Below are 118,048 nucleotides of genomic sequence, written 5' to 3'. Positions count from 1 at the left end.
GAACGAAGGTCCTCTTCAGGTAATAGGCCTTAAAAATTGCTATATCTCCTTGATTCATTGGTTGAATCAAAGAAATGGTATTTGAAGGGAGAAACACCACTCTGATATTGGGATGAAGACTACCAATAAAAGGAGGATTTAAGGAATATCATCAACAATAAGCTGAATCTTAAAAGTTATGTTTTTCTCCAAACAGTACTTCATTTCACTGGCATAGCAATTTAAGAGGATATCTTAGAATAGGAGCTGGATCATCCATGACTTACTGCTCCTATAGTGCACTGGCAGTGTGTGCTTATTAATATGCTCCAAGGCCCTGGGGTTATCACTGTGCCAGATCACAAAGGGTTTTAATTTGTAGCTTGCAACATTATCTCCAAGCAAGACTGGTATTCTGACCTTAAGAGCCTTAAAACCTAGCATTGATTTGGTCTCTTTATGGATGAAACTCCTTTTAGGTGTCTGTTTCCAGAATAGGGACATTTTATCCATATTGAATATTTAATCTGGCTAGTTCTTTTCTTCCACCATCAGTTGATCTAGAGTTTCTAAAATTTCTTCAGCTGCCTTCACATCAGAACTGGAGATTCACCACTTACTTTCACATTATCCTATCTAATAAAAGAGTAATATGCAAATTGACCATACCTCTGCTACACCCTCAAGCCACACCCACAAGCTACGTCCACCAGTCAATCAGGAGCAAATATGCAAATAAACCCAACCAAGATGGCTGCAGCCACGGAGAGCAGGAGGGAGGCTTGGGTTTCCCCAGTAATGGAGGAAGCCAAGCTTTCCACCTGCCCTTGCCGGCCCAGGCCTCTACTCAAGGCTACCAAGTTTCAATTATAGAAGATAAATAAATCCCAGATACCAGGGCCTCCACTTGGGTCGCTGGGGGGCATGGCCAGCCTGCAAACGACCACAGACTCCTAACCCAGGCCACCCCATGCCCCAAGGGAACCCCCACCCTGATCCGGGACACCCTTCAGGGCAAACCAGCCAGCCCCCACCCGTGCACCAGGCCTCTATCCTATCTAATCCTATCTAATAAAACAATAATATGCAAATTGATCATCACTCCAACACACAAGATGGCTACCCCCATGTGGTCAAAGATGACTGCCCCCATGTGGACACAAGTTAGCCACCACAAGATGGCCAGCAGGGGAGGGCAGTTGGGAGGGACCAGGCCTGCAAAGGAGGGCAGTTGGGGGTGATCAAACCTGCAGGGGAGGGCAGTTAAGGGTGACCAGGCTGGGAGAGGAGGGAAGTTGGGAGTGTCCAGGCCTGCAGGGAAGGGCAGTTGGGGGGAGACCCAGGCCTGTAGAGGAGAGCAGTTGTGGGGGACCAGGCCTGCAGGGGAGGGCAGTTAGGAGTGACCAGGCCTGCAGGGGAGGGCAGTTAGGGGTGACCAGGCTGGCAGGGGAGCAGTTAGGCATCAATCAGGCTGGCAGGAGAGTAGTTAGGGGGTGATCAGGCTGGCAGGTAGAAGCAGTTAGGGGCAATCAGGAAGGCAGGCAGGCGAGCAGTTGGGAGCCAGCAGTCCCAGATTGGAGAGGGTACAGGCTGGGCTGAAGGACACCCCAGTCCCCCGTGCACGAATTTCGTGCACCAGGCCTCTAGTCCTATATAATAAAAGCTTAATATGGTAAGTATCTGGTTGTCTGGTCAGCTGTTCAACCAATCAAAGCATAATATGCTAATGATATGCTAAGGCCACTCAACCGCTACTATTATGTGCACTGACCACCAGGAAGCAGACAGTCAACCGGTTGACCAGTCACTATGATGTGCACTGACCACCACAAGGCAGACACTTCGATTGGTAGGTTATCTTGCTGCTGGGGTCCAGCTGATTGGGACTGAGCGAGAGGGGCCAGACACACCCTTGAGCCCTCTGCGCTCCCTCCCTGGCTGGCCAACCTTCCACGTCCTTCCCCTACCCTGATCATGCACCAGTGGAGTCCCTCAGCCTGGCCTGCGCCTTCTCACAATCCGGGAACCCTCAGGGGATGTCAGAGAGCTGGTTTCAGCCTGATCCTGCAGGCCAGGCCGAGGGACCCCACTGGTGCATGAATTCGTGCACCAGGCCTCTAGAGTAATAAATAATGATTCTTGAATTGTTTAAATCACACAGAGATAGCAGGAAATTCAACATTGTAGGTGGGTCAAGCCTTGCTTTCAACATCACAAACTCTTTGCTTTGGCTGTGATTGTCATAGTACTAAGAGAGATATACTTCTGTGCCTGATCTTCAATCAGATCATTAGAAGTTCTCCATAGCTTATATAGGCCTTTCTCAAATTTTTTTATTAGCTGATTACTTTCAATGAAGCTGATGTTCTAACAGTGTCTGTCACTTTGTTCTAGTTCTTTAATATCATAGCTTGACTGGTGAGCAAAAACCATCACAGATTTTCCACTTTTGTAGTCCTAGTTTTATTTTTGGAACAATCACTTGATGTGGCTTCTTACTGGAAAGATCAGCAGTGGATTTTGTATGCTTAGGAGCCACAATAAACAAAACAACATGAGATTAAATCAAGCACAAGATGAAACTATGCAATCAGGAGACACAGTAAACACAAGATGTATGCTCTTGCTAGCAGTATAACATGGCCTACTGTTTTACAATAAGTAGAAAACATTTACTCTAAAATTTACTCTACAATAAAAAGTATTGTATAGTAAATTCATAAACTGTAACCTAGTTGTCATTATCAAATATTACATATTATACACAATTGTATGTGATTTTATAAAACTGGCAGCCTAGTAGGTTTATTTATACCAGCACCACCACAAACATGTGAGTAATGCATTGCACAACATTATGATGGCCATGATGTTACTAAGTGATAGGAATTTTTTAGTTTATTATAATCTTATGAACTCACCATGGTTCATGGTTGACTGAAACATTGTTATGCCACTCATTACTATAATCAGGTATTTAAAAATTTTATATTAAGAATCCTACATCATTTTCAAAATACAACACACATGCTTAATATTTAGAAAAAGTTTCTTATTTAGTGTTTTTAAAATATTTGGGATTTGCTGTAAATAAATAAAAAATGTAATGCTATCATCTGGCCAGTGTGGCTCAGTGGTTGAGCATCAACCTATGAACCAGGAGGTCAGGGCTCAATTCCCTGGAAGGGCACAAGCCCAGTTGTGGGCTCGATCTCCAGTGTGGAGCATGCAGGCAGCAGCTGATCAATGATTCTCTCTCATCATTGATGTTTCTATCTCTCTTTCCCTCTCCCTTCCTCTCTGAAACCAATAAAAATCTATTTTTTAAAAATGTAGTGCTATCTAAACATATCTCAGAAAAGAGCTTAGCAAAGGCAGATGATTTGATGTTTATGAATCCAATGAGGTAGATGCCTGCTGTTAGTTTTACAGGATGCTTTATTGAATTTAAATTATATTATTATTGTTTTTTCACTCTCTAAGGGTAGAATTGTAAATTATCTGTCAGTTGTTCTCTTAACATAATAAAAGAACTAGGAAATAGGTGAAACATGTGACCATTCACTGGAATATAACATGAACCAATTTGGTTAAATGTGTCCTAAAAAAAACCACTTTAATAATTTCAAAGCCACTTCGATTTTCTTATGGTCCAGGTACAAGTCAGATGGCTAGTACTCCTACTTAGATTTCTGAGTTTCCCAGCTGTACAAATGCTTATAAAATCTTACTCCTCTCTCAATTAAAAGAATTGTTCCCAGGAAAGTAGTAGTCCATCAATTTTTGGTTCATAGCATTCTTCACATGTTAAGACCTGTACACCATAGAATGAGGATAAATGATCATGGAGGGGTGAAGGTTGAGAGGATTTTGGAAGTAAATGTAGGTGCAAAGAAGATATATTTGGGAATATTATGATTAAAGATCAGATATTTTAATGGAATTTCCCAGCTGGTGTGGCTCAGTGGTTGAGCATTGACCTATGAAATAGGAGGTCACAGTTAAATTCCCAGTCAGGGCATGTGCCTGAGTTTTGCCTGGGTTGTGGGCTCAATCCTCATCATTGTGTTTCTATCTCTCTCTCTCCCTCTCATTTTCTCTCTGAAATCAATACACACACACACACACACACACATATATATATATAATAAAATATCTAATCTAATAATAGACAAATATGCAAATTGACCGCACCTTCGCTACACCTAAGCCATGCCCACCAGCCAAGCCACGCCCACCAACCAATCAGGATGAGTATGCAAATTGCCCCAACAAAGATGGCGGCTAATTTGCATATCAAGACAGCGTCCAAAGAAGCCAACAGCTGCAGAAGGGAGTAAAGCTTCGAAGAAGCAAGCAAGGGGGGTGGGAGGGCGGGGCGGAGGCGGGGCCGGGGGGAAGGAGAAGGGCGGGGCGGAGGCGGGGCTGGGGGAGAAGGGCGGGGCGAAGGCGGGGCCAGGGGTGAAGGAAAACAAGGGAGGGCTGGAAGAGAAGGCGTGGCGGGCGGGGTGGAGGCGGGGCCGGGGGTGAAGAGAAACGCGGGCGGGCTGGAGGAGAAGGCGGGGCGGGTGATAAAGGTCAAGTGGAGGCGGGGCCAGGGGCGAAGGGAAACGCGGGCGGGCTGGAGGAGAAGGTGAGGCGGGGGACAAGGGCGGGGCAGAGGCGGGGCGGGGGAGAAGGGAAACGCGGGTGGGCTGGAGGAGAAGGTGAGGCGGGCGAACAAGGGAGGAACGGAGGCAGGGTAGAGTGCAGCGGGAAATCGTATTGCAGGATTTTTTCCTGCAACAGGAAAGCTAGTAAAGACTTAAAATTTTTAACATGGAAATGCAAAGACATAGATAACTCAGAACAAATTTGAAAAAAAAAATTGAAGGACTACCACTATGTTATTTCAAGATATACTATAAAACTACAGTCTTCAAGATAGCATGGTAGTGTAAAAATATACAAGGAGATCAATGGAACAGAACAGAGTCCAGAATTGTGTGTGTGTGTGTGTGTGTATATATATATAGATAAATAGATAGATAGATAGATAGATAATAGATAGATAGATAGATAACTGTTGACAAAGTGCAAATGCAATATAGTGAAGAACAATTAATCTTTTCAGCAAATGTTGCTAAAATAATTGAATATATTTAAGCAAAAAACAAACATTGATACATAATTCTCAAATTAACCCAAAATAAGTCATAGATTTCTGTGTATAATCTGAAACTATAAACTTTCTAGAAGAAAGCATAGGAGAATATTTCTTTTTAATAATATATTTTTATTGATATCAGAGAGGAAGGGAGAGGGAGAGAGATAGAAACATCAATAATGAGAGAGAATCACTGAACATCTGAGAGAGAATCCTGCACATCCTACACTGGGGATGGAGCCTGCAACTCAGGCATGTGCTCTCACTGGGAATTGAACTGTGAACTACTGGTTCATAGGTCAATGCTCAACCACTGAGCCATGCTGGCAGGCAGGAAAATATTTCTATGAGTTTAAGTTACATAACAAACTTTTAGAAACAACAATAGAAACATGAACATGGGCTTTATTAAAATCAAAAACTTCTGATTTTCTGAGTATACTACTCAGAGAACAAAAAAAAAACAAGTCATAAACTGAAAAAAATTATCAAGACAATTTCTGATAAAGGACTTTTATTCAGAGTACAAAGAGCTTTCAAAACTCAATTATAAGAAAACAAATAACAAATAAAAATTATCAAAAAATGTATAGTTGACTTTATCCAAGAAAATATAATAAATAAGCATATAAGATGCTCAAAATCATTCTTCTTTTAGAAAATGCAAATGAAAACTACAATAATATACTACTACTTACCTATAAGAATGGTTAAAATGACAAGACTAACATTCCAAGTGTACCCAATGATGAGGTGGAATTGGAACATCTGTACACAGCTGGTAGGAATGTAAAATGGTACAACTTTGGAAAACAGTGTGGCAGTTTCTTAAGTAGCTAAACATAGATCGAACAAGTGATCCAGACATTACTCAAGAGAAGAGAAATCTTATGTTCATACAAAGACTTGTACACACATGTTCATAGCAGCTTTATTTGTAATACTTCGTTTCAAGAACTCAGTGGTGTCAACATGTAAAAGGATAAACAGTTTGTGGTCTAGCCACACAAGAGAATAATACTCAGTACTTAAAAAGGAATGAAAAATTGATATAAACCACCAGTTAGATGAATCTCAAAATAAGTAAGCTAAGTGAAAGAAGCTAGGCAAAATAAGATAAAAGAAATAAAAGCATACTGTATTATTTCGTTCATATAAAATACTACCAAATGCAAACTGAAATAGATTGGTAGTTGTCTGGGAGGAAATATTGGGGAGGAGCATGGTGAACTTTAGGGAAGATGGATATGTTCACTATCCTGATTGTGGTGATGATTTCAAGGGAACATGTTTACATGTGTAAAAGCTTATAGATTGGGTCTGGCCGAGGGGGCTCAATCCGCCGCTGCCAAGCATTCCAGACAGTGAGGAAAAAGAGGGTCAAAGAGGTCAAGCACCTGTTCCAAGATTATATAATGTGTTAATGTTGGAGTTCCAGTTGGAAGTTGTAGTTCCTCCATAGTAGGCACGTTGGAACTTGACAACCATATCCAGTCCTTGCCAAATACATCCCCTTGTCCACACACCCCGTGTGAGGTCCCTCCAGGTACAAGGTGGGCACCAGGGCTGAGAAGTGTGACTGCCACTGCCGCAGGGACGCCCTGCAGGGGAAGAAGGGCGTGGAGAAGGATGGCCACCACCGCGGCCTGAAGTGCTTTGACAAGTTGTGCGCCAACACCTGTGTGGAATGCCGCGAGCCCATGGGTGCGGACTCCAAGGAGGTGCACTATAGAACCGCTGCTGGCGCGACACCTGCTTCCACTGTGCCCAGTGCCTGCGCCCCTGGGCCAACGAAACTTCTAGGTGCAAGGACAACAAGATCCTGTGTAACCAGTGCACCCCTCGGGAGGCCTCCCCCAAGTGCAAGGGCTGCTTCAAGCCAATTGGGGCATGAGATCAGAATGTGGAGCACAAGGGGACAAAGACTGCTTCACCTGCAGCCACTGCAAGCAAGTCATCGGCTCTGGAAGCTTCTTCCGGAAAGGGAAGGACTTCTACTGTGTGGCTTGCCATGAGTCCAGACTTGCCAAGCATTGCGTAAAGTGCAACAAGGCCATCACATCTGGAGGACTCACTTACCAGGATCAGCCCTGGCATGCCGAGTGCTCTGTGTGCTACCTGCTCTAAGAAGCTGGCCGGGCAGCGTTTCCCCGCTGTGGAGGACCAGCATGACTGCGTGGATTGCTATAAGAACTTTGTGGCCAAGAAGTGTGCTGGATGCAAGAACCCCATCACTGGGTTGGGTAAAGGCTCCAGTGTGGTGGCCTATGAAGGACAATCCTGGCACGACTACTGCTTCCACTGCAGAAAAAAAAAAAATGCTCCGTGCATCTGGCCCACAAGCGCTTTGTTTTCCACCAGGAGCATGTGTATTGTCCCGACTGTGCCACAAAGCTGTACAGTGACAGGAGCTCCTGTCCTGTAAAATGGAGTTGAGTCTTGTTATTTGTGTCCTCACCCTCTGCCCTACACCATCCATCGGGAAAGAGCGGCCTTTCACCTCTTCAAAGTTGTTCCTGTCTTTTCTTCCATTTTACAGTATTACTCCACAGCGAAGTTAATTTTGCAATAGCTGCATTAAAAAAAAATGAACACGTAGATGGACTCTTCTGCATGTTTATCATAGAGCAGAAAAGTGCTAACCATTTAGCTGCTTAGGGATGTAAGCAACAAGCCTAAGGAATAAAGCCTCCACTGAGATGCCCTTCGTGACTCAGCTGGGACCCACTGTGCCATCACACGACACATAAGAGTATAGTGGTTGCTTCAACTCGCTGCTCACCCTGTGTTCTGTGAGCAGAAAGGGAATTTACCGAAATGCATGGTTTAACTTCCTCATCAAAACCTTCCTTCTGTTCTTTTGTGCTTTTGATGGAGTAATATTTCTAGAACATTAACATTTGAACTTAGCTGTGATTCTGAACTGACCTTTCCCCGGTACTAACATTTGAGTTCCCAGTGTGCCGTGTTTTCTGAACGTTCCTACTTTCAGGCAAGGAACATGCAGGTGATGTGGAACGTGTAGGCAGATCTGAGAGAACGAGCCTGTTTCAGAGGAACATCGTCACAGTGAATACTTCTGGAAGCTTAACAAAACTAACCCAGCTGTCGGGTGTGTTTTAATTAATAACATTTTATTTTAATTAATAGCAACAAGATTATGGGTTTGGAGACTTGCATGAAAATATTTTAGCCCCCTCAAACGTTCCTGCAGTTTGAAATCATCCTATAGAAGTAGCCATACATCTCTAGAGGGGTAGCTGAGTAGGCATCAGGACTGTCATTGACATGAATGTGACATTTCCAAAGAGTGGCAAGTTGAATCCCTTGTAACATAGTAGTTGCTGCTCTTTTGTTGATTTGTTAAAGAGGCTCACCAATGTCTCTTGTGATTCTTCAGACTGTTCCTCAAGAGCTTAGCTCGATTTCTGGGCGAGTGGGGAGGTCACCGTCCTCAAAGGCAGATTTCCATGTAGTGCTTACCTGAGATGCGATTCACCTACTTACTGTTTTCTATCTAATTGTTATATTATATAATAGAATGAGATAATACGAAAGTGAACATGTAATGACAATACATATTAATATTCTTGTAGCTATGGTTAGAGAAGCTGATGCCTCATTTCTACATTTTGTCATTAGCTAATATTATCTAACGTTTCAGTATATCCTTATAGAAATATTAGTAGCATAAAAATAAAGAAAACTTATTGTGTGCTGGAGGCTAATTCCAGCAGGTCATAAATGCAAGAAGGTCATCAAAAGGTTGTTGGAACTTGGGGCTTCAGCAGGGCTGAAGATCTGCATATATTATTACCTGCTGCCAGACAGCTGAGGGCAGTTCCCCAACCTGATAATCTTTTACTGTTTCAGACCTTACCTTTGATATGTGTATCTGCTTTGCTTTAGGGCAAAATGTGTTAATAAAAAGCTAGGGGTCTGGACATTCAGGGAGCTTAGTCACTAGAACTAAGTTTCTGTCTGGCTTTCCCCCATGCCTTCCAAATTCATATTTCTTCTCTAGTCTCTTCATTCATTTATGCACAGTCCCTTTTCCAGATTCCTGAACCCTAGTAGATGCTGAGAAAGACTCCGGCAATTGTGCACTTTATATATGTTCACTTTATTATAAATCTGTTAATAAAAGAAACTGTCTCTTGTTTTCCTAGGAATGATAGAGATTTTAAAAAAAAATAAGATTGGTGCTAGATTATGTGTCAGAGGATGAAAAGGCTAAACTGTGGGAGAAAGTAGTAAAAATATTGAAAATAGAAGAAATATTTCTAATTCTATTTGTTTCTGTTCAGTGATATTTCCATACCTGGCTCAGTTTGTTTTATAATTGATTGTCATTCGTTTTTGGTGATTCTGTATGTTTCTGCATTATAACACAATATAACCAAATTAAGAAGCGTTTATCAATAAAAGGTATGTACTTTGGTGAAAAAAAAAAATCAACTATTTTTCCCTCTGGGCCATCCTACTAGTGAATCTAACAAATACATATTAAAGGTATTAAGCTATCCTTTGGTAGAGAAAAGATGAAGAAATAACTAATTCAGGAACTGATACTTAATTGTAGACGAGATCACAGAAAAGACCACCCAATTTCTAATTACTTTCTAACGTGAAGATATGGTGTGCGTGTGTGTGTGTGTGTGTGTGTGTGTGTGTGTGTGTGTTTGTGTGTAAGCAGGAGAGTCTGGAGAGAGACCACGATTTCAAAGACCAACAAATGGTCGCTTTTAAATTGAGAACATGCATTTCTGGATTCCAATATGACCTTTCCCATTTTCTGTTTCTTCATGCGCTGTTTCCCATGCATGCTTCCCCTTTATTGCCCTCTATCTGCAGTTGGGCAACTCTTCTCTGTTCTATCTTCTATGCAGTTTCAGGAGGGCGAGGGGATGATGGCACTGAGGTAGAGAGGGTTCCCAAGGTTTGGAGAGGAACAAAACATTAAAATAAAAAAGAGGGACCAAAGGCTGGTTGGGAGGCTTCCAACAAGCTAGGTCAAAAAATATAGACAGAGATAGAGTCAAAACTTTTGTTATAAAGGTATCAGGCAGCTGGAGCCCACTTTCTGTAAAGAGCTCTACAGTCAGCTAATACCTGTTCTTGGGCCTCACAGTTTGCAACCAAGTGAGGAAGAATAGTTTAAATTCCAGAAGAGAATTCAAAGATGGGCTCCTTCCTTTCTTCCGGAGCCTTCAAATTCACTGTGCTCTCAACAAAGTCGCCTTCTTCTGACATATACTGTATGCAGTTAAAATGCAGTCCTCAGCAAAAACGGTTCCACTTTGTATATATACACAGGTGTCTGAAGGATTCTTCTGGGAAAGAGCTCCCCTCAATCTAAACCTGTAGGTAGGGACACAAAAGAAAAGTAGATTACTGCCACCTTGTGGCAGGAATGTAGTCTGGTCTCAAACTCAAATCTATAATGAAGGTGGGAAGGAAAACTCCAGAGAAGGGTAGGTCCCCCTGTGAGAGGAGACTCTCAGAAATCCCTGCGCACTCAATACCCAGTAGAGAGCGTGCAGGAGGCAGCCGATCAATGATTCTCTCTCATCATTGATGTTTCTATTTCTCTCTCCCTCTTCCTTCCTCTCTGAAGTCAATAAAAATATATTAAAAAAATAAAATAAAATTACACTTTAAATAAAAATAAAAAATAAAGATGTTCTAGGCAGGGAGAACAATAAGCTTCTCTCTGGCAAGAAGAGCACATTGTGTGGAATGCTGCAGTAACTTCACTAGTGGGTTCAGCAAAGAAGGGAAAACTTACACGTTGGGCATCAAAGGAGAGCCATCCTCCCAGAGCCATGAGGAGCTTGGTTTCCTCTTAGTTAACCCCGTCCAGAATGGGGCATTGGAATGAGCAGTTAGTTGTTTGATGAATTCCTGTGGGGAGCAACATTTCTGAGTTGATGTTGGAGTTCAGGGGGGTTGTTTTACAGATTCACAAAACGAAAGAACCAAAGGAGATCTTTGACATCTTCTCGATGGTTTTACAGAAAGGTTTACTGAAACCATAGATACTCCATAACCTGTCCATCAAAGGCCATGTATGGAATTCATGGCTAGGCTAGTACATAGGTATTCTCATTCTCAAACAAGGGCTCCTCCACCCAGGGCCTAAAGCTGATTTATTTCCCTCTGAACCAATACACCACCTTAATACACATCCATAGAAACTCACCAGATCATATGTGCTATTAATTATCAGCATCTGGGCATCCAAAGACAAGCAGTTCCCCCGGCTTGTTTCCCAATTAAATGAACTAGAGGAAAATTGGTAACAGTTTTTTTCATGCCAGAGCCAGTCTTGGGGACAAGGACCTAGGAAGTGTAGAATATCTAATCAGTAGAGTTATGCCTGAGAAAAATATTTCCATAATTCTTTAAAAACATTTTTTCCTATAACTCTTAAATCAAGTCTCCCCACAGAATTCAAACCATCTCTTCATAGATTATACCCAGACTCTGCAAATACCTCCCTTTTTTGAAGTAAAAGAAAAAGCATTCTGATTTTAGTAAACCAAATTAGAAGTAAGGCAGCTAAAAAGCAAAGCTTGGGCTGTGATGTAATTTTAGAATCTGCTCTACTTTTTTAAAGTTAAGTTTGGAGTAATGGAAGTGAACATTAGGGAAATGAATACTTAATAGCCATTCTGCTATTAAAAGTTATGCTTATGTATTTTAAAACTTCATGTCTTTGAATAGTGGGTTTAGGCTTAAATACCATGCCTCCTTATTTAAGACACATGCTGTATATGTAGTAGCCCATAGGTGGCTCTTGAGTACTTGAATTGTGGCTAGTCTGCTTTAAGATGTGCTGTTAGTGTAAAACACAGGCATGATTTTGAAAACTTAGTATGAAAAAATCATATGAAATATCCCATTAATAATTTTTATACTGACTAGTGTTCAAAAACTATTTCAGCCCTAGCTGGTTTGGTTCAGTGGATGGAGTGTCAGCCTGTGGACTAAAGGGTCCCCAGTTCCATTCAGGTCAAGGGCACATGCCCGTTTGCGCACTCAATACCCAGTAGAGAGCTTGCAGGAGGCAGCCGATCAATGATTCTCTCTCATCATTGATGTTTCTATTTCTCTCTCCCTCTCCCTTCCTCTCTGAAATCAATAAAAATATATTTAAAAATAAAATAAAATTACACTTTAAATAAAAGTAAAAAATAAAGATGTTCTAGGCAGGGAGAACAATATATTCGCATAAAGTGAGCATCTTAATTTCAGTAAGATTTCAGAAAACACAGGTTTCCGTTGCAAAACCCTCAGAGTGCAAAAACCTCAACTGAGGACTTAGGCAATAGGCAGTTTTTGCCAATGTCTATATGTTTATGGATATATTTTTTATTTTTTTAATATATTTTATTGACTTTTTTACAGAGAGGAAGAGAGAGGGATAGAGAGTTAGAAACATTGATGAGAGAAAAATATCGATCGATCAGCTGCCTCCTGCACACACCCTACTGGGATGTGCCCGCAACCAAGGTACATGCCCTTGACCAGAATCAAACCTGGGACCCTTGATTCCGCAGGCCTACACTCTATCCACTGAGCCAAACCAGTTAGGGCTGGATATATTTTTTAAATAAGGTTTTTTAAAATTGATTTCAGAGAGAGGGAATGAGAGAGAAAGAGGGATAGAAAATTAGTTATCCATGACTGGCATCTCTGGGAGATGGCTCTCCATGGCCCTGATGTAAATTTAATCCCATGCAACTGATGAAAATAAACTGTTTTTTACAGATCCACCTGTGAAATAAATCTTTGGCTGGAATGTAGCTATGTCTGCTTATATAAACATTCATATCCTTAATATACTAGCCTTCTTCCTTTAAGCCTTCTTTGACATGGGGTATTGTTTTATTTCCTCGATAAGTCCCTTATTAAAGAGATTAAATATGTTTGACAAAAGCTAATTTTGTCTAAAAATTTCTGCTGATTTTGGAAGTTTAAATAACCTTATAGTCTGGCCAGTGTTGCTCAGTGGTTGAGCATCAGTCTACCAACCAGGAAGTCACGGTTTCTTTCCCAGTCAGGGCACATGCCTGGGTTGTGGACCTGATCCCCAGTAGGTGGGAAGGGGGTTGCAGGAGGCAACCACTCAATGTTCTCTCTCATCATTGATGTTCTATCTCTCTCTCTCCCTCTCCCTTCCTCTCTGAAATCAATAAAAATATATTTTAAAAAAATAAATAGCCTTATAAATGTTAAAGGGATTAATAAACTGCAAAACTTTATACAAAACAAGTTATTATTATTTAACTTATCTGGATTTCAAGTTTTCATCTATAACATAAAGAAATCTGTGGTTATCTGTGGACTCTTATTACTTAATATCCAAAGAAATCACATGGTTAAGATTAACTGAGCTATACAAGCAAGAACTGGAGATATCTCTTTTTACTAGTGGTAGTTAATTAATGCTTAGAGTAGGACTCATTCAATGCCTCCAAGGAAGCAACATACTTCATTTCACACCCTCTAACTCTCCTTATGACTAAAAGCATATGCCTGACTTAATTACATATTGTAGGAAGGCAAAATAAATCAGATAATTTCTGTAACAACCTGAGTTCACATTGTTGTCTCCTTCTTATAGATGCTACTATTTCTACCTGCCTCCTAGAGTCTGAGTCCATTATATAGCTGAGATCAATTCAATTCTTCTCATATAAACTAACTTCCTGGGCCCATTATATTTTTGTCTAATTTGAAGTATCTACCCAACACTTCCAAGCCAGTCTATCTTCATTGATTCAATTTAGATTGATGTAGTATACTTTAAGAAACTTTTCCATAGAACAAAGCTAATGCAGAGGTAGGAATTCCAGGGACAAAGGACATTGTTTAGGGAGAGAAAAAAAAATGACTGACATACTTTGGAATGAAAGCAGATAAGAATCTGTTGCAAGGGGAAAGGGAAGAAGGATTCTTCCAGAAAAATCTCAAAACTAGAATTTTAAAATGGGAGAAGACTCTTATGAGGAAAACAAACTTAAATTCACCAAAAGTGTGCTTAATGGAATCAGATATCTCAAGAATTTGAGGGAGGATAGGGTGGGGATGACAGAATTAGAGAACTTTTGGTGTAGAACATTATGAAATGAAGTTATAACATTATGTAAATAACTAGAGGCCTGGTGCACCTTGGCCTGGCATGTGGGGATTGGGCCAAAACTGGCTCTCCTGAGGGGTCCTGGATTTCGAGAAGTTGCAGGCCAGGCACCAGGCATCTAGTATGCATATAAGATCTTTGGTTAATCTCTTCCTGCCCTCCCTCCTCCCCCCATCCCTCTGAGATTCATCAGTCTGTTCCATGTTTCCATGCATGTGGTTTCCGCTCCTATGTTGATCGTTTGCCCTGTTGGTGAGAGTGCATCCTAGTTACCAGGCAGATGGTCAAATGGTTGGCCAGTCACTTAGGCTTTTATATATATGATGATATACATATCAATATGCCAATTTTGTGCCTAGAGGCTTTTCCAAAAGAGATTTAAGATTAATTAGAGGAGCTTCCAACCTCATACCTGAAAAATTTGCTGCTTTTGTCAGAGCTTCTTGGAGATTCAGGTTCTGGTGAAGAAGTTCCATTTGTTTTTTGGATTTCTCATCCAACTCCTGGGTAAGGTTTGCAATCATTTCCTTGAGTTTCCTCTGTAATTCAAGGGAAGCTTTTTCCTCCTGTTTCTGGGCTAAACTCTGTCCTTCCAGTATATTTTCTTGGTGAGTAAGGTTTTCTTGCTGTTGCTTTAGAAGATCAGTCACCTGGGATACTAAATTAAAGCTGGGTTAAGAAAGACTTCAATAAAAGTCCCTCCACTGGATATTTAAGAAATCAAAGAACTAAATCAAATAATTTATTTTGAAAACAGATAAATTGCTGGAGAATGACCAAAATTTACTCAAACATTATGGATTTGAAAGTTCTTTGGTATTCCTAGAATATTTTTTTATATCAGGAACTGTCACAGACACTTGTGATTTAAAAAATTATCAAGGTTTTACTTGTTACTGAGAGTTACACACAAGTTAAAAGCAATCCCAAAATAAGTATCAATGGCACTAATAAAATGTAGACAATCTACAAATAATCACCAACCAGAATTAATGACTATTAGCAGTAAAGTCATTAATCATTTACTATGTTTGTGTCTTCATTCCTCTGTCATCTTTCTACATTTTCAGACTTCCTGATTTTATTCAAGAACTATGATACCCTTTTTTGAGAAACCTTCCTGCAGGACTATTTTAAGTGGCTGTGTCACAAGAGTCTCAAACATTTTTTTTTTTTTTTTTTTTTTGCCATAGCATATTTTAGGAAGGGTGGAGATGCAATAAAAGTTGTGAAATCAAGCAGGCAAAAATATGTTAAGGGCCAAATAGCTCAGTTCTAGAAGCTTGATGATTCAGTACAAAGCAGTTTCCTTGCCTTGCAGGCCAACTTTGAGCTTGTTGTAAAGTAGTCAGAGCCTCAGAGTAAGACTCTTCCAATCACCACCACTGGTCAAAGACACTTCTCCCATCATCAGGAAAGGCCTTCATGTTACATCAATTGAAAAATAAATGGTTGTGACCATACACAACAATTGAAAAACAAATAGCACTTGTAAAAGCCTTAATACCTGGGTCTAGACAGACAAAATAACTCAGATCTACAATCTCAATACACAGGCAGAAGAGGTGGGAACTTGACATGATTTTCTTTCCTTCTTGGCCACTTTCATTCTTCTTTCATTTCTTTTCCACCGAAATAACCTCTTTCCAAAATATCCATACAATAAATTTGAAGTATTTTATTAAAATGTTGTACTTATTAAAATTTTGTTTCCAGTTCTTAACTTTAAATTGGTATTTAATCATCTCTATTAAAACTCAACATGAGCTAAATGAGGTTTCGTTTACTTTTGGGTCTCTCAGATGATCTTGTGGATAATTGACTTCAAATTATGTTCATTCTCATTGCATTAGGATTTATGTAGGCTCTATCCATGAAGTTATGAAAATTAATCAAAACAAAAACCTACAATTCATAATCTTCATTCCATACCACAATTTGAGAGACTAGCACAATATACCCATTCATCTTCCCACTCATTCAAAAACAGTTTGCTTAAAATATATCTAAGTCAAGGTTGTTTATAGGTATTCTGAAACCAATTTACAAACCATGTTTATTAACTCTCATCTTTTCCCTCCATCACTTCCTGTGTCGGCACTTACATTGCACTGTCAGCATTATGATGGACACCAGTAAACCCAGACAAAGGATCCCGAGCGTCACAGCCACAGGGCACCACCATTGGGAAGAAAGACAACGAAGACCTAGAATGACAGAGAATAGAATCAGAAAAGCAAAAAAAGATGGAGACAAGTAATCAAACCATTCTTTGGATCTTGTCTACTGGTATACCTGGTACTTTGCATTACTTTCTTTTAGTCCTCCCAAAGACTCTGCAAATAATGCATTATCCATATTTACAGATGGAAAATCTGGACAATTAAAGAGCTTAAATAATGTATTCATTGCCACACAACTGACACAATTGAAGACCCAGGATTCAATACCAGATACTTGGTTCTAAGTATCTGATTCTAAAGCTTATACTTTGTCTACTCCCCCTGACAATGAAATCCTCAGTCCAGCTTGGTTGGATCAACTTGTTTTCAATGTAGACCAAATCAGTGTGTGCATGCACATGCACACACACACACACACACACACACAGTGTGTGTTTTATAATAACATAATATATATATGAATATCTGATGTTAAGCAAATAAGCTTTAATCAATTAACTGGTATCATCTCAAAGAATTACAACATAATTTTGTGCTATTCAACTCTTCATTAAAAGTACATCTTGGAACTGAGATTACGGAGCAAAGAAAACTAGAAATGAAACCTCAATATTCATTTGACTCATATTAGTGCCATGTTCTATATTTACACCAGCTGTGGCCCTGTTGTTATAAGAAAAATATTCACTATTAACATAGAAGCAAAATTATGTAACTCACATAGTTGTGTACGACTAATTATGCGTTCTACCACTAAAAAAGCACAGGTATTTTGGTTTAGCAGGAAAACATCTCATATAATGTATTTGGATTTCTCATCATGTGAGATAAGTAAATAAGGCACTGACGTCACCTTGTATATGCAAGTAAGGAAACTGAAAAATTTAGTGACTTGCTAAGATCACACAGACATTAAGATCCCAACTTAGGTCTTTATCCAGTATAAACATGTAATGATATAAATCAATCAATCAATGATCAAATATATTCACAGAGTTCTCTCATGTGTCAAAAGCATTTCTGAATAATGTGAGAGAGGAGAGAAAATGGCAGCCAAAAAGGCAGACCTTTTTTTTTTTTTTTTAGTATGTTCTTTTAAATTGATTTCAGAGAGAGGAAGGGAGAGGGAGAGAGATAGAAACATCAATGAGAGAGAAGAGAAACATGGATAGGCAGACCTTTCTTGTACCTCCTCCAAGGGCCAGGCTGGAAATAAAGCTAAAGTGAGGAACATACACCTGGAATTACAAACTGAGGCCCAGCTGAGGAAGAGACTTGTATGAGGAAGGACAGAAAACATCTGGAGACCAGTAGGAAGGGCGAAGTCTTGAGAGGGGCTGACCCAGCTGCCCTGCGGTAGGCCAAGAGTGGGGAAGGATCACTACTGGAGGGTCTTTTCCCTCAGATGACAGAGGCCCAGAACCCAGTCTGGGCTCCACAGCTCGGAGCACCACACCCAAGACCAGCGGCCCATGTAACATCCAGCCGTGAAAGGCGGCAGGGCTGTCGGCTGCAGTGGAGACCAGAGCCCATAGGCCGGAGCCAGTCCGAGAGAAAACCTCAGTTTCTGTCTCCCCCCACCACCCCCACTCCCAATCTCCCCCCAGAGCATATGAGTTTTCATTTGTAGCTACTCACCCAAGGCTTTGGTGCAGGGACCGCGGCGTGGACTGGAGGCGACTAAGGAGAGGGTGGAGTGGGAAGCACTGGGGGGAGACATGGAAAAGCAACAGTCGGGAGCGCTGCCTTCCGTTACAGGCTCCCAACCCGAGAGGGCCATTTTTTCCTGGGAGAAGCTAGCTGCTCCCAATAGCTGGAGCTCAGGAAAAGGAAAAACTCTTCCCTAGGTGACACAGCCTGTCCCACCCTCAGGAGCCCTGACTGCCACACCCTGCAGCTTGACGTTTGCAAAGAACGCAGCAGAGGCCAAGCCTACGGGTGTGAACAGTCTCAGGGAGTGTCTGTGACTGGGTTGGGGGTGGGGCCATCTGCCCCATTATCCCCAGAACCTTGCCGGTGCCTTCCCCAAGCGGGAGAGCTGATAGAAACTCCAGATTTCCAGCTGATCTCACTGGATTGCATACAAGGGTCTCTGCCCAGCCAAGGGGCAGAGTAATATTCTGAGCCACTCCCACAGGAATAGCCCTGGGACAGTGACACATATTTACCACTTGCCCTGAAATACGAACAGCACCTCCCCCTTGTGGGAGACCCAGAGGTCTAGATTCCTGATTCTGCCTAAAGCCCTTTCAGAAACAGATTTTTCAGTGATTAAGAATGACTGGCTGTCAAGCAAAGGCAGGCAGAGGCAGAGCCTGGAGAACCTGGGGAAGCTTACTGGCCCAGACCTGCACCCCATGCTGCTAACAACCCTACTTTATAGGACAGCTTGACCCCTTCTGCATGCAGCCAAGTCCTATGGAGACAGATGTAAACTGTGGGTCACTTGGAACTTCAAGCAGGTTGGTGAAAGCCAAAGGAGGACAGTTTCTGACAGTGCTGAGTACCTAAGTATCTTCCAGGAAGCCCAGAATTGGCAGACAGAACAGTCAGTCAGTCATCAGAAGAGTAGGATCCAAAGGGAGATCCCAGAAGGCACTAAACTCTGCTGAGATGAATAGCATTTCACCTTTTTTTCTTTCTCCCCTCTCCCCCGCATTCAAACACATGGAGGCTAAATAGCATGTTATTAAACAATGAATGTGTTACCAAAGAGATCAAGGAAGAAATAAAAAACTTCTGGGAAACAAATGAAAATGAACACACAACAACCCAAAATCTATGGGACACAGTGAAAGCAGTCATGACAGGGACGTTCATAGCATTACAGGTCTACCTAAAAAAAAAACAAGAAAAACTTCTGATAAATGACTTAACCCTACAACTTAAATAATTAGAAAGATAACAACAAGAAAAGCCCAGAGTAATGAGAAGGAAGGAAATAAAGATCAGAGTGGAAATAAATGACATGGAGACTAAAATAAAAACAATGCAAAAGATCAGTGAAACCAAAAGCTGGTTCTTTGAAAAGATAAACAAGATTAATTATAGTCAGACTCTTCAAGAAATAAAGAGAAAGGACCCAAATAAAAATACCAGAAATGAAGAGGTGAAGTAACAACTGACATTACAGAAATCAAATGATCATAAAAAAATACTATGAACATGCCTGACCAGCATAGCTCAGTGGTTGAGCATCAACCAGGAGGTCATGGTTCGATTTCAGGTTGCTGGCTTGATTCCCAGTGTGGGGTGTGCAGGATGCAGCCAATCAATGATTCCCTCTCATCATTGATGTTTCTTATCTCCCTTTCTGAAATCAATAAAAATATTTTTAAATGCTATGAACAATTATATTCCAACAAGGTGGACAACCTGGACAAAATGGACATATTCCTAGAAAAATACAATCTTCTAAAACTCAAACAGAAAAAATGAATGAGAAAACCTAAATAGGCTGATAACTATTGATGAATTTGAAGCAATAATTTAAAAACTTCAAGCAAACAAAAGCCCTGGACCAGATGGATGGCTTCACAAGGGAGTTTTACCAAACATTCAAAGAAGAACTAACATCTATACTCCTTAAACTATTCCAAAAAATCCAAGAGGAAGTAACACTTCCAACCTCTTTTTATGAGACCAGCATTAGCCTAATTTCAAACCCAGATAAAGACACTACAAAGAAAGAGAATTCTAGGCCAATATCCCTGATGAACATAGATGTTAAAATTCTCAACAAAATATTAGCTAATCATATCCAGAAATACATGGAAAAGAGCATACTCCGTGACCAAGTGGGATTTATTTAGAAGATGCAAGTCTGATACAATATTTGCAAATCAATACATGTGATACATCACATAAACAAATTGGAAGGCAAAAATAACATGATTATATCAATTGATACAGAAAAAGCATTTAATAAAATCCAACATTCTTTTTTGATAAAAACTCTCAACAAAGTGGGAATAGAGGGATCATACTTCAACATAATAAAGGCCTTATATGATAAACCTACAGCCAGCATAATACTCAATGTGCAAGAAGTAAAACCATTTCCCCTAAGAACAGAAACAAGACAGGATGTCTGCTTTTACCACTCTTATTCAATATTGTACTGGAAGTCCTAGCCACTGTGATCAGATAAGAAGAAAAAATAAAAGGCATCCGAATTGGAAAGGAGGAAGTAAAACTGTCATTATTTGCAGATGACATGATATTGTACACAGAAAACCCTAAAGGCTTCACCAAAAAACTATGAGATTTAATAAATGAATTCAGCAACATAACAGTATACACAATTAACACCCAGAAATTGATGGCATTTTTATATACCAATAATGAACTCTCAGAAAGAGAAACTAAAAAAAAAATCCCATTTACCATTGTAACAAAAAAAATTAAGATACTTAGAAATAAACTTAACCAAGGAGGTAAAAGACCTGTATTCAGAAAAATATAGAATATTGAAAAACATAGGTAGAGGAAGATATAAACAAGTGGAAGAATATACCATGTTCATGAATTGGTGAACCGAGACATAGAAGCATGGAACAGACTGATGAACTCCAGAGGGAAGGTGGGGGTGGGGAGATATTAATCAGGGAATTTATATGCATACTAGGGGCCTGGTGCAAGAAATTCATGCACTGGGGGTGGGGTGTCCCTCAGCCCAACCTGCCTCCTCTCACATACTGGGAGCCCTCAGAGGATGTCCTACTGACAGCTTAGGCCCCCTCCCCGCAGTCTGGCCTCCCTTTTTGGGAGGCAACCAGGCTGATCAGGGGAAGGCACCAGCCCCACCACCCCACTGCTGCAGCCACTGCCAGTCACCACAGCCACAGATTCCAGTCCCTTCACCAAGAAAAAATGACAACTTTCTTTAGGCATTTTCAAGATGTGTCTTTCATAGGATATGCATTTCTTTCTTTCTTTCTTTCTTTCTTTCTTCCTTCCTCCCTTCCTTTCTTTCTTCCTTTCTTTCTTTCTTTCTTTCTTTCTTTCTTTCTTTCTTTCTTTCTTTCTTTCTTTCTTTCTTTCTTTCTTTATCCTCACCTGAGGATATGTTTCCATTGACTTTTAGAGAATGTGGAAGAGAAAGGGAAAGACAGAGAGAAACATCAAAGTGAGAGGAACACTTTGATTGGTTGCCTTCTCCATGAGCCCTGATCTGGGCCCTGGCCAGGGAGGAGCCTACAACCTAGGTACATGCCCTTGATCACAATCGAACCCAGACCCTGCTGTCGGCAGGCTGAGGCTCTATCCACTGAGTCAAACCAGCTAGGGCAGGATATGACATTTCTTAGCCCTCCAGCAGCGGACCTTCATTTTTTTCTCCATAAGTGTGGTGGAAAAACCCTAGATCACCTTTTTGGATTCTTATTACCCAAGTTACTAAGAATATTACCAGTGACATACAGGAAGCTTAGCCAATGTGCAGTCAGAAAAGGTGTTTCCTCTATAGTTCACACCAATCATGGGCTGGGCAGGGGCCCTCCAGCTCCCTCTGATCACCGGCTCTGCCCCTCCCAGGCCTGCCCAGCTCCTTCCCAGGGCAGGGGACCCCCAGCTCCCTGTGATCGCAGGCTCTGCCCCTGTCCAGGCCTGCCCAGACCGAAAGCCTCTGGCCGAGGCTTTCTGCCTTGGGCAGGGGACCCCCAACTCCCTGCAATCGCAGACTCCACTCCAGCCTAGCCAGAAAGCCTCTGGTGGAGGATTTCAGCTTGGGCAGGGGACCCCAGGCTCCCTGTGATTACAGACTCTGCCCCTTGAGCAGGGGACCACCAGCTCCCTGCAATCCATCGCAGGCTCCGCTCCTGCCTCCTCATTCTGATTGCAGGCTTGGCCTTGTCCAGGAGCCCCCTGGCTCAGGCCCTTCCCAGGCTGCTCTGGGCCCACGTGGCCTTACCTCACAGTGACCTGAGTGCCAGGATGTTCCTGGGACACAGGTGCTGGGTGCCTATGTATGCAAATTAACTGCCATCTTTTTTGGGTTAATTTGCATACCCACTCTGATTGGCTATGGGCGTAGCGAAGGTATGGTCAATTTACATGTTTGTCTATTATTAGTTAAGATATGCATAGCCCATGGACACAGACAATAGTGTGGTGAAGGCCTCAGAGGGGCAGGTGCAGGATAGATGGGGTCAATGAGAAAAAAACACAAAGGGTACATCTGTAATATTTTCAACAATAAAGATAAATTTAAAATAAATGTCCATACTATCCAAAGCAATCTATAGATTCAAAGCAATACCTATTAAAATAATAACATCATATTTCACAGATCTAGAACAAACACTCCAAAAATTTACATGGAACATCCCGAATAACAGCAGCAATCTTGAGAAAGAAGAACAAAGTTGCAGGGATCACAATATCAGTTATACTACAAAGCCACTATAATCAAAATAGCCTGGTACTGGCACAAGAATAGGCATATATCAGTGGAACAGAACTAATAAAACCCCAGAAATCGACCCAAGCCATTATGCTTAATTAATATATGACAAAGGAGACAAGAGCATACAATGGAGTCAAGAGAGTTTCTTCAATAAATGGTGTTGGGAAAATTGGACAGATACATGCAAAATAATTAAACTAGACCACCAACTTACACCACACACAAGAGTAAACTCAAGATGGATAAAAGACTTAAATATAAGTTGCGAAACCATAAAAATCTTAGAAGAAACCATAGGCAGCAAAATCTCAGACATCTCTCACAACAGTAAGTTTGCCCATACATCTCTTAGGGCAGTGGTCAGCAAACTGCGGCTCGCAAGCCACATGCGGCTCTTTGGCCCCTTGAGTTTTTAGCAAAGGCCAGCTTAGAAGTACCTTAATTAAGTTAATAACAATATACCTACCTATATCGTTTAAGTTAAAAAAATTAAGAAAAATTTCAATCGTTGTACTGTTGATATTTGGCTCTGTTGACTAATGAGTTTGCTGACCACTGTCCTAGGGCAAGGGAAACTAAGGAGAAAATAAACAAATGGGCTACATCAAAATGAAAAGCTTCTTCACAATGAAATAAACCATCAACAAAATGAAAAGGGAGCCCACTGTATGGGAGAACATATTTGGCAATCATATATTTGATAAGCGGTTAATTTTAAAAATATATAAGGAACTCATACAACTTAACAAAAGATAAACAATCCAATTAAAAAATGGGCAAAGCACCTAAATAGACACTTCTCCAAAGTGGACATACAGAAGGCAAAAGACATATGAAAAAATGCTTGGTCATTAATCATTTGAGAGATGCAAATTAAAAAAACAACAAGGTATCACCTCACACCTGTCAGAATGGCTATCATCAACAAATCAACAAATGACAAGTACTGGTGAGGATGTGACAAAAAGAGAACCCTATTACACTGGTGGTAGGAATGCAGACTGGTGCAGCCATTATGGAAAACAGAATGGAGTTTCCTCAAAAAATTAAAAATGGAACTGCCATTTGGCCCAGTGATCCCACTTCTAAGAATATATCTTAAGAAACCTGAAACACCAATCAGAAAGAATATATGCACCCCTCTGTTTATAGCAGCACAATTTACAATAGCTAAGATCCGGAAACAGCCCAAGTGCCCATCAGTAGACAGTGGATAAAAAAGCTGTGGTACATTTACACCATGGAATACTATACAGCTGCAAAAAAGAAGAATCTCTGACCCTTTTAGGCAGCATGGAGGGACCTGGATAATATTATGCTAAGCAAAATAAGCCAGTCAGAGAAAGTATCACATGACTTTACTCAAACTAGTATGTGGAATCTAATGAAAAAAATAAAAATAAACTGATGAATAACATAGATCCAGAGACATAGAAGCCTGGAACAGACTGTCAAATCTCAGAGGGAAGGCAAGGGTCAAGGGTTGGGGGAGATGAACTTAACCAGGGAATTTATATGCATACTAGAGGCCTGGTGCATGAAATTCGTGCATGTGGGAGTATCCTTCAGACCAGCCTGCAACCTCTCCAATCTGGTACTCCTCAGGAGATGTCCCACTGCCAGGTTTAGGCCCGATCCTGGGATTGGGCCTAAACTGGCAGTCGGACATCCCTCTAGTAATCCAGGACCACTGGCTCCTAACCACTCACCTACCTGCCTACCTAATGCCCCCAACTGCCCTCCCCTGCAGGCCTGATCACCCCCAACTGCCCTCCTGTGCCAGCCTTGCTGCCCCTAATTGCTCTCCCCTGCTGGCCTGATCACCCCTAACTGCCTCTGCCTCGGCCCCCACCACTATGGCTTTGTCCGGAAGGAAGTTGGAGATCTGGAAGATCGCTGGTTGACCCAGTATAATTAGCATATTACCCTTTTATTAGTATAGATAGATTATATAGAATAGGATTGCTTAAATGCGGGGGAGGGGAGGAGCCTTTTTCAGCAGGAGGAATTATCTGAATAAATGGAATATTGTGATACAATCCTAACTTGAACATTTACCAGCTGCATAAAGATGGGTAATTCAGTGGAACTCAATCCCTAGCTAGTCCTCTGTAAAAAAAAAAAAAAAAAAAAAAAAGATAAAATAATAATAGTCTTAATCTCAGGGAGTGAAGATTTGGAGAAATAATGCATCTAAAGTGAATATCATAGGACATAGTAAATGATCAATAAAAGTTAGTTATCATCATCATCATCTACTACATCGTCATGCAAACCAAGTTAGTTCATTCTTCATCTTTATCATCATCATCTCCATTATATCGAAGTTGCTTTTCTTTCTTTTTAAAAAAATATATTTTATTGTTTTGTTTTTTTTTTTTTTTTTTTTTTTTTAGAGAGCAGAAGGGAGAGGGATAGAGAGTTAGAAACATCGATGAGAGAGAAACATCATCTGCCTCCTGCACCCCCTCTCCTGGGGATGTGCCCACAACCAAGGTACATGCCCTTGACAGGAATTGACCCTGGGACCCTTCAGTCAGCAGGCCAATGCTCTATCCACTGAGCCAAACCGGTTAGGGCTGCTTTTCTTTTAAGTAAATGTTTTTAATTCTATAGTTAAGTGTTTTAGCTCTTTAATCTTATATTCACTTAATTTACATTTTAAAGCTAATCCTGGGATTCATTCACGCCCTCCTTACCTTTAGCTTTCCCTCCATTTGTCCTCTGATCAGGTTGATCCTTCATAGTCTTGCTCTTGAAGTTATCAAAAGTCATATCCAAATTCATTCCAAGAATGAGAAAGTCAAGCAGCCAAGGACTTCTACCAAGTGAAAATGTCTGAGCTTTTGCTGGAGTGTTTAAATAGCTACTGCTATCTAATAGAATGACTCAATCATTGGTAGGAGGAAGGAGAGGCTTTGCTTCATATTTACTGACGCAAATTCTTGGGTTATTTCTATTGCAGGAGGGGAAAGTGGTGATTCTGAGAGTATTTCAGGATATTTCACTAAGTAATTTATGAAAGGAAAAACTGTATTTTCCAAGAGCATTAGAGGAGAGGAATTTGTACCCACTCTTCAGACAAGGAAACTGAAACTCAAATTAGTAAGACACATTAAATTTGTGGGAAAGTGTGCATTTAGACCAGCAGTGTGATTCCAATGTCTATATTTGCTTGCTTATTTCATTGTAGCAGATTATCTCTACACTGTGTCTTTTGTAAGTCTCACATTACATTTTCCTTTTTAATTTTGACATTTAATTGGCAATAAGACAGGAATTCTTGGATTTATCACATATGGCTCTTACCATCAGCCATAATGATGTGGTGACCTGGGTGATTTTAGAATTTAATTAAGGGTACTATTCAGATAGTGACAGTATAGCATAGCAGCAGAGAAAACTTTGAAGTCAGATGGAGCTAGCTTCAAATATTTCCTTGGCTAATCCTTAGATCTATAATCTTGGGGAATTACTTAACAGTTTGAACCTTTGTCTTTGTCTATAAATTGAGACATGTTATTGGGATTCAAATGGAATCTTGGGTGAAAATGCTAAGCTTTGTCCTTCAAGTACGATGAGAATCCAATTATTAATAATTATTAATATCAATAATAGTAATATTCAACACAGATTAATTGCCTGTCAAAGAATTTTGTTTTAAACGTTATTGACTTGACTCCCTATATGTCAAGGGATGCCTATATGTGTTTACTGATAGAACTCTTACCTATTATCCCTCTATCACTTCTTAACCATAAAAGAAAAATATTATGCTAAGAAAACTGTATTCTTGAAAAGAGGCCTAAGATTGAGCTAAATCTCTCAGACATTCTTATCCATAATTCACCAAGTTCCAGGAGAACATAATCATTAATTTTCTTTTGGGTCAATAGTCATGAGAAGCTCATGTAAGCAGTCCCGTATCTGGTGATGAGTCCTACAAATCTTTCAAACACAGTTATTTTTTATTATTTAAAAAATCCCCTCCAAAAAAAAATCCCCTCTACTAAACATCTACAGGTAAAATTACCATCATTAATTTCTTTTCTCCCCTCATTTTATATGTCTCACAGTGTATGCATTGATTTCAATTCCGTTAATGTTATTCCACCTCACCAACAAAATGACAAGTCCTTGGAAAGTAAGGAGAGATCCCTTTCTATTAATAAAATTCATTCTTTCTTACTACACTGGCATACCATATAAACTGTGTAATAGTCTGCAAAAAGTAGACAATCAATAGGTGAGATTCTTAGCTATAAACACATACACAGCATAAGCTGGGTTTTAATTTAGCAAAAGTCTGTCTCAGTTATTTTATTTTGAGGAAGTGGAACTGAAGCCCTAACAGTTTAGGGTTGCTGATTGTCTCTTCTCTATCAGATGCCAGACAAGAACTCGTCTCAGAAGTTTTTCAATTATGCCAGTTAATAAAACACAAAGGTGACAGATGAGAGATAGATTCAGTATGAACATCTCCTGAAATAATTCAGTAAGAGACTTTTCAGATCACCAAGGCAGAGACTACCCACTCCATAGAAGACTTTAAAAGTACAGTGTGAGGTAGAGAGCACCCACATGAAGGTTACCCTAAAATTTTTTCTTGACTTCCCTCACACCAGAAGCTCACATTGAGGAGCCACAACATGGAGGGTTTAAACATTAGATCGGTCACAGTCTTCTGGGTTAGCTGGCTCTTTAGCACAGCTTTGTTTTGGCTTTCCCCTATTCAAGCCTGATAGAAACAAGCAGTTCCTCTCTTTGTTTCTTTGTGGTAAAACGTACATAAAACTTTAACCATTTTAACCACTTTTAGTGTACAGTTCAGTGGCATTAAGTACATTGTTTTGCAACCATCACCACACTTCATCTCCAGAACTTTTTCATCTTCTCCAACTGAAGCTCAGTATTCATTAACCCTTTGCACTCGCTTGCTTTTTTCTTGATTCCTTTATTCTAATGCTAACCATGTCGAGTCACACTAGACATCCAAGTGCAAAAGGTTAAACAATAACTCCTATGATGGTGATTTTTATCTGTCAACTTGTCTGGGCCATGGGGTGCCCAGATATTTGGTCAAACATTCTTCTGAGTGTTTCTTTGAGGTGTTTTGGGTGAGAATAATATTTTAATCATTAGAGTAAAGCATATCTCCCTCCATAATGGGCCTCATCCGATCAGTCAAAAGCCTAAATAGAACAAAACGCTGATCTTACTCCAAATAAGAAAAATTTTTCCTCCGACAGCCTTTGGATTGGAACTACATCATTTTCCCAGGTCTCTAGTCTGCTGGCCTGCACTACACATTTAGATTTGCCAGCCTCTATAGTTGCATGAGCCAATTTCTTATAACCAATCTCTTTCTCAATATACTCATCCTATTGGTTCTGTTTCTTTGGAAGACCCTAACTAATGCCTTCCTTCTCCCAGTTCCTGGAAACTACCATCCTATTCTCTGTCTCTATAAATTTGCTACTGTAGGTATCTCATATAAGTGGAAGCATATGTTTGTTGTCTTGAATCTGACTTATTTCACTTACCATAATGTCTTCACGGTTCATCCAAGTTGTAGCCTGTGTCAGAATTTCCTTCCTTTTTAAGGTTGAATAATATTTCATTGTATGTATATACCACATTTTTTCATCCATTCACCCATTGATGGACATTTGTGTCTCTCCTGTTTGTAAAAATCCAAGGGGATAATTTCTATAATCCTTGTGGGGCAGATAGCTGGACAGACTTAACAGACTTTAAGTGGGTCTCCTTATCCCTGCCTCCCAATGTTCTTGCGCTTGAATGTGGGTGGGATTTGTGGCTTGCAGTATGTATGTGACCATGTGTATGGGATCACCAAAGGTATAGAGCCTAAAGTTTCTCTCCTTCTTCTCTTTCTCTGCCTGAATTTAAAGGAAAAAAACAAACTTACATGAATCCCACTACCACAAAGAAATGAATTTGCCAGAGGGAGCTTGGAAGTGTATTCCTCCCCAGTTGAGCTTTCATATGAGTACCCAGTTCGGCAGACACTTTGATGGCAGCCTGTGAGACCCTAAGCAGAGGACCCACCTAAGCTATGCCCATACTTCCACAGACAATGTGAGATAAACGCTGTTTTATATTGCTGTTCATGTAATTTGTGGTAATGTGTTACATGGCATACAAAACTAATGATCTTGTGATAAAATTTATCCTCCTTAAATTTAATCTTATCACTGACTTTCAATGCCTTAGAGATTGCCACTGAATACTCAAGCTATAATCTTGGTTCATTCCATAGAGACACTTCCTAGTGGAGTGGTTGCAAGATGAAACTGGGTTCTTCTTCCATGTTATGCATTTTTGAAGCCATAGCTATTGTTCATTGCTTAGCTCTTTGTAATTCATGTTTGATGCTTTGGAGTAATGATAGACCTGGCCTCTATTTCACTGAGGCAAAGCGAGGAAGAGAATCTGGTCACCTGACTTAGACAAGGTCAAAAGGAGAATAATCAAAAGAACCAGAAATAAGTAGTTCTTTAACCCCACTTGTTACAGCTATTGTATAACAATTCCCTGAAGCATAGATTAAAAGCTTGTGTACATGTGCCCTCTATTTGTTCCACTCCACATCCTTAACAACTTATGTCTAAGCTAATGATTCACAAGCTTATTGGAACTACAAGATTGTGTAGCATTGTAATGAGATCAGTCCCCTTTATCTCAGCTACCTGCCATGCCATTGGGTACCTTCTTCAATCTTTCCTCCTGAATCCTCTTTCCTCTCAGATGGGGCTGACCTCACAAGGAATAATCACTTTGATAAGGATAAACACAAATCTCTATTTCTCCAGGGAATAACCAAGTAAGGGGGGAAAAAAGTGGCAATAGTAATTCCAAAAAAGGACAAGTAGCTAGGAGGTCATTAACAGAATCCCATTTGGTTGAAACCTGTTAAGTAGCTGTAGGGCAAAAAGGTGATGGTAATCACAGGACAGAAAAGTGCTCTGGGAGGGAAAAAAGGTCATGTTAATTGGCAAACCTGTTCATGCGGGTGAAGGCTGGAATGACTGAGAGAAGAGATGGCCAGGATAGCAAGGGAAACTATTCATGAACTGAAATGTCAGAATACGTAAAACTTGGTCATGGTAACAATGAGAAGCATGGTGGACATCAGTTATCCATGAAGGTGAAGGTCATTGGTAAAACTAAGTGGAAATCAAGGTCATTATAGTTAACATTTATAATGCTTCTTATATTGAGACAATTATATACATTTCACACACATTAACTTACTTAATCTCTATAAATCATCATTATTATTGTCACTTCATTTTATATGGAATGAAACTTAACCAACAGAGAGATGTAATAACTTGCCCAATATAACACAGCTAGTAAGTGACAAAGCAAGTATTTAATCCCAGAAAATCTACCTGGATTCTTAGCCATTATGCAATACTGTCTTTCTGACAAGAAAAAGAGAAAGAGCCCTGGCTGTTGTGGCTCAGTTGATTGGGTGCCATCCTGTACCCAGAGAGGTTTCCAGTCAAGGCACATGCACAGTTTGCAGGCTTGATCCCTAGTAGGGGGTGTGTAGGAGGCAGCCGATCAATGTTTCTCTCTCCCTTTCTCTTCCCCTCTCTCTAAAATCAATAAAAACATTTTTTTTTAAAAAAAGAGAGAGTGTGTTCTCTCTTAAAAAAAAAAACAACAAAGAGAAATAAAGGGTTAATGTTGTTACCCATGTTCACAGAAAGAAATATTATAATCAAAATGCCTTCGTCTCTCTGATTGTATTTTCTCCATGAAACAAGATCTGGGTCAGGTCAAGTGGACATTCCACTCTTATTATATAGGTTGCCCCCCCGCCTAAAATGTATACTGTATACACTTTATCAGCTGATAATTCAATTTTGAAAATGAAATGTATTTTAATAAACACTGCCTTTATAATTATTCAAAGTGTGTGTATACATTTTTGAGGGATACCCTATATGAATGAGAAAATTAAAGACTGGGGAAACAATAACTCAGTAGAGGGCCTGGATTAGAGTCCTGCTCTTCTTTTCCTGTTAAACACCTCCTACCTTGCCAAGCTTTTTGCTGAAATTTGGAAAATACTGTTCATCCTAACATCAATTTCCTTACATTTATAAAAAAAAAAAAAAAAAAAAAAAGTACTGCTCATTTAGTTTTGGAACTGACTGGTTTTGAATCATCAGTGTCATATGAGACTTTTATCTCACTGATTTCCTTAGCTAAAAAAAGAATAAGTTTATATTCTCCGTTCTTATATTACATTGTCACGTGGTATGAGGGCTCTTGGACACTCAATCCCTCTCAACAGTTCCCCTGAACAATCACTCAGTAAAAGTAGACTTTCAGAGTTAGAAAGGGCCTGAAAGTTGGTTTTACTCAGTTCTTATGAAATAGATACATTTCCATAAACTAATGTCTAATTTTCTTATGAAATACTTTGTATTAAGTGATTACCAACTTAAGTATAGCTCATGTAAACAGCATTCATTTGTTCCTATAGATACGTTTCTTTACAAATATTCTATGTTTTTTCCATATGTGTTTATTTTTACTCTTACCTAAGATTTTATGAGAGAGAGAGAGAGAGAGAGAGAGAGAAAGAAAGAGAGAGAGAGAGAGAGAGAGAGAGATTTTGGAACCCAGTTTGTTTTTTAAGTCTGTCTGTCTATTTATTCCAATGGGAATTGAAGTCAGAGTGGACAGGAATTTAATGGACATGACCCAGAAATTCTAATCTCCAAATCTGCTTTCTCCAAAGATGGGATGGCTTTCCAGTTCATTTGGCAACCTCTCAGTCCTCCTCCAATAGTTAGGAATAAATGATCCAGAACCAGGAGAGTTGATTATCAACATAGTGAAGGGGAGGGTTTCAAAGAGCAAGAGAGGAGGCCTAATCACGTGGAGGGTGTGTGAATGGAGCTTGGCAGGGTGACTTTCAACCTTCAGCAGTCACCTGGTGTGCTGTGGTGAAGAACCAAGAGTATCACTTCTTTTCTGATGGAGAAGAATAATCTCTCTTTGATCCTCTTCCAAGTCAAGTTTCTCATCACTGCCTAGAAAAATTCCTAATTCCGAGGACTGATGTGTCCTCGTCAAACGTCTTTCTCTTGGGGGCATTGAGAGAAAGCTAAAGACATATAGAAAAGGATTAATAGTAGAAGGGAAGAAAAGACAAAGGGAAGCAAATGTGGAAACCCTAAAACCAGGAATAGAAAAGAGAAAGAAGCCAGGATGAACGGGAAAGGAAAGACCACAGAAAATAAAAAGCCCAGGGGAACAAGAAGAGAGAGAGAGAAAAAAGAAAACAGTGATTTATTGCTAAGAAAAGTTTCTCTCCTAAGTCCTCTAGGTCAAGAAGTCAGACAAGGTGCAGAGCATGGAAAGGAAGTAGCAGAACCTGGAAAGGAGGTAACGGACACCCAGTGCGTGATCCTGGAGACTCAGGAGTTCAGCCCCATGAGACTGAGAGTCCACACCGTGTTGGCCTCTACCCTGGTGTATTTCATCCAGGTAAGTTGTGAAAATGCAGGAAAAAGGCTTTTGTTTTTGTTTCTTGGATAAACCAACTCTCAGAAGAATCTGGGGGGAAATGAATGAGGGGGGAAGACCAAAGGGGCAGTGGCAAATGAATAACTAGAATGTTTCCTTTGTGTTATAGGGTGACATAGTGCAGGTGTGACGAATGACAACATCAGTGAAATGGGACAGAAATTAGGGCGACCGTAGATACAAGGCAGATATGTATGGCAATTTAGAAATGCCACTTCTGTGTGCATATTTCTCTCTTTTAACATCTTATCACTCATCCCTCAAATTCCCAAGCAAATGATCAAAACTAGGTATGTAATTCTCCTAAATGGACTTTCCCACATCAGCCCTAATGCTCTTCTTGGAATTTAAAGGTGCCTCCATATCAGAAATAAGTTAAAAGAGGGGAAACTCTTTAAAAATACTTTGGATCTTTCTTTTTTCTCCCCACTAAAATTCAGTAGCCTCTGAGTAACTCATTTAGCTGGGAGAGGGGTCACTGGACTAAGGGATTCTGAACAGTTATCAAGGGGAAGTGTACACAGCTATGAAATCCGTTAAGGAGAGCAAATGAAGAAATTGCCTACTATCAGGTTCCTGTACCACTTCTAGCAGGGCGTGGGCTGTCTGTTTTGCTTCCTGTATAACAGTTAAATTAATGTCTGAAAACCCATTTCTTTTTCTTTTTCTTGTATATTCTTTTTTGCTTCTTCTCTCCCTTGACCTTCCCTTCCCTTCTTTTCTCTTTTTCTTCTCTTTTTTGCAACAGGCCTGAAAGAGGCATTTTATCTGCTGAGAAATTCAGGTGTTTCTAGCCTTTAGTCAAGAAAATGAAACAAAGTACCAAAACTGGGTTGAAGAAACTCACACTTTGTCATCCTTAGTGGTCAACTATTTTAAATTAAAACAAAACCAGTAGTTTCGCAAATATTATCAGCAGAAGGCAGCTGTTAGATCTTTTACAAAGCCCTTTCCTGATACATTAGGAGTATGTGTGCGCTCCCTCCCCCAACCCTCCCCTCCCCTCCGCCCCATAAAACCCCAAGTAAATGTAAATCTCTGTCCCTTTTAAGAGGACCTTTTTGTGTTTGTTGTTGATTTCCTGAAATACCAAGTCTTTCAAGTTATTGGGAAAAAGTTTCTAGAACAAAAGTTTACCTAGAAAGGTTTTTGAAGGAGAAAGTCAGCCGAAATGTAAGGTAGGAGAAGTGGAAGTTTCTTTCTTTACAAGGAGTTGAAGGGACTGGCTAACACTGCCAAGGAGCTGTTAGAGCAGATTTGTCCCTGGTTCATTTGGGTTTCATTTGAGTTATGGCCACATCAAGAGGTGTGTGCAGTTGGTCATGTTACTTAAACCCCTATGCCTTAGTTCCTTAACCACTTAAAATAAGGTTAAATATATCCACCTACATGGTTATCATGATGAAATGTTAAGAAATATTAAAAATTACTAGCCGTCTGACTGTCATATAGTAGCTACTCAATAAGTTTTCTTCCCTTCGTCTTCTCTTGCATGGTAAGTTATGAATGTACCGAGGGAATGAAAAAGAGCAGTGAGGCAGAATTCATTTTGTACTGGGAATGAGTTAGGAAGACAGTCACAGTATCCTGAGGGACAGATCAGGACATTTCTAGGACAAAGGAATTTATATAAAGGCTGCCTCTCATTCACAAGGCAGTGATGCTCAACTACCACCAAAAGAAAAAAACAAACAGATTAGGTATTTGTTCTTCCTGGTTCTCCCACCTCAAATGTAGTAATTGAATGGGTATAGGAGAGATGAAAACAAACAGCCCTAAACATGGTTGACCCTATGACCTTGTCCTCGAGTTTACCCTGCTCTCACCAACTGATCTAACATAGCAGTCATAGGTTGGTGGGCAGAGAAGACCAGACAATTTCCCTGTCTGAGACTATTTCCCTTCCTGCAGCTTCCTTGGGCAAGATGTGAGGAGAACTGTGTCAGTCCTGAACAGTAAGTATCTGAGAGTCCAACTGGGGAGGAAGGAGCGACAGACAAAAACATCAATACACAAAGGGTCAAAATGTCATCAGATATCTGTGACTTCCCTTATTTCTCCTTAAATGGGCACTTAGCCCACGGATGGGTTATCCCAAAATAAAGACATGCATTTTTGTCATCCTGAATACTCAGAATAACACTGCTGACAGCATTTTTTCCAAAGCCAGTCTTAAAAGCAGCCGACTTAATCATCTCAATTTATGCAGTCATAGAGATTTGCAGTAGAGTTTCTTATTCATGATTTTTAGTGACTCACGGAGACAGACTGGATTCAATATCTTAGTCATAGGCAGATATATGTGGGTAATTTCCAAAGGTACATCACCGCCTCAAATCTGGAGTATTTTATTTTTTTAGAGAGGCGGTTCTCAACCTGTGGGTCGTGACCCCTTTGGGGGTCGAATGACCTTTTCACAGGGGTCGCCTAAGACCATCAGAAAACACAGATATTTATATTATAATTCTTAACAGTAGCAAAATTACAAGTTATGAAGTAGCAACAAAAATAATTTTATGGTTGGGGGTCACCACAACATGAGGAACTGTATTAAAGGGTCACAGCATTAGGAAGGTTGAGAACCACTGTTTTAGGGCATGTTAATATTTATTGCAGTCTTTATTTAGCTATTACTTTGAGATAATTACCCCTTAATCTAAACCTATCACAATTAGGTCTTATGTAGACACAAAGGATATAAAGATAAAAAAGGAAAAGATTCATTCCACTTAGAGGTAAACTAGTAAAAAAAATCAATGACAGTTTCAACCAAAGATTTGCTCAGGCTGAAGGAAAACACATATTTAGCCATGGGAAGAGTTTCTCAATAGCAAAGACGTTACACCCAAGGGAAATGGTGATGGCCTTGGTTACTTTCACACTCTCTCTGAGGTTTTAGACATCACCATAGGAAGAGTCATTTTAATAGAATCAGAATTGCAACGTAGAACTATAAAGGGCTTTGAACAAAAGGGGAATGTTCAAATGGAGATTATTATGCTAAGTGAAATAAGCCAGTCAGAGAAAGACAAATATCACATGATCGCACTTATATGTGGAATCTAAAGAGCAAAATAAACTGATGAACAAAATAGGGGAAAAGGGGGTGGGGGTGGGGGGATGTGAGAAAACCTGGAGGGGACATTGTTCAGTGAAAATGCCAATGGTATGTTCCACAACTGCGAAACCACGGAGAGGATAGAGTGTGCATTTCAATAGATAAATATATCAGAAAGTAATATTAAATTTACTTGTCTTTAAACAAACATTTTCCTTTACTTCCCCTTCCCACTCCTTAGCTTATCCCATACTCCTTCTCTCATGCAATCTATATTTTTATCCCAATAGAGAAAATGTATAGCTGTCCTAGTTAATTCAGAATATTTAATTAGCTTTCATCATGATGAATTTGGTTTCTACATTTCCCCCCTTTTGTTTGGCCTCAGCCATCATGTATATCAGTTTTGATTCTAGGTGTGAAAATTCAGGGTCCTTTTTATGGTGGGAGTTTTTATGGTGGCCCTTCCTGCAACAACTTGCAATACATAAATTACAAATTTCGTTGTATTGCTTTCGTGCTTATAACCGAAATTTTCTTTATGTTCAAATTTTATTAATCTCAAATATATGCAAATGTTAACTTTCACACCCATTTTCAAACTCTTTAAAAATATATTTATTGATTGAGGTGAAGAGAGGAGGGGGACAGAAAGAAACATCAATGATGAGAGAGAATCACTTATCGGCTGCCTCCTTCATGCCCCATACTGGGGATCCAGCCTGCAACTCAGGCATGTGCCCTGACTGGGAATCAAACTGTGACCTCCTGGTTCATAGGTTGACGCTCAACCCTTGAGCCACGTCGGCCAGGCTCAGACTCTTTTAAACTCGAATTGGAAGTCCTTTCTTGGTAACTGTCATCATAACTATTTACAATAGTCATGGCTACCTTTTCTATGAATACTAATTCATGAGCACTGCTTTCGTCTGTCTTATAATGGCTTACAAAATGATTTACATACTGCCATCCGTCGTATAAAACCATTTCAAGCATCCCATTACACAATAGATTTAGCTGGTTACATTGAAATTAATATAGCCTGGGATGCTTTTGTCATAACAAGGGATCATATTATTGTGACTCATTGTTTTGATTCTGGAATCGTAACAGGAATTGACTATATTTTTATTGCAAAAACTTTATTCTTTCTTCATAGTTGCCTGACCACAGATTGGGTACATCTCTGGTATATATGGTAAGTTTCAGCTGTAATAACCACTGTTTTTGTTTGCTCCTTAGTTTAAATATATTTGACAGTAGGCAAACAATGTACATGAGACCGCCAGCCTACTTACTTGCATAGCATCGCATGGAGTCATTTCCTTACTTCATCACCACCCTGTGTGACAATACGCCAGGATTTCCTATTTCAATACCACCTCCCCGGCCAACATCAACCGATCATTGTCCACGTTCTCAGATCAGCTCTAAAATAGCCCACAGAGGTTACTTCAGTAAGGTAAAAAGCAGCCCCTCCAAATCACATTAAACCTCTGGCTAATTTTCTAACAAATTGACTCTGTCCTGCTGGCAAAGCAAGGAAGGATCATATGTGAAGTGAGAGCCCTGGAATTAACATCTTGTAATTACTCTGCACAAGATTCACACCAGAACCCAAGTGCAGACAGGGAAGGCTGATGAGGCCAAGGTTAGGGAAGGAGGCAGAACCCAGAGCTCTCGGTGCTGGTGGGCCCCCCGGCAGGTTGCTGGTGGTCATCGGCGCCCTGCTCCTCCTGTGCGGCCTGACTTCTGTGTGCTTCCGCTGCTGCCTGAGTCGCCAGCAGAATGGGGAAGATGAGGGCCGGCCGCCTTACGAAGTGACCGTCATCGCTTTCGATCATGATAGCACTCTGCAGAGCACCATCACCTGTGAGTACCCGGACTGTTGACACGGGAAGGGAGCCGGGTTTAAACACGCGATCATGATGGTGCAAGGGTAGAAGAACACCTGGCTGTAGAGTAAAAGAAGCTATAACTCAGAGGAGGCTTAATGGCCAGAAGCCTGGTGATGCAGTGACCTGTGCTGGCAGCAGCACTGTATTCGCACACATGGTTCTTGTCTGATGAGAGAGTGGAGGAAGAGAGGAAATGCTGGAGATGATGTTGGAAACGTTATGTGAGAAGAATGACCCGATTCATAAATAGTTGAGATTAATAAAATGGGTTTAAGCCCTAAGCATACCCCTTTTTCAAAAAGGTCTTGGGCCCTAGCTAGTTTGGCTATGTTTCTCTGTCTCTCTGTCCTTCCCTCTCCATTCCACTCTCTCTAAGAAGCAATGGAAACATAGCTTCAGGTGAGGATTAACAACAACAAAAAGTCTTGGATTTTGTAAAAACCCACATGTTCTATCTAGAATTTTTATATATTTAGAGAAATTTGTCATGTGTACTTTCAGTTATTTATATTCTCCAAGTCTTTTTGTGTTTTTATTTTATAAGAGAAAGTTTATTTAGAAAGTCGGAGAAAGAAACAAACAAACAAAAAAGGGTGGGGGGATTAAAAAAAAAAGTCATAGAGGTAGAGGAAGTGAGCTGTAGAAGAAATGGGCTGGGGGGCGGGGAGGAGAGGTGGTGGTGGAGGGGAGGAGGGGAGAGGGGTCATAAGTCAATGCACTTGGTCCTGATGATGTCAGCCCTGGCGCCTCGCGTCTGGTTTTGCTGCATTTCTGGGCTTGGGGCTGAAACACAACCGAGGCCTAGGTGTGTTTTGTGCTGATCGAAACTCTGTCATGGAGCTTAATGCTTCAGGGCTATTCTCCAGCTCCCTTCTTTGTTCCCCTCTAAGGAGGGTCTAACCCTCATAACTAGCAACATGCCAAGAGAGGGAAGGTCAGTCTGAACTGCAGGGGTCTAAAGGGCAGGATCAGAGATATGCTAGGGGAGGAAATGCTACCCTGGGGGTGAGGTTCTTGTTTTCCCAGTTTTGCTGGGCACCTGGGGCTTTTCACCCTGGTGACCTTCCCGACCTGGCCCGTCATCCTTGCTCATATCTATCTAACTATCTACCACAGATGGGATCTATTCTCCAAATCTTGATACACAAAGTATGAGCCTCAACATTCTTTTGGTGATCAGAAGGCACTTCATTTTCTCCTGTTCTCTTCTTTATAGTATGGTATTTACTAAAATTGGAGGGCAAATACCAGGCGGAACGACAGGTGGCAAAACACTGTGATTTTTATTTTGCAAAGAGAACAACGTGGTGTGTTGTTGCTCACCTTTCCTGCCCCCCAATCACTTTGAGAAAAGATAAGTAAGGCAGAAATAAGTATTTCTAAGGAGATTGCAAGATCAGTGGGTCAGTCTAAAGCAGTGGTCGGCAAACTGCGGCTCGGAAGCCACATGCGGCTCTTTGGCCCCTTGAGTGTGGCTCTTCCACAAAATACCACGGCCTGGGAGAGTCTATTTTGAAGAAGTGGCGTTAGAAGCAGTTTAAGTTTAAAAAATCTGGCTCTCAAAAGAAATTTCAATCCTTGTGCTGTTGATCTTTGGCTCTGTTGACTAATGAGTTTGCCGACCACTGGTCTAAAGGGTTCAAAATCTGCCAACGATGGTGGGATATGGGAACCCAATTTAGATTATTCGAGGATACCAGAGAAGACAGGGTCTTTTAGCAGAAAGTGAAGTCGGTTTCTAAACAAGCTTCACAGGGTTTTCATAACATTTCCTAACAACAGAGTTGACAAGGAGTTTGGTCAGTTGTGAGGTAGAGGGAAATTTTAGAGTGTTGTAAGTCTGATTTCTGAGGATGTCACATTTACTTTAGCTCTATTCCTCCCCCCCTCACCAGCGATGCAGTCAGTGTTTGGCCCCGCGGCTCGGAGAATCCTGGCGGTGGCCCACTCCCACAGCCCCCTGGGCCAGCTGCCCTCCTCCGTGGACACCCTCCCCGGGTATGAGGAAGCTCTCCACATGAATCGCTTCACGGTTGCCAGGTGTGGGCCGAAAGCACCTGACCTACCCTCAGTGCCAGAAGAAAAGCAGCTGCCTCCAATGGAGAAGGTGTCTCCTCAAGGAGACCACGCTTCGAATTGATGGGAACTTCGGTTTTAGAAACGGGGTGGGGGTATCCGCAGAGTCGGTAAAGATGGACACACGGAACATTTTGGCTACCTTTCAGAAGATTTAGGATGAATCTAAACATCATCTAGTGGAAAACATGGACTCCAACTCTTCATTTCCAGCCACATGTATTTTCTGATATGAAATGCTCTAATTGAGAACTCTCATTATTTATCCAATACCAAAATTTGCAACTAACCTCTAGCAACATTTCAAAGATTTCTTGAACTCCTTCAACTATTGAGTTCCTTTACCCATACGGTACTGCAAGTTGCTCTTCTCTGCCAGTTCCTGGGTAGAATGCACTTGAGGAGCCATAAGCATTAATGTACCAAATTCACTTTTCCTCTTGAGGGAACACGCACTTGTACACTGAATGACAATGATAATCTTGGACATCATGCAATACCTAACTGGACATCCATAATCCATGGGTGGGATTGCAGTATGGGCTAGGACAGTGGTCAGCAAACTGCGGCTCGCAAGCCACATGCGGCTCTCTGGCCCCTTGAGTTTTTAGCAAAGGCCAGCTTAGGAGTACCCTAATTAAGTTAATAACAATGTACCTACCTATATAGTTTAAGTTTAAAAAATTTGGCTCCCAAAAGATATTTCAATCGTTGTACTGTTGATATTTGGCTCTGTTGACTAATGAGTTTGCCGACCACTGGGCTAGGAGAACACAGTCTATATTGAAATGCCAGATATAAAGGTCTTTCTTTCACTCTGGTCCTACCTACCAGTGGTATTGAACAGTGCACAGAGTGCAGTAACAGTTCTATTCAATTTTCAGTTCCTCTGCCCTGTGAACACAGGCATGCACGCACGTGCTTGAGCACACACACGCACCCTTTTCTAACTTGGAAAGAATAGCATTGCTTTGCTTCTTTTCTCCTCCCTGCGTTGACCACCTGAAACCAAGTGTCTAGTGACAAGCACTAGTCTCTAGTGGTGGCCTTTACTGCCACCTTGTGGCGCCATGATAGAAATGCATTCTCCTACCTGCACACCTCTCCATTTCCTGGAGCACAAACTGAACCCAGCCTAAAGAAAGCCTCCCCAAGGCATCATCCCATTGTGTCATGTTAAACTGCCCATGTAGTATACTACCTCCAAAGTATAATACTATTGGAAAATGGAGGAGGTGAATTATATTCAGCAGTGACCTTAGATAACCCAATGGAATCTTTAAAGCACAGTTTTCTCATCTGTACAATAGACAGTTGACAACACCTGACAAGTTTGATGTTAGGGTCAAATAAACTAAGTATATATGACAGATTTGTAAAGTATTATGCACGTGTGTGGTTTATTTTATTTTATTATTCTTGATACAGATGTCTGATTTTCACCTGCCTGCCATGATCCTCTGGTTTCTCCTTTTGCTATGTTATTGCTAAGTCACACCTGAAGTCGCTTTACTTCATCAATAATATTTGTTAATTGAGGTAAACAACTGAAGATATGCAACTCCTGTTAATATGTTCTGTGTAGAGGTAGGGAACATGTGAACAAACTCATTTATTAGGAAATTAGCTCCAGTACTCAGGGAGACATTTCAGAGCCAGGAATGGCTGATTAGTGCAGTCGATGCCTCGTTAAGTACATTCTTGGAGGAATGCTCACTCAGCCCTGCCAGAGGGAAACTATTCTGAGTATAACCTGCTGGTGATCTGCGTTTTTCCTGGGTCATTTATCAAATTGCCTCTGGAAATTGTTGAAATGCATGAATTGTTAATAGCACCTGAGGTGGCCTTGTTTTGCCGCTGCCAAATGAATCACTTTATTATCACACATTCTGTGAAATATTCTTGCCTCATCTGTCCTTCAAGATACCATAGTCTTAAGTTAAAATGTTGTCAGGTATAACAAGATCTTGGAAGAAATCCTATCTTAGTCTAAAGAGATCTCACTGCCCCATCTCTCCCTGCCCCTTTGCCCCTCTGGCAGCCACATGGAGTTCACTCCTGTCACCATTCCATTTTGTCACAAGCTAGTAGCACCCAAGTGGCTTCACTTCTTTATCTACTCTATCTAAGATATCTGTTAATCAGCTCAATCATTTTCACCACGTTCTCAAAAAAGTTTAACCCCTTTAAACTTTCCTCACACCTATTCTTCAAACTTTAAACATTGGTTCATTGAAGCTAACTGATCTCTCCCCAAAGCCTACACTGCTGAACAGAAGAGCTGCAGAAAACCTCCCAACTCTGCTGATTGAGGTCATTTACAAGGTCATGATCTCCAACACACCAGAACCATTTACCATTTCTTCTAGATTTTCTTTAGTAAATTTCCCATTCCTTTCAGTAGTTATTCAAATTTCAATATCTCTCTTCAAACCTCACACCCCATAACCTACTCGTTAATTCTAGGCAGGGGATTTGTCCTCTTAGTTTAGAGAGGAAATCAAAGCTTTCAGGTAACTTCCTAGCCCAAAGCTACAACCCTTGTGGCTATGAACCTCTCCTTTCCTCTTTCCTTCTGTCTAAATGAAATAGACGTCCTTCCTGCTTCCCAATAATAATATTTCTAGTTGTGTGTTGTATTACATTTGATTCAATGGAAATTATGTGCCAAGAATAGTGCTGAGGCAACTGGAGGTATAAAAGTGTGCAAGAAACACAGGGTCTCTGACTCTTAGTCCTCACAGAGCTTAAGAAAAAGCAAATCTATATATATAAAAGCCTAATATGCAAATTGTCCCCATGGGAGTTCGACCAGAGACCGATCACTTGCTATGATGTGCACTGACCACCAGGGGGCAGCACAGAATGAAGGAAGGCCCTGGCTGGCAGCCAGCAGCCAGGGAAAGGAGGCCCCACCAGCAGCCAGGGAACAGAGACCCTGGCTGGCAGCCGGAAGGCCCTGATTGACCCTGATCACCCACCAGGCCTAGGGATCCTACCTATGCATAAATTTCATGCACCGGGCCTCTAATAGAGTGCAAAGAACCATTGGGAAAGGCAGAGTGATGAAAGAGCATTTTCAAAGATGTGATACTGTTTGGTAAATTTGAGAAACTGAAAAAAGACTAGAGTAGCTGATTTAGTGAGCTTAGGAGGGAGCTGCAAAAATGGAGTCTGAGAGAAGCAAGGGGCCTTGGGGGCAAGGAGTACAGACTATATTTTACATGCATCCAGAAGTCCTTGAAGGATTTTAAACAATAAGTCACGTATGCAATTTGAATTTTAACAGTGAGTGAATGCTACAGGAGAAGGGACTGGAGCAGTGAATGGAAGCATGAAGACCAGATGAGAGGCGACTGAAGAAGAGTGGTTAAGAGATGCTTATGGATGGGACTACCATGGTGATATTAGAGATGAAAGTAGTGATAACTGTAAGGATTTGAAAAATATATTGGGAGACCATCATCAGGATTTGCTGATAGGTTGGAAAGGGAAATGTTGTAAGGGGAATGAGTAAAAAAATGACTCCTTGATCACTGAGCTGAGCCAATACATGGAAGGTATTAGTGTTTATTATGATGGGAAAGACTGGAGAAGACCAGATTTAGGGGTGAATTCAAGACAGTGATTTCTAAAATGGGGAAAAGGCATTTCATAAACTTGGTAAAATATAAGCCAACTTAATTTAAGCTAAAGCTTGTATGTGGTTACGAACAAGATAATCAACTTCCCATCTTCCTTCTTCTTCCTCTTGCTTATTCTTTAATTGTTCATTTTCTACTAGCTTCTTCCCTTTACTAGTACAATACAAAAGTTTTATATGAATTTTGTATTATAAAATGGAAGGAGAGTACAGAGCTGGAAAAAAAAAAAGTGCCCTTTGTTAAGCCTGTACTAAATAATTCAGGCACTGAACTAGAAGACGATGAGCTACTTAATGTATTTTTAGCAGGAGAGTTTCATAATGTGATCAGTGTTTTAGAAAGATATTCTGGTGAAAGTCTGAGATCTTAGCTGAAGTGTGAAAAAGTCCGGTCTTAATTCCACCTGGGAGCCTATTGTAAAAGTCCTAGTTAAAAGTGATGAGACCCTTGCCCTGCTGGCATGGCTCAGTGGTTGAGCATCAACCTATGAACCAGGAGGTCAGGGTTCGATTTTCAGTCAGGGCACATGCCTGGGGTTGTGGGCTCAATCCCCAGTAGGGGGCGTGCAAGAGGCAGCTGATCAATGATTCTCTCTCATCATTGGTACTTTTATCTCTCCCTCTGCCTTCCTCTCTCTGAAATAAATAAAAAACATTTTTTTAAAAAAAATAGTTTACTTATATATGGATATATGGGAATAAAGCAAAAATGGGGTTTATGTAACCAATTTAAGAGACGGGGAGAAAAATTACAAAGTCTGGGAACAGCAAGCTGTGTTTTCTTTTCCTTGGATAAGCAGATTGTCTGGAAGGCAATCAAGAGGCCATAATGGGAAATCTGCCCTTGAGCAGGCTGTCTGACTGGGAAAACAATTTGAGTGATTTATGGATTGGCCAAGATATACTGAGAGTTCCACTGTGGGAAATATTGTGCATGCTTGTCTCTGAGTAATGTTGGCCAAGGTCCTGCTGGTGGCACCTTCACCTTGGTGAAGCCAGAATTATACTTCCCCACCTTGGAAAATCACCTCATGATTTTAAGAGTTTGAAATGAAAGTGGTCGTGTTTGAGCTGAAACCTGACAAATTAGAATTCTAAACACTAGACATGTAGTATATGAGCATGTTCTGCCGATGAGCAAAGATAGAAATAATGAGAATGTGAATCATGGAGAGTGTTCAAAATGCTAAGAGATATAATAAGAATGAATCTGGAAAGATAGGGTGGCATTTTTATGGAAGGCATTGCATAGGAGCTTAAGCAGTTTGATCTTTATCCTGCATGCTTTGAAAAACATTGTTAAGTTTTTGAAGGGGGAGAGAGATCATGTGGCTTGTAAGATGCTTTGGGTGTCAGGAGAGAAGAGATGTGAGATGTAGAAGACAGGGAGACTATTATGGCTCTTGAACTATCTACCTCACAGACACTACTTTTTCAACTTTTTTCATAAAAGCTTACTAGGCAAAGTTATGAAATAAGGAGGGCTACATTTAACACCTCTTTATTTCAGCTTTACGGTACTCATGCTTTAATTGTTCACGTTGCCCTTTGGTGATTACAGTCCTTGTTGGACAAGTGATATTAATGATCTCCAACACACCTGAACCATTTACCATTTCTGCTAGGTTTTCTTTAGTAATTTTTCCATTCCTTTCAGTAGTTATTCCAAGTATCTAGACCTCTCTTGAGAACCAGTTTGCATATCTAACTTGCCTGTGCAGGATTTCTCTTACTCCCCTCTTGCACGAGATTTAGAATTTGCTCTCCCCTGCGGTGTTAATACTAATTATCATAGGTGGTAAAGTTGAGTACTAACTACCCTTTCCCTCTCTCAAAAGTGTTTATAAATTCAAACTCAGTAAATACCAAAGCAGATAAATGCAAATTCAATTCAAAGGGGACAACAGTTATTAAAAGTCGAATAACTGGCAAGTACTCATTACCATGTGAATGCCCACAGGGCACCATTTGGCTCTCCAAACTCCATGCGTTGGAGGCTAAATTGCAGAGCAGTGATGTAATTTGCAGGGAGCAGAGTGTCTGAGCTGGTTTTACACTCAACTTCCTAAGACTTTAAAAAACAACCTGAGAAACCTTTTGCTCTTATTTTTAAATTTGGGTGTCCTTTTTTCCTTTCATCAAATGTATACCTTAATAGAGATTTAAACGTCCAAGAGCTCGACAAGGCTTGCGAAGGAAAGTAGCACCTTCCCATCACACACATACATATACAAAAACATCCTACTTTTTAGCTGATTCTGCAAATTCTATATTTCTCCAAATACTATGCATAGGTTGCATTGTAGAAGATGAAAATTTAGCCATTTTTTTTTATTACCATGATCCCTATCTTTGCTACTATGGGGAAGGGGAAAAATTCCTCTCCCCCCCTCTGGTTCTTTTTGGCTGGCTGGAATAATCAAAATAACAGGAGGCAGATTGACAAGAGAAAATCAAAGTTAATCTGTGCTCAGGAACCCCACCCACATGAGAGAGTCCGAGACCCTGCATACATGAGAGGTTCAGAGATAGAAAGGGGGATTGAGGTCTACAAGACATCCTGAGCTAGTGGTGAGGTAAAGTGCCTTGGGGGCTTCCAAAGGTCATTGCAGAATGATAAGAAGAGCAGACATTCAATATTGGTAATTTGCCTTGACCTATACATTGATAGGTCAAAAATAGTTATCTCTGATAATCTCTTATGGGCAAGGTCTCTAATTCAAACTCCTCCAGATAGTCAAGGGGAAGGGGGATAGAAGTTTCTCTTGAGACTAATCTAAAATCTCAAAGTAATCTGCCTTCCACTGAAGCACATCTTGGGGTGGCTTGTTCTGGACCTCCATACTACCATAACACATCTGAACATTTCTTGCGCCCTCCTATCTTCTAAATATAGTTATATCACAACTAGAGGCCCACCAAGCGAAATCGCACGAGACCCAGACCACGAGTGCTGCGGGACCCAGCATCAAGTCCCCGCCCACCCACACGTGCCCACCTTGAGGACAGTTGTGGACAGAGATAAGAATAGTTTCCTGCCCTAACCTTTCCTTCTCAGGAGCACTTAAATTGACCTTTGTTGGAAGATGAGAATTGAACAGAGCAACACTTACTTGTTTGCATGAAGAAATCATATGATATTCAGCAGGTGCCTTTTGGCGTTGGGTCGTTACAGCGTGAAGGCGTCATGGCCACAGATTTTTATAATAGAGATTTTGATTATATGAGTTTAATGGGAAGCAGGCTTTATGGGTTAAAATTTTGGTTCTTTCCCTTACTCCTTGTCCAATCCATCATGGTGTAGTTACTTAATAGTTCTATATTTCAATTACTTGCTGTAAAATTAGAATAAAATGAGTATATTACATTATTATGTGAGGACTATGTGTTAATATACACATACTATACATAAAGCTTGTACTTTAAAACATTAGTAACTATTAACCACTTTTACTACCTTGAGGATTATCGTCATCGCTCTCGCGTGTCAAATCCTGTTTCCCGTATCCCATATCTTTTCCTTTCTTGGTTTACTTACTCATTTTGCAGGTGCTTCCTGAAAACAGATACACAAGCAATGCAATTCTGGTTTCCATGTTTAAGGAATGTCATGTATTATTCTTATACTTTAAATGATAATTTACCTTGTCACAAAATTCCCTGAGGATTTTTAAGGCATATCTAGCTGTTATAAATAAAATCTAACTCCCCTTCCCCATTTTTCTGAATTCTCTCTGAGACTCCTAGTATTTGAATGTGGAAACTCGAATTTGCATCCCTTTGCCCTCTTTCCATCTTTGTCTTACTGTTTTACCTTCTAGGAAATTTCCTCAACTTGATTCTAATGTTTCTATTGAATTTTTCCCCAAGGACTAAAGAGACTCCATAACCATGGAACGATATTAAGAAAAAAGAAATGACACATTGAAATAGTGTTAGAGATGAGATGATGAGACCTCGATTCTTGTCTTCTTGAAGGAAAGATTTCAATCAAGAGACAAGGTGTAGAAAAGCAAGTGAGAATTTATGGAGGACAGCAAAAACACTTAGGACAGTGGAACTAGGCAGGGCATAGAAGTAACAGGAGAGCCTCGGCCCACTGGGAAGTCAGAGAAAAGGCTCACCTGGAGACAGGTTCAAGGGCTTAGCCTTGGACCACCAACCTGCCACTGCCTATTGCTCCCCTGGTTGCAAGTCTCCTGAGGTCTCTTGAAGTTTAGGAGATATGTGTCTGTGGGGGAAGGAGAGCGGGGAGAGAATGGCACAGGCATGCTCTCTAGAGGGAGAGAGAACTGAGACCTTCATTTTCAGGGTTTTTAAATGGCTGGTGCTTAGGGGAGGTCTTAGGGGAGAATCAATAGAATATTCATCATCTTTATGCTGGTGTACCAAAATGAGATTTATCCTCTTAATTTGTCTGTCCTTGGGTGTGGTTGGCAAATGGCAATAATTGGGTTTCTGCTATCTGTCTCCCTGAGTAGAGTGATGTATGCTATTTACCCTGTGGTTGGGGAGGTGAAGTACAAACCATTTACTCTTAAGTATCCTTGGTTTATGGAAGATAATATTTACTAGGTGGCTGCAAACTGCTGTTTAACTATCTTAGTTTCCCTATTCCGCTTGTCCTGAAATTTTTTCTAGCTTCTTACTACTCTGTAACAATATGGTTTTATTATACTTATTCTGGCTTTAGTGAGCTCTCTCTCTCTCTCTCTCTCTCTCTCTCTCCTAGAAATGATAAAGACAAAACTTAAAGACTAATTAGGAATGGATATGAGTAATAGTGGTGGTTTTAAAACATGTTCACAAATTCTTTAACATGCCTCCCATCTCTGGGATGGATTTTCACCCATAAAAATGATTGAAAGATGCCATGGTGAAAAATAATTAACATCAAGAAGCAGGGCTATACAACTCACTTTCCTGTTTCAACAGTACAGCTTAGTTTCTTTTATTTTGTGGCTTTATTTTTTTTAAATCAGAGACCCTGAGAACTTGATACAATGTAGGTGAAAGACAATGCCCTTTGTCTCATTCAGTTTTTAAAAATATATATTTCTATTGATTTCAGAGAGGAAGGGAGAGGGAGAGCGAAACATCCACTATGAGAGAGAATCATTGATCGGCTGCCTCCTGCACGCCCCACACTGGGGATTGAGCCCACAACCCAGGCATGGGCCCTGACCAGAAATGGAACCCTGACCTCCTGGTTCATAGGTCCACGCTCAGCAACCGAGCCACGCTGGCTGGGCTGTCTCAAACAGTTTCCAGAACTTCCGGAGCTTGTTCTGGGTACAGCAGCCCTTCCTCACACTTCTTATAATTCCTGCTGCTCTTCCCCAATAGGTCCCTGCCATGGATAGAGGGTGGAAAAGCCCCAGTCCCTTTGATTCTTGGTGAGGTAAGGGGAGGGCCCAGCACCCTCTCTGGTGGCACTTTCTATTCACATTGGGGACACTTCAGCAGCAGTGCTATCTATCCTCCAGGTGAATGTTTGAATAAGGAAAAAGACTGAGAAGAACTACTGATTTAATCACTCCAATCTTGCTATTTTCTTTTCCCATCTCCCGAGTTAACAGGAGAAAGTGAATCATTGCTATATTTGAGCATGCATGCAGCCCTTGGAGTCATGACTGACAGCCCTCTCGGGACCTTGCTTACACTTCACGCCCTTCACCTAATATGTCCCTCCGAATTCCTGAGTCACGATTTGTTTATGTTCCTGCTCCAGGAGCAAACTGCGGCAGGAACACAAACAAAATGACGCCAACGAGGCGGAGGAGGGGTCACCGGCTAAGGAAGCCAGCCTGGCTCCCAAGGTGCCCGGCGGGTGCAGCTGAAGGAGCAAAGGGCAACCTGCAAGCGCAGCGCATTCCTGCACCGGCCCAAGGAACCCGTGACCCCTGGTCCCCGGTTTCCCCAGATGCCAGCTCCAGCCAGCTGGAAAAGGCTGGTTTTTCTCCCAGTGTGTGTGTGTGTTTGGACCCAACCAAAAAAACAGCGAGGAAGAGGGAAGAAGACATCTGTAGAACATTTTTTTGTTGTTGTTTTAAAACCGTTTTTCATGTCACACTCTCCATGGAATAAGTAGTTCAAAACCCGTTTCCGTTTGCAGTGAATTATATTCAGGAAAAGGTCAGGTAGGAAGAGAGCACCCTGAAGCCAACCAACCACGTGTCTGTCCACCCCCATCCCGCTGGGGTCCGGGACGCCGGGGGGCGGGCCGAGGGGGCGGGGCGTCGCGACGTCACAATGCCAACGCGCCGCCGTGTTGTTTTTGTGTTCCCAGCTTTCGGGGAAAGCCAGCGCCGGTTCTTTTCACCTGGCCTTCCTCCACCTGCGGACCAGAGGAGCCGAGATCCCTCCCGAAAGCCCGGCCTTCGCTGCGTGGCGACCCGGAGCTGCCTTTTTTCCGAAGCGGATTCCGCTGCGTCTTGAGATTTGGCCGAAGGAAGCCAGACGAGGGCCACGCAGTCACCAGCCCTGGAGGCAGGCCCCCGTCCGGGGATCTTAGAAACCCTGCGGTTCATCATGAAGTTCCAGTATAAGGAGGACCATCCCTTTGAGTATCGGAAAAAGGAAGGAGAAAAGATCCGGAAGAAATACCCGGACAGGGTCCCCGTGAGTTGCGGGGGAGTGGAAAGGGGGAAGGGAAGGGGGACATAGGAAGGCGGGGGGGGGGGGGGGGCGGGGAGGTTCGTGATGGCTGCCCTCAGGCACAGCAGAGCGCTGGCCCCTAACAGGACTGAACCCTGAACGCCCTTCCCTGCCAGGAGGGCTGGCGGGATGGGTGCGCTGACTGCGGGTCCTTTAAAAACCCGTGTTCCCGGGGCCCGTGCCCATCTCCGGAGCCGACCGCATCCTTCCAGCCGAGTCTGCGTTTGAATGACTCAGCAGAATTGGGAGGCTGTGTATGCAGGTTGGGAGGCGCTCAAAATAATGTGGCCCTTGTGTGCGAGATCGGCTAGGTCGGGCCCGCATATTTGCTTCCTTTAAGGTCGCAGGGACAGTGATGTGGGGGAAAATCTCTGGGTTTTGCTCCCATCGATGTCTGCCTTAGCTGGTGCTCCCTTAATCAAGTTGGCTTTGGTCCTCATAGCATTGGGTTTGGGAGGCAACGGTTCGGAAGCCAGTGGGTCTTTTTTTTTTTTTTTTCTTTCCATTCTGTTAGGGTTGGAGGGGGGGGGGGGGCAGGTGGCGGGGGAAGTGCCACAAGACCGGCCTGGCCGGGAAAACAAGGTCACGTTCCCTGCGCAACAGCGGGGCTGCCTCATTCTTGGCTCCCCGGGCCCTGGGAGGGGGGGGGGGGTGCGGGCAGGCCGCCTTCCTCCGCTACTTACTCTGATCAGATTGTAATTAGACACAGTCAGGAAGGCCCGGGCGTTGTTCTCTCGGTTTGTGGACCCTGGTTCATGTAACTGAGGAGGAAGGGAGAGAGTATCTTTCTGCATCCGGGCGCTTTTCCCATCACCAACCCCCACCCCACCCCCCAACCCCGTCCCTTGCCTGGTTTTTCTCTCCTGTGGGCTACACAGCCGGATTGGAAAGCAGAAGACTTTTAAGTGTGCTAGAGAGAGCAACAACCTTTCTGTTTTGGAGATGAAGGAGCAGAAACTTTAGATTGTAGCCTTTATTATCTTCAGGCAGGGACATTAAGATACATGTTACACATCATTTACAGCTAAAGGAATTTCGATGATCTGATGTGCTTTCCTGACCCAGCAGGTACACTTAGGCCTCCTCTCCAATCCTTGTCTAAGTGTCGTGATCGCACAGCGACCAGAGCAATCCTTTTCCTATCAGGACAGTCCTTTTCCTGTAAGGAAGAGGAGACGCGAGGGCTGTACCATTCTCTGGACATTGCACACAAAAAGGATCCTTCACTTATTGCTTTTGGATGACTGCTTCAGAAGTTTCTCCCAAATCTGGTGATATTCCATTGTCCTCTAATAACATTTAGAAGTGACAGTTAACTTTATTGATAGTTGTACCTGAGCATATTCTTCCCATAGTCATTCACTCTGTCTTAATCGTCCGCCCACCGTTATCATCCCCATTCTACAGAGGAAGACTCTGAAGCACAGATAAATGAAGTAACTGCCTAAAGGTTTCACACAGCTGGTCTGTTGCAGACCTGGGGTTGCAGCCCTGCTTTGGGTCCTCCATACAATTCTATCAGAATTAAGTGTGCACTGTGCACCTCACACTGTTTGGTGTTGGAAATAGAGAAATAAACTGTTGCTTCCATCAAGTGTCCAGTGTAGTATGAAGCTCTGTTCTCAGTAGCTCTATGTAAGTTACAAACTCTGAACTATACCTGTTCCTAAGTCTAGTTAAGTTTCCTATGTTTCCTTAAAATTGAGATCCATCCCATTTCCATTTACATGCATTCACCCAGAATATTTCAGCTGATGCTCCCTATTCCCTCCCTGCTGAGTTTGGTATTAAATTTTTACAAAATTGTATAATTTGTAAGCTATTTGGACCAGCACTCAGACCTCATAGTCCCTCTAGTTAAAGTTTTAACCAGTTAGAAGCCTCCCAACTGCTCCTTAGGAGCTCAGCCTGTGACCTTCCTTCTTTCTGGCTGTGGCGCAGAAAGAAAAGCTTTGCTGAGCTCTGAGGTTTGATTCCCGTTTTGGGTCGAACCCTGAATCTTGTTACAGTGTTCTGTTTACCAAATAGAGGGTTAGAGTAAATTATGTCCAAACCCCCTTTCAGCTGCACCATTGATGGGTGGTGGTAAAGCAGCCACGTACCCTGACTGCTCACATAACGCAAGCTTAGCCCCAGCACAATCTCTCGAGCTGCCACACCTGAACAGGTGTGACTGTGCCTTGGGAGAGAAGGGTTTCATGGGTTCTTAAAATGATCTTGTTAGCTACAGTGTGTTGAAAACCTGTGACATTGCAGGAAACTGTTAGGCACAGGTTGTCTATTTTTTTTTTTTATTGTCTATTTTTTAAATTCATGAACAGCCCAAGGAGTATTAGCCACATTCCATTTCACAGATAAGAAAAACAGATGAGCAAAGCCTCTGGCCCAGAGCTCACTGTAAGAGAGTAGCAGAGTTGGGATTCTTGGAAACCTAAACATTTCTGGTAAAGCAGTGCTTTCCTGCTCCCCTTCCTTTTCCTCTCCAAGTCCTTCCCCCTTACACCCCCACCCCCCCCCCCCCCCCCCCCCCCCCCCGCGGATGTCTCCTTTGCAGTTGGCTTTTTTTCTACTCCCTTGTAGTTTCCTTCTTTTATTTTTTTTTTTATAATTTATTTCAGAGAGGAATAAAGAGATAGAAACATCAATGATGAGAGAGAACCATCAATCGGCTGCCTCCTGCACGCCCCCTCACTGGGGATTGAGCCCAAAACCTGTCACCTTCTGGTTCACAGATTGACACTCAACCACCAAGCCACATCGGCTGGGCTACTCCAGTTTTTATTTTTAAGTGTTATGCTCCTTTGGTCTTAGTGGTATAGGATTATTTTTCTCTGTATACATAAAATAAGTTTTTCACTACTGTTTTTTTATTTTTATTTTATTTTAGAGAGAGAGGAAGGGGGAAAGAGAGAAACATTAGAGAGAACCATCAATCAGCTGCCTTCCTGCAGGCCCTGTCTGGAGATGGAACCCCCAACCTGGGCATGTGGGGGACTTGAACCGGCAACCTTTTGATGCATGAGATGATGCCCAACCAATTGAGCCACACTGGTCAGGGCAGTTTTTCACTATTTTAATTGGTCTCCTTAAATTTAAAAGGTTTAGATACCTTCCTCTAAGCCAATCCTTGTGTTTAGATAATTTACAAAGCATTTTCACATAAAATTTTGTGGGTTACTCAAGTCCACCGTATCAGTACCATAATTTTGTAAAGGAAATGTTGGAAAGTTATCATCTTCCCTTTACACATTGGAATGCTGAAGCTCAGAGAGGTTAAGTGACCTGTTGAAGATCGAACAGCTACTAGGGATACTTGACCAGTGTTTATTTCTGTTTCTATAATTTTCCTATACTTTCCAAATCCTCTATCTAGAGTAATGATATTTTCTAAACTAAAAGTCTAAATCTCATGGCTTTATAATACATTTCAAATATTTAAAATTTAAACATATAATATAATATGCATGAAGTATAAATCTATAAATACTAAATATACTTTTGTAGTATGTAATTAAATTTAAATATATTATTTAAATATTTAAAATGTTAAATATTTATGTCTTCTATTTTATAAATTTACATGAATAAAAAGTCTTTATTTTTCTTAAATTTTTTTTTAATTGATTGTTTTAGAGAGAGAGGAAGGGAGAGAGAGAGAAACATCATGTCAGAGTGAATGAAACATCGACCAATCGAGTGGCTGCCTTCTGCACGAGCCCGCAACCTGGGCATATGCTCTGACCAGGAATGGAACTAGCAACCTTTTGGTGCACAGGATGATGCCCAACCAACTGAGCCACACTGGCCAGGGCAAGTCTTTAATTTTTACATAGCTTAACTTTTTTCTTCCCATTACAGAAATCTATGGTTTTTCCAAACTTTCAAATATTATAGAAATACTTATAGACATTGAAAAATCCCTTGAAATTCTAACATAATATTGATAAATGGGTTATTGTACTGAGATAGCACAGAATACCACACTGTAAGAACTATTTTACTACTTACTCTTTTGCGTAATAAAATAGTGTCTTGAACTTTTTTTTGTGGTCATTCTTAAAAAATTTGACAAAATATAAAATTTAAACCACGTCATCTCTAGCTTTAATAAGTGGCATTTATAAGAAAGAAAACTAACAGGTACTCTGGACCATTTGAGAAGACCCAGACAGCCTTAATGCTCTAATTAAATACCAGAAGGCATCTATCTTATAGTATACCTGACGGGTAACTTGTAATTACTTAAAATCAAGATTCGTTTTACTTTTCATCACATGGCCTGGCCATCCTCTTGTTATTGCAGTAATAAAACTACAACCTTTTTCAGAAAGCCCGTTTCCCCGAATATTTGTAAGGGAGACTAAGTAACGGAAAAATGTTACTGGGACTAGTCACACTCACTTCAAACGGGGAAACTGTAGGATGTGGAAGGAAAAATACTAGGTTGGTTTCCATAGTTTTCATTCCCCACTCTTTGCCTCTCCTGCCAGGTGATCGTGGAGAAGGCTCCTAAGGCCAGGGTGCCTGATCTGGACAAGAGGAAGTACCTTGTGCCCTCTGACCTCACTGGTAATGCTCTTCCTTCCCTGACCCTTCCTCCCGTAGCAACGTGTTCCCAGTCCTTCCTGCATGGATGAGATTGTGAGACTGAGGAAGTAGGTTGAAGAAAGTAGGGTTCTTCAGAAAGTTAGGTTATTCAAAAATGGTGACATGATTCTTCCCCATCACCAGTCCCTTAAGCATTTCGCATCATAGTGCCTCGATTTTGGGCACAGCAAAATATAAGACATTGAAAGAGATCAGATGTCTGTTAGTTAAAGCACTTAACATCATCTTTGTTACTGTGATGTCACTTTATTCCAGGAGGAAAACCAGACTAGTTTCTTGCAAGAATCACATTTTAGAGATTCTCAAATGATTTCCTTGTCTCCCCAAACTCCATTTTTTTTGGTTAACGTTTTACAGATGCTTTGGTTAACGTTTGGAATTGCAGAGGATGTAATATTCATTCTTCACCTTGGTCCTCAGTGGAATTATCACTGCATCCAGGAGACACTGGAAAGATTTTTAGATATGTTTGCTCTAGAGTTCATAGATTTAAATATCAGCCTTCTAGAAGGTCTTCAGCGTGCTCAGTAAAAGGGAAAGCGTTGAACTCCATTCATTATCCCAGCATTGGGATGAGTGGTGGTGCTGAGATTACTGGAGTCGAGAAGACCTCTTCCCATGACTAGTTTGTCTTAGGATGGACGTGTGTTTCAGATCAGATTTAGACAATGAGGAGGTTATTATAGTCTGGATATAGAGTGTTCCCTCCAAGCTGTTCTCAGGCTTAGCGTGGATATGCTAGCATCGGGTCTACGTCTGAATAAATGAAAGTAAGTTCCTATTTTCTGAGGAATAAACTGCTCAGTGGCATATCACAAGTACAAGATATAGTACAAGTCTTTGAGTTTCACTTTATTTCTATCGCCATGGGACCGTAATGGGCTCTGTTCAGATGGTATGAAAGGTGGGACTTGAAAGGGAGCAGGTATAGCAGAATTCTCCTAGTCCCTTGTGTTCTCTCCTCTTGCCTTTCTTTTATAAAACCTTCTTCCTTCATCCAGTTGGCCAGTTCTACTTCTTAATCCGGAAGAGGATCCACCTGAGACCTGAGGACGCCTTATTCTTCTTTGTCAACAACACTATCCCTCCCACTAGCGCTACCATGGGCCAGCTGTATGAGGTAATGGTCCGGGTCACAGCAGTGCGGACAGGTCTGGTGTTCTCCAGCCTTTGTTCTCGTGCATTTTGATAACACACCTGGGAAGTGGAACAGGAGGTGTTGTCTGTCACGATCCTCTTACTCAGGGCAGGCACTGTGAGGCTCTGCGAGATTAGATAGCACTCTGTCCTTTAGGAATAGAGCAGCTACCGAATTCAATCCCTTTTAATTCTTCTTTCAGTCTTGCCTTGCCTGGCATATTATTTTTTTAAAATATATTTTTATTGATTGTAGAGAGGGAGAGAGAGACAGAAACATTAATGATGAGAGAGAAGCATTGAGTGTGTGCCCTGACCGTGAATTGAACTGGGACCTCCCAGTTCATAGGTCGACACCCAACTACAGAGCCAGCTAGCCTTGCCTAGAGTATTTTAACATAGGATTATCATTATTGAAACAGTAGGAAATGGCTTTTGATTGTGAAAATTTCAAATAAACTGAAATTTATAATTAAGACAAAAATCTTTAAATTGTTTTAGCAGGTAAACTTAGCTGGAGAGAATAATGTATGTGATTTTTTAAGAATACATATTTTTATTGATTTCAGAGAGGAAGGGAGAGGGAGAGAGAGATAGAAACATCAGTGATGAGAGAGACTCATTGATCGGCTGCCTCCTGCAAACCCCACAGTGGGGATCGAAACCCCAACCTGGGCATGTGCCCCGACTGGGAATCGAACCATGACCTCATGGTTCATAGGTCGATGCTCAGCCACTGAGCCATGCTGGCCAGACCAATGTATGTGATTTTATTTGGTTTCCTTGGTAAACGGTCAGAACCCAATAGTAGGACTTTGTCTTGCTGTATCACCTAAGAGTGTAACTGTTACTCCTGAAAGGATTTCACACACGATGTTGCCTCCTTCTGTGCCCCTTTAGTGAGTTAAATAAACTTCGAATACTTCTAATTGTTACCCCATAGCATATATTCCCTATCAGTATATATCTCAATGTGCATGTTTTGTTGTATCTGTGTTTTCCTTGCTAGAAAGAATGAGCTTTTAAAGATAAGGATTATGCCCTCGTCCGTGGAGATAATGAATGGGATGATGTTTTCTAACCTGTCCTCCTCTCTTCCCCTAGGACAACCATGAGGAAGACTACTTTCTGTATGTGGCCTACAGTGATGAGAGTGTGTATGGGAAGTGAGTGGTGGCAGCCCAGCAGATGGGAGCACCTGGACTCGGGGGTAGGGGGAGGGATATGTGTGGGATGTGGGGAAGAGATCGTTAGCTCCCACCATGGAGGAGACAGAAGGTGAAGACATCTGGAAACACTACACCGTACACACCGTCGTCATATTTTCACCTGCTCAGTTGATATTTTTTTGCTGCTTCCTCGGCCCAGAGAGAAAGCATGTCAGGACAGAGCTGTTGGATTAGCCTTGCTCGAGGAATGGAGAGGATATAATTTCATAGCATTACTGCGAATTAATTTTTGTGTGATTTCTTTTCTTTTCTTTTTTTTTTTTTTTAGAAGAGTCAGGAGGTGGGCAAGTTGGGGCCAGAGTTGATTGTGGACCAGCATCACCTTTCAGCTCTCCCTTCTCTTGGGGCAGAGATTCTCTTTGACATTTGCACAAGACAGCTGGGGAGGGGAGAGGGGAGGGGATGGGAATGTTTTAGGACTACTGGTAGTGGACCATTCCTGGGGACCAAGAGAGACACATTGTAATTCAAACATTGTACCCCATCTCTCCTATCTCCCCTCCTCCTCCTCCTCCTCCTCCTCCTCCTCCTCCTCCTGCTGCTCCCCCTCCTCTTCCTCCTCCTCCTCACCACATCTCCCCCATCCCAGTCATAATCTCACAGACATCAAGCACCACCCCAGTGATGGGGATAGATGTCAAGACAGAAATTTAGATGGAGCTCACTTTAGGAAAATAAGAGCCAGGCGTGAAGGACGTGACAATGAAGGTAGTTTTGATAGCATTAACTGGAATTGATGAAGTATTGAACATCTCTGCCTAACCTGCTCTCTCTCTGGTGCCCCTCATCCCACCCCTACCTTGGACTTTAATGAGCCTCAGCCATTTCCAATGACAGACTCAGCGGATGTCCTCCCCTCCCTGCTGTCCCTTCTGTCTCACAGGCACAGAAATGCTAAGTGATGGCCAGCTGCTTCCCTCCCGGGGTTTTCATTTACTGCAGCTGCTAGTTAGGAAAGTTGGAGAGGATGACTTTTAGTAATTCGTGGGGCTTCTGTTGATTCTGATTATTTTCACTTTAGGGGTTCTTCTGGGTGGGGGTGGGGAGCACTCAGACATGACATTTCAGCTCATCTCTGCTCATGAAAAGGGTTCTTCCTGTGTGGGGGAATCTGGGTGTTGATTCTGTCAGCTGCAGGTTCTTGTGTAATGTTTATGCTGTCAGGCCAAGGAAATAAAGTCGTTGTATACCTTCAACTCACCGTGAGTTCACAACTGTTGCCTTTGCTTAGTATGCATTACAATGGATGGCAGGTGGGAGTCTCTGAGCAGAACATCTGAGTGGGTGACTGTTGGCAGTATTTGCTCACATGTAGTCAGACGTGTACAAGTTTGCTGACCAGGAGTTACCGTCCAAATGTGAGTGGAGTTGGGGCAGTGTGGTGTAATGGTGGTGTGTGCGTGCTAAATGCTTTGTCACTGTTTTATGTGATTTTCTAAACTGAAGGGGGAAGACAGCCTACATCAGAATATGGGGGTTGGAATTGGGGATGTGCAATGCCTAAGCCTTGTTCCAGATTTTACCCACTCAGGATCTCTGCATAGGCGCCTGAATTTTTAATCCCATGATTCTGCTGTGCACGGAAGTTGGAGAGGCATTGTTCCATATACCTGGTTTTGCTCTTAAGTCCCAACTAAACATATTCCCTCCACATCTTGGTCGGAGTGAGGCTAAAGCAGAAAAGGCACATAGGTAAGGCTCCTGGTCTTCTGACCATTTGAGTCCACTCTGTCAGGGACTGATACATGAGTGAGCAGTTGGAGTGCGAGTTAGGAGACAATGAAAAAAAGATTAGTAGACCATGCTTCCTTAAAGAACTTCAGAACCTGTCTCTGATATTCTAATCTTGCATCTGTATCCCCAAGTAATGTCTACCTCTGCAGTTTTGGTGGTTATGAAAGATCCATGGCAGGACTCCACCCACCACCAAACCACGCCCAGTGTACTGACTGAGAAAGTTCAGCCCGGGTTGCGGGAAGAGGGGAGCCCAAGACCAGCAAGCACCACATGAAGAAAATTAAGAAAAGCTATAAGGAATTTTGATGTTGACATCAAAGCACTGGGAATAGACAACTGTCACTACTGGCAGAAAAATATTTAGGTGTTTCTGATAAAGTCAAATGGAAGCTAATATTTGAATTAAGATATGAGTTATATTTTTAAGGTAATGGACTTAGTCACTGCCTAAGAATGAGATGGGATAAATGTTTAAAACAAATAACCCAGGCTGGTTTTGCTCAGTGGTTAGAGTGTTGGCTTGTGCACTAAGGATCATAGGTTCGATTCCTGGTCAAGGGCACATAGCTGAGTTGCAGGTTTGAATCCTCTGGCCCTGGTCAGGGTGCTAAGTTCAGGGTGCATGAAGGAGGCAACCAATGGATGTTTCTACCCCACTCCTGCCCCTCCCTCCCACTCTAAAAAATCAATAGAAAAAAGTATCCTTGGGTGAGGATTAGCCAAAAAAGGTAAAAATAAAAACAAATACATGGCAGATCCCAGTTCCCTACACATGGGGAGCAGTCCCTGGAGTGTATGGGATGGCAGCCCATCACTAAATCCAAGAGGTACTTTGATCTGAGAACCTCTGTCTCCCTGGGAGGCCTTTGCTTAGTTCAATCTGACCTATCTCTGGGTCTTTCTGTTGGAGAGAATTGGTCCTTTGATGGGACATTGCATACTGCCTTAGACCAGCCCTCTACTGTCTTAAATCTCTAACGTTAAATAACTTAGCCCAGTTCAGGGGCAAAGGCAGGCTGGGTGTTTGAGGGCTCCAATTCAGAGGTTCCTTCTCAGAGCCACTCCCACGCTTCCTGCTGGTCCAGCTCTAAAGCCTCTCAGTGCCCTCTGGCCATTGTGTAATTAAGTCTCAGAGTAAAAGCACCTTAGGGAATGTCTTTTCACTATTTGGGGCCTCTTGTTCCATGGAAGGTTGATTGACATCCTGATACTTCTTCCGGGGAATCAAGAGTGAATGATGTGTCAAATAGTCCAATTTGCCCCTTAGAATCCAGTCTGAAGTCACTATCAGGGATGAGTGAGTTTTTAGCTTTTATCAGATATTTTGGTAGATCTCATATCTCTGTAGGGTGAGCGTACATCTAGTTTTGCAAAGAGTGTCTTGATTTATTCCAATTGTCCTGATTGGTTTATTTATGCTTATTTCACTGTCACAAGTTCCCCAATGGGCAAACATAGAAGTTCACTCTCATATCTCTATATAAAAGCCCAATGACCAGAATGGCGGAACAACCGGAACGACTGGAACAACCAGTGGCTATGATGTGCACTACATGCAGCAGCCAACCAGCCTGATCTGTGCCCCGATTGGCCAACACCCCCCTCCTTCAGCCCCCCAATTGGCCCCCAACACCCAGATTGGGGGTGGGGCCAGCTGGTTAACCACCAGTGGACCCTCCCCCCACACCAGCCTGGCCCAATGGGTCCCCATCGGGGTATGCTGGCCAGACCCCACCCATGCACGAATTCGTGCACCGAGCCTCTAGTTTAGTATAAAATGGAAGCTTATTACCACCATGGAGAGGGAGTGAGAGAGAGAATATCTGCCATCTAGATACATCCTGCCCCACAACTGTTAGCCCTGTGGGTGGAAATGATAAAAAGAAAGCCACTCTTGAATAGCAGACTGCTTGCCGTGTTTTCCCCAATGTAGAATTGATTTCCTATAAAGCTCTGCATTTAAAAAAGTTCATAGACTGTGTTGTGAAGTCAGAGGTCAAGATTGCAAAAGAGCAAAGCAAATGGTGGTTAACTCAGGAAGAGAGGTGACTAGGCAGACAGGTGCACTGCCTGGCAGAGCTCCGGGGGCAGCACGCGGTTTTGCAGTGTGGAAGGTGTTCCCGGCATGTGCACAGGCCTCTGGCTGTCGCAGTCCCCCTTTGGTTACAATACTGTCAGTGTACCAGTTGCTGTGGACATGTTACCGTCGGTAAGCACACCATTATTTGTTGTATTTGTGTCATTAACCACCAAATGGCATTCATTTGAGGTTTTGTGTGTGGGCTGAGGCATGCTGTCCACTTGCCCATGGATATAGCACCAAGTTAACTGTTAAAAATAAATGCAGTCATTTCTGGAAAATAAACTAGTTGACAAAATCAGTTTCAGCCAGTTTTGACTCTAGAGAAGACTTGTAATCCACTACTTCTAGCTGTGTTTTCCTTCGGATATAATTTTACTCAGAGATTTGAACGAGCTCCAAGCATTCATCCTTATTTGTTTTGTTTTGTTTGTTTGTGCTGCATGAAGCCACCAATTATTTTCAGGAACCGGCCCATTTCGTCCTTGAGTGGCCCTGAGTCCGTGTTATCACTGAGAGAGCTTGCCTGCAGCCCAACTCCCCACCCACCGCTCTGTTTCCCTGGCTTCACAGTGCCAGGGCTACTTGGTCAACACAGCTGGGGGCATAGTATCACGTGAATGACTCAGGCTGCAGAGCTTGTTTTTCTCAGCTATTTTGATATACGTTTTAAAAGGAAAAAAAACACACACACATTAGAGACCCTGTGTCAAAAGCTGTGCTCTCCACACATTAGCAAATACAACTCCCCTCCATTTGTACCACCCGGAGCAGAAGGAAGTGTGTAAAACTGCCTTCCAAAGAGGACACGCCGGGCTCAGGCCTCTGCAGCCCAAACAGCTCTGTGGCCGGAAGTGGGCAGCCCAGTGCTGGGGACGACTGGTTCTGGTGGCAAGTTAGGCCTCTTCTCCCTGTGCCTTCTTTTAGTCAACTTTCTAATCCCCAAATGACAGATCCCTCAAGGACCCACTCTTCTTAATTACCCACAAGGGAGCAAGAAAGTGAATGAAAGCAGTGTCAAAGGGCAGGACAGACAGCAAACCTTCATTGGCCCATTATGTATATAAATCATTGTGCTAGGTTCTTACTGTTGTCTCACCGAATCTTGGACAATAAAACCCATAGTGAATATTTTCATCTAATTTGGCTGCTAAATAGGGAAAAGAAAGGTTAATTTTTTCGAGATGAAACAGCCAATATTGAGCTCTACACAGTTAGATTCAAGTCCAGGTCCAGTTGCAAACTAAATGCCTGGGGTCAAAGTGTTACCAGGGAGACCATGAGACCTCGGTTCTTGTCTTCTTGAGGGAAAGGTTTCAATCAAGAGACAAAGTGTAGTAAAGCAAGCAAGCATTTATTGACTGCAGCAAAAACATACTCAGGAGAGTGACACAAGGAGGGCACAGAAGAAGCCACAGGAGAGCCTAGGCTGGGCGGCCTTGGCTCACCAGGAAGTCAGAGAACAGGGGGCCATGGAGACAGGTTCAGGGGGTTAGCCTGGGATGAGCTGCTGCTGCCCCTGGCTGTAAATCTCCTGGGGTCACTTAGAGGTCAGGGGAGACCTGCCTGTGGGGGAAGGATAGGGGAAGGGAATAGCTTAGGTATGCTCCCCAGAGGGAGATCAGATGGTAATGGGACCTTTATTTTCAGGGGTTTTAAAGGCTGGGTTTTGAGGGGAGGTTTCAGGGGCAGCTCAATAGACTTTACATCTGCTGATGTACCAAAATGAGATTCATTCTCTTAAATTTGTCTGTCCTTTGGTGTGGTTGGGAAATGGCACTGATTGGATTTCTATCTGTCTCCGTGAGTGGGGTGATTTAAGCTGTTTACCCTCTGGTTGGGGAGAAGTGCAACCATTTACTCTTAAGTGCCCCTGGTTTAGGGAAGATAGGATTTACTGGGTGGCTACACTGTTTAACTATCTGTCTCAGTTCCTTTGTGCAGCTTGTCCTGTAGTTTTCCTAGCTTTTACTGTCCTATATAATAAAAGCCTCATATGCAAATTGTCCCCTCGGGAGTTTGACTGGGAGTTCGACCGCTCGCCTTGATGTGCGCTGACCACCAGGGGGTGGCACAGAACATGGAGGGCGTTGGCAATGTGGCGCTGGCAGTGGGCAGCACTAGAGGCACTGCTGGCCCTGATGGGCCCTGAAGAGAGTAGGACTGCAGCGGGATGGTGGAGCAGGTGAGTGGGTGGCACCAGGCCAAGACAGGTGTGAGTGGGGGCCCAATCGACCAGCCGATCATCCCGCAGATGGCGACCAGTGGCAGCAGCCGGGGTGTGGCCGCCACCCGGCTCCTAGGCGCTGAGGGAGCCGGGCGGGGGGCCAGGCCCCAATTGATGGCCTCACAGGCGAGATGGTGGAGCAGGTGAGGGGTCCGCACCAGGTCAAGGCAGGGTGCCAGGTGGGGCTGCGGGGCTGTGAGGCTGGGGGCGCAAGCTGGGGCCCAATCCCCGCAGGCCACTTTGAGGGACCCCACCCGTGCACGAATTTGTGCACCAGGCCTCTAGCACTATAACAAAAGCAGATCAGAACCTTCGGGGATTCCATGTGAAGTTTGGTCAGACTAAAGACTGAAGCTGCAAAATATTTCAGTTTCTCTTTGTAATAGTCCCCTGTCCTATAAAGGAGTTGTTTCTGCTTGTTACTTACAAAGGTACTAGTTAATTTTACATCTCAGGCCTCACCTTACATTGCTTTATTTATAATGCCCTTCCCTGTCCTACCTTCCTGGCTGGGCTCTCTCCAGGAATAGCACCTTTGTGAGGATTAGGCACAAGAACCAGTAACTGTAAAACAACAGTGGCTTAAAGGAGATATATATGCCATTCTCATGTAAAAAGTTCAGGTTTGGTATCATGGCTCAGTCTGCCCAGGCCCAGGTTACTCCCACATCGGGTGTGGTCATCATCCTTTGAGTTAAAGGCATCCTCTGTTCCTGTAATCAGATGGAGGAAGAGATCCAGAAGAGGACCGCATACAAGTCAGCTCACTCTCTGTTTTTATTTTATTTTATCTTTTACGTTTAAGTTCAGCTCTCTCTTAAGGAAGGTTCCCTGAGGCACTCAGGACAGTTCCACTTATTTTTACTGACTGCAGCTTACTAACCTGGCCATGCCTCGTTTTATTTATTTATTTTTTAATACATTTTATTGATTTTTTTACAGAGAGAAAGGGAGAAGGGATAGAGAGTTAGAAACATCGATGACAGAGAAACATCGATCAGCTGCCTCCCGCACTCCCCACTGGGGATGTCCCTGCAACCAAGGTACATGCCCTTGGCGGAATCGAGCCTGGGACCCTTTAGTCTGCAGGCTGATGCTCTATCCACTGAGCCAAACCAGCCAGGGCAGCCATGCCTCGTTTTAAATGAAATTGTGAAATTTAGTCTTTATCCTAGATGGACATCTGCCTGGCTCAAAACTTCATTGCTATGGAAGCAGAACATAAAAAGATACTCTACTATGAACCAGCTCCTAATAACTCCTTTAACTCTCTTGGAAATTTGGCAACATAATTCTCGGTGTAAGGACTATATTCTGTATCTGTGCTTCCGTAAAACATCTGTACATTTCATTATTATCTTTTGCATTGTTTATTTTGCTTTAAACATATCTTGCTTCCCAAATTATAGTTTAGGTCCCTCAAGTGCTGGAACCATATTTTAATTGTCTCTGTATCCCTGGTAGCCAGCAGGTGACGAGGAGCAAATGATTGCTAAATGAAGGAATGAAGAAATAAGCATCTGGATGCTTATACTAAAACATGGGATTTATCTACTGATGAAGGCTAACTGGAACTTTAAGGAAGCAATCAGTTGTGAGGGTCTATGGGAGGAGCTAGAACTTATGGAAATGCTTGTACTCTAATCATGAGAACACTACACACTAGAACCTTACAGGAAGAACTCTGTGTTTATAATAAAGCTCTGTGGTTCTAACTTCCCCTTCCATTTACTTCCTTTCCCTTATATCAGGGTGGGAACGTCCGGCCAGCAGCCTGTGTAAGGCCCAAGAAATCATTTGGTCTGGCCCTGCCAAGGCAACTGTATTTGGATCTCAAAATTCAATAAATCTAGGAGCTTTTTTCATAGCAACATAAATTTATATTAAGTGAATGCTGTTAAAAATATCCTAATGGCCCTTGGCAGAAAAAAGGTTCCTCACCCCTGCCTTAAAAAAACACTCCTTCATCTTGGCACACAGGCCAGAGTATGCAGTTGGCTTGAGGTTTCTGCATGCATTGAGTTGCAATCCTTTGTTTTTCCCCGAATAAATCCTTTTTGATGACAAAATGCCTAGTTGATATTATTTTTTAGTAGACACTATTAACTCTTAGAACCTGAGCTCGTTAGCTTAATCTAGACATTTCTGGGATTAATTGCTTAACTAAGCAACTAGGAATCCCTTTATCTCATTAACGATATGATTTTCAGTAAAGTTATATGGGAGATATTACTATAAAATAAATTAAAAATGTATTTGTGATGTAATTATAAATTAATGAGTGTGTTTAATTTATAGTTGCACAGTAATAAAACACCATTAACATTCTTAAATTCCCAGGACCAATTTTATTACTAGAATAAAAAGAGATTGAGTTGTTTTAATGAATATAAGGCTATTGCCCTCCTCTCATTTTCCACCTCAACCAGAAAGAGTCACAACAGACCTGAGATGGGTGGGTATTAAGTATAATGAGTAATTTGAGTCTCAATTGATCCTTTCTTTTGCTTCTAAGGAGTTTGAGATAGAGGTTAAGTGATCTGCACAATGCTCCCAGTTTTAATTTTCAACCTATTTTGGAAAGTTAATTATTGGTATACTAGAGGCCCAGTGCATGAAATTCATGCACTGGGGGAGGAGGTGTCCCTCAGCCCAACCTGCACCCTTTCCAACCTGGGACCCCTCAGGGGATGTCCAACTGCCAGTTTAGGCCCGATACCTGTGGGATCAGGCCTAAACCAGCAATCAGACATCCCTCTCACAATCCGGGACTGCTGGCTCCCAATTGCTCACCTGCCTGCCAGCCTGATCACCCTCTAACCACTACCTTGCTAGCCTGGTCACCCCCAACTGCCCTCCCCTGCTGGCCATCTTGTGGCAGCCATCTTTGACCACATGGGGGCAGCCACCTTGTGCGAGGGTCAATTTGCATATTACCTCTTTATTATATAGGTTTTATACTTTGTGAGTATATTTGTAAAAGTTCTCTTAAAAAGGCAATTATATTTATTCATTTTTAGAAAACTACCACAGGAACTAGCACAAGTAATTAAAGGTTGGAAGAATCTTACAAGTATTTATTATCTTAAGAGTTGAGTCTTGAGAGATGTGGTAGAGATGGCTTGTTCCCCAGAACCCAGTTTTTTCTTCTCCCATTGTAATAACCAGGCACATGGCCATCCAAAATAAACACTAGATTTTCCTGCTCTACTTGCAGCTCTGTATCAATATACCAGTTTCTTAACCTCTTTGAATTTCTGTTTCCTCATTGGTACATTACAAATAATAATGTCTGCCTCTCAGAATGACATCATTTTATACATAATTCTATTAGAGTGTATAATAATCCTAAAATATTATAACCTTTCATTTAGAAATTTCTCTACATTATCTTGAATTCTGTAAGACCTAGATTATGTTTAATTCATATTTGTATCCCAGTGTCCAGCTCTCAGTACATTTTTATTGACTCAAACAACTGTGCAGTACAATGCAGCAATAAAGACTAAAGCAGACTGGGCATTTTTCATACCTGTCATATGAAGTGCAAATCTCAAGCTTCTCTAGCTTGGCAGGTAAGGCATCCTTGGAAGCAAAATTGAGCCTTCAAAGTCAACTAGAACAGAGTGTGACTTGATAAGTGACTTCCTCATTGTTTCCTACTTGCTTTCATAATCTGTGCAGCTTCAGCCCTAGCCGGTTTGGCTCAGTGGATAGAGCATCGGTCTGTGGACTGAAGGGTCCCAGGTTCCATTCCAGTCAAGGGCACATGCTTGGGCTGTGGGCTTGATCCCCAATAGGGGGCGTGCAGGAGGCAGCCAATCAATGATTCTCTCCCATCATAGATGTTTCTATCTCTCTCTCCCTTTCCCTTCTTCTCTGAAATCAATAAAAATATATTTTAAAAAACAATAATCTATGCAGCTTCAATTAACGTCACTGTGCCCTTTGCTCTCTATGCTGTAGCTTCATGGCTCTGTAAGTTCCTCCAACTCACCAAGACTTTTATAAACTCAAGACTTTAAGAATTTATCTAGAATATTTGTCCCTCTATATTAGTCAAGATTCTCCAAAGAAACAGAACCAATAAAATTATACAGAGAGACATATAAATACAGGGATGGGCACAAGTAGGTTTACAGTTGTTCATATGGAAAAAGACACGCCGTTTACTAGTTACAATGGCTGTAGTAACTCAAAAGAATGTCACCCACAACTGTAGACCTACTTTTGCCTGCCCCCGTATTTCTGTAGAAAATGGAAGTACCTACTCTAATCCTGCTTCTTAGACAGACAAAACACGAACAATCAAAACACTAATCATGGTTTGATCTTTAATTTTTACTCCCTTGGCTTCTATTGGAAATATAAAATTAGAAATGCAATGATTTATTTGGCAAAGAAGTGTATCAGGGAACACCCAATAGGAGGACAAGGAAAAAAGTAGCACTTCCTGTAGTGTAGGCAGAAGCTTTTGCAGTCCCACCTAAAATGCTAGAGAGGAAAAAAAAAGGAAAAAATATGATAATAAATAAATAAAATGCTAGAGAAGGCGCTTGGCTTTATCTGGTGACACACATCTGCAAGCATTTTTCCCAGGAATCTGACCCACACAGTGTAGTCTTGATGTACACAGGTGCCCACATTCCGCAGGCAGTGCGGGCCTGCCTACCGCTCATGTGCCTCAGACTGTGCCATGACCTTCTGCTGAGAGGGCAGTAGGGCAGGGACGGCTTTGTCTCTCTCTTTTTTTAAAGCTCCTTAAAATAGCTGCAGGATTCTCATCAGCCGGGCTCATCTGAGAACTAAAGACTGTTCTCTGTAACTATTGGTTGTTCAAGACTATCCTTCAGGGCAAAAGACTGAACCTGCATGGTTCCTTCCTAAAGACATGTTGTTAGGAGGGTGAGTTAAAAATTCTAAGATCAAGGAGAAGCTACATCAAAAAGTCATCAAGGAGGATGGGGGTGAGGAGGGCGGTGGGTTTGAGGAGACCGGTGGTTCTCAAATGTAAGAGTGCATCAGAACCACCTGGAAGGCTGGTTAAAATACGTTTTGGCCCCCACCCACAGAACTTCTGATGCCATAGGTCTAGAGTGGGGCTGAATTTACATTTCCAAGAGGTCCCCTGGTGATGCTGATGTTAGGACCACACTTTGTGATCCAAGGACACACTATAAAAACCACTGTAATAGAAAAGTATTAGAATATTTCTTATCTAAAATGCATCCCTGCACCCTCAGTAACCTAGCAAATTGAACTCTGGTTCAGCAGTGATTCTCTGAGATACACAAAACCAACTGCATCAGACTTGTCTGGATTGCTTGTAAAAATAAGGGCGATTTCTACTCACCACTCCAGACTTAATTATGTGGATTTCTAGGGGCAAATACAGAAAATTGCATTTTAAATGAGGTTAATGTATGCAGACGGGTTCTTGAGAACCACTAATGTTTTACATTTGCCAAAGAATGAGAGAAATTCACAATGAGTTTAACAATGTCTACAAGAGAATGTATCTAGTCCTAAAAAGAAATAAAGACCAGGAGACTGTCATTTGGGATATTTTTGGAGAGCACATTTTTTGGGACTTACGCAAGGAAAAAATTCAAAATGATCTTTTGGGTTTCTCTTAATCTTCTAATCATTTTTAAACTTGGGTAATATGGGTGTGTTATACTCTGCATATTACTACTGTAATGTAAGGGGGTTTTGTTTATTTATTCTTGAACAAGATAGCCTGGGTCTTTATAACTACAGTCACATAAATGATTCTCTCTCATCATAGATGTTTCTATCTCTCTCTCCCTCTATCCTATGGAATGGTACTCAGCTATGTGGTGTTTCTAATACTGGCTGCACATTAGCATCAGTGGCTAGCTTTTAAAAATCACAGAATCACTCCTGGGAAGGACATGGGGAAGGGGCTAAGCGTCTTGACTTTTTACAAACTTCTCAAGTGGTTTCTGGAGTCAGGGTTGTGAAGAATTCCACTGTATGCTCATTGTTCCAGTGCTGGAAATAGGAGCTTCTCTGCTGAATTTACTGCATTTTTTCCTATTAAATAACAGACCTAGAATAATTCTTGCAAGATCCACAGTTCATTCTTCATCAACTCTTGCACTACTGTGGAATCTAAAATAATACCAGTCTCTGGATTAGATTTCTGCTGGACCAGCATCTTGCACATGTTTAATAGCCATCTATCTTCTGTCCAAAATGACTTTGATGCTATTTTAATCTGACTGAAAGACTTTGATGAGCTAATTTACAAGGTAGCTCTCAATCCTGTCGCTTCCCTCCAACTCCATCACAGCTAGGTTTTTCAAACAATTATGTTCATTACACTTATGGCCACAAGGTGGCGGGCCGATCCATTTAATAATAATGCAACTTCATATCTGGCTACAACTATCATTTTCCCATTTGTCACTAATAAACAAAGACCACAGAATCTTACAACTAGTGGGAAATATAAGAGATCACCTTCATTGATTGTCAACTTTTTTTATCTTCTAAAAGAGGGGAGATGCATTACACATTTTTAGTTGTCTGATTTTCCTGTGTCTCAGAATCTAGATAAAATTCTAACACATTTATCTCAGACACATGGAGATCCTTCTGTTAAAAAATTAACAGTAATGCATATCCAAGAAAGGAAATAAAAGCATATTAAAAAAAAAAAAAAGAATAAAGCAGATCTGTTTCCTCATAATTACCTAACAGGTAAAAAAAAAAAAAAAAAAAAGCCCTGACCAGTTTCACTCAGTGGTTAGAGAGTTGCCCCTGTGGGCTAAAGCGTCATGGGTTCGATTTCTGGTCAAGGGCATGAACCTAGGTTGCAGATTCGAGCGCTGGCCCTGGTCAGGGTGTGTGCGGGAGGCAACACATGACTGGTATCTCTCATGGATGTTTTTCTCTATCCCCTCCTCCCTCCCTTTTACTCTCTCTAAAAAATCAATGAGAAAATTATTCCTAGGTGAGGGTTTTAAGAAAAAAAAGGAGGGGGGAGCCCAAATAAAAATTTATAGGAAGGAAAAAGGAAAATGCTTGGTGTTTTATCTCAGTCTTTACATCTCTGAGAGTGTTTGTTTCTATGAAAGGTGAAGTTTGTTGATCGACTATTACTGCAATCCAAAAGCAGGCATCACCCTGGCTGGGTAGCTCAGTTGGCTGGTGTGTTCTCCCAATACGCCAAGGTTGCAGGTTTAATCACCTGTCAGGTCACATATAAGAATCAACCAAGGAATACATAAACAAGTGGAACAACAAATCAATGTTTCTCTCTCCTTCCTAAGGGAAAAAGAAATGCACACATCCTATCTAATAAAAGAGTAATATATAAATTGACCATCACTCCAACACACAAGATGGCCGCCCCCATGTGGTGAAAGATGGCCGCTCCCATGTGGACACAATATGGCCACCACAAGATGGCCGGCAGGGGAGGGCAGTGGGAGGAACCAGGCCTGCAGGGGAGGGCATTTGGGGGGGACCAGGCCTGCAGGGGAGGGCATTTGGGGGGACCAGGCCTGTAGGGGAGGGTAGTTTGGGGGGACCAGGCCTGCAGGGGAGGGCAGTTGTGGGAGAACCAGGCCTGCAGGAGAGGGCATTTGGGGGGGACCAGGCCTGCAGTGGAGGGCAGTTGGCGGTGACCAGGCCAGCAGGGGAGAACAGTTAGGGGTGACCAGGCAGGAAGGGGAGGGCAGTTAGGGGCAACCATGCCTGCAGGGCAGGGCAGGGCAGTTGGGGGCGGGGACCAGGCCTACAGAGGAGCAGTTAGGCATTGATCAGGCTGGCAGGGGAGTGGTTAGGGGGTGATCAGGCTGGCAGGCAGAAGCGGTTAGGGTCAATCAGACAGGCAGACAGGCGAGCGGTTGGGAGCCAGCAGTCCCGGATTGTGAATCCCGGTGGGATCAGGCCTAAACGGGCAGTCAGACATCCATCAAGGGGTCCCAGATTGGAGAGGGTGCAGGCTGGGCTGAGGGGTCGCCCCCCCCCCCACACCCTGTGCACGAATTTCATGCACCGGGCCTCTAGTCAATGATAAATTTCTTTAAATATATCTCAGAACTGAATTTATTCTCATTGTCTCAGTCTGTAGGTTGTCAATGAAGAACTTCCTCATGTGCAGGGGGATTCAGGAGGCTGAAGTGGGAAAAGGAAAAGGAAAAGAACACTTTTTGAGCATCTTTTGTCAAACTAGCTCTACTCCTTGTTTGTTTAGGAGTTTATGTTTTCAAATAAGGATAAAAAGAGTAGAACTGCATTCTATATTTTGGTATTGCTTTAAAAAGAAAAAAGTTAAAAAAACAAAAACAAAAAACTTTGCAGCTACAAAATATATACCAAAGTAATGTTGCTTATAATGGTCAGGTCTACTAAAGAGATTACACATATACAACCTCTTGTATACCATGTCAATTGCCCTGTAACTAACTAATTTTGACCCATACTTGCCGGAAGCCAGTTCCAGCATGTCATAATTGCAAGAGTTTCATCGAAAGGTTGATGGAACTTGGGGATTCAACAAGGGCTGAGTCACATATGTTATCGCCTGCTGGAATGGGTAAAGGCATTTCCCCAAACCTCAAAAGGATGCATTAAATTGATTGTTTGCTGCCAGACAGCTCAGGGCATCTTAATCTACATGTTATTGCCTCTTGTTGGCCAAATACCTGAAAAGCCGAAGGCAATTTCCCAATTTGACAATGCTTCTGTATGAAACCGTACCCTTTGAAGTGTATATCTCCATCTTGCCTTAGGACAATTTGTGTTAATAAAAAGCAAGGGGTCTTGAGACAAGGAGAACTTAGCTTCTTTAGCTAGGCTCCTCTGACCCCCAATGCCTTTCAAAATTATATTTCATCTCTGGATTCTTATTTAATCTATGCACAGCCTTCTCCAGGTTTTCTGAACCCTTCTAGATGCTGGATCAAGACCCACCAGCGTTAAATGTCACCCAATGTCCAGCACACACTGGTCTTATATCTCTTTCTGAAACTACAGTAAACAATTTCCTATTTGGGGGCTGTGCACATGCTGGCGTGTTCTACTACATGGCTCCTTCCTTAGCTCTTCATGTCCAACTCATTCTTATACTTTGTCTTAGCTTGAATATTACAATCTCTAATCACCCAGTTAGATAATACAGGTTCCCTGCACTATCACTCTGAATCTCAAACTGGGTTTTTTGTTTGTTTGTTTGTTTTATTTATAACACCAATTTGAACTTTTATTTGCCTTTTTACTTAGATTTTGTAATTTCTTTTATTAGGAAGAAGGTATACTCCATGAAGCCAAAGACCATGTCTACTTTTCATTCATTCAATAAATGTGTCACTTGAATATTTGATGTGTGCCTACTATGCGTCAGGTACTATGCAAACAGGTACACAATAATGTCTATTAAATAAATAATAGTATCTCTTTAGAAGAAATCCCCCCTTTTAAATTTTTTTTATAAATAGAGAAGCAAATAGTAAAAGGTCATACTCTTGAATTTATCCAAAGTATATAATTCATTTGAATCTCAATGAGAAAGAAATATGTTAGGTAAGCCTAGTAAGTTAAAAATACATGTGAAAAAAATAAGAACATTCGCTTAACTAATGATTTATATATATGGAATACATATCACAGAACCAGAAAATCCTAGCATAGAACCAAAATAATTTATCATACATTAGTTTAACAAAATGATGAGTTGAAATTTGATGAATGAGACAAAGCTAGTACATTTGGAGTCTAAATGGTGTGTGTGTGTGTGTGTGTGTGTGTGTGTGTGTGTGTGTGTGTGTCGGGGCAGTTCTAACCTTAATATTTTATTACTAGAGGCCCAATGCACGAAATTCATGCAAGGGGCTCAGCCCTTGCAGCAGCCCCAGTTGCCGCCTTGGCCCTCACAGCCCCAGATGCCTCATGGCCTCGTCTCCCTGCCCACTGGTCATTTTGGAGGGTCATCCAGAAGGTTGTTCCAGAAGGTCATTCTGCCAGCAGGTCTAATTAGCATATTAGCTCTTTATTGTATAGGATAGTGACATTTCCTTACATTAGCATGTATAAAGATTGAAGATTGAAGATTGTGTTTTTTAGTTCATCCACCTATTTAAGCCTTCAAAACTTTGAAAGTGTAGTCTTGGCTACTCACCTAATTATTACTAAAGTAGAGGCCCAGTGCACGAAATTTGTACACGGAGGGTTGCGGGGGGGGGGGAATGTCCCTTCGCCCGGCCTACACCCTCTTACAATCTGGAACCCCTTGGGGGATGTCTGACTGCCAGTTTAGGCCCGATCCCACAGTAAGACATCCCTCTCACAATCCGGGACTGCTAGCTCCTAACCACTGGCCTACCTGCCTGCCTGATTGCCCCTAACTGCTTGCCTGCCTGCCTTATCACCCCTAACCACCTCTGCTACGGTCCCTGCCACTGCGGCTTCATCCGGAAGGACATCCAGAATGATGTCTGGAAGGTCGTTTGGCTGTCCTGTCTAATTAGCATATTATACTTGTATTATTATAGATATTTCACTTTCAATTGGATCTCTTTGTCCCTCTTCTGTTTCTTAAAACATAATGCCTAATGCTAAATTCCTTGCTTGCCTTCATCATAATAATCTTCTTTAAAAGAAAAAATACAGTGGACCATCAACATGTTCTGGGATGCTCATTTATACTTTATAAATGTCTCTTTTTTCTTCTCTGTTTATTGTTTAGTTTCATCTCATGATCTTACTTCTTACTATGACTAGCTCAATAGAACAACTCTCCAATCCCATTGTACCCAGTGATTAATGGAGAGAAAAGTGTTCTTATATTTAACTTTCTGTTAATGGAAAAATTTAAAACATTAAGACAATAGTTTAATGAGTTACCCTGTGCCCATCACCCAGCTTAACAAACATAATTTCTCCAGTCCAGATGAGTTTGGAATTCCAGATATCACATGATTTCTTCTGTGAACTTTCAGTGTAAATCTCTGCAAGGCAAATGCATTTTTATAACATAACCTCTATGTCAACAATCATTCCTTAATGTCATCAGCTATTTTATCAGTGTTCACATTTCCCTGATTGTGAACTCGATTGTTTGTGCTTAGGATTTTCTATGGTCCTGGGTTGCTAATGCACCTCTGTAATGCTATTGGACGTGTTCTTCTGTTTTGTTTTGTTTTTGTTTTGTTTTGTTTTTATTGTATATTGATATTAAGATACTTAATAAGAAACAAATTGCATTTATTTTAGGTAATAAAGCCCTACTGTTTTATAATAAGGGTTGTGTACTTGTATTCAGAGATGTTTAATATCTAGTGCTTAATTTTTTTTGTTTGTTTTTTAGTGCTTCTTTTTTATAATTTCAGCAGCAATTGGTGATCATTAATGACATCTATTAATTCATAATGCATGGAAAAATAGTGGTATTGTAATTCAAGCATTATCTTTTCATTTACTTGCTGAAATATTTTTTATAACTAGTTAACACCAATTATTAGGTTACTCTATGCTATAGTTTATACAGGAAACAGTTTACTGGAGAAATACTTGATTCTTCTCTTTACTAGTTTTTAAATTAACGAGTAAGCTCATTAAAAATAATTTCAGACTTATAGAAAAAGTTGAAAGAATGGTGCAAAGAATTAATGGATAGTCCCAGAGGTATCTTAACCCAGATATCTCAAATTTTAACTGGATAGAATTAAACAGGCCAGAAAGACTTTATTCAAAATGATTGCAATAAGCGAGAGATATTGAATTCAACTCCAGAAAAACAAGGTGGAAAAGTTCTTAAGAGCTGGGGTGAGCTAGTAAAAAATTACTGGAGAACATTAGGGGAGTGTTGGCCAATGTGGTGAGGCTATCTGTGACCACACAATAAATAAAGTTGTTCCTTAAAGTTTTGAAAATTAATTTTCAACTTGATTACTATTCAAAAGTCCAACTTATTCCATAACACAGTGACTCTGAGACAACTACTAAGACTCACAGGTGCACATGCAGTACAAAGAACTTTGCTTTAAAACTCAATTATTGCCTGACCGGCATGGCTTAGTGGTTGAGCATTGACCTACGAACCAGGAGGTCATGGTTCAATTCCAGGTTAGGGCACTAGAAAAGTAAATTATTATAATGTGATTAACCAATGCTACCCCAATACATTCAATTTTAAAATAATATATAGCAGACATTTGGCACCCATTTCTAATTCTAATTCTTTAAATAAATAGTGTGACTATATGATATTTTTAACTTTATTTTTATACTAGAGGCCTGGTGCACGAAATTCGTGCACGGGGGTGGTGTGTGTGTGTGTGTGTGTGTGTGTGTGTCCCTCAGCCCAGCCTGCACCCTCTCCAATCTAGGACCCCTTGAGGAATGTCTGACTGCCCGTTTAGGCCTGATCCTAGGATCGGGCCTAAACGGCCAGTCGGACATCCCTCTCATAATCCAACACTACTGGCTCCCAACTGCTCGCCTGCCTGCCTTCCTGATTGCCCCTAACCACTTCTGCCTGCCAGCCTGATCACCCCCTAACCACTCCCCTGCCAGCCTGATTGATGCCTAACTGCTGCCCTGCCAGCCTGTTTTCCCCTAACTGCCCTCCCCTACAGGCTTGATCACCCCCAACTGCCCTCCCTTGCAGGCCTGGTCCCTCCCAACTGCCCTCCTCTGCTGGCCTGATCACCCACAACTGGCCTCCCTTGCAGGCCTGGTCCCTCCCAACTGCTCTCCCCTGCTGGCCATCTTGTGGCGGCCATCTTGTGTGTTGGAGTGATGGTCAATTTGCATATTACTCTTTTATTAGATAGGATATTTTAGTTTTGACTTGCTCTTTCTGAATGCGTTCACTGATGATCTGTACATTCAGCTTTAGTTTGAAGCATAGCATGTAGACAGCAATGCAACTGGGGAAGACTTTCAGATGTGCTTTGTTGAAAATTATTCAAAGTGGAGTCTGGACTCAGCAGGGAAGAATGTTGTAATTATGAGGAATGCCTTGCAAACGCACCAAAGGGAAATTGCCGGCATATATGCCATAAATTTACCATCACGGGTACAGTGTGAAGTCTTTATTGAAGGGAATAACAGAACTTGAATGCAATGAAGAAACAGAAACAATATAGAGGCAATAGCCATGTAGCAGAGAATGAAACAATAAAGAAGACATGTATTCTTTATGATTGCTAGAGTCTAATAGGGGAACGGCAGCACTTCTATTAATCTCTTTTCTACATATTCCAAAGAATAATTAGTATAAAAATGGTAACTCCTTATTCAGAGCTGTTATGAACTTTGAGTCTCTAAAGTTTCTTCTCATTTGTTCTTCTCTAAAAGATACATCCAGGGGAGAAAAATGTGAACCTGTTTGTATAAACAACCCTGACTGTTTCCAAAGAAGCAATATTCTTACAACTGGGTTTGATACAATTTATTGTTCCGGGGTCAGCATAGCATAATGGTGATGCTCATGGTCTGTAGAGAAAGACTATATTTCTAGTTCTTACTAGCTATACAACCTTGGCAAAGTTTCTCAACCTCTCTGGGCCTTAGTTTCTTTATTATTAGGACAGAAATAATAATAGTACTGTCTCATAGGATATTGGAGCAGTACAATGAAGTACTGGTGCTAGCAATATTAGAATCAATTAATAAATAGTAACTACATCTTAGGTGCCAAATATGACCAGATTCCCCTTCATATGTATGTCCTCTGTGATATTTTCCTCCATTTATTTACCAAGGTCTGAAATTTTTATGTATTAGTAGTTATTATCTATATGTAAACATATTTAAAAATAATTTTAAGTCCATATTTTGATGTTTTGTGTTTTATTAAGAGATCTCCAATTACACGTTGATCTTTACATGATTGAATGAGCACAAAATATTAAAACATCTCTATGATTATCTTCTGTATAAGAAAATATAGAAATGAATATCATGCCATAAGCTTCCAATTCTTCCTTGCTATTTGTCTTGAAAGACTGGAGCTCAGTGCTTCAGAAGAATTTTATTGCTGCCAAGATTTTATTTTCAGCAGAAGCAATATATCAATTTTCTTCAAAGAAGAAGCAGTTACCTTGACAAACAAAAAAAAAAAAGGTCATATGATTTAACTTATATGTGGAATCTAAACAAACTAAACAAGTAAACAAATAAAACATAACAGAAACAGACTAAGAATCAGACAGAAGTGAATGATTGCCAGAAGGGAGGAGGATGGGGGTGAGTGAAAAAAGTGAAGTGAAGGGGAAGAGGAGTTTCAAACTTCTAGTTATAAAATTAGTAAGCCATGGGGGCATAATGCACCGGAAATATAGTCAATAATATTGTAATGACTTTGTATGGTGACAGATGGTTAGTAGACATATGGGATTACACATAAGATATATAAATGTCAAATCACTATGTTGTACACTTGAAACTTATATAATATTGTATGTGAACCATACTTTAATAAGAAACGTTTTGAAAAGTATATGCATAAAGATAACCTATCACCCATGGTTACTCAGTGTATTATAATTTTTGCATTATTATTTTCAATTACCCTCCATAACTTCAAGAGAAGGCCTTATACGTGAGAATTTTTCTAAGTAAATGTTTCTGATAAGTACACCATAGTTATGTAACTTCGATCTCATATCTATTAATTTTATATATGCATCTATATTTGAATAACTTACATATGATATAAGATTCTCATTGCAAGTCAATACATACCTCTGTTTTGCTATAGCATTTGGCAATGTGCAGTCTCATTTTGCTCACTGATTTCCTGTGCCTTCAGAATCCCTTTTAGATAATTAACTGAAAGTCAAATAAAATTTGCAAAAGAAAATATATTTTCAGGATATTAGCTCTTTCAAGTATTTGGGAGTTTAAATAAAATAGAAATCTAAAATTTTTTAAATACAAATTTATTCATCATTTTTATTATTAACTGGGGGGAATGAATTATAAATTTTCATTTACATCTAACTGATATTAAAGTATTTAGCTTTTATTGATGATGGATATTTACAAATTTAAAATTGGTGCTTTAATAATTTCATGTTTCCGTATCTGATTGATGCCAATCTAAGTAATTAGTAAACCTGGAAAGTTAGGACATAATGATTGAATATACCTTTGACACAAACACCTTTGATATAGCACGCATCCAATCAATCAAAAAGTATTAATTCTATCACTGCAATACTTCCCATATCTGTTCCTTTCTTCACAATAACATAACCTTTCCCCCATTCAGATTTTATTATTTTTATATTGACCCGTTATAATATTCTACCAGCTCTCTGTCTGTTTGAGGAAAAAGTTGGCTAGTTCTTACTTGCCAACATTTTCATCAAAATGCCTCTAGAGTTAATACCTCCAGTGCACAGCTTGGATAATGCTACCCTTTCAACTATCTTCGGAACTATCAACTTCCTATATGCTAAAATTCAAACTCATTAAAATTGAAAGATTGCAAAATTATGATTTTTCTTAACAGCTCTATTTCTAACTATCTTCAAATATGAAACCTTTAACCCACATCATTTCACATGGATGTGTTCTGATTTATTTGGAAGGATCTGGAATTCAAGGTGGCACAAGTAGAATTTTCAAATAAAGAGTGAATGGAATGTTCCTAGCATGCATTTATTTTAATCTGAATGGTCTATGGCAGTGGTTCTCAACCTTTCTAATGCCGCAACCCTTTAATACAGTTCCTCATGTTGTGGTGACCCCCAACCATAAAATTATTTTCGTTGCTACTTCATAACTGTAATTTTGCTACTGCTAATGAATCGTAATGTAAATATCTGTGTTTTCCAATGGTCTTAGGCTCTACAGCAGCGGTTCTCAACCTGTTGGTTGGGACCCACAGGTTGAGAACCGCTAGCAGGGTCGCCTAAGACCATCGGAAAACACAGATATTTACATTATGATTCATAACAGTAGCAAAATTAGAGTTATGAAGTAGCAACGAAAATAATTTTATGGTTGGGGGTCACCACAACATGAGGAACTGTATTAAAGGGTCGCGGCATTAGAAAGGTTGAGAACCATAAACTCTATGGTTACCCCTAGGGATTTTGGAGACTTTACATAAATTGAAGAGAAAAATCTGTCTGCATACATGCTTTATCAAGACCTGATCCCAGTCCAACTACAAAGTCATGTAATTTGTTGTTGGACAAAGGATTTCATTTAGGTCAAGTGTATACACCTCTCACCATGACATTAAGTTCTTTTGGCAACCCTATGAATGAGTAATGTTCACAGTGCCTTGTCCTTAATATGAGAAGCCAAATAATCCAGCTAAATCTTAAAGCATTATTAGATAAGCAAATCATGTTTGACTAAAATTATTACCTCAAAACTGTCTTGTTTGTTTACAGAATATCCCCTCCTTTTCTGCCACTTGTTTACTCATTCCTGGTTCATTTATACCATGGCCATACTAACCAGGAAGAGCTCTCCTCCAATTGGTAATTTACAATAAGGTTAGCTTACTTGACACAGGAAATACTTCTGTTTGTTCAATTGCTTCTCTTTCCTCCCTTACTTATTAAGACAAGGTTTGCTAACAGTTTATTAGGATATTGCACTGATTTATTTTATTAACAAGAAAGTGTTCTACACTTTAAATTATATTGGTGTGCTCAAGACTTTATCAAGATGTGCTGATAAAAATAATATGGACAGCCCTAAAACATAGCTTGTTTTTCACAATAAAATAGTCTTCTCTACTTAGTAATACTTTTAAAATAGGTTGTAACAGCACAGCATCATAGAGGAATATCCATTAGAATTCTAGGCTATCTCTTATTTTTTAATGAATTTTTAAAAATATATTTTTATTGATTTCAGAGAGGAAGGGAGAGGAAAAGAGAGATAGAAACATCAATGATGATAGAGAATCATTGATCTGCTGCCTCCTGCACAACCCCTACTGGGGATCTAGCCTGTAACCTGGGCATGTGCCCTGACCAGAATTGAACCTGGGATCTTTCAATCCACAGGCCAATGCTCCATCCACTGAGCCAAACCAGCTAGGGCTATATTTGATTTTGATATTACTATCCTATGTGTCATATCCAAATATAGCCTCTTTATTTCTAGAATATAATGCTGTCTTCTTTTAATTACTTTATTTTAAACAACTAATACATAAATTTGTTTATTTTAGTAAAAACATGAATACAAATATATATATATATATATATATATATATATATGTATACTAGAGGCCTGATGCACAAAATTCATGCAAGAGTAGGCCTTTCTTGGCTGCTGGCACTGGCTTCCCTCCGGCCCCGGCTTCATTCAGAATGATGTCTGGAATGATGTCTGGTCTAATTAGCATATTACCCTTTTATTATTATAGCTATATATAAAAGGTAGAAAAGACTCCCACTCCCATTCATGATCCCTTTAATACCACTTACTTCAGCAAAGAAAATTCTATTAAGCACTTTTTGATTGTTTTCAAATTACTATATTCTTGTGTAAATTCTCTTTATTTCTACTGTCTTCCACATTAACAGATTATTGACACTTGTTTCCACATGAGCACACATTGTATTTTTTTTACTTCTTTGTGTGAGTTTATATATGTGTATATACTTGTATGTGTGTATATATATATTTTAAAATAAATTTAATAATTTCATACATCAATTGTATATGAGTGCCCAATTTTCACATTTTAATCCAAACCTATTCCTAAATATCTGTCATTTTAAGGAGACTACTATATTACATACTAAGTATATATACACCGTGGATACACACATGCATATAGTGTTATTATTAGTCCATTTTATTATTATTTTTAAATATGTTTTTATTGATTTTTAGAGAGAGAGAGGAAGGGAGAGAGAAACACCAAATAGAGATAGAAACATCAATGACGATAGAGAATCACTGATCTGCTGCCTCCTGCATGCCCCCTACTGGGGATTGTGCCTGAAACCCAGGCATGTGCCCTGACTGGGAATCAAACCAGTGACCTCTGTGCATGGGGTGACACTCAACCAATTAAGCCATGCCAGCCAGACAGTCTGTTTTATTTTTGTTGATATTACACCAGTACTATAAAGAGAAATTACTTGTAGCTTTACAGACTATTTAGATACCTGGAAAGGCTAGATCCCTACTTCTCTTGTTAATATACTGTATTTTCATATGTATTTTTACTTATAAGATTTTTTATTTATAAGATATTTTTACTTACAAGATTTACTTATAAGTTTTTACTTATAAGATTAACTTACTTATTACTTGTTTATTATGAAATACACTTGTGCTGGTTGTCATGCAAATCTTAGATGAATACATCATCTTCACAGTATTAGTCTTCCCACCAAGGCACATCTAATATATATTTAATTCCTTAATGCTCTTTTTTTTTAATTAATGCTCTTCTCTGTGCCTTTTAACAAAGTATGTATTATAATCTCTTTCATATAAGCCATAAACATTATTAGGCGTATTGTTAGGTGTATGAATTTGTTTAATCAAAAAAATTCACTAAGTACCTATAATGTGTCAATATAGTATTCAAAGGGAAAAGATAAAATGTAGAGCAAATTCAGACATGAGCTCTGTTCTACTGAAGCTAACAACCTAGTGGGAGAGACAATATTGAGTAAATAATCACCAAACAATTAAACAGATGACATTGACAAATGCTACAAATGAGGAGTACATAAGACATTGTAACCGAGAAATTTGGCCTAATCATAACATAATATTAATTATTCTGTGTTTATTGATTACTCTAGGACTTAGTTACCTGGGAAAAGTAGAAGGGAAGATGCTTCAGGTAAAAGGAATAGCCTATGCATATACTCTGCAGCAAGGGGCATCTTACAATTCATACCAATCTACCCAGAGGAGTCCAGACTTGTGCTTGTTCTCCCAGAATAATTATTAACCTTTTGCACTCGGATGTCGAGTGTGACTCGACACGGTTAGCATTAGAATAAAGGAATCGAGAAAAAAGCAAGCAAGTGCAAAGGGTTAATACCGTCTACTCTCATTCTTAAAGTTATGATGTTATATGGTGACTCTAATCATGAGTCATTCAGGGAACTGAAGGACAACAACTGTGATGGGGACATGGAGAGTGAGAAAGTGTGTGGTACCAGCTGGGTAGAGAGCCATGGACCAAGCATGGAAGGACCTCATAAACCACGCCAAGGATTTTTAAATATATTGAATTTAGAGTATTAAGAAGCTGACAGGAAAGGTATGGTGAGTTTATCAAATTTCTATTTTGAAGAGGTTACTCTGGAAATTGATTTGAAGAAGTCGAAGGTGAATATAGTTAATATAGTGAATAAAGGTGAGTTTATTGTCTTGTATTAGATGGGTTGCAATGCAAATATAGAGAAGTGTAGTAAGTCACTAAGTTGAGATAGCGACAGATATCACAGATGACTCCTAGGTTCATTTCACTAGACATCAAGTGCCAAGAAAGAAAACCATATTAGCGTATCTGATTTTTTCTTGATATTGGTAAGGATCAGGGTTGAGAAGATAGAATATGTTTGGAAATGTTGTGTGCTAGGTGTTTGTGTATCTAAGAAGAACTGTCAATAGGCTTAAATATGGACCTAAATATTGGATGTTAATATATAACTCACTGGTGTATATTAACACTCTGTCAACTTTTTATTCAGCTTCCTTATTAAAGTGGTTTTTATTCTAATTCTTTTTTTCCAGCATATTTTCTTATAATATCTAGATAAGAAAGCACACCATCTATGGATAATTTCAGTATTTACTTTTTTAATATTTATGTTATATCTAAATAGGTTTTCTTGAATTATTGCTTTTCTTTGGCTAGGGCATCCACAGAAATGTTGAATTACAGGAGTTACATCAATCATTTTTGTCTTCCTGATTCTATTGAAAATGATTCTAAGTTTTCACTATGAAAGATAATATTTGCTGAAAGTTCTCATGAATAGTCTTAATCAGGTTAAATGTTTTCTTTTACTTGTAGCTATTTCTTTTTCTCCTCTGTATTGACAAATCTCTTGATAAATGTCCAAACCCATCCCTAATTTTAATCAGTATTTGGTCATCATATAGCATTCTTTTAGTACAGTAGTGTATTATGTTACCTCTTTTCTAAAGGATTTTTGCTTCTATGTTTGTAAGTGATATTGTCCTAAAATGTTTTCCTGTATATGGAAATAATTTGGAATGATGCTATGCTCATCTTAGTGATTTGGGTAGGAATCGTCAATCTTTTGCTAGCTACTAAACAATTTATCTAGGGGTCAATTTTTGTTACTAACACACTTTAAAGTTCATCCTTAAAATATTATCAGTCAAGTCCTGGCTGGTGTGGCTCAGTTGGTTGAGCATTGTCCCATGCACCAAAAAAGTCACTGGTTCAGTTCCTGGTTGGGGTACATACACAGGTTGTGGGTTCAATTCCTGGTCAAGATATAGAAGGCAATTGATCTATGTTTTCCCACATTAATACTTCTCTCTCCCTCTCTCTCTCTAAAATTCAATAAAAACATATTAAAAAATTATTAGTCAAGTATCTATTTAGGTGAACATTTTTATTAGTTTATTTTTCTATGGAATATAGCTCAAACAATGTATATACACAGTTTAATATTCTGATTATTTTGTTTCATTTTCGATAAATACATGCCCTCCATCTTTCCAGCTTTTCTTTCCTCTATTAAGTTCTGTCTTTCAAATTATTTGACTTAATCCCCAAACACTTAATTTTTATTTGTCCCATCATTGAATTCTATTAATACTTTCATGTTTTGTTACATCTCAAAGTTGGTGAATCTAATGTCAATAACACTATGATAAAATATAGAATGCTGCTATGCTATTGTTTTTCATTTTTAATCAAAACATCCAATTATCTACTGGTTTCTTTGATGGGACAACCTGGGCCAAAGCTATTATTGAAAATTCAAGTTAAAAAATTGTATTGATAAAATTACTCCTTAAAAAAATCTTTATTGTTGTAAGTATTATATAGTTCCTCATCCCCCCCGCCCCCATTAACTCCTTCCAGGTCCCATCTGATAAAATTACTCTTATATAATTAAAATAACAAATGAGAAAAAAAATACCTTGAGGAAATCCCTAGCATAAATTTGGAAGGCTTTTAAAAATTATAATCTAGTAATTTAAAACAAATGAATTCAATAGCTCTGAAAAATACTTACCCTTAGCTATCATAATCGCAGCTATTACCAGAACAATTAAATAAAGGAAGGCAAACGCCATTGCAGCAAGGCACCATGGAGACTCTGTCCAAGAGAAAGAAGTGGCTACTAAAATGATCAATGGAAGCAAGATTTAAGAGTTGGGATTAGAACAAACTTTGGTCAGGAATATTCAACCCACTTGAATTGGACTGAAATCTAAGCTTATGGGAGCAACACATTGTGGGGAAATATACCTTGCCTATGACGGGAACTCTAACAATTATTTTGCAGATTTGGCTACAGCCAGGAAAGATACAAAATATTTCTATGTAAGAATGGGTTATTTGTGAACTATCAAATGGTACTGTTAAAGAAATCTTTCAAATACTACAAAAGAACACTTCAGAAATCTTACTGGGAATTTAATTTATCACCCTCCTCCAAATTTTAAGGAATGATTTCTTCCATTTTGTAGCAGAATTTTGTAAAAATAAAACATAACTATATTAATTATTGGCCCAGACAAATATTCTGTGTCAGTCTTGATAAAAGTTCATTTACCATGAAATTCCTCATTAGCTCCATTTTGTTTTTAGAAATACAAAGGCATTAAAGGAACATTTACATTTTGTAAGACTAAAATATCAAACAGTGAAATTAGATATGAAACAGTCTTTTTTCTGTGTCCATGGTACATCATTCTAAGCCACTCTAGCCATCTATGGTTTGTTGATCATTCTCATTTGTTATTAACACAACACTTTAGGTCAATATGACCAAGTTAAATAGTGCAGGTATAAGAGATGAATTTTGATTCAGAGATTAGTCCAGGAATATTTGTTGTTATGATTAGTTCATTAAAATATTCAAGCAAAAAAAGGGAATCTAGAGTTTTAAAGGTTTCTTACCTTTTGTCTTCAAAATCCTAGTTATTTTGTTCTTCTGAATATTTGAAGAACAATCAATTTTGAGTTCTGCGTATGTTACTCTTTCCTCACAAGGCTCTAGGAAATATATTTAAAAATGCAGGCAATAACTATAATCAATATATTCATGTACATGATAAACAATATATAATTGAAAATCATGTTAGAAATGAACTAAAATTGCCCTATTTTATTGTTATAGGAAAGTTTTAGGATTGGGTCAATCAAGTAGTTGCTTTGTAAAATGTAGCAGGTTTAAAAAAATAATTCTTAGTTTCTTCATCTATAAAATAAGGATAACAACCATATTCATTCATAGATATATTCTGAAGATTATATTAATGTATATAAAGTCAAGAACATAGTGCTTAAAACAATAATCATACAATAAGTTATTTTTGCAATACCAATAATAATAGCAGTGTGGAACGGTAGTTATAAAAATATAGTGGCCAATAGCATCAGAAGTAACGTTGGTTGTAGAAGCAAGAGTAGAGATATAAAATTATTTTAAACACCTATCTTTGTTTCTTCTATAGTTGAATTTAATCTTAATTAAAGGAGCATGATAAAAATAACCTAATTCTCATTAGGTAGATAAATTCTCTTCGCAACATATTGCATGCATTTCTTCAGTGAAAGTGAAGCAGAAGTCATAGCCACCCAGTCCGTAACATTTTTCCAAAAAATGGTAAATCCAAGCCCATTGTAAATATTTTTGCACCAAATAATGATTGTCTAAAATTTAAATCCCCCTCAATTTATTAATAAAAATCTTGAATTTATCCATGGAGACAAAATATTTTCATCTCCTAAAAGTATCTGGCCATGAACTTTGTTGTTTATTGTCTCATTTTTCCATCACATAAATGGATTAGTAATAATAGCAGTATTTGATTTTACCTGTGGTTATTTCATGAAATTCCACTGGCAAAGGATGAAGATCAAGACTGGAGCTGCACAGTGCCGGCGACTTTGGTTCCATAGTTTACTAGTAGGTTAGATTGTGTGGATCAGATGATAAGCAGAGGGCCAGAATGAGACAGGATCAAGGAAGCAGATCTCTTAATATTGCAAATCAGACAGGATGTTTCCCCTGAGTTTAATATGTAAACTACTGTTTCCACTTAAGAAAATAAAAGGCAATGTAACTTATCACCTACAGATTAAATGTTAGTCATCTATATATAATGAAATACTTCTTTATTTCCAAAGTTATACTTTAAAATTATACCCATGACTTCTTTTCTGCCTTGTCATTTTTCAAAAACAATAAACAATGAAGGCTGAAATATTTTATGCAATTAAATGATATATTTATTTATAAGATCATAAGTTATAAGATTATAAGATACTAATTTTTAAAAATATTTTTGTTGTTTTAAATATCCATGACAGTTATAAATAATTCAAACAATATGAGAACTTATCCTATAGAAAATAAAAATGATATACAACCCTTTTTCCTCAATATAGCTACTGTTAACATAATTATTCATAACTTTTTAAATTGTCCAAGTGACCAATGGATGTTTTTGATAGAAAAGTAAAAGAAACAATTCAACGATCAAAAAATTAGTTGATGAAATAAATTATAATGGGTTCTTAAAATAAAATTTATATAGTCATTAAATATAGATGAGACAGCTCAGCAAGTTTTGATGGATAATTTTCCATAATATATTAAGTACAAAAAGGGTACAAATTATTGTATACTATGATTTTATATTATATTTGGTAGAAAAATGCTGTTATGCATGCACTTGTAATATAAGATGCATCTAATCTGGTATTTTAAGATTGCAATATAAAAATGTTTAAGTGACCAACTTGATAAATTTTTACTTTACATATGTAGTTTACATATTTTTGTATTACTATTTTTAATTACCATAATTTATTATCATTGAAAGGATAAATTATGAAGATGTAAAATTTTATCTTCAATCTAATGTGTGCTATGAGATATATACCCCACAGTGACCTCAGGGCCCCACCCTTCGCCTTTGATCAATAGGAATAAACTTCAAACCAAAAATATATAATTTGAGTGAGAGACCGTAATGCTCTTGGGTCTCATATTATTTAGGAAAAGGGTAAAGTCACTGGTCAATTTCAGACATCAATAATTTTAGTACACCTGCATTAAATTCTAAAGTAAATGCTAAGAGGTGAAAAGTATAACTTCAAAAATTTTAGAGGAAAACATAAATTGAGAAAAATAAATAAATCCAAAAGAAACAAGGAAGGAGGGAGGGAAACCCAACAATAGGTAGGACAAATAGAAAGCACAAAATTATGATATTGATTAGAAATAAAATATATCAACAGTAAATATGAACCCTCAAAATGTACCAGTAAAAAGATAATTATCACACAGGTTTAAAACAATTTAAATGTTAAGTGTTATTTATCAAAGTGACACCTAATAGATAAGGATGTACAATGCTTAAAATATGTAATATAATGCAAATGTATGAAATCAAAGAAAACAGGTCTTAATATATGGCAAAATGCACTTTCACATAAAATGTAGTATTTAGGTGGGTTTAATACTAATAATAAAGGTTTCAATTCAACAAGAATATATCAAAATTTTAATATAATCTTTTAATATAACTTTAACATATAGTAAGGATAAATGGTATATGTAAAAGGAGCAATAACAAAACAAATATTTGTGGAAATTTTTTATTATTTTTATTTATTCTGTACTCTGCAACTTTTTCTTTTAAAAAAATATATTTTATTGGATTTTTACAGAGAGGAAGGGAGAGGGATAGAGAGAAACATCGATGAGAGAGAAATATCCATCAGCTGCTTCCTGCACACCCTCTACTGGGGATGTGCCCACAACCAAGGTACATGTGCCTGACCAGAATCGAACCTGGGACCCTTTAGTCCACAGGCCAATGCTCTATTCACTGAGCCAAACCAGTTAGGGTTATTTGTGGAAATTTTAACATAGCTCTGATATATCAACCAAACCAAAAAAACAAAAAATAAAGAAAAAATCAGATGCTACCATTTCCCTAGTGCTGATTTGGGAAATTTATTATTGTTCCTGGTGTTATTTGGTTTTTACTATAATGTGTACTTTTCTTTCTTTCCACCCCTCCCCTGATTAATGTTAGTCTTCATAAATCTGTGGGTTGATGTCTCATTATCACTGGATTAAAAAAGTCTTTGTTATTAATTTAACAGAGACCACATCTGCCCCTTTATCTCTTCACTCTTTCTGGAATGCTGCCTTTAGGTATTTATATAAATTGCTTCATGTTTAATTTCTATCTGTCTTTATATAGTGTATTTTGAAGAAAGATTTTAAAACTGTCTTCCAATTAATTCTCTCTATATCTTTTAAAAATATATATTTTTATTGATTTCAGAGAGGAAGGGAAAGGGAGAGAGAGATAGTAACATCTACACTAATAAAAAAGTAACATGCTAATTGACCATAACTTCACAACACCCACCAGCCAATCAGCAGTGAGTATGCAAATTAGCCCAACAAAGACAGAGGGTTAATTTGCATATGCAGGCGCCGAGCAGGCGAGGGGGGGGGGTGTTCCGCACCACCCCAGCCGCTCCGGGCCTCTGGGCAGCGTGGGAAGGCAGAAAGGTGGCTCCAGGCTGGAGCAAAAAGGCAGCCCCCTGGCCAAAGCGAAGGTGGTGCCAGCAGCCAGGGGAAGTAAGGCCCATTCTTGCATGAATCTTCATGCATTGGGCCTCGAGTCAATTATAATGGAGAATCATTGATCCACTGCCTCCTACAGGACCCCCACTGGGGATCGAGCCCACAAATATGCCCTGACCAGGAATCGAACTATGACCTCCTGCTTCATAGGTCAACTTTATCTGTGTTGACTAAATGGTCTCATGTTAGAAAATCATGATAACATTCATTGAATGTAATTGAAAGTTTACAGAAGCAGAGAAGTGCTTCTCAATATTAATTATTCTTAAGAATTTCCTGGAGTGCATGCCCCAAATTCAGATTCCCATGTTCCACCACAAAAACTGTGAATCAATTTAATCTGAGGGGAGGTAAAGGAATCTGTAGCATAAGCAAGTGCAATAGGTGATAACTGAGATAGGTATTTTACTGATCACTCCCCAAGAAAGCTAGGGATACAGAGAAGGGAATTGTCCAGAGTTTCATATAGATTATCAATTTTTATTTTTATTCTCTTGGTGATATCTATGACACACAATTCATTGGTTTTACATAGTTCACACTAATTAGAATATTTCTATATTCAAGAGCATATATCTTTGACCACCACCTTAGCTTTGCCAATGGTACATCAAATCCAGACAATCAGAAATACTGCTAAACACTCCTTAGCCACATCTCAGGTCCTTTAGCGTTGACAGAAATGTAGTTTGATGTATCAAAATATGCCTTATACAAATATTCAATATTATGGCTTTAGACTTTTAACTCTGATTTTTATGTTCACTCTTCTATTTCTTCTTTTTGTTAAATAATGCCAATTGGGAGCATTTTCTGCCAAATTTACAATACTAATTTAAGCAAAATTCTTTCTATTCATACTAAAACCAAAATCAAATGAATCATATGAATGACTCGCATCAGTGAATTTTTCATCCTCATCTTATTTCTTGTTCTTATTACATCAAAGATTCTTCAGCCTCATGTTATCCTACATGGTTATGTGTTTCTATTAGCTGTGACCCTGCATGTCCAACTGGTAAATGACACTAATGTCACAGTTAAAGTGGTAGTGATCCTCACATCCAAGTTTGTCAGTCTCAGTTTTTATTTCATTCTCTTCCTTTAAACTAAACCTACTGTTTCTTAGCCAGTTACACAGGTTTTGCTTCCAGTATCTTCTACAGTAGGAACTTATTTTTTTCCATCAGGAATTTAATTCTCCTTTCCATTAACCATCCCACCCCATCTTAGATTCCAAGAATTATTACAATAATACTGAGTAGTCTAGGTGCTAAATGCCATTTCAAGTGCTGGCAACACTGTGGTTGGAAATATACTACTCCGAGTGCACAGTGATTGGATATGTCAACAACACCTTTGCTTACCTAGTGTGTTGACCAGATGCATGATGCTTAAATTAAAAAGAAAATCTAGTATTCTTTCTGAGAACAACAACAACAACAACAACATTGGTCATATCAAAAGATAGATGGTTTATTTATTTAGTAATAATGGAGCAAATGTATTTTTAGCAGCCAATATTCTAGAAAAATACCACAGAGAACTTTCTCAGAACACTTTTTTTTTTTTACTTCGTACGAAATACAATAAGTCAAATAGATTTTAAGCTACATATACTCTGGGCAATGTTGTGCAGGACATCATAAGATAATGACCACATTGTGATCCACTGTGAGTGTCAGAAGATGCCAAGAACTCATACGAGAGATTCTAGTCACTGCCGGGATCTGGAGAAGTAAACACGCTGCTTTCTCCTCTTACCTTCTGATCTCCTGCCAATGTCTCCCAATGGCTGACACCAGCCAGAAGCCAGAGGGCAAGGAAGCCCGAGGGACGCAGTTATTAGAGTTTAGCTTCCAAGACCACAGAATGTAGCCAAGAAGCATGGAGGATGGATGTGGAGTGACTTTATAAATAAAAGATACCACGACCATACCCACCAGAGTAGCCTATGGTGACAGAGTAGTGAAAGCTCCACGGGGAACATATCACATGTCTGCAAAACGGGGATCAACTATGTCTGAGAGTATTTCTTGTGGGCTAAAAGGGGCCCCCCGAGGGCAGGGAGCAACCTGGAGGCATCCTGGATTCTGTGGTAGGCTGGATAATGCCTCCCCCCCCCCCCCCCCCCCCCCACACACACACCAATATCCAGGTCACAATCACTATTTACAGTAGATACTGTAAATAGTGCCTTGTATGGCAAAAAGGACTTTGCAGAAGTGACAAAGGTAAGAATCTTGAGGTAAGGAGAATAGGTTGGATTTTACACATGGCCTTGAAATATAGTCAAATTGGAAATTTGAATTGCTGAAATGACATGTTCTTGTGACTGAATCTGACTGAAAGATAGAATTATATGAAAATTGCATACATTATTGTAGATACGAGGAAAGCAGGTAAAGGACAAAATTGCATTCAGGTTTAAAGGGAAATTCAGAGAAACCTTGAATCTAAATTAATACAGGCAAGTATCTGAATTATTTTAATTGTTTTGGTTATATGAATAGGATTTTGGAATCCTGAGTAACAATTATTACCATACAAATATATCTCTTTTACCTGAATTCTTTAAAAAATATCAGTAATCTATAACCTCTTTTAGTTTTCATCTTTCTGGTTATTTAGTATTCTTGTTGATTTGAGAATCAAGCCCTCCGCTGATTATATGTCACTATTCTTCACTGTATTTATTAAAATCTAATTTTCTGATTCTTTTAACATTGTCTATAATCCTGGTAAATCTCAGCATCATGTAATAAACAATATGTTCTCCATACAGTCAAAAATATCAAATAAAAATACACTTAATATAAAGTTCACATATAGCAGTACATTTACAATACTGTGTCATTTTAGATTTTGAGTTTTAGTTGTTGGTTTTATAAAGGAACTTTGGCTTATCTGTTGTAGGAAATATTGTAGGTCATATGGAATGATGTGGGCATCATTTCACATTTAGAAAGAGTGATCAGAGAAGTAGTCATGGGGGTGACATTTGGAGGCCTGAATGAAATGAAGGAACCAGACTCTCAAATATTTGGGGGGAGAAGCTGTACAAACGGTGCCAAGGCTGTGAGATGTAAGGCCGCATTGTAGGTGTGAGGGTAAAAGAAGTCCTCATATGAATATAACTCCAGTCTTTACAGTCTAGCCAGTGCTTTATGCTCCTCATGTTGTTTTTCTTTGTTTGACAAGCTTTTCTCTTTGCTTTTCCTCTCTCAGGGGTAAAAGCTGTTAGGTTAGGACTTCGAATGTAGTGTGACTTCCTGTGGTTATGTTTGTCTGAACAATAATGATGCAGACAATGATTTTAAAGCGATAACGACCACCCACGCCTAGGGTGTACACCTCCATTTTGGTCTTTCTCTTTCTTAATCTTTATCTTTCATTCTTTGACAAGGTAAATTGTTTTGATGTAGCTTCTTGGTCTTTTTTGTTTTGTTTTGTTTTTGTTTTTATCACGCATGCTATTTTCTCTGCCCACTACCCATTCACCTCATCCCTCAAATTGTATGGTCATATCAAGGCTACTGTAGGCGTTAAAGTTATTTCAAGCAGCACTGAGTAGTCCTGCGGTTGGAAATATTTTGTTCTGTGCAGTAGACCTTTTACCCACACAGAGTGCACTGAGTGTTGATGAGGTCTGACCAAAAAAGCCAGGGCCATATCAGAATTCAGACATCATTTCCAGTAAAGTTTAATCTTCAGATATACTATAATTAATAGTCTCTAACATATGAAGTCATGTTTGTGTGTATATATAAACACACACACACACACACACACACACACACACACACACACACACACATATATCCCATAGATTTTCTGAGAACTTATTAGGTATTATATACTTTGCATGTTTGTACATTAAACTAGTCTCACAAGTTATTCTTACCCTAAGAATAAACATTTCTTTAAATGTATAAATCATAATAGATTATTTCTTCCATAACTTAGGAGTTTTCAAAGAGCAAAACGCAAAACAGTGATTTTATATATCAAAGGTTAAATTTGGAGCTGAAAAATATTCAAAATGATATAAATTGACATGTGAGAATAAATTTATAATGAACTCTAATTTGTCACCTCAAAAGTTTTAATGTAACTTTTTGATGTATTTCTCTAATATTTTGTAATGCATATCTTATTTTTTTATTGTCCATTTTTTCAGTTTTTTTTTTCTTTTTTTAGTGACAGCCTACTGTATGCCCTGGTAGATGTGGTTCAGCAAAAAGACTCGGATCATGGTGGCTTAAAAATTAGAAATGATCCAGAATACTTTTTAACAAGGACATATAGGATCTGACTGCCTCCCATTTACCTGCCTTTTAAAAAAAAATAAATTCGAGCTTGAATGCCATCTAAAGTTATGGTCTTGCCCCATCCCCAGTAGTCCACCCTGTTCAGCAAGACAAATGCTGACATGGAGACTTCCTAGGAATGAGTCTTCCTTGCACCGTGTGACTCCGTTATCCAACCGAAAGGTTGGTCATCAATGCATCCTCTGGATTGATTTATGACCAAAAGGGGGATATATGGATGAAAAAAAAAAAGGCCACATGCTAATCTGACTAGTTCAGGAAAGGTCTGCATAGTGGTTGTACAAACTCAAAGACCTAAAGTAACCACAAAGGATGGTCTGAAATTAAATATTTAACTAAAATCAGTTTATAGTGGGTAGTCATGTCTTAGGCCAGTATTTTCCCTGACAAAGATCAACTTCGATCTTTACTGAGCCTATTGTCTTTTTGCATCTAAGATAACATACCTGTAAAATGTCTGGGTATTCCTTCATCTTTATTGTTATTATGTTAATCGTCAGCTGTTAACTATGTTAACTACCCTGTATCAATCTATGTAAAAGAAGCATATGTCCATCATTTCATTCCAATCCCAGAGGTTTTCCCACTTTGCTTTGTCCCACCTTCCTAATCTATCACCAATGGATTTCATGTAACCCACTTACATCTTCCCCTTTGATGATAATTTATAAAAACAAGGTACAAACCCGCCATTCTCCAGAGCAGTATCCCAATCTATTGAGATTTTGCTTTTTGGCAATTGTCATCAGTTTGGCTCAAATAAACTCACAAAAATTTTTTTAAAAAGTTTAGAAATATATCAATTGTATTTCACCCCTCCCCCACAATCATTTTTTTTGTGTGTGTGTATGTGATATTTTGTTACTAGAAAGTTGTTGGATGTATTTCCTGTCAAAAAGTGTGAGTACAGTTTATTTTGTTCATTAGATTTCACATCTGAGTGAACTAATATGGTATTTGTCTTTGTCTGGCTTATTTCACTTTGCATAATAATCTTCAGGTCCATCCATGCTATTGTAAAAGGGAAGAGTTCCTTCTTTTGTATGGCTGTGTAGTATTCCATTGTGTAAATGTAACACAGATTTTTTATCCACTCATCTGTTGATGGGCAAGTGGGCTGTTTCCAGATCTTGATTATTTTTAATAACACTGCTGTAAACACAGGGGTGCATTTATTCTTTTGAATTAGTGTTTTGGGATTCTTAGGTTATATTCCCAGGAATGGGATCACTGGGCCAAAGACAGTTCCATTTTTAATTTTTTGAAGAAACTCCATACTGTTTTCCATAGGGGTTGCACCAGTCTGCTTTCCCACCAGCAGTGCAGTAGGGCTCCCTTTTCTCCAGATCCTCACCAGCACTTATTGTCAGAGGGGACGGTGGATGGCGGACTGGATGAAATAAGGTGAATTAGCCATAAAAACATATATGCATAACTCATAGACACAGACAACAGTGTGGTGATGGCCAGAGGGAAGTACAGTGAGGACTGGGTGGAGGGGAGCAAACCGTGGGAAATGCGGACATCTGTAACAGTGTACAGATGTTGGATAGTTCCCATTAAAAGTAGGTTCATCTGATTTGGAAACAAACTAAAAATCTATGTTACAATCTCTAATAAAAAATGAAATATTTCAGGATTCTTGACTGAGTTTTGGCCATTCGGTCTTGGTTTAGCTAGGGTTAGCGCAAGAAAGCCCGTCTAGGATTGGAGTATACAATCCTCAGTAACATTTGAGATTTGTTTCAAAAGAAGCCAGATGAGTCTTGCTCCTCAGCGTGGAAGCCACAGAGCACTTGGTGATTCTCTCCCCGCCAGTCACTCTTCACGTCAGCATGCGATTCTCTTTTTCACAGTGAGTCTTCACCGTCAGATTTGAAATTTTATCACACATTATACGTTCCCAGTTTTTCAAATCCTCCTTTTTTATATTTCTCCTTCTGATAAACTCTTTTACATGTGCATGGTCTTAATGCTGGACTCTGGTAATAGAGTAAAACCACCACAAAACAAGAGTTTTGTTTCTTTTTTTGTGTCTGGCACTTAGTAGGTAACCACCAATGATTTCTTAAATTAATTAATTTTAGTCTGAAATATTTTCAAAGCCAGTATTGATGTTTATTACCATAATAGTGGGGGGGAAATCTTAATAATTTAATTATAAACATCTTTACAATAGAAAGTTTGCATTTGGCTACATTTATCCTAGTTTGGGTTCATCCTGTTTACATCTGATCTGTAAAATACGATGCTACATTTTAACATTACAAAATAGCATTAGGTAAGAATTGTTGAGACCCTTGTCCTACCTACTTAACAATAATGCTCACTTATAGGGAATAGTAAATATCTTTTAATTGCTATGGCCAAATTATAATGCTTATTTTGCACTTATGTCTCTATGGTCAAAGATTTCTCACCTCTCCCACCACGTACACTCTCACACACATATAAACACACCAACAGTAGAAGGAGGTAGCAAGATAAAATCTCCCCTTCCTCAAATCTAACTTCGAAGAAATCCAAATAAGTTCTTAAAAGGATCATCAACCTTGTTGTCAATATCCTTTTCACATGAATTATTTTATATCTGAAAGCATCATAAAATTCACAAATTGATATTAGTGTTTATAAATAGATATTTAAAAAATTAAAGTATAATACATTGAAGCCAGGAGACATGAAACCAGGAATAAAGCATATAACTAAAAGCTTGATAAGATGTAAAAAAGCCACTCTTACATAACATGGTGACAATTTGGTTTAATTGTCCAGATCTGTGTTTTACCTCCATAAGACAATCCGGCAGTACCTAGTCAAATGTGTATGCATTGACATAGGTATATTGCTGGACATATGCAATTGTCATATAATATACATCTAATACAAGCATCTCAAACTCACGGCCCACGGGCTGCATGCAGCCCACAATGAATATTTTTGTGGCCCAGCCAATATAACAGTATGTAAGAAACCTTTTAATAAAAATTTCATAACTTAATTTTTGCAATATCTTGTGATACCTAATTATAAATAATGAACTACGATGTTCACTTATGACTGATTACTATAATTGTGTTGCATTCATCTCCCTTACATACCTTACGTGCAGGCGCACCATTCTCTCCACTAATACTAGCAAAGAATATTTTAACGGCTGATTGCCATGTCATTAGACTTGGACTGACTTGTTTGGTGTGTGCAACAAGAAATGTTTCGCTTTTGGAGAAAAAAAAATAGGTTTATTTGTGTTATGCTTATTAATTTGTAGTTATTCAGTGTCTGGTAAGTTAATGTTCAAAAAATATTAATTTTTATTAAAAAGTTCTATTATTTTATGTTAATGATTATTCATTTATTTCAGCCCTTTGTATTCAGCATATCTATTGAAATAAACCTACGTTTCTATGAAAATTGAAGCTTTTGGTTTTTTTGCGGCCCACATAAACTTAAACCTTGTTTATTTGGCCCATGTTAGCCTTTGAGTTTGACATGCTTGATCTAATACATCTGTGGTTATGGAGCCAGCGGTCATGGATTGCAAGAGGGATGTCTGACTGAAGGGGTCCTGGATTGGAGAGGGTGCAGGCCTGGCTGAGTGACTCACCCAAAATCCTCCCATGCACAAATTTTGTGCACCAGGCCTCTAGTATATATATAAACAAGTACTAAAAATTACCAAGATAATTGAGGCAAAATGATATATTCCTTTAGAATTATGTAAAGCATCTCCCTACATATTGTTCTATAGAGGTAGACAAACTTAGTGAGGCTCAGCTCAGCCACTGCTAGCTACTTAACTTTAATCATATTTCCTCTATAATATTCTGTCTTCAACTATGAAATTTAAGAAACAATAGTATTAATAACATAGGTTATGAAGATTAAAATATCCAACACAAAATTGGTATATAGTAATCCCCCAAAATTGTCTTACTGATTTATACATAACTAGCGTTCCAGTTGCAGGAAAAATCCTGCAATAGGATTTCCTGCTGCACTCTACCCCGCCTCCGCTCCTCCCTTGTCACCCGCCCCGCCTTCTCTGCCAGCCCGCCTGCTTTTCCCTTTGCCCCCGGCCCTGACTTCGCTCCTCCCTTCTCTCCCACCCACCCCGGCTTGCTTGCTTCTTTGAAGCTTTACTCCCTTCTGCAGCTCTTGGCTTCTTTCGACGCTGTCTTGATATGCAAATTAGCTGCCATCTTTGTTGGGGTAATTTGAATACTCATCCTGATTGGTTGGTGGGCGTGGCTTGGATGGTGGGCGTGGCTTAGGTGTAGCGAAGGTGCAGTCAATTTGCATATTTGTCTATTATTAGATGTTTGAGTATAATAAATGATAGACTACTTTTCTACTAAATAATGAGAAAACATAAAATTTGAACAATAATCTTTTATGATTCTTTTTTCTTGGATTTATTTCAGGATACTGGAACTTGGTAATGTGTAAATTGATTGACACTCACCAGATAAGAGTTAAGTACAAACATTAAAAGGTGAGTTCTTTGGACTGAAAGATTTTTACTTATATGAATACCCTACTTCTTGGGTTTTGATGCGACTTACTCCTCTTACAGAATCCTTTTACTTCCCTTGTTTCTTCTTCTTTATGCCCAAATTTCATCAACAGATACTGACCCTTGAGCTTTACAATGTAGCTATTTTTGCATACAGGCCAAGAAAGAGGCTCAGTGCCATTTTAAAAATAGTTGAGCTTTAAAGTTGTCACATTTTGTGTGTTGAGAGGGAGAACCCAACGGCCTACCTAATAGCTCACCACAGAGACAATGTTTCCAGTTACGTGACGATTGACAAGCCGCAGCTGCAGCCAGCAAGCTCTTTGCAGCTCCTACGTGAGATTTCTACACCTAAGTCTCACATGCTGGGACTTACTAAATAGGAGAGGAGCTTTAAGGGCTGAAATTAAGAAATTTTGAAACAAATTGTACGTTTTCTTCACTCTGGTTTCATAAACTTCTCCTTACCCGAAACCAGTGATTTTCAACCTGTGTGCTACAAGACTTAAACATACAATACCTGACTATTAGGGTGCACTGACCTCCTTTCCTTTGTCAAATAAAAAAAATGACAACAGCCCTAACCGGTTTGGCTCAGTGGATAGAGCGTCGGCCTGCGGAATCAAGGGTCCCAGGTTCAATTCTGGTCAAGGGCATGTACCTTGGTTGCAGGCACATCTCCAGTGGTGGGTGTGCAGGAGGCAGCTGATTGATGTTTCTCTCTCATCGATGTTTCTAACTCTCTCCCTCTCCCTTCCTCTCTGTAAAAAATCAATAAAATATATATTTTTAAAAAATGACAACAACCAACACAACAATTGTCTAGTGTGAATGAATCAAAATGACACCTATTTTTTTTGTCAGATTGCCAAAAAATATATTTTTTGGCGTGCCACAGAATTTTAGTAATTAGCTTGTGTGTGTCACGAGATGAAAAAGGTTGAAAATCCATGCCTTAAACAATCTCAGAATGCCAATGTTTTTTCCAAAATGTGCATTACCAATTAGATCACCGTTATTTGAATGCTTCTTTTTCTGTGTAGACATTTCATTTTATAAAGTAGCTATTAGGCAGAGTCAAGTGCTGAGAAAGATCTAAATTCATCCAAACTTTCACATTTGTTTCTTTCATTTGATTCTGATTAAACTGTTCCTGAACCGCAGTCAGAATTGGTGCTGCTTTTGTTTTATTTCTTGTTGGTCGGCTTATTTCTTTTGATGGAAAGCAGTTCTCTTGGTACATTTCATGCTTTTTGCGTAATGTCTCTGGTCAATACCCATGAGTGAATTTGTAAATGTCAGTTAAAACGGCAACTGTGAAATGCTACCGTACATGTAAAACAAGCAATGCAGTATCTAAATCCCATATTGTACTTGCAAAGATATTGGGTAACATGTCAGAGATCAATTAAGATAATGTGTTGAATAAGAACTGAAAATCAGCACCTACCAATAGCAAATATTTCCTTATTTGACTAGAGCCGCAAGGTGATTATCTCTATTCCTTAGAGAGCCAGAACAAGACCCATAAAGAAAAATCCTAATCAAGTCCTAGAAAAGGCCCATCTGTGGAACTGAATGACCAAGAAGAAACTGGTTACTCAATTTAAGAGAATGTCAGGATCTTTGTTTCTAGGACTAGAATATTCAGATGTGGAAGACATGTAAAGGATTTCTTGTTGCTAAGTATACCTTTGTCATCTTTAAATTGAAGTATTGTACATAAGAGAATTTCTGTGCATTAATACATTTCTTTGTCAGTAAAATAGTGACATGCCAAAATACTTCACTAGGATTAAATGTACTGATACACTTAATGTGTGCTCATATGCTTAGTAAGAGATTTACATTAAGGACTATAATAGGCATGTAATGATGTACTCGATAAAGGTTAAAATTCTCCTCTACTGAACCAACTCAATAAAACGAAAGTTGGCAAACACAGAAAAAGTTTCATTATATATCTTGCCTTTTCCTTAACAACCATACTTCTGAGTAACAAAATAATTATTGGTAATTATTTTCTAGGATATAAAAACAGAGTTCATGTGGTAGTGGTTACAAGAATTTAAAAGCAAACGGGTGCTTATAAAACTGTTAAAATCTGAATAAAGTCTGTGAATTATACTAATGTCAATGTCTTGGGTTTGATATTGTAATTGAAAGGGCAGAGCAGGACAGCACAAAATGTACTGTACCCTCCACCCTGTGTAACTATGTATATGACTCCTTTTTCTTAGAAAACCGCGAGAATGTAACAATTGCATGAACCTGCCAATAGGAATGTAGAGAAGTAGATTCAGTCCAAATTAGGCAATCTCTGTAACCCACGTCACTTCCCTAAGCCCACCCAAATGTCCAACCCTTTATAATTCATCACTCCCCCGGAGTTCTCTCTCTGGCCCCACTGCTGCGTCAGGAGGAGGCTGGGAGCCAAACCCGGGTTTGAATAAAGACTCATTGCTTTTGCATCGGAGAAAAGGCTCCCTAGTGGTTGATTATTGGGGACCCTGAACTCTGGGCATAACATAATCTAAGTAAGATATCATGATTGGGGAAAGCTGAGTGAAAGGTACAAGGTAGCTCTCTATGCTGTATTATTTTTGTAACTTTCTGTCAATCTATATTCATTTCCAAGTAAAAAGTGAAAAAAAGAGGTTAACAGAAGAAAGTATGTTTAAATGTATTGTTGTGTATTTTATTTTATTGTAATGAACATTACACAAATAAATTTTAACCACTTATATTATTACTGATTAAATTTGTAATAGAAAGAATAAAACATATTTTTGAAATAGAAAGAATAAAACATATTTTTAAAATTTCTGATTTTACTGTATTTTATTAACTATAATTTGAACCTTTTGCTTTGAAACCATGTTCACACAGTGATTGCTTCCAGATTTTCCCCAAAGAAACATAATCTATACCCTGGTTACTTTAATTCATCACTTTTTGTTTTTTCTTGGGTATTTTTGCTTATAAATTTCAATAAAGGAGACACTCGTTTGTCCTTTTTCCCCTGATTAATCCAGAAAATATTTTCTCTAAACATCATGTGTCATATAAAACTCACTTTTATGATAATGTTATTCAGATATATTAAAAAGACTTGCAGAGAGATATTTTTTTAAATCCTACCTGAAGATATTTTTCCATTAATTTTTAGAGAAAGTGGGAGAGAGAAATATCAATGTGAGAGAAACACATCAATTGGTTGCTTCCTGCACGCACCCTGACCAGGGCTCAGGCCAGGGGGGAGCCTGCTGCCGAGGTACGTGCCCTTGACCAGAATTGAACCTGGGACCCTTTGGTCTGCAGGCCAACACTCTATCCACTGAGCCAAACAGGGTAGGGCTTGGAGAGATATTCTTATTTTACATGTAATTGTATATTTTAAGCACTAAAAATACATGTGATATGCATATGACTTGATTTCACCATTTTATCACACAAAGGACCAATACAGGACAATGAAACACTTTTGTTTATTTCCTAGAGTAAAAGGGCAGTGTAACTATCAAGTAAAAACCATTTTTACTCTTGAATACTACTCAGTTATAAGAAAGATGAAATACTACCATTTGTGGCAACATGGATGGATCTTGAGAATATCATGCTAAGTGAAATTAATCAGGTAGAGAAAGTCAAGAAACATACAATTTTACCCATATGTGGAACATAAAACTGAAAGTAACAAATGAAAAAACAAAAAACACAAACTAAAATTCATAGACATAAATAACAGTATCGTGGTTACCAGAGGGGATGGGTGTGAGGAGGTAGTAAAGGGGGTAAAATATATGGTGACCGAAGGAATTTTGACTTTGGGTGATAAACACCATGTGATATACAGATGACGTATCATAGGATTGTACTCTTGAAATCTACATAATTTTATTTACCAATGTCACCCCAATAAATTTAATTAAAAATAAAATTGAATAGACTTCAAGTAGACAAAGAATCACTTTTAAATTAGCTTTCTTACCTTGAATTTGCATAAAATGTGGATGAAGAATTTTCATGCTTACAATCTCAGGCAATTGCTTACAATCTCTTAGCAATTTCCATGGTTCAGTGAAAGCATCTCTATGCATACAATGTAAATTAAACAGATGGAAAACTTAACTCATGGACACTGAAAAATAAAATCACATTCCTTGTTTTTTGTTGTTTTTTGGTTGTTGAGTAGCCCATCTTTTACAATGAGTTTCATCTATGGTGCTACTATAATGCTTGAAAATAAATATTATAAACAACAAGAAACTTATATGAGAGTATGCTTCATCTGTGGGTAAAGATTAGATTTTATTTCCAGATATTTAATTACAGATCAAGGTCTCTATTATTTTTTTAAAAATCTTTATTGTTGTAATTATTATATACTAGAAGCCTGGTGCACAAAATTAGTGCACTTGAGGGGGTCCCTCAGCCCAGTCTGCGCCCTCTCACACTCCGGGAGGTCTTGGGGGATGTCTGACTGCCAGCTTAGGTGGGCCTAAGCCATTAGTCGAACATACTTAGCGCTTCTGCAGAGGCTCCCACCACCACTGCTGTATTCGTCACTACCCTTGCCAGCCGTGAGCCCAGCTTCTGGATGAGCAGCACTCCCCCTGTGGGAGTGTACTGCCCACCAGAGGGCAGCTTCTGCATTGAGCATTTGCCCCCTGGTGGTCAGTGTGCATCATAGCGACCAGTTGTTCAGTTGTTTGGTCGATTTGCATATTAGCCTTTTATTATATAGGATCCCCATTGACCCATTCTAACCCACCCCCACACCCCTCCCCAGGCCTTTACCACACTATTATCTGTGTCCATGTTTGGCTGATCTTTTCTCAACCACCCACCCACCCACTCTCAAAAGTCTCTACTCGCCCTAGCCGGTTTGGCTCGATGGATAGAGCATCAGCCTCTGGACTGAAGGTCCCAGGTTTGATTCTGGTCAAGGGCACATGCCTGGGTTGCAGGTTCCATCCCCAGTGGGGGCGTACAGGAGGCAGCTGATCAATGATGTCTCTCTCATCATTGATGTCTCTGTCTCTGTCTCTCCCCTCTCCCTTCCTCTCTGAAATCAATAAAAATACGTTTAAAAAAAGTCTCTACTGCCGAAACCGGTTTGGCTCAGTGGGTAGAGCATCGGCCTGCGGACTGAAAGGTCCCAGGTTCGATTCCGGTCAAGGGCATGTACCTTGGTTGCGGGCACATCCCCAGTGGGGGGGTGTGCAGGAGGCAGCTGATCGATGTTTCTAGCTCTCTATCCCTCTCTCTTCCTCTCTGTAATAAAATCAATAAAATATATATTAAAAAAAAAAAGTCTCTACTCTTCAGATTTTTATTCACCCGTTTGTCTCACATTTGAATTTCCCACTAATGAGGTTATTCTTCTGAAGAGAAAAACTTGTAAATTGAGCTATCAGTATACTATCTGAATGACAGAACACAGTAAAAATATAATACTTAAATATTAGTACAAATAAGGGTAATAAAGCAGCTGCAGTTCAAGGAACTTGAAGGGAACTGAACAATGGAGAGTTAAATGTTGAAAAAAACTTTGGGGCTCGTCTGAATGAGGCATTGAAGGGTGGGCCTAGACCCGTGGTCAGCAAACTGCGGCTCGCGAGCCACATGTGGCTCTTTGGCCCCTTGAGTGTGGCTCTTCCACAAAATACCACAGCCTGGGCGAGTCTATTTTGAAGAAGTGGCGTTAGAAGCAGTTTAAGTTTAAAAAATTTGGCTCTCAAAAGAAATTTCAATCATTGTACTGTTGCTATTTGGCTCTGTTGACTAATGAGTTTGCCGACCACTCAGGGCCTAGACCAACTGAGGCTGTTGTAGAGCACAGGTGTGTGTGTGTGTGTGTGTGTGTGTGTGTGTGTGTGTGTGTATGGATGGAACAGTAATGGGAAATCACTCTGGTTCTACCTTTTTGACCTTCACCTTCCATACGGGGGTTAATGAGGCAGGGATCAGAAGCACACAATGAGAGATGGAAATAGCAAAAAAAAAAAAGAAAAAAAAAAGAAATCAAAATCTCAAAACATAGACACAGAGGGATAGGTCTGACTTGAAATACATTGCATGTGTGCTCCGGAGAAAGATAGCCTGGGTCTCAAACTTAATGACCTTGGTCATGTATTTAGTTCTGCCTTGGTGTTATCATCAGAAGAATAAGTATATTTATGTATCTTTATTATTAAGCAATATTCAGAAACAAATGTGCTGCTAACATATGCCAAGTAATTGAATCTGTGTTCAATGCCGGTAAATTATAAATGTTTATCATTATTAAAAGAAGAAAATTCTTGTGGCACTTTATTATACTAAGTAAATTTACCTTTGGTGTGCCCATCTTTTTTCCCAATATTTTTAAAAGATGATCCCTGTTCAAACATTAAAAAAAACAAAAAAACAAAAACAAAAAACCTTTCACTTTTTTTTCTTCTGATTGTCAAAGAATTTGCATTCACAAGTGTAGTGAGAATTTCCTGTATTGTGGTTTCCGGAACATCAAGCATATCACTAAAATACACAATTTTTCTTTTCCTTTTGCGTTTCTTCATACACAACTTTCAGGTTCTTAGCCTTCAGCTCCAACACCATTCTTCTTAAACAAACAAACATCGTGACTTATCTGTGTCTACACTGGAACAACATTTCTCATGGCAGGTATGTCGGCCTGAGTCATAAATTTAAAAATGAATATAAACGGAAAGAGTATCTCGTGGGTATTGCTCATTTCAGGGCATGCTTTAAGAAAATAATGTAGAAAATGTTAGGCTTCCCGTGTATCAGCTTTTCCCATTTAATTTTATTTCTCCGATTCTTCATTCTGTAACTTAGAAATGATTTTGTGAGGCTTTTCCAACAGGTTTAAAAAGTGACTAATGGCAGGGAAAGGTCTAAATTCTAAATGAGAACTGAATTTACCAGGTTAAATTATGAGCCACATTCTCTAGTATAAATAGAGAGTGCCAAATATTTAGGATACAGTGCTTACAAGCGCTATTTTAAAATTTTGAATTTGGGTTGTGACATCCAAACACCAACCAGATTGACAGTTTGACACATTGGTCTGTTGTTAATGACAACATTTTGGGAGTATGCTGATGTTAATGCAGAATCTCCTAATGTTGAATTGTTGTAGGGAAAATGGCTACAAGCAAGTAATATGCGGTATTAGGTAATATAATGTTCTTGCAAAAAGTTGTTGCTTATGTATCATAATTCAATGTGCTATAAACCCAGCTCCCAAAGTATTGACCATGCTTTGATCCAGATACTCCAATGTCTTTTCTTCCCTGTAAAACCTCTACAAATCTAGGAGCACCTGACCTTTCTCAGAAGGATATGTTCCCAAGTATGTTGTGACAATGACAGAATATATTAAATAAAGACTCTGGTCCTAGACAAACTTTCGTTTGATTTCTGACTTGGGTACTTACTAGCTTTGATACCTTGAGAAAATAACATTAATAATAAGTTCTAAATTTTCTCATCTACCTAATGGGAATCATACTACTATCTTGTGATTTTTACTGACAAAATTAAAGTAAATGTTTGTTTTGTAAGCCCATAAAACAGAGCTTGGTGCCTGTTCATTTCTTCTTACTCCAGATCTCTGGGCTTCTTTGCCAAATTAAAAATAAATGTTGAATCCACTTTCTGAGAAAGAGCTGGTAAAGAAGATATGGATAACCTTCCTAAAGAATAAAGTACATCACATAAAATGTTTATATTTGGGTGGAATTCTCAATGGAATGTCTTCATTTTCCAATGTTTCATTGGAAAGACAGTTGGTTTTTCAAACTGAATAAATTTTTAGATTTTCTATCTGGTTTGTGCGTATCAGCATTTTAGCTCCTGTGTTTGTTATTCAATTCATCCCTCCCTTTCTCTACAGCTTTTCAGAGCACTCCATGGAGGTTGATTTCTGGGATCTTAGGAGTAACGTGCCTTGTGCTGATGGCTACTTTAGGAATTTTGTTGAAAAATGGTAAGCTTTTATAGGCAAGTATATATACCAGTAAAGATCAAGACTGGAATAAAGCCATTCAATAAGAAAGATTTCATTTTACTAATGTACGATATTGTGTTATTTTATAAACCTGTATCTAATTAAGTAAATTTATAATTATTTCTTAAAGCATTTACTAAACAAAGTATTCTGCCAACATCATCTCCAGGACTCACCACCATGGAACCTCGGGAAGGTAGGTTCCATAATTTGGAAAATATTAGTTTTGATAGAGCATGAAATAGTTTCTTGTTTTTGTCACACTGAAGTGTGATGGAATATTACACTTAGTAAAAGACAAGTTTATCGACTAATTGTAGAATAATCTAATTTCTTTGTTCTCTAATGTAAAAATTATCAAATTACATTGAATGTGTATCATTTATATATTTAAGTAATAAGGAAAATATTGGCCTGAATGACATGTTTTTCCTGTATGAGTGCTAATGTTTAAATAACAAATCAAAAACAAATTATAGTATATGTTACAGCTTATCCTTATTACCTGCCAGTGTTTGCTCATAACTTATATTTATACTAGAGGCCCAGTGCATGAAATTCGTGCACAGGGGGGGGGTGTCCCTCAGCCCAGCCTGCACCCTCTCCAATCTGGACCCCTTGAGGGCAGTCAGACATCCCTCTCACAATCCAGGACTACTGGCTCCCAACTGCTCGCCTGCCTGCCTTCCTGATTGCCCCTAACAGCTTCTGCCTGCCAGCCTGATTACCCCCTAACCACTCCCCTGCCAGCCTGATTGATGCCTAACTGCTCCCCTGCCAGTCTGTTTGCCCCTAAGTGCCCTCCCCTGCAGGCCTGGTCACTCCTAATTGCCCTCCCCTGCAGGCCTGGTTACCCCTAATACCTCCATCATGTCACAAAATTGCATTTCTTTTTTGTCCTGAGATCATTTACCATCTACCCTTTAGCAACTTACAAGTGTATAATACAGTATTGTCAGCTGTAATCCCAATGTTATTCAGTAGACCCTCAGAACACTGATCTTCTAACTGGAAGTTTATTTCCAACTTCTCCCCATTCCTCCCACTCCCCTCCCCATGTAATGACCATTCTACTCTATAATTTGAGCAACATTCACTTGGCAAAGATTTGAGTACATACCATGTATCATTACGCCTATCTCTGAGGATAAAATGTTCAAGGCATTATTACCGGTTAACTGTATCATTGGTCTTCAAACTAATTGTTTTATTTATCTTCAGTTTGAAAATAAAATGTCTAAAATATATATCATAATTCTCCCAATGTACCATATTTATTTCTGACTCAGGAAATATGCTAAAATGTCTTTCTCCCTTAAATATCTCTTCCATCTAATTAATCCTATCCACACAGCAGAGCTCAACTTTGGGTCACTTGCTATACTCTGCTATAGGATGTTTTTAACATACTGAATTTCTTATGTATATTTACCCAAACTTGCATTAAATATGATTAATAACAGATTGATAATTCTGATGCTATCTCTAGAATATAATGTCCATGATTCATTCACATGGCTATCCTCTGAAGTAGTCTCTCAAAAAATATTTGTAGAAAAAAATAAAATGATTTTTGAATGAGAAAATAATGCTTAAAAAAATTGAATCTCCAATGTCATTAGTCAAGTTTTATTTTTTTCTTTTAGGCTCTGGCTGCTGTTTTTGCCAAGAGAAGTGGATTGGGTACCAATGCAACTGTTACTTCATTTCCAATGAAAAAAAAAGTTGGGCTGAAAGTAGGGATTTCTGTGCTTCTCAGAATTCCAGTCTACTTCAGTTGAAAAACATGGATGAGCTGGCATGTACTTAATTCTGTTTTGTTTTTTTTATTATATTGTCTTTGGCTTAGGATAACATATTGTCTAAGTAAGCTGATTACTTTGATTCAAGCCTTTTCAGATAGTAAATGGATGGTCATATTTGACCTAATAATGACTTACTAATTTTTTATTCCTTAGAATAATCATTATAAAACCAACACACAATTTCTCAAAAATTTATATTATAGGAATAAAAGTTAAGATAGATGCCAGATAAAGTACAAGAGGCATTTTAGAGAGAAATCAAAGAAGAAATGAGTAATAGGTCATTATTTTTATTCAAAGAACCAATTAAACAAGTTTGCAATTTTTAGTTTTTTAATTGAATATATAATTTTTGTAATTATATAGACATTGCAATTATTCTGGCATATAAGGAGAAACGAATATGACAGCATGAATATAATAGTTACCCAACTCTTAAGACAAATGAAAGAGTTCTCCAGTTTCATGAGGAACTTTTGGGGAGTATAGGACGAAAAGGTTATATCTGAAAAACTATTCCTCAAGATGCTTTTGATTTGGAATCAAATTTTATGGTTGATCTTCTGTGAAGGATCTGTTCCATGAAAATCTAACCGCTTTATAAAGTTTTCCATTCGTTCAAGAATTGAGATTTGTGATGTTTTTTTCTCTATAAATGAATGGACCTCATATATGAGAACATGATGAGACATGACCATACTTCCTGTACTAGACTTTAAAAATGATGTCAGTTTGATTGATTTAGAGTCTGGATATGATTCTGGACACTAACTTTCTTGAGAGTACTTTATTTGTAGAGTAGATTCAAATTAGATTAATATGTTTGTCTCTGTTTCAAAGAAGCAGTTGATAAAATCCAGTAGAAGTTTTTACTGGATTGGACTCTCTTACTCTGACAAACATCATGCCTGGTTGTGGGAGGATGGCTCTGCTTTCTCCAAAGATCTGTAAGTTTCTGACGGTCAAACCTTTCCTGTTCTTTATGAGTTTATCCTTTGTACTCATAGAATATAAATTCCAGGAACACTGTAGCAAAGATAAACCTGTTTGGAGCATGAGAATACAGAAAAGAGATTAAGTACAAGACAACAATAATTTTACCCTTATCTAGAACATCCCCATAAATGTTCAAGTGACATAAGTTACTGTACTTTTGACCATAAAATAGGTTTTGACTTTTTCTTTTTACCTTGGTACCAGGACTTGTATGAGCAGATAATTAGCAACAACGTAAGAGATAAAAAGCTGCCCTCTCACACATAAACTGTCCAGGAAAAGCAGGATAACCATTCTTTTCTTTTTTTCTGGTGGGACCCAATATTCTCAGCATCCTCCCATGTTTTATATTATCTGAGTTTATTTTCTGTATATTTGTAATCTTGGAATATTGCTTCCACTCACAAACATGGTATTTTAGCATCATACAATGACACTTTTATGCTCTGATTTATTTTCCTGGACTAAATTATCAAATACATCCTTTTTTTTCAGATAGGACATTTTCATTTCCTTTTTCTATATAACATTTTATTTTTCATTACAGATTTGCATTCACTGAACGTTTAAATGCAGGAAACTGCATGCTGTATAACACACCCAATACTCTTTTGAATGAATACTGCACAGATGAAAATTATTATATCTGTGAACAACATCTTATTTAGGTATTGCTGAGGACAGAAGGGTGGGCAATAAAGGAAGGTCCAGTATTACTAAGAATGGTAAGTCTACCTCTTACATCATTACTAATTATCTATTTCTGAGATCTGTAAAATATTTCTTATTATATCTTATCATGCAATTTTCATATATTTCAAAACATGTGTTTTAAAATTGATGAAATGCATGCATGTATACCTGAAATTATAAAACCTCAAGTAAATAATTTCATAAATATTTTGATTTAGTGCATATGATCAATATTGTCATGTATACATTCTGGTAAATTTTCTCTGCAGAAATTTAAAGAAAACAATTTACATTGAATAATATACACCAACATCATTTCAGACCTTTGTGTGGAGTACTATATTGGGAATTCCCATCTTCATCTCACGTTTCTGGTAGTTCTTTCTGGATACCTATACTTCTACATGCGTTAATGTACAGTTGAAAGTGCCATATAAGTTTCCTCAGGTGTATCTTCCAGCTCCAGAGGGGCACACATTTGTGTTTTATTTTGATACTCCTGAGTTCTGTAAGATGATTTTAAGTCTTTGGTCAAATATGTGATTCCTATTTGATTGCTTTCAGAATTTGCAAGGGTAAAGGGACTCCAAGTCCTGATCACATACATTGACAATACCTCTCTTTACTTCACTCTTTCTTATCAATCGATAAAAGACTTGCACATGCATTGAAGATCTTAATCTCTAATCAATCCCAAGAACCTTTTCCTAAACGATATGTGTAAATATGTGTAAAATATGAACAATTCCCTTTTTCTTCTTTTTGTGGAAGAGGGAGTGAACCATTTTATAGAGGGGTTTCTGAATGTGTCATAGAAGGGCTAGGAACACAATGAGGTCCAAGTCCTGAGATCTGGATGAGGTTTTTACAGTCTCACAGATTTCAGAATCCAATTTCCTTTCTTTTTGGTTAATTGTTGTATAGACATATTTAGAAATTTATATTGACATGTCTATGTATTTAATAGTTTTATATTTCAATTAAGTAATAATAATTAAGAACTCAAATTAATTTTTAATATATAATGAGCCAGGAAGAAGAATCTTTTATGTGTCATTATATAAATATAATAAGATTAAAAACTGAACTCTTTACTTTCCTGTATAAAGATTGACTTAGGCCGAAACCGGTTTGGCTCAGGGGATAGAGCGTCGGTCTGCGGACTGAAAGGTCCCAGGTTCGATTCTGGTCAAGGGCATGTACATTGGTTGCGGGCACATCCCCGGTAGGGGGTGTGCAAGAGGCAGCTGGTCGATGTTTCTCTCTCATCGATGTTTCTAGTTCTCTGTCCCTCTCCTTTCCTCTCTGTAAAAAGTCAATAAAATGTATTTTTAAAAATAAATAAATAAAAATAAAATAAAATAAAAGATTGACTTAGGAAAAATACATTTAAGTTATATTATGAAAAAACGACAACAACACAGGACAGGCTAAAACATTTTTCAAATGTTTAACTGGAACTAAGCAAACATACATTGTTCTTCCTCGATATGTTATGTTTTGGCTTTATTGTCCACATGATTTCCAAATAATACACATTAAATTCAATTTAAAACACAGTATAGATAAGATTATAATTAAATGAGTAGTTTTCTGTTCCAACTCTCCCCTCTCCCTATCCTCCTCTCATGAAGCAATTTTCTTTGGGATTCTTGTTTCTTTTATTTGATTGTTTTCTTGCTTAGAGTGATTTCCTCTGCAATGAACCAAGGATGTTCCATTTTCACAATTTCTGTCCAGGATGAATGTTAACTGCTTTCATTTAGCCACATCCAAATGTAGGTTCAAATTGCTAGTTGTACATTATCACCTATGAGGTGTGCAGAGCCCAACCTGCCTTTTTTCTGAGAGCTCATGAACTTTCATTACAGTTGCAGGAGCAATGAGGAAGCACAAGATGCTAATATGGTAGATGATGTCTAATTTCAGAGACTAACCTATGTCAAAATTTGTCTCCACTGGGAGAGGAAAATTATTGTTGCCTCCCAATTATAGCTCTGAGTTTTTTCAGCTTCTATATAATTTCAGAGCATTCCAATGGAAAGTTCTGGATTGAATGGAGGATTCTAGTCACCCATGGCAATGTGTCTCTCTCACAGCATGGTCCCCTTATATTAGTCATAGTCAGGCCTTGACCGTGTGACCCATTCCATGTTGGACATTATTCCTTCCACTCTTACCTGCATTCTGCTTTCTTTCATCCTGAAAGTCTCTTTTTAATCTTTGGGATCGGAGAGACTTCTTTTCCATAAAGCTCTTTCTACTAAGTATCTTTTTTCCCCCTCTGACATGAGATTTCTAATATGTTCTCTGGGGATAGATGCTTTATTTTTTTCTTTTGTTCTCTCTCTCTTTTTTTTTTTTTGCAATGGGATTATGCACATGGAAGGATTTAGTTGAGGGACTATCTCAGTGTTAAAGTAAAACAAATGGGACAGGGTGAGGAAATGTCTAAGAAACACACAAAATAATATGGCAGTAGTCCTTGTAGACTTCCTTATTTTATCCTGTCACCCTAATTATGTAACCCCGAGTATATATAATACATGCTATGTGTGGGTTCATGGCAAATTATGAGGAAGTTAGGAACTTACAACAGTACATGTTTATTACCTGGTATTATCTTTGGATCAGGAATTGGGCATGGCTTAGTTGTTTCCTTATCTGTGGTTTCATAAGCCTAGAACCAAGGTCTTCACCAGCCTGACTTCTCATCTGAAACTCAGAGTTTTATTCCAAGCTCCTTCGGGCTGTTGGCATAATTTAGTTCCCTGTGGTTGTGGGACTGAGGCCCTCAGCTCCCAGAGGCCACCCCTCTCCGTTGCCATTCTGAAAGCTGTGAGGAGTGAGGTGGTATCTCATTGTGGTTTTATGGTTACCCCAATATATTCATTCTTAGTTACTCCATTAGTGACATCTAAATTTGCCCAATAGGGTTATTTTACAGTTGGGTCTGGACAGCTTTCTGCTTATCTCGAGATATTTGAGCATCAGTTTCTGCCTCTTGGTCATGGTAAGGACAGTGAACTAACCAACTAACTAATTAATTATGTATGGTAAGGTTTTTTTTAAGTTCAAAAGTCTCAAGGGCCAATTTGTTTATTGATAACTTACAGTGGAGATAATTGGTTAGACATCCTGTCTCCATTATATGACCAAACTCTGCAGGAAACTTCTGCCTCAGCTCTCCAAAACCCAAATTTCATCACATAAATATCAGAACAAATATTATCAGTTTTATCCAGAGAAAAATTATCTTTGTGTAAATAAACTTTGGGAAGTTTATTCCTGGATGTTTCTCGGTCCCCAACTCATTTGAATTCTCTTTCTCCTGCTGTATCAGATTATTAAATATTTGGAAATATTTGGAATATTTACCCACACTTTACATTTCCGTAATTTTGGAATTTTTTCTCTTTACATCCTCAAAGCATTCTATAAAAAGTAAATTGTGAATGTTTTTAGCTTTGTGGGCAAGTCTTCTGTTGAAACTACTCAACTCTGCCATTGCAGTGCAAAAAGAAAACATAGATAGTATGTAAATTAATGGTTTAGCTGTGTTACAAGGGAATTTTATTTAGAAAAATAAATGGTGGGACAAATTTGCTCCACAGGCCATAGTTTGCCAATTCATGTCAAGGTGTGTGAAATGAGATTATACAGGCACCAACCCTACTCTCTGCATTGCCTTATCCTTTCTTAGGTCACATAATAAGAGTTGTAAATGTACTTATAAATTTTACATTTCTCAAAGAGGTGTGTCTCATATTATCAGTCTTTGTTTATTATTAAGGTGAAAATCCACAAAGTATATATTATAGCCAAATGCTAGATGTTCACCAATGATTCACACTTTCAAATTCACATAACTTTGTTTAAATTCCTTCCACATTGTCTCACAGTTGATATGTGTGACCAGTGAAAGACAGTGGAAATGATAGTATGCCACTTCTGAGTCTAGTTCATAAAAGGTAGTGTGGCTTCTTCCTTCTTTTTCTCTTTCAGGTCACTTGATATGGGAATGCCAGCCATCGTATCAGGAGCAGCCCTGTTGAAAGGACCATATGACAAGGAGCTAAAACCTCTTTGTTGAACTGTACACTTGAAACCTGAATGGTTTTGTGAACCAAGGTTACCCCAATAAATTCAATTAAAAAAGAAATTTATTTTGACATGTCTAAATGCTACTCATTTCTAGCAGCTATGTAATGAGCATGTCTTGCAAGCCAACTTTCCAGCTCTACTCAAGCCTTCAGATAACAGAGCCCCAACTATCTTGACAGTCACCTAATGAGAGAACCTGAGTCACATCCATCCTAAGTTGTTCAAGGATTCCCAACCCTCAGAAACTGTGTGATATAATGTGTTTATTCTTTGAAGCTGCTATTTGTTGGACTTAGTGGTAGACTCACTCATAAAGACCTATCTTTAAAAAAAGGAAACATACAAAAGCAAATAAAATATTATTGAAAGAAGTCAACAATTTCCCGAAGTTTATCCTCCTAGAAATTCATGCCTCAAAATTTCCTTTATATAGTCATTACTCTTCATTTTGTTTTCAGTAAAGTTGACCCAATTCCAGTATCCAAACTGGGCCCCAACTGCTTTACATCAATCATTTGTCTTATTCATCAGCCACAGTAATTTACATCAAGCCTAGTTGTTGTCAAGAAGATGAAGATGAGCCCTTGGATGTCCTTTATAAGAACACAAGGAAAATAAGATAGACACAAAAGAGTTTATATTGCATTTTTCTTGTTATACAAACTTCAAAACTAGGCAAAAGTAAACTATAGTTCACATTAGACGTGAAGATCATGTGAGAGGTAAAGATGGTGGTAATATATGGAAAGAGAAAGAAGATGGTAACTGGAAGTTTAAAGGAGGAAAGATCTTGGTGATCCTGGAAATTTTCTATTTCTTTACATGGGTTTTAGTTGCATGGGTTATTAAACTTTATGTTTTTATTATTTTTAATATATAAATTATATTTTATTCAAAAGGGTTAGAAGAGAGAATGTTTGTTGAAATTTTTTTTGTCTTCAAAAGGTTTTGATATGAGGCAGGTCTGGTATCCATTTTTCACTTTTCAGTAACCACAGTTGTGTATTTTCAAACCTTACACAATCTTGCTCAAACTTTACTTTTAACATGAGTCCTTTTTCTTCATTTCTTTCTGAGGATGTATCTCCTTGCTCTGTGACTCTGTTCTATTCCACAGTGGATTGGGGACAGATTCGAGCATTACCTCCTTTCTAATGATACACAAATTTTAATCATTAGCTGGGGTCTCTGTGATTGTCAGAGTTCCAGTGTATTTCAGCTACAGAGCAGAGATGAGTCAATATTTTCTCAAATCAAGTATCACCATATCACCTTTGGGGGACATTGAAAATACTTCAAAATTAAGATGAACACATTTTTTGTTGTTGTTCATTCTAACCTGAGGATATTTTGTTCATTAGTTTTTAGAAAGAATGGAAGAAAGGGAGGGAGGGGAGAGAGAGAAACATCAATGTGAGAGAGGCACATTGATTGATTGCCTCCTGCATGCGCTCCAACTGACACCTGGGATCGAACTTGCAACCCAGATACGTTCCCTTGACCAGGAATCAAATCCCATGACCTTTTGGTGTGCAGGCTGACGCTCTATCCACTGAGGCACACTGGCCAGGGTTAAGCTGAACACTTTTAATTTGATATTGAATGGACTTTTGAACAAATTATCTGGTTACTACTTTTCTTTGAAATACTCATTATAAAACTGACATAAGTATCTTCAGAAATTATATGAAATACATAAATTAAAATATTTTGGAAAAAGGTTATAAAACACTTGGGTAAATTTATAAGAAATAAAAATAGGTCACTTATTAAATATTAAGCTAGAGATGCCTGTGTTTCTGTGAAAATGAAATGGTCTAAATCATAAATAAAATATATGTATTCAGCCCTAACTGGTTTGGCTCAGTGGATAGAGTGTCAGCCTGTGGATTGATGGGTCCCAGGTTCGATTCTGGTCAAGGGATGTGCCTTGGTTGGGGGCACATTCTCAGTGGGGGGTGTGCAGGAGGCAGCTGATCGATGTTTCTCTCTCATCGATGTTTCTAACTCTCAATCCCTCTCTTTTCCTTTCTGTAAAAAATCAATAAAATATATTTAAAAATATATGTATTCAATAGTCTTACCACTTGATATATCACTTAAATAAACTTAATAGGTTCATGTTTTGTCCTTTAGGTAATTAGAAATATAATAGGCCATCACAATTCTAACACCTAGCTTCATTCAAGACATGGTAAAATTTCATTTGTTTCCATTGCTTTACTCAACAAAGTTGAATCGTAATAATTTTAACTCATTGCTTTCATTTGGTTTAAATTAATTGGCTTTTTCTATGTCTCTGAAATAACATGTGGGACCATATTTAGGTATAAAAATAAAAATTAATACATCTTTTTAAGAAGGAAGTTCTTGCTATGGCTGCATTCAAAACCTGTGCTGACTACATAAACTATAGAAACATACCCACAAAGATGTCTTGAGATGGAATCTCTAGTTACTTAGGAAAGCTGTGTGGCTTAAAACATTTAAGTTCTGACCTCTTCTAAGAAAAGTGCAGTTTGCTGGTTATTCATTCTCTATAACTGAATGTGAAAAAGTAATAATAAATAAATAAATAAAGAGTGAAAGAGAGAGAAACAAGCCATGTGGTTATTCACTTACTTTAATTTGGTGCATGAAGATACATGGCTGAGTCTGATGGAACACATTCACTTCATTTAAAATCCTAGGTGCCCAGAGTTGCACAAGCAAAAGTATATAAACAAACCTTGTGTCACCGGGGCTGCAAGGAGAGGGATTCATTTCCTGTGTCTGACTCTGTTCCCAACCAGGCCTTCAGGAACTCCCTACCATCTTTGTACCGGGTCAGACACTCCGCAACCAATTCTGGGAGGATGACTCTACTTTCTCTCATAATTTAAGTGTCTCATAGTTCGACTGTTCCTCTGCCTTTTCTGAGTTTAAGCTAAGGTCTCAGCGAGCAATTCAAGTTTCTTAGAATTGCACTGCCAGTAAGATCTCAGGGTGTGAAATTTGAGACAAGGAAACAATAATAATTTATCTCTATCCAGATTGCCCCAGTAGGCTCAAAGGATGAAAGTATTCTTGTGCCATATGTGTTTTAACTTCTGTTCACTTGTAGGCTGATGTATGTACACACACACACACACAAACACACACACACACACACACACAACTCTTTTTCATTATCCTGTACAGTGCAGGGAGTGGGGAAAGTGATGAAATCAAAACAATTATATTTGAAAGAAACAGCTTATTTAGCTCTTTTCTCAGGAAAAACTCAATACTTATATGACTGAAAACAGAAATTCTTACATTTTACTAGTAACAAACCATGCTCATTAATCGGCCACTAGAAGGCAGAGAAACACATCAAAGTGTATTTTATCTCATTGTATCAAATATCATATAAATACATTTTAAACCATTCATATTGGTAATGATTCAATTTATTTTTCTACTTTAAATAAAAAGAAAAATTGTTTTTTTAAATTTCTGATTTTATTAAACATAATTTGAGCCTCTTGCTTTGAAACCATAGTTCACACAGTGCTTGCTTTCAGATTTTCCCAAGAGAAACAAAATCTGTGCCCTGGTCACTTTTGTTCAGTATTTTTTTACTTTTTCTCTTGAATTTTTTTTTGTTTTACTTATGCTTCTCAGTAAAGGAGTTACTCACTTGTCCTTTTTTTCCTAATTAATTCAGAAAACATGTTCCCTAAATATCATGGGTTGCAAAACTCACTTTTATGATAATGTTGCACATATATCTTAAGAAAATTGGATTGATATTCTTATTTTGCATTTAATTGTGTCTTTCAAACACTGAAAACCCAATTGAGGTGAGTATGACTTGATTTCACTATTTTACCTTGGACTGGATCAATGCAGATATAATGGAACACTTCCATTTATATCTTCAGGTATAAGGACAATGTGACCATCAAACCAAAACCATTTTACTTTAGAATAAAGTGAGATAAAAGAGAAATAAAATTAAGTTATATGATAACAGATGCAGAATATAAAAACCATATTTTAAAATATTTAAAGTCTAAAATAACATAAATTATACTTCTTGGAGATTTAATTTTTATTTGATTTTATTATCTATTTTTTGCCAAAGGGAACCATGCATATACTTTAAAAATCCATAATACAGAAGTACTTATTTTGAAAACCAACATTTCTTTCTCCTACTATTCTTATCCTTGTTGGCCCTAAAGGGCAAATGATTCCCATTCTTGGTTTCCTACTCTTATCAGCTTCCTCTGTAAAAGTATAGAGAGGGTGTTGTATTATTTCCAGCCAAGGATGAAACTTGGACTTCTTTTGTCTAACCAGACCAAATTTCAGAAACAGTCTTCTATCTGACCACAGGGTTCCAGCCTGTTCTTTAATTTCTTAATTACTATTATTACTTTTTTCATGAGGTCTTACAAGGATTATTGGAGATTGCAAGAAACAGTGTTGTCTGATGGTGTTAAAAGGGATGATGCCAACTCTTCCTACCAGGGGTTATCTCCAGATAATGACAAGAACAGCTAGAATATGCCTTGAGAGCAGAAAGTACATGATAATCTCTCACATGAAAGATGAGTTTTTTCCCCCAGATGTTTACTCTCTTCCCATTGTGATTCAAGGTTTTGATGAAGGGACATACGGATTTGAGAGTTACCTGAGTGTCACCTAATGTATTCTCTCTTCTCACAGCATGTCTCTTCCCCCATCCCCATCAGCAGCATCAGTCCTGCCACTCTGACCTCTCTTTTTGATCTTTCACCCTCCTCCATCATTTCCATTAGCTTACTCTTCTTTCTCCCATGGCAGGAGAGTTCTTTGTAGCCTCATATTAAGAAAGAGAAATACCTTTTTCACACATTTCTTTTTAGAACATGCATCTTCAAAAGACCCTGCGTATTAGAGAGGCAAAAGGAGCTGTGATACTTATAATATCAAGTCTTTAGATTCATTGGTGTGAGAGCTGCTAAGCTTCTAACAGATCTAGAGGGAGATGAAG

The 118,048-nt window shown here is 39.2% G+C and overlaps 4 protein-coding genes and 1 pseudogene across 6 annotated transcripts; 4 read left to right on the top strand and 1 right to left on the bottom strand.

The window, feature by feature from the left end:
- The first annotated feature begins 6,412 nt into the window (after window positions 1-6,412).
- Window positions 6,413-7,706, top strand: LOC103285415 (four and a half LIM domains protein 1-like; annotated as a pseudogene).
- A 2,452-nt stretch (window positions 7,707-10,158) lies between these two features.
- OLR1 (oxidized low density lipoprotein receptor 1) lies at window positions 10,159-18,369 on the bottom strand. The gene is made up of 6 exons (XM_028143919.2): window positions 18,092-18,369; window positions 16,376-16,477; window positions 14,683-14,928; window positions 11,328-11,467; window positions 10,914-11,029; window positions 10,159-10,486 (listed from the first exon to the last, which is right to left on the bottom strand). Exons 1-6 carry the CDS (start codon window positions 18,231-18,233, stop codon window positions 10,342-10,344), a joined length of 891 nt encoding a protein of 296 aa, XP_027999720.2. The 5' UTR covers window positions 18,234-18,369; the 3' UTR covers window positions 10,159-10,341.
- Window positions 18,370-32,327: 13,958 nt separating this feature from the next.
- TMEM52B (transmembrane protein 52B) lies at window positions 32,328-39,791 on the top strand. 2 transcript variants are annotated; one of them, XM_028143920.2, is made up of 5 exons: window positions 32,328-32,390; window positions 34,341-34,384; window positions 36,647-36,685; window positions 37,193-37,359; window positions 39,281-39,791. In XM_028143920.2, exons 1-5 carry the CDS (start codon window positions 32,337-32,339, stop codon window positions 39,523-39,525), a joined length of 549 nt encoding a protein of 182 aa, XP_027999721.2. In that variant the 5' UTR covers window positions 32,328-32,336; the 3' UTR covers window positions 39,526-39,791. The 2 variants fall into 2 exon arrangements, with proteins under 2 accessions (XP_027999721.2, XP_054574495.1); XM_054718520.1 differs by lacking the exon at window positions 36,647-36,685 and having other exon boundaries at window positions 32,337-32,390.
- A 9,589-nt stretch (window positions 39,792-49,380) lies between these two features.
- GABARAPL1 (GABA type A receptor associated protein like 1) lies at window positions 49,381-57,931 on the top strand. The gene is made up of 4 exons (XM_008140410.3): window positions 49,381-49,725; window positions 54,252-54,330; window positions 55,371-55,489; window positions 56,611-57,931. Exons 1-4 carry the CDS (start codon window positions 49,636-49,638, stop codon window positions 56,674-56,676), a joined length of 354 nt encoding a protein of 117 aa, XP_008138632.2. The 5' UTR covers window positions 49,381-49,635; the 3' UTR covers window positions 56,677-57,931.
- A 46,063-nt stretch (window positions 57,932-103,994) lies between these two features.
- KLRD1 (killer cell lectin like receptor D1) lies at window positions 103,995-113,077 on the top strand. Of its 2 annotated transcripts, none has more exons than XM_054718519.1 (6): window positions 103,995-104,100; window positions 105,335-105,427; window positions 105,579-105,644; window positions 107,095-107,246; window positions 108,094-108,200; window positions 112,948-113,077. In XM_054718519.1, exons 1-6 carry the CDS (start codon window positions 104,094-104,096, stop codon window positions 113,033-113,035), a joined length of 513 nt encoding a protein of 170 aa, XP_054574494.1. In that variant the 5' UTR covers window positions 103,995-104,093; the 3' UTR covers window positions 113,036-113,077. The 2 variants fall into 2 exon arrangements, with proteins under 2 accessions (XP_054574494.1, XP_054574493.1); XM_054718518.1 differs by lacking the exon at window positions 112,948-113,077 and adding an exon at window positions 108,797-108,968.
- The last annotated feature ends 4,971 nt before the right edge of the window (window positions 113,078-118,048 follow it).

The sequence above is a fragment of the Eptesicus fuscus genome, chromosome 7 (genome assembly GCF_027574615.1).
Source record: "Eptesicus fuscus isolate TK198812 chromosome 7, DD_ASM_mEF_20220401, whole genome shotgun sequence".
Classification (NCBI taxonomy): domain Eukaryota; kingdom Metazoa; phylum Chordata; class Mammalia; order Chiroptera; family Vespertilionidae; genus Eptesicus; species Eptesicus fuscus.
Note: the sequence above shows the minus strand (reverse complement) of the source record. Positions and strands in the feature narration are given on the sequence as shown.

Coding starts and splice junctions, on each gene's coding strand:
- OLR1 (XM_028143919.2), bottom strand. CDS start 18,233: ATGGCCCTCTCGGGTTGGGAGCCTGTAACGGAAGGCAGCGCTCCCGAC. Junction 11,468..14,682: donor AAAAGCAGCAAATTTTTCAG/GTATGAGGTTGG, acceptor TACACTTCCTAG/GTCCTTGTCCCCAAGACTGG. Junction 10,487..10,913: donor TCTCCTTTGATGCCCAACGT/GTAAGTTTTCCC, acceptor CCCTACCTACAG/GTTTAGATTGAGGGGAGCTC.
- TMEM52B (XM_028143920.2), top strand. CDS start 32,337: ATGAGACTGAGAGTCCACACCGTGTTGGCCTCTACCCTGGTGTATTTC. Junction 32,391..34,340: donor CCCTGGTGTATTTCATCCAG/GTAAGTTGTGAA, acceptor CCCTTCCTGCAG/CTTCCTTGGGCAAGATGTGA. Junction 34,385..36,646: donor AACTGTGTCAGTCCTGAACA/GTAAGTATCTGA, acceptor CTTTCTTCATAG/TTGCCTGACCACAGATTGGG.
- GABARAPL1 (XM_008140410.3), top strand. CDS start 49,636: ATGAAGTTCCAGTATAAGGAGGACCATCCCTTTGAGTATCGGAAAAAG. Junction 49,726..54,251: donor AATACCCGGACAGGGTCCCC/GTGAGTTGCGGG, acceptor CTCTCCTGCCAG/GTGATCGTGGAGAAGGCTCC. Junction 54,331..55,370: donor TGTGCCCTCTGACCTCACTG/GTAATGCTCTTC, acceptor TCCTTCATCCAG/TTGGCCAGTTCTACTTCTTA.
- KLRD1 (XM_054718518.1), top strand. Junction 107,247..108,093: donor TGAAAAACATGGATGAGCTG/GCATGTACTTAA, acceptor TCTGTTTCAAAG/AAGCAGTTGATAAAATCCAG. Junction 108,201..108,796: donor TCTGCTTTCTCCAAAGATCT/GTAAGTTTCTGA, acceptor TTTTCATTACAG/ATTTGCATTCACTGAACGTT.